At 40.8% G+C, this 122,047-nt stretch overlaps 3 protein-coding genes and 1 long non-coding RNA gene across 5 annotated transcripts; 2 read left to right on the forward strand and 2 right to left on the reverse strand.

Moving 5' to 3' along the window:
- Positions 1-598: 598 nt before the first annotated feature.
- Positions 599-78,238, forward strand: clybl (citrate lyase beta like). 2 transcript variants are annotated; one of them, XM_037789627.1, is made up of 9 exons: positions 599-738; positions 45,409-45,622; positions 60,288-60,476; positions 66,358-66,459; positions 69,173-69,266; positions 70,105-70,272; positions 74,681-74,805; positions 76,268-76,387; positions 77,562-78,238. In XM_037789627.1, the coding sequence occupies exons 1-8, from the start codon at positions 695-697 to the stop codon at positions 76,361-76,363; spliced, it is 1,032 nt and encodes a 343-aa protein (XP_037645555.1). In that variant the 5' UTR covers positions 599-694; the 3' UTR covers positions 76,364-76,387; positions 77,562-78,238. The 2 variants fall into 2 exon arrangements, with proteins under 2 accessions (XP_037645555.1, XP_037645554.1); XM_037789626.1 differs by having other exon boundaries at positions 76,268-78,238.
- Positions 78,239-78,497: 259 nt separating this feature from the next.
- LOC119500128 lies at positions 78,498-82,113 on the reverse strand. The gene is made up of 4 exons (XR_005209554.1): positions 81,956-82,113; positions 81,106-81,184; positions 80,614-80,700; positions 78,498-78,597 (listed from the first exon to the last, which is right to left on the reverse strand). It is a non-coding gene; the product is annotated as an uncharacterized LOC119500128 (long non-coding RNA).
- Positions 82,114-92,133: 10,020 nt separating this feature from the next.
- Positions 92,134-97,371, reverse strand: zic5 (zic family member 5 (odd-paired homolog, Drosophila)). The gene is made up of 2 exons (XM_037789624.1): positions 95,904-97,371; positions 92,134-94,483 (listed from the first exon to the last, which is right to left on the reverse strand). Exons 1-2 carry the CDS (start codon positions 97,000-97,002, stop codon positions 94,020-94,022), a joined length of 1,563 nt encoding a protein of 520 aa, XP_037645552.1. The 5' UTR covers positions 97,003-97,371; the 3' UTR covers positions 92,134-94,019.
- Positions 97,372-101,868: 4,497 nt separating this feature from the next.
- zic2a (zic family member 2 (odd-paired homolog, Drosophila), a) lies at positions 101,869-106,011 on the forward strand. The gene is made up of 3 exons (XM_037789625.1): positions 101,869-103,338; positions 104,661-104,824; positions 104,989-106,011. The coding sequence occupies exons 1-3, from the start codon at positions 102,360-102,362 to the stop codon at positions 105,187-105,189; spliced, it is 1,344 nt and encodes a 447-aa protein (XP_037645553.1). The 5' UTR covers positions 101,869-102,359; the 3' UTR covers positions 105,190-106,011.
- The last annotated feature ends 16,036 nt before the right edge of the window (positions 106,012-122,047 follow it).

Consider the following 122,047-nt stretch of genomic DNA (forward strand, 5'->3'; position numbering starts at 1 on the left):
CTACCACTGAACACATTTGGCTCTACACAACCTTCATGGAATAAAGTAAGTTCAGCAGCACGTTCACATTTGAATACACCCACGGCCCAATGGCTGTCGTCTGAATGCTGACATTTGGAGCAAATCCCCTGCTGACTTAATCATGGCAAATATTGCGTGTCATTTGTGCACCACACTTGGACCTGGCTGATGTTAGTGGTAGTAATTCACCACTGCTGTGAGAGAGAACTCCTGGGGTGACTTGCCTTGTGCTCAAATTTCTCTTCCCCCTTTTATTCCTCCCCTGTTTCTCTCTGTTACAAGCTTCAGCCTGTCTCTGTCCCTTCTGTCTCATAGAGCAGAAGGGACACCAGAGTTATTGTAGACAGAGACCATCTGTGAGGCAGAGAATCCTAAAATGTCCCTTTTTTACCCCACTTTTCATTTTAAGTCATACTTATTTTGAATTATCCTGCAAAATAAATCACATTTTATCATAAATGTTTGGGTAATTCCCCTCTCCAAATACACCCCCCCCTCCCCATAACAGCACCATCCCACCTCTTGTTCTGCTGTTTACCTTCCCATGTGCGAGTAGTCCTCCAGAGCCCGCCCCTCTCCGTGCTGTGGCCAATCACAGAGCTCGGTTTGTACGAGGGAAGTACCTCTGCAGCCAATTGCTGCTTCTCTCTGTTAACACGTCACCGAAGGAAACATGGCTGCGCACATTACCAGAGCTGTGAAGCGACTTGTCCCTCAGTAAGTCACTTTATGTTTCTTTATATCTCTCTTTCTCCTCAATGTGCTGTGTCTCTTGCAGAGAAACTCAACCCGGCGAAATGCAACCGTGCTAATTGTTCAGCTGTTGGTCAAAATGTCACTTCATTTGTTGGCTGTGCAGAAGAAGTACAAGCAGTATGCAGCAGTGTTTCCAACATTATAATCGTTTGCAAGCGCCTTTATGTGAGCTAACATGACCAAGTTTTGACTTGACTTGTTTGCTATGAGCTTAGAAAAGCTGGAAATGTGCACAGAGCATGTATTCACAACCTCAGCTGCAGAGGATAAACACTGCTGTGTCCTGCCTGTGCTCCACTGGGCTGCAGTGGCTCTGAATGAGGAGTTATTGATACCAAAAAGGTTAAGTTAAGATAAGATAAGATATGTCTTTATTAGTCCCGCAGTGGGGAAATGTGCAGTGAACAGCAGCAAAGGGGATAGTGCAGAAAACAAGATGCATCAGCTAACACAGTAAAAAAGAGCTAAACAAAGTGTAACAAAATATGAACCATTTAAATAGAAGTGAGTATAAAAATAGGAGCAGTATATACAGTATTGATAATAAACAGACTATTAAGACTCTAGTAAAATACACAATACTGTACATTATAACAAATCATTTCTATCTGTGGCTCATGGATGATAGATTAAGTGATTAAGAGATCTATGTTGTCTTGCTCAATCTTAAAAAACAATATAAATGATATAACTACATGCAAGATGCTATTTCGTCTTACCAGATTGTGGCCAATGCGGGCAAATATAAAGTATGTTTTATGAGATAATATATTCCTTTATTAGTGCTGCAGTGGGGAAATGTGCAGTGTACAGCAGCAAAGGGGATAGTGCAGAAAACAAGATGCATCAGCTAACACAGTAAAAAAAGAGCTAAACAAAGTGTAACAAAATATGAACCATTTAAATAGAAGGAAGTATAAACATAGGAGCAGTATATACAGTATTGACAATAAAAAGACTATTAACAAAATTGCACAAGTGGAAAATGATATTGCACAGTGAGAATGAAATGAAATTCCACCTGAAAATATTGCACAGTATGAATTACAACCTGAGTAGTAATAACACTGACGGAAGTACAAAGTGCCAGTGTAAGAGTTTGACAGTACAATGGTTAATTGTTAATTTTTAATTCTGGGGATGTCACCTTGTAGGTTGCAGATTTGATGGTGTTTACCTACTACTGTGTTGCTGTTGCACTGCTCTGATGTTTTGGGTAGTTGTAATTGTTTGTTCTGTTTTGTTTCCATCTTGCTTTCAGCTTTTTTTTATCATCAAGGGCCATGATGGAAAACGTTTCTTTTAACTCTGTCATGTTCATGTGTCAAATATTACTAACTAATCTTGTAGTGTCAATCTAAGGCAGCCTGTTGTAAATGGTAAATGGACTTGCATTTATATAGCGCTTTTCTAGTCTTCTGACCACTCAAAGCACTTTACACTACATGTCAGCATTCACCCATTCACACACACATATTCATACACTGATGGCAGAGGCTGCCATGCAAGGTCCCAACTTTGCACATCAGGATCTAATCTAAATACTCATTCACACACCTTCGGGAGCAATTTGGGGTTAAGTGTCTTGCTCAAGGACACATCGACATGTGACCGTAGCAGCCGGGGATCGAACCGACCTTCAGATTGGTGGACGACCTGCTCTACCCTCTGAGCCACAGCCACCCTTTGTACTGTACTAAACAGGCCAACTATGGCCAAGAGAGGTCAACGCACCTCAACTTTAAAGGAAGAGTCACTGTGCGTTCTAATACCTATACTACCAAACTAGTATGCCAGAAATGATTTAGTATGTCCCAATACATAATATGTCAAATGCAATATGCCAAAAATACCTGGATGTCCTACTACATCCAGTCGCAAATTGCAGTATGCAGGCCAGCATGCTTTTCTGGCTATTCTGACCCACAATCCTCTGTGCAGCAGATATAGAGTGCTCTAGGGATGACGTATTTTTGTAGGCCAACCAAGCAGCTAGAGTCACCTTGGTTCCCTCGACAAAAAGCCAACAGGATTTTTCCTTTGGGTTTTGGATTATTGCAAAAAATAAGCTCTGTGGCAAACAAATATTTACGATACTTACACGTTTTGTTCAGCAAGATACTCTCCACAACTGAACACCGCTTCTATGATTTATGAAGTGTGAATGCAATCGCCAGAAGTAAAAAGCTAGGCGTTAGGCTATAAACTAATCACACCACGGTCGCATCAGTGTGAGTATACACAACGAGGCTGTAAAGGCGCACGAGTCGGTGTGGTGACGTTTAGTAGTCTCATTTAGCCACACGTTAGCAACCGCCTTTTTTAAGGCACATAAAAGCTTCAAAATTCACGAGGGGGGAATGTATTGATTTATTTTATATTGTAGAACAAAACATTAAAATAGTTATAGTTAATAGTTGTAGTTCTGGGTGCTGTTGAGTTGTATTGCTTTTTATTAATGTAAGTGGTGTTTCTGATATATAATCTCTACCCTCACTGATATGGACAAAATATTAGATGCACCTTTGCAGGAACACATATTACCTAACAATCCAAAGTGCTTATTCTGAAGAATTGTCCTTTTTCAAAGTAGTATATTACAAAAATGATATTGACAGGATCCTCAGATTAACATATACTTTACAGATGAATATAAAGTGTTTTTTTTGCTTGTCTTTCATGGCAGTGATTTGCTCGAGCTGGTCGAGCAATCATTGTTGTTCCACTGGTCCCGTCCCATTCAGTCTGCACACCCACAAATTTCCAGCCATCTAAACTGGAAACATTGTGGTTGTGGGTACAATCTTTCCTATCAACAGTATCTAATGTTTATGTAACTGCAGCCCCCAAGTGAATGTTTTTGTTTAATAATTGATTTGACAGCCCCTAATGTAGTTAAGATAATGAAGGTTACTGGTATCGCTTACATGCGTGACTTTGCACCAAAGCCAAGATTACACCAATTCAACAATCAAGCCAAACATAAGCCAATTACATGGGTTAAATCTGTAACTTGAAGCAAAGGTCAGTCCTTAAAGCGTAGGCAGTAGATCTGTCATGTGGTTCCACGTTATAAATAATGCAATCTGCATGTTTATATTAATAACTATTTTGATAATCAGTTTTGTTTAAATCATCTTTCTTGATGCAAAAATCATAAAACAAAACTGCACGCTAAGCACTGTAAGGCAAGTACTGAGCCACAGCAGTGCTTTGAGTCAAAAGCCAACTTTAGCATGCTAATATGCTCACAGTGACAATGCTAACATGCTGATGTTAAGCAGGTATAAGAGTGTTCACCATCTTAGTTTAATATATTAGCATGCCAACAAGCACTAAACACAAAGTACAGCTTGGGCTTAGGGGAACGTAATTTGGTCATAAACCAAAGTATTGGAAACATTTTGACCTTGGTGCTACTCAATATCTCCAACAGTCACCGCAATTTACACTCCAACAAATTCATTAGTATGGTCATTCCTAAAGTCCGCACCTTGTTTTGCCATCATTCATTCCAGTTTGCCGGCCCTAGTGACTGGAACGAGTTGTAAAAGATGCTAAAACGGCACATTCTCAATCTATTACCCTTCTTTAATAACTCCTTACAAGCCATAGTTTCTGACCACTGCACCTGCTTTTGAATTTGCTTCTCTGGAACACAATACATCGATCTCTGTTATCGTATATACTGTATATATTGTGATGTTTTAATTTTGTCTAATTTTGTTTTATTGCACTAGTATATCTATTTCTCATGTAAAATGTTTTCAGAAACATCTTGTAGTGTACTGTTTAGCTGTAAAATGAGAATGTTTTCTCCGGCTGATGGGCGGTGCTTGGTATTTCCTCAACTGATTTCAAAATATGACCCACTAAATCACTAAATAGGTTTCTGAAAACATTTGAGGCGAGTAATAGGCATTACAGTAACAGAATATTAATTCATATTTGATCAGCGCTGCCTAGTTTGACATTTTGATTGGAGTTTGCGAGTGATTGACAGCTGCTCAGAGACGGCAGGCTCCAGCTTGGCTCTGATTGGTTGGTTTACTCCGGTCTGTGAAATCTTGCAGATGACATTAGGAACATTGGAGGACACAGAGGCACATGATTTTTTCAGATTACCTGTCTCATGCACTACTGTCATGATATAGTGACCGTTTAATACAAATAATAATCATATTTGCTCAAACCTGCCTATTCTAGCTTTAAGGGATAATTACTATACATGGCATTTCAAACTCTCTTGGTAGACAAGTTCATATTGTCTCAGAGTAATAAAATCATCAAATGTTGTGCTTTTGGAGCTTGACTCTTAGCCTCTTTGACTTTCACCATTCTTTTTAAAATCTTGCAAGTCCCCCCAACTTTATGGAAGTGCTAAACTGAATCGCTGGACTATACTCCTTTTAAGAATACAAGCTCTCACATGCATATTAGTCTTGTGAATTTCTGCAAGGTTACATCATGAGATTCAGTGACAGATGGTTAGCAGTCAAAGTTGCCCGGTGCTTTTCTACCTTTCTGTAAATTGTCACGCAAGTCTCACAGGAGGTATAATGAGAAACTTCCGACAGTTTGAATGCTAGTTGGTTACAAAGACCTTAAGTGAGTTTAATATTCTAGTAATGTGTCGGTACTGGTCAACTGCATTGTGACATGTGGCTCTAATTCAAGGCGCATGAATTTCCAGAGGCACAAAGCTGATGATCCTGCCAAATTAGAGTGTGAAGTGATTGTCACGCCAGTCTGTTGTTCTTGTGTGTGTGTGTGTGTGTGTGTGTGTGTGTGTGTGTGTCTTTGTCTGTTTGTGCTTGTGGTGATAGCTTGAACATATTAGAAATAATATTTGTTCACATTCTCCCTCTTTTAACTTTGCTTTTCACATTTTTCTTGTAGTATTTTAAGTCGTTTTATTAAGTATCTTTATGAATATTTTTATGATGACTTGCGTACAGCCTATTAAGCATATAAAAAGTCTACCTTGCTAATGGGATTCATGTTGAATTTTGGCTGGCGTTTCTCGGAAGCAGCACCCACATGGTTAAATGCAGCCCTCTCAGATGGCTGGGACTAGGAGAGGAATGTGTGTGCTTGTTTTATGGACAGCCTAGAGCCCTCGCCCTGGCATTGGCGGCAGACTGCTCTTTGTCACAAACACCCTCGTGTCAAAGATGCAACAGCATCCTGGAGGAAGCATTGACTGCCGCTATGAAGTCGACAAGTGATGAAAGTAGCCTAGAGGTTGTCAATTAAGAGAGCCAAGGCCTGGACCTTATAAGTTAATGGGCAGTTTCCCCTCTCAGGGCCTGCTAGGGCTTTATAGCACAGCTTATAAAAACCCCAAGTGTAATGCACCCCTATAACGTTTTCAATTAAGAGAAAAGGGCATAAAGCAGCGCAGACACTTGGCAGTCATGCTAGAATGTTTATAAAGTGGCATTTGGCATAAATTGGGAGGGGAATTTTCAATTGCCCCAGTTGTTTTAAAGCAGCAGCTACTGTGCAGAATTTTATTTTGATGGCACTTCATGCTGACTGGAAGCATTACAGACTTCCTGGTGTCTTCCCATTACCAGTTCCTTCAGCTTGGTCATATGGACGCACAGCCTGAAGTTTAAAAGTGATGTCTTCTCAGTTGTAAAAGAGATTAGAAACAAGACAGAAATTTGATATATACTTGTTATTTTAGCACAAAGTGTCATTATAAATACCAATGTTATTTCACAGTAAATTGGCAAATTTCCATATAAACTGTCCTATAATACTAGAGGAATTTACATGCATTGCAATTAAAGAAAATGAGATGAAACAGAGCAAATTTGTTAACATAATTGGCACTTGTACACCACAAACCCCTTGTTTGTAATGCTAATGGAAATAAGCAATAATTTTAAATGCTCTGAGAAAATCCCCTCAATCATCTGGTGTCTTTTAGCCTCTGCTTCCGGTAGATAAATAAATGAGTGCTGAATAAACACTAGTGTGTTGACACCTCATTTCCTCATTGATTGGTGGTGGAGGCCGAGTTTGAGGTGTGTGGCCATAATCCAATCAAGCAGGAAAACAACCATGGGGACTGTGTAACCAAATACTTCAGCTGGGGAGGGCGAGCAGGTTGGTCAAGTAACCCCAAACCTTATGCTCTATGCCTTTTTTTAAAACTATTTAATGGCTTATCTGATCTTTTAACTAGACACATTCTTGGCCATTGCCTCACGGTTCCAAAGTTTAGTTTCAACATTTTTATTGATGCGTGTATAATGTAAAAAAGGACACCACAATCAATATTGAAAAAAAGGTATACAACACCAAGGGAATTTAAGGATGACAAAGAAGGGAACCCCCCCCCCAAAAAAAACCCCCACAATGAACCTATAAAGCAACCTCCCACCCGAGCCTACCACCCTAACAATAACAATGAGAGGCGGTGATTTAAAAATAAATAAATAGGTAAATAAATAAATACAATTATTTATATATAATATAAATACAATTATTTATATATAATATAAATACAATTATTTATTTATTAATTTATATATATGTGTGTATGTAAATAACAAATAATTTAAAATATAAAAATAAATTTGATTAAATATTACTACTACTACTAAGTTATCTTTTTTTTAATAAATAAAATAGATGAATAAATAAACCTAAGTGACCGTAAGGACTTTGTAAGATCCCCAAACTTTACATACTTTTATGACAGATTCCCAAAGTTATATGCCATATGTTCATAACCGATATTAAAAAAATTGTGGTCCTAATCTGGTGGTTTGTCAAGCTGAATTAAACAACGCTAGCAAAATACATGATGGGGTTCAAGTAAACAAAATCTACACAACGACATCACTGCCTGTGGATGTATTCACCAGTGTCTACAGAGGCATTTTTTGTAACACTTTGCCTTTTTTGAGCCAGTGAATCAATAAATCGCTCTATTACCTGTTGTTGACCCAGCAAGCCTCGCCTTTGAAATTTGTTACAGAGCATTAAGTTAACACATGTTGCTGTGTGAAAACAAAGCTCTGGCGACTGGCGTGGCAGCCAGCTGAGTAAACGTGGTTGAGGGGAGCGGTGTGGGATGGCAGAGAAGAGAGGCCTACACTTGTCCCAGCGCTGACCAAGGTGGATCCATGCGGCCAACAGATGGATATGTTACCCTGTATCCCCATAGAGGGAAAAAAACCCAACCAAAACAAGTGTCTCTGCTCGAGCACTGAAGCCTTTGATCAACAGCACATCTTTGGCTTCAGAGCAGGACTTTCTTCGGACCCCAGAGCGCACATGGAATCGCATCTGTATAAACACGGCCGGGGAGGAATGTGTGAACAATGCAACAAAAGAATTTTGTTCTAGAAACGCGGGGTGTACTTGGCTAACGAGTGGTTTATGTGGTTTAGAGTTTTGAATGAGAAGCTGGGGAAATATTCTCTGTTTTTAATGATAACACGGAGTGGGAAACTTGTGTTTTTGCTTTTTACAGATGTGAGCCAATACAAGTGCTGTGATGAAATGATCCCTTTTAAGACTAGTGTGTGGTGTCAAAGATTTTGACACAGGAATGTAGGTATTTTTTGTTATAATCTTTGATGAAATTGCATTTTAATCAAATGCCTATATGCTGTATTTTTTACACAAACTGCTACAACATTCCTTCTTATTGTGGTCATAGGTGTCTTTGTACAGTGTAGTTGTCCATGCTACTTATTAGGGCTGTCCTCGACCAAAGAAATTCTTAGTCGACTAATCGATTAGTTGATTTAATCAACAGATCTGTAAAACTGAGTTTCTCCACAATAATCATACAAAAGCAACACTTTGAAATATAAGTGTTTACCAAAGATGTGCTCATAAGTTTCTTGGAAATAAGTAATTTAGCATGAAAAAATGACTAATCGACTAAAGAAATCTTAGTCGACTAAGACCAGTCTTTTTAAATGGCTGGTGGTTCCACGAAGAACCATCACCTACTAAAAAACCTTTTTATGTTTTTTATGTATGAAGTTCTTTAGATAACCTTTTTTTTCTCTTTAGGTTCTTCAAAGAACCAGGAATGGTGCCTCAAATAACTGTTTAAGGAAATGGTTCTTTAAAGAACCTTGGTCTGAAAGGTTCTTTGTAGAACCAGAAATGGTTCTCTATGGCATCACTCTGAAGAACCATTTTCGGTTCCAGTTAGCACCTTTATTTTTTTCTAATCGACTAAGGGAAGGCAGCCCTTCTTATCCTTGATCTATTTACATGTCATGATCAGAATCTATGTGCTCAACCATCAAATGATTTTCTATATTACAAACAGACCTCCTTAGAGGGACCACCCAATTTCCTCGTGATTGTCATGACAAGTAGTAGCCTGTGTTGATCTATTTATTGAACTATATATTAAAGCATTTACTGTAGGCATGACTAACAATTTCTAATAAAGAGTTGGAGTGTTTGGGGGCTGGTACAGTTTAGCCCATGTAGCATTAATTGGGTAGCCGTCAGAGTTGTGTGTGTGGGCAGGATATTGCTTCCAGATTCGGAGTCAGCGTCACTGTCAAAAGGCCAAAGGGGTTCTTTTGGCTATTAAATAGATACAGATTTAGGTTCAATTTACACCTCAGAAACCTGTAGGAGCACATTTGCATCACCGACATTAGATCATTGTTAGCGGTTATCGAGCAAAACCGTGTCTTGTCCTTTCCACTTTTCCTCTGCCACGATGGTGTTGTGGTCTTCTCACGGCACTGAGGTTGGCCCATTGCCATGGTGATGGTCGGCTAGTTCCAGGGCGATGAGGTGTAATTTACCCAGCATTTCCTGTCTGATACACAGCACTCTAATGAGTAAGAGGCCTGCTTTTATAGCAGAGTGTTTGTTAACCAGGCACAGCAGGGTGTGTGTGTGTGTGTGTGTGAGAGAGAGAGATAGAGTGTGTGTGTGGTTCTCTGTGCCATTCTGCCTTGTTTGTTTAAGCATATATCTACACCTATAGGTGGGACTATCTGTAGTAGTACATGAGTGCATGCTGTGTCCACATTTGCTGCAGTTCTCGGTCCAACCCCTCGGTGTCAGTGTTGACAGCGCGCTTTGTGATGAGGACTTGGAGAGCAGCTTGTGTGATGTTTGTTCTAGTACCAAGTGAAGTTTCATCTCATGAATTTCCCTCATTAAATAGTCTCACACTGTCGCTGAGTGACTGTCCAGGAAACTTAATTTGGAATATCAACAACTGTGGCTGCATAATAAAGTTGTGCTGCCCTTTTTTTCCTCTGAGAGACATTGTGACACCAGTAAAAAAGCACTATCGGTACATGTGCCTTTTAGTATTAGTGAAACAAAATGCAAGTGTGCAAAATGTAATAGTGTTGTCACAGTAAACTAAAATCAACCTAACATAAACAAGCTAAAAGTGAGCTAAAAAGGCTAAAAACACTGCTTTAATTTAATTTAGGGCTGTCAATCCAGTAAAATATTTAATCGCATCATTGCCCATAGTTAATCACGATTAATTGCAAATTAGTCGCACATTTTTTATCCTTTCAAAATATATCTTAAAGGGAGATTTGTCAAGTATTTAATACTTTTATCAACATGGGAGTGAGCAAATATGCTTGCTTTATGCAAATGTATGTATATATTTATTATTGGAAATCAGTTAACACAAAACAATGACAGATATTGTCCAGAAACCCTCACAGGTACTGCATTTAGCATAAAACAATATGCTCAAATCATGACATGCAAACTCAAGCTCAAAAGGCAACAACAGTTGTCAGTGTGTCAGTGTGCTGACTTGACTATGACTTGCCCCAATATGCATGTGATTATCATAAAGTGGGCATGTCTGTAAAGGGGGGACTCGTGGGTACCCATAGAACCCATTTTCATTCACATATCTTGAGGTCAGAAGTTAAGGGACCCCTTTGAAATGGCCATGCCAGTTTTTCCTCGCCAAAATTTAGCGTTATTTAACCTCCTTAGCGAAAGGCTAGTATGACATGGTTGGTACCAATGATGCCATTATCTTCACTCTAGCTTTAAGGCGTTATTACCGCGTTAACGTTGACAGCCCTACTTTAATTACATTGAATGCTTAAAGATTAGTCAAATAATTAGTCGTTTGACAGGAAATCAATGAGTGACAATTTTGATAACCATTTAATAGTTTAGGTCTTTTAGGTAACAGGCACAGCTGCTCAGATGTAGTTTTCTCCACTCCACAAGCAATTGTAAGACAGTTGTGATGGGCATACATCAAAATTGATGTTGTGTTATTTATGTATTTATTTGTCACATTTTGTTTTACAAAGTTAGGAAAGCGATGTTTAAGTCAAGCCTGATGTTGCCTTACACGTAAAAGAATGATCCCAGTCACTTCCACACAGTGAGGCATACAGCTTATTAATTAAACACTGGTGTCAGATCGGTACTCGGTATCGGCCAATACCCAAAGCCCAGGTATCGCTATTGAGACTGAAAAATTTGGATTTGTGCATCCCTAGATTATAGGCTATGTACTACAACGTGCATTGTGTTTTATGTCATTTGGTCCATCAGCCCTAAAGAGAAATCACTATAAGACTCCTATAGTTTTATAGTGTAATTGATCTTCCTGCCATTCAGTGAGAAAACTTCTCTCATTGATCAGTCCGTATTGAACAGCAATGATCATTAACACATAAAACCCTTCACTGAAAACAGGACAACTGTGATGTGACAGTCTCTCTGAATTCATGAAAAAAAACAAGAAAAATCCTATTTCTGATTTATCTGGGCACGCAGAGAAGAGTTGGCTGGATTCTTTGTGGTATTTTGCCGTATTTGGAACTGGCTTATAACTTCTCATCACATCAACTGGCACAAGTTGCAGACAGGCAGCCTCCTGTTAGCACTACACTTCATTAGAACCAGGTTTCAGTGGTACCACACACATTCAAGCAGCGGGGCCATCTCCCCGGCATCAAAGGAGATTTTATACAAAGGGTTGTCTCTGTGTCTGTCTCCCCATCAGTGTCTGCTAATGATGCATGCCGCACACGTTTTTAACATTGACACCCTCCTCTCCCTATCACTCATTCACACACTCCATCTCTGCTTCCATTTCTCCCTCTCTCTCTTTCCCTCTCTCTCTCCCTCTGCCATTCGTGGTGTTTGTTTGGCTGCTGGGTTTTGTTTGTTTATTGTTTCCAGATGGCAGACGCAGACTTCATTTGTGTGGCTTTCAAGTTTCCAGAGAGCTTTTTACTGCCTTGGCTCAAGCGCTTATCCTGTTTCCTCTAGCCGGGCTTTATGATGGGCCCTTTTATACGTAGCAACTGGAAACAACTGTCACTACCAGTCTGCGTCGGGGAGAGAGCAGCAGAGAAAAGTGTCTCTTTTTCTGTGCGCTCTCCATCTGAACATCTTCATTAGTGACAGAGCAGATGAGGACGATATTTCTTTTTTCCGCCCCCGAGGGTGAACTTTACTGGCTTCATAGAATACGAGAGAATTCCCTCGGCTGTGTTCACTACTCCGACTGCATCATCGGCGGTTCCACGGAGAAATAGGATGTGTAAAACAAATTCTTTGTTGACATGACGGTTAGGCAGCATGCTCACAGTAGTGATGGTGGTGTAGTTTTTTTTTTTCAGGACTTTGCTGAGTCTAGTCTGGGCATCATTAAGCGCTGTGACATCACTTATTTACAGGAACACAGGAGGTCGACTTGCCCAGTAAATGTGGGGGAGGACCAGTGCATGTCTTTACTCATCGGATGCGGTTTTTAAGACGAAGCAGTAATCAAAGCTCTCGGCTATATAAAACCCGCCCCTTCTCCTTAAGGAGGCCTTTTCTCCTGGCTGCTGCTGAATGAGTGATTACCCTGGCATTCCGACCTGCCTAATCCCATTTCGAGCAGTGATTTAACACAGAGTAGCAGTGGCCAAGGCACTGCATTCATTGACCTACCCCCCCAAAAAAGCTAGACACTGGAAGGAAACGTCAACCTGTTTGGTTTAATTTCTGTTACAAATAAGTTGGCGTAGCAGGCACATTTTTCTCATGCAAAAAGCGGAGGATTCCAGGAAGCAGTAAAGTCATACAGTAGCACGTGTCGTAGATGACGTCAGCTCTAATCACTATGTCATTATGTGCTTGTTTTGGATCTAATCAGGGCCCGTGGTGTTTGAGCTAGTAGTGTCGTATATGTCGGGAATGGCGGCACACCGTCCTCATACTAACCCGCTCGTGACCCTGCACAAGGGGATCCGAGCTGAAGTGTGAGGGGATCCGACTTTAATGTTCACGTAATCAGTGGTGTTTGTGTTTTACCACCACTGAGCGCCTGGCTGGCCGGCTAATCTCATCAGAGTTTGGGCTCTGGTGCTGGGGTGAGGGAGAGGACAGCCTAGCATGACCCATATCTCCGTGCCAGGACGGCTACAACACTGCGGCTCTACTGTGCAGCTCCATCCGAGTTTACTATGAGGCCCTTTGCCAGGGTGCTTACTACTGAACTGTCTGGCACAACAAGATAATGCCTGCGCTAATGCCCTCTAAGGACACAGCCACTCTCACTAAGGAGGGACCGCTCTTTTTTGTCGTCACGCCAGTCTGTTTGCAACTTCATAATAACATCGTGGACCATTAATGGGGAGTATAGGCTGGGTTTACATTGTTTACAACAGTTTTAAAGTGGAAATGAAATGTTCAACCAAGTTAAGCTGGTTTACTAAATGGATTTTCACTCTAATTAACAATTATATAACGAACATTACAAATGTAAGCATTAGTCATGTTTCTAGCTTCTGCTGACTAGCTAGCTACCGGCTCAACATTAGCATACCAAAACTACCGTCACAAAGTAAAACTTATCACCAAAGCAAACACTAGAGACATTATTGGCCTAATGTTACCTATGTTCTCAACTAACTAACTAACTAACTAACTAACTAACTAACTAACTAACTAACTAACTAACTAACTAACTAACTAACTAACTATGTTACTACCAAGCCAAGGCGCACATGGACTCACTCGGTGGGTTGCCGTCAGCAGCAGCTTCGAGCGGTGTGGACGGGGGTGCCCCAGACTTCGCACCGTGGTGTCCATCGGCTTCGGAGTAACCGAGTTAGTTTATTGGTTAGTTCGTTAGTTAAAGGAGAACACAACTACCATTAGGCAGACAATATCTGTAGTGTTTGCTTTGGAGATAACATTTTACTTTGTGACGGTAGTTTTGGTAATGTTGAGACGCTAAGCTCCCGGCATGTTATGTACACAACAAACGCTATAACGTTTAACCGTTTCAGAATAAAGTATTGCTTTCAGCGTTTATTTTCTTAGCGACCCTGTCTTTGAACGCTCTGAATGAGACAGCAGAGGAAGAGAGACAGGTGATCAGAGAATGGAGAGGACGGGATCAGCTGGACTCATGCAGTGACTGTCGGAGGACTCTTTCAGTGCCACTAGCCAGCGCTGCAGTACTGTTCTCGGTTTCAGCGGCAGTTTATGAAATGGACTGTTTTGTCCTTGGTTTTAACATTGTAAAACTCATCTTTACATCCAGAAGCAATACAATAGTGTCCCCTCTATTGTTTTCTTCTGTCCCATGTCTCCTCAGTCTCCGTCTTTCACGGTCTCTACCGTTGTATCTGTGTAACTCAGCCGAGCCAACCAACCTCGTGACGTCACAGGCTAGAGTACTGTAACATGGCGGCCATGAAAGATGAAACAATGCTTCTTTTTTCTTTTTAATGCTGACATTTGTCATGTTTGTTATATAATTGTTCATTAGAGTGGAAATCCATTTAGTAAACCAGCTTAACTTGGTTGAATGTTTCATTTCCATTTTATTGTCATAATATTCTGTCTGTATGTAAGAGTGGACACAATAAATACTGTCAGAAGAAAATGGAAAGGGTTTAGATAGAAGCAAGAGAAGGATTTCTGTTTGCTTATGTACTAACTAGATAAAATATTTAGATTTTCTTATGTTTCATTCATAAAAAGTGTGCTTGGTTACTTAACACAGCCTCTTGGCAAGGCTTTCTTCATTTGTCTCTTCTCTTTGGCCTTCTATAAACACTTCTCCCTGAGTTCTTTCAGCTTTTTAACATTTTACTTGTGTTTAACTGCTTTTCTTCCATGTGAATGCACAACAGCATATGCTGATTAATGACTGTTGAAAAAAATGTGTGACTATGACATAATTTGTACGCCCTATATATAATCCAGTCCAGTGCAACAATGACAACAAATATAGAGTTGGATCAGCATATGACTGTTTGAACCGAACCTGAAGCTTCTCAAAGACGAGATTTATTGCAGGGAATTTGGTTTCATTAGATTGTACAAGTGTACAACTCGGTGTATAATAGTGTATCCTCTACTCTGAAAGTTGGTGAGTGGTCGCACAGTAATCTCAAGTAATGCTTGAAATAAGTTTTTCTGCTGTTTACTTTGCAATCTTTGCAACGAAAGATAAAATAGTTGTTGCCATGATAGCTTTCAAGAGTTGTAAAACCCTGTCTCTGAATATTATTAAAGGGAAACTTTGCCAATATCCAACCAGATATAATAATACATTGATAATGTAAAGCACATACAAACTCAAATTTCTCAGAAAATCTGAGTTGATAAGAATTCTCCATATGGGAATACCCCAGTGTAGTTAAATCAAACTATTGTCTTAATCTGATTACTTAGTATTTGTGTGCATGCATGCATGCTTATGTTTTATGTTTATGTATTTATGTTAATTTTGCATCAAAGTTCTTCAGAAAATGAGAAAATTCTCAGTTCTTTTCATTTGTCAAGTATTTAAATCACTACAGGAGTTTAAAAAAATAGACTTTACAGTGTGATTATTTCACATGAACTATTTATTTATTGAATTACCAGAAAGAATGCTATATCGTGATATTTATAATTATCGAGATATGAAATTACCATTACCAAAAGTCCACCGAATATGCGTTTCTAGGGCTGGTGTTCAAACTACAGATAGTACTTCCACATTTTTTTTGCACGGAGAGAGGGACATAGTGTAATACAGGAAATGGACATTCAAATACAAAAATTAATATTCAATTGTGAAAAAAAATCAGCTGTGCGCTCAAGATCAGACTGGAGACCTAACCAACTTAGTGAGTAGTTGCTATCTTACAACGGTATTTAATGGAAATGACTTACAATTTAGCCAACAGTAAATAGGAAACTTTCAGGTGTTCTCCCTCCAGTCAGTTGTCACCTTATTTAGGTTTTTGTAGTGAAATGAGGAGGCATTATATATAGATAACTCCTCATTTCAACTTCATGAATCAGCTGTTCCTCATCTATTGCGGCGCTTTCAAAGCGAGCTACAGGAATGCATAAAAACGGGGTGTCCCACAAAAGTTCAGCTCAAAGTGCTGCACCGCTCACAGTCAGCTAGGACACATGTCATGGACATAATGTGCAATAATAGATATTCCAATAGTTCGAATTTTTAGAATGAATATTCAAGCATCATATTTGTTCAATATTGACATAATAACCCTAATGGAGGAGGGAGAGGTTGCCACAGCCGAGAGTCAAGCGCCGCCAGCTGGGTGAGGATAGCGTTGCAACAAGCCCAGGGCATTCTGGTCATTGGTTTTCTACCTGTTTGAAAAAAAGGGAATACCACAGCCCCTTTTCTCTGGTCATAGAGCACCAATTTCAAATATATTCACACCTTTCTACTGCATAGACAGCCCAGTGTTATGAAAAGACCATCTTTTCCAGTGGTGAAATACTTCTTTAACCTATATGCAAACAGTCTCACGGCAGTTCGTGAAATAGTCACTGAATTTAATCTATTTGATTCGTGTACATAGACAAAAATTTCCCTTTTCCTTTTGATGCTCAGTGCGACTTTCAACAATGTATTTTTTGTGCGTTTTCCTACGAATATCCAGCAACACGTGACGCATGTGCCAATTTCCGCTCCAGTCTTTTCAAAATAAAACTACTTAGTTAGGTTTAGGAAAAGATTGACTTGGTTAGGCTTAGGCAACAAACTACTTAGTTAGCTTTTGGAAAAGATCACGGTTTTGGTTTAAATAACACTGGAAGTGACAAAACTTAAGCATGGAAGTTAAATGACAAAAACTAGGCTACTTCGTTAGCTTTAGGAAAAGATCGGGTTAAATTACTCCAGAAATGCTGTAGTACGGAAGTTACGTGACAAATAAATCAACTTTGACTTGTGGTTTCACATGGGACACGAATACCAGTCTCCTTGGCGAAAGTCCTGTGTTTTTTGACACACCCATCCATCCTGGAATTCGCTACTCTTTAAACTTCCCGGTTCACAATTACGTGGATTACATAGGATTTGATTTGGTGCTGACCATCACAAAAAAATTTGAACTTTGTGTCTATGTACATGAACCAATACATTCAATTTTGTGACTATTTCACAAACTACTGTGTGACTGGGCGGCATATGCAGTGGTTTGGCATCTGATAAGATTTCAAACTCATGGATCTGTTGCTCAAACTGGACTTGTTTTATGTTTCATAGGTACCTGCACCATACTGAGAAGTAATGGAGCCTGTTTGGTTTTACACCATTTGTGTGAAAAAAAACAATAAATGTCAATAAAGTTGAGGCTGTTTGCTGCTGACTTTGTAAAATGTAATTGCTTTATTGTAACCTTACTATGACAGCAAAACTGAGAAGTCACCTGTTACCTTGTGACGATAGTGAGGCAACAGAGGCACCACGAATTATATCTATTTGATTGACTTGATTTTTTTTTAATGACATCTTTTTTTTTTCTATAGAAAAAATATTGAAATTAAAATTTTTAACCCAAATTATTAATAGTGTTACACAAGTGTATGTTGATTTACTGTTAGCAGGTCGTATAAAAGGCTTGTTTGTGGTTCTTCATCGTGAAATACCCTGTTACACACATTGTTGTTTTTGTGAACTGACACCATTGCACTCACTCTGCTGCGCCCATGGGAGGTCAGAAACCTGCTCAGTCCAGTCCCTCAACTCTCACACTCACACACACACACACACACACACACACACACACACACAGGAAGCAAATCAGCAGCTGGCTGTTTGATGGTCTAATTTAAACCAGTGGATATTTTTGAGCCGTTTCAATCCCCTGACGTGTGTGTGTGTGTGTGTGTGTGTGTGTGTGTGTGTGTGTGTGTGTGTGTGTGTGTGTGTGTGTGTGTGTGTGTGTGTGTGTGTGTGTGTGTGTGTGTGTGTGTGTGTGTGTGTGTGTGTGTGTGTGTGTGTGTGTGTGGACAGGGGGGCATAATAAAGGAAGTTCCTGTATGCGAGGGATGGATAGTTTTCCTATTTTGCCGTTAAGATGTATTCTAAATATTTAGTTTTCCATTTTATAACAGGGCTAGTCATTGATATGGATGCCAGGAATGGCTGCACCACCCTTTTGTGAGTACCTCTTGATCCGTAGTTCACATTTACTGACGTTTCATCTGCCTCGCTGGGCTCCAAGAAAAGCACACAGTCAGTATCTATTCACACCAAAAAAAACTAATCCACCACAGTCATGAAAACATAAAAGAAATTTTGACCTCCAGTCTATTCTCTTATTGTAAGACGTGCAAGCGAGTGCCATTTGTGTTCAGTCTGCGGTGAGGAGAGCTGCTTATTAAAGCATCTGATCCAGTTTTGCACAGGCTTGATTGGCCTTTTAATTTGCAATAATAATTAATTCAGGATACTCCGACATCCATCTGGGAACACGCGTTCAGATCAAACGAACCATTTAAAAGAGTTAAAATTCTCTGTCGAGGCCTAATTATCACCAATAGCGGATGTGGCAACAAACAAGTAATTATTATCTCTTTTGCTTCTATTAGCCCAACCAATGAATGGAGACACCTCTGGGTATGGTGATAAAAGGGTTAGTGTTTATGAAAATTGACCCTGGGTGCTAAACGCTTGTAGATTTTAATTTGGAATTTAACTCGATCCTCCAACTTCAGAATTTTGGTCTAGCATTTGTTGTTGCTATACTCTATCTCCTAGCGGTGTAAGAAAATATCGAGTATCGCGATATTATGTTTTGTGGGATTTTTAATTAACAGTATACATGCAAAGATTAACTTAGTCGATACTTTATTTCGTTTGCAAATAGATGCGCCCTCTCAGTGTATGTGCCCTCTCAAAGTAGTGCTATGAGCTTGGATGTTACAGGGACTGTGATAAATGCAAATGCAGATCCCACTGTTATGATTGCATGAAAAAAGTCCACTTTTTTACTCAGATTTTATGCATATGGTGTGTTCTTTATACATCAGTTTTCCTAAAATTATATTTAAAAATTCCAATATATCATTTAGCTCACAGTATCGGAATATATCGCGATATATTGAATCGTAACTCCTGAATCATGATATGTATCGTTATTGCCAGATTCTTGCCAATTCACAGCCCTCCTATCTTCCATATTCACCGTGTGTGTGTGTACATTTTTTACTTTATGAGAAATAATTAGACTTATGTTTATGAAGATACATTCATTGTTTTTCACAAAGGTATACCTACTGTAAATTCCATTAGCTATTCATCAAACATAGGCTTTTAGACTGAATATTTGTCACCTCACGGCTGGTTCATTTGTTTAGCCAACAGCGTGCTACCTAAGCTTATTAAATCAATAGATTAAAAATATGCCTCGCTGTGATGTTAAAGACTGAAACACAGACATGCACACATAGGCACACAAACACAAGCAGCATGGTTAGTTGGCTTATCTTTGATGTATCCCGATTGACAAAGAGACTCCCTCCTGTCAAAGGTTTACAAATAAACTCCAATGAAAAGACTGATGCACAAAAGGTGGCCTATGTTCTTTCTGTTTGAAATAAAGTCTGTTATGAATTAGTTTCTGCTTTTGATCTATAATGTACCACATTATGACTAGTCTTTTTCATAGTAGAATATGTGTAAGCCTGCATAAGTGTAGTGTTTGCTATTGGGCCGTATTCACCGTGAAAAGTGGACTGAATCAGACAGCAGCGCATAGACCAGACCACAAGCAAATTGCCGTGCCTTTTTAGTCCCATCTTCGATGATGCGGTACTTCCTCAGGCTTTTGTCTCCAGTTTGGGGCGCAGCTGTCAGGCTAGGTGCTATCCACGCTCCCCTCCCAAAAAACCTCAGGCCACGCGCCGCTGCACCCCAAACACTAAATAGGAGCATTAGACACACCGTGTTAAGGGCTGCTGGTGTTTGAGCTGTGGCTGTGGGTGCGTGTCTTGTCCAATGGCCAGAGACATTATCACCAACACACACTCACAGCTGCACACCACACTGCAAAAGTTATCCTCCGCTCCATACCCTTCTATAAGACAATGGATTTATTCTTTTGTGTCAAATGTCCCCATTGTCCCATCGCTGACTTCTGTTTTTGTCTGTTGCCCGTTGACCCCTGTCTCTCTCTCTGCTTTTAGTTTCCCCCCGCCCAGCTACAGATCTGCACTGTGAAAATACCCACAAGGCCTATCTACCCATATGTAGTGTTGCAGACTTTGATTATGCGCCACCGGCATCACACCTCAGCAGGGTATATCCAAACATGAAAATTAATTCACAGCTAAATGCTGCTATATGCAGTCCGAGAGGGAGAGGGAGAGGAGAAATCAAACACAGGTTTACAGCATTAAGAAAGAGAGCCTAAAGGCAGGCAGAGGAGGCAGTGTTCATTAATGTGCAAAGCAAATGGAACAGTTACTTCCCCCCCTGCCCCTCCAAACACGCACACATACACACGTACACACACACACACACACACACTCACGCACACACACATATGCAATGGTCATTTCAATAGAGGGAAGAGCCCTTTGATTGCAAGGAATTTCAATGACCTAAATAAAATAGATGGAAAATATTCCTGGAGCTGCTTAAAAATCAAGTTATTGAAAAAGAGAGAATAAAATCAGCATAATGAGGCGTAATTGTAAACAGAGCCCAACACTCGCAGGAGAGCCACATTGATCAGTCTGAAATGAGAAAGTTGTGTTTATTAAGCAAACTTGTTACCTTAAAGCTTGGGGGTGTTGTTCACCAACTTACCTCAACACTCTCAGATTCTCAAGTATTTAAAATTTTGAGATTCATAAAATTTAAAGTTTGATATGTTTTATCTGGCTGAAGGTATTGGGGACTTTTTTTTTAGCTACAGCTATAGCGTCCTTTTAGTCTGTTATGAACTTTAGCATGAAAGTACTTGGGCATGACTTTGTCTCAGAGCAATGCAAATGGAATTGCCCCCCGATGGTTTGGAATGCACCCAGCTGGCCTTTAAAAGGTGATAATTGGAAAATACAGGATGAAGCCACAGTCAAAGTGGGGACCTTGTGTTAGACTGAGTTAGCCATTGCAAGGATTGAGGAGAGATGTAGGAAGAAAACATGGAGAAGAAGAAACTAATTTGAATGCATTTCATGCATTTTATTTAATGTGTTTTGATTTCATTGTGTGCAAAATGCAAACCGAATCCAACTCCCATTTGGAGTTTCTGACAAATTCCAGATACCATTTTTTTGCCGGGTAATGATATAACGCACTTTTCTTAGGAAGGAATTGTTAAATACTTAAGAAATAAATGCAGAGCGGGTGGTCAATATAGTGTAACTGGTGTTTAATTTATTCATTTGTCATTTAGTGATCGAAAAACAGGATTAAATTACAGTATGGTTGTCTGTGCATGGACACCGAGGAAGTTTCCAGTTAATAGCGTTTAGATGTACAAGTGTGGTGTGGAAATATTTCAAACAAATTGATGAAAACGATGGATGCAAACTGTGTCCTTTTGATATTTGTCTACAAATGAGGTGCAATAAGAACTGAATATGAACAAAGTCAATTGCAAATTGACATAGACCACCTCCTGCTTCACTTTGCCTTATTCCAAGTTAATTTCAGGTTTATTCACAGGATGCTTTTAAGTGGGAGGAGGTAGTATATTTTTGGCATCATTGGGAAAAAATTCCCAATAGACTTCTGCACCTCCTCATAGCTCTGTTTTCAGGCTTTAAAAAATCTAGCCTGTGATGGGAGACTTTGACCAATCAAGTAATTTCATTGAGCGAGCGTTCCTATAGGCTGTGCTCCGGTCCGGCGAGAAATAGGCATTAACGTAGCATAGTATTGATTCATATTTGATCAACGCTGCCTAGTTTGACCGTTTGGTCGGAGTTCGCGAGTGATTGACAGCCGGCTTTCATAGACAGCAGATGATCAGCTGTAACTGCTTGTTTTCCTACTGACTACTGTCACGATATAGCAACCGTTTTATAAAAACAACTTTTTTAAAATCATATTTGCTCCAATCTCGCCTACATTAGCTTTAAAGACAAAACACGTCTTAGATTATTATAGTATCCTTGCTGTGTACTGACTTTGGCAAATGCTAGCAGCACCATTTAAAAAAAAAAAAAAAAAAAAAAAATGTGTATTTACACGGCTTAGGGCGCTTTCACAAGCCAACATTTAGTCTGTTTTAATCAAACTCTGGTGTGGTTTAAGCCCTGGTGCGGTTCGTTTGGGCGGTTGTGAACACAGTAGTAGCTCTATGGTGCAGATCAAAACAACTGGTCCGAGACCGCTTGCGTGAGGTTGGTGGTCTTGTACCGTTTCAAAGCGAACCAAAACGTAGGCGGCCTGTGCAGGCATTTGTTGAGTTGGACGCAGGTAAACAACAGGTTAACATGAGTGGGAGCCGACCGACCTGGACTTCTGCAGAAATCAAATGCTTGACATCTGGGCCTAAGAGAACATACAGAATATGCTAAATAAAGTCTTCAAAAATAGTGACGTTTAAAAAGTCATTGGAGATAAACTGGAGGAGGATACCAGTATCGGAAATGCGTCCAATACTGCCCAAAATTCGGTATCGGCGAGTACGCCAGTCTATGCACCAATCCGATACCATCATTTATTAACCCAGAAATGCAGCAAAGAAGAACTGACTGCGGGTAGTTTGTCACGTGACGATAGCAAAAAAACAACAGTGTGGTGCTTGTGGAGAGTGTAATTGTAACTGGCCCGTGTTGTCAATACAAGAGCTACTGTAGCTCAAATTGCTGAAAAGGTTAATGCTGGTTCCGATAGAAAAGTGTCAGAACACACAGTGCATCACAGTACGTGCGTATGGGGCTGCATAGCCGCAGACCGGTCAGGGTGCCCGTGCTGTCCTAATGTTGTGGCTGAACGGTGTATATTTTTTATTACGCTGGTATCGGCTGATACCGCAAATTCAGGGATTAGAATCGGAATCGGGGAGGAAAAAATGGTATCGCATATCTCTAATCACACGGTTTTATTCTATCAAAGTTATAATCCTTAGGATTTCAGTTCTGTTTGAATTGGTGACTCTTTTTTTTTTTAAATAATACAGGTCTCAGAGTTCCCATGAATTGCCTGTTTGCTGCCCCCATGGATTTAACACTGGGGCAGCAAACAGGCAATTACAGAGCTTAAAAACATTGAATTGTTATTGCTGTGAAAAAATAATGCTTTGATCGGAAAATTCTCTTTATAATTTACTGAGGAAGCCACTGAGGGAAAGCTAAAATGCACGTCCCTACTAATTTCTAAAACCTGACACAGCATTCCTTTTACTTCTCCGGGAAGGAAGTGTAGTTAGAAGGTCAGGAGGCCTATACAGGAGCTCTTCCTTTTACAAGGCAACATTCAAAGCATTTCTTCACTCCTCTCCTTGTGTTAGCCTAACCTAGTGTAAGCCTGCGCATCCGGTCTCCATTACTGTGATCTCTTCTGAGAGAATGTGACAGCGATAAGGCTCTTTTGAAGTCCAGCTTTACTACAGGACCTCAAGAGAGGGACAAAGCCAGCTGCTGAACTGGAGAGAAAACTCAGCCAGCTATCTTTTACTTTACTGAGCTCCAAGTTTGAGATTGAATCCACAATTCTAGTCAAAGATTTTTAGACATTTAGCCATTTCTCCCTCTGTTCACATTTGGATAAGAAGCATTCTTATTTATGAAGTAATTATGTACGCACTGAAAAAGAAATGTCCATATTCAAAAACATTGGTCATTAGGCTATACTCCAGTCAAAACAGTCTGCACGTCAACCGTCATGCCCTGTGTCAATCAGCAGACATTTCCAGCAACAATACGCCAACGCCCATTCTGAACTCTGGTCAGGAAACCAAATGGAATTTTCTTAATGACTTCCCGTACCTGATACCTATACTACTGCTATCTGAATTCCAACAACGGACCACATTGACTGACCTTGACATCGCATTTCTGTTGTGTCCAGGAATCACCATTGAGGATAATGTCAGTCAACTCGGTTCCCTATGTATAGTATGGGAGACCCACATTTGATTCTTTATACATACACACACATAAGTAATAACTCACCGTTCACACAAGCATTGGGACCTCAGCTGTACTTCTATTTCTGTAAGACCTACAGTATCACTGTTAGTACAGAATTACACAAGATTTTGTGCTTTTTATGTATTTTGGCACATTAAAGGAAAATTTAAAAAATGGCTAGCTTAGTTAACCGGCTGTTAGCCCCACATTCCTTTGCAGCTCACTACAATAGCTTATCTAGGGAGCTAATTAGGGGTGGGAATCACCAGAGGCCCCACGATACGATATTATCACAATACTTAAGTCGATACAATCTTATTGTGATTTTAAACATTTTGCGATATGCTGAGTAAGATATATTGCAATTTATTACCTTTTATCAACTGCAAATTATTTGTCAACACCTGTTTTTATCTAATAAGATACAGTTTTCACTCTGTTCATCTCAGACTTTTGATTTACATATCTTGAGGTGAGAGGTCAAGAGACCCCTTTTCCTCGCCAAAATGTAGCTAACTTCGGAGCGTTATTCCGTTCTTTCCGACAAGCTAACATGACTAAATACCACTGGATTCCTTAGGTTTTCTAGTTTCATATAATACCAGTATCTTCAGACTGAGCCCATTACAGCATGTCTTAAAGACAGTAATGTTGGTCGGCATCGTGGTTCTCAGAGGGTTTTAAAACCATAATTACCAATTCGCCAAAAATTTTGCGTAACTTTGGAGCGTTATTTAGCATTCTTCCCCACAAGCTAACATGACATGGTAGGAACCAGTCGATTTCTTAGGTTTTCTAGTTTCACAGGGCATGACGATTGACATCATATACCAGCAAGGTAACTGGTATCATAGGTATCACACTGTTAATGATGTGATGGATGATCTGGTGCAACTTTATAGACCTTTTTTTTTTCTCAGACACCATATGAAGCATCCTTTAGCTCAAGATTTACAATCAATTTCATGTTTTTTTTGTTTTGATAGAGAAGAGCAGCATTTATGGCTGAGGGGGATGGGAGTTGCTTTAATAACATGTACATAATAATTTATGGTAATTTTAGATTTATTGTTGTAATTCCAGTGTAGCCCAATAATCACATAATCATGTCTTTTGCAACACCACATTCAGGTTTTCCCAAACCTCTGCACAAGCATGGATAAAGTAAGTGATCTTTTCAAATACAAATAGCCTATGTTCTACTGGCAACAAGATAAACAAACATTTATGTACCTTTTACCCTCTTCACACTTGCAGCTTGGGAAAAATCTGTGTTTTGCAAGGTGAAAGGTTTTTGCAATGGTTTATATGCAAGGGTCCGATTCAGTGCTTGCATAGTTACTATAACAACCCTATGGGAGGCAGTAGCGGTCAGTTCTAGCTCTTTTAGCCATAAGTTACTCTCAATCATAAATATATATCATTATTATGAAGTGGAAGTTGTTGCTCTGACCTAAAAATAATTAAATCCCCCCAAAATTAACTTTTTTTTATGCACCTTCTGTCCCATTTTGTGGAAAAGTAACATTGCAGCATTTTTAATGACATCCCCTTCATCACAACATATTATGTGCTTTTAATACATGATTTCAGTCTGGTCCGGGATTGTGTTGGTGCCAAATACGTTGAAAATATGAGTTTCCATGATCCTCCCAGTAAGGGAAGGAAGGGGCACTGGTTATTGACCGGTTGCCCACCACCACCCACACCACACCCTTAATGGAGAAATAGGCCAAGGTAGGGTCCTGCTCTTTCCTTGTCACTTTCCACATTGGGGTTGGGTCTGTGTTTATGTTTCATCAACTAAGGCATCATCATTAGATTTGCTACATCAGCTGTTACAGGAAGTATGACACCCTCAGTTCATCAGACCAACATTAGGCAACCTTTGTCACTTTCTAGAACCATCAGGCATAGACTGGACTCTCATTGTCCGTAGTGTGGAAAACAAAGGTGTTGTGTAACTGTATACTAAAAGCTCTAATACTGGTTCACATCAAAATTGCAGGAAAATAGCACAACACATGCCAGTTGGCATATCCGGAAATTGCTCAGTAATAAGTCCTGTTCTTTCTGAACATAATTTGCTTGCCTATAAATAAGCTGTTGATGAAACACTGGATGTGAGTCAGTTTGTATAAAAACAGGAACACCTGTGCAATATTTCTAATACAATGTAATAGCACTGGATTAAATACTACCCTTTTTAAGCTAATAATAACACATTTTGACAATAATTTGTTAGGGAATAGTTGATTGAAATTAAAGGTCATTTTGTTGATGTAATTTATGGTATTGTTGTACTGAATTACATTATATTTTGTGGACAAAATAACAGGATTCTTCAATGAGAAGTTAATATACTGGCCTAGAGGACACCGCAAATACCTAGCATTGTGTTATTACATTCATTCTATGGTTGGTATCGACTAAAGTTACCCAGTCCTTTTAATGAGGCTCAGGTTGGGAGAAAGGTCAGGGATCCACCATTCACATTACTGGCAAACAGTTTTTTAAAATTTTGAATGGGTCAGCACACCTTATCTGACCCAGGTCTGTACCATAGACTAGACTATATATAGATGGACGACGCGTCTCCACTTCCTCTCACTGCACAAAAGAGAAGCCAAAATATCCCAGATAAGGGAGCTGCCATTTAGATTTTGACAACATTTGGAGCCTGAATCTGCGCAGTAGTGATCACGGGCTGGAGCTGAGGTATCAACGCCCTGCCCACACCCTCGCCCGAGCCAATCACGAGCCATGCATGGCCGCAGCTTGCTAGCGAGAGTCATCTATAGCTGCTGCATCAGCACCACAGTTGCTGTTTGGCTAGAAAGACACAACAACAAACCATAATAACTCTATAACTACATTTATGATCAAATTGCCACATGTCCTATTACACAGACTTGTGACATTATGGAAAGTTAAAGTTACATCTCCTCTCCCGTACAATTCCCGAGCCTCCGGCTGCGTGACTACTTAACTCAGAGCAGCTGTCAATCACAGCTGTCAATCATGACGTCTCACCTCCTTTTTATGGCATCAGATTACTAATTAAAACCAAACTTCACTTCACCAAAATGAACACCTGAACATACATCAGCATGATAAGAAAAGCATGACAACCTAAAATGACAGAAACCATCTTTGTGAAAAAATTATTTGAAGTGTACTTTGACTTTTTAGTTTGGGTCTTGTCCCTGCCACTAACATGGCTTGAAAAACATCTTCAAAATTAACAGGAATTACAATTAAGGTGCAAAACTTTCTAATGCAGCAACAAATTGGTCAAAACTTAAACAGGAATTAAAATTCCAGTATGTAATGTATGTATTATATAAACATAGAATTGAATTTAATAGATTGGCGCCATTGTCACCGAGATCCGATACAGCTATTTGAGTCAGTGTCGGCCCGATATCCAATCTGGTATCGGTGCATCCCTAATTTACTGAATGTCTGCTTAATTGCATTACATTGTGCAAGTGTTGCCCTTGTTTTGTCCACCCCTGGAGGCAACAGCTTGGCTGGTTGGTTGGATTTCCCCTGTAGCAGATCCGTCTAAACTCCTCTCACCTTGCTCCAAGTCCCTTCAGGTGGAAGCTCCGTCACACTGCGAAAACTCGGGGCGGTTGATTTCAAATTTGCATTGACTTGGCATTTTGGCAATTTCCTAAAAATCTGACACAAAGAGGCAGGTGCCAAAGGTCAGTGTCATGCAGATTGCATGTAATCTACTGTATTTGCAGCATACGTTAACATTATCAAACAACTCTGGCCCTGTGGAATACTGGAACGCCATAAAACGGAAGGCAGTGTTTGTGGAGGCTCTCACACTTTCATGGGGCTCACTGACTCATCGGTGGCTGTGTTGCGGTGAAAGCCGGTACAAGAATTCTCTCCATGTGGTGCACAACACCCGCAGCACACAGAGCTTTGACAATCTGACGATCCCAGCTTCCTATTTGCATCACAGCTTTTGCTACAGGAAATGTGTTGTTGATTTAATGATTTGGCGGTGTGTGCAGGCCTGTAGTGGAGACGTTTTGCTGGATTTTTTTTTCCAACGTGTTTGACGTATAGAGCCATAACAAAGTTAGATGTGAGGATTAAACCTGGATACAACCAACTTTACATTAGTTAATTTAATTACTGTTGTCAAGCCATTTTGTGGTAAAGACCAAGTGCAAACAGACCGTACAAACATTGTATATGTGTGTGTAAAAGACACATAAGAAGGGGATAAGAAGCTCATTTCTTATAATGTTTATAATTGCAAAAAAAAAAACATGTACATAAGAGACAAGCCTGATGTAGTAGCTAAGGGTTAATGCAGAATGAGTAGGCATACCTCAATCATGTAAGGTCTCATGGACAGACTAAGGGCTTTCAGCTTACAATCCTTTTTTTTATGTGGGGTGTGGGGAGGGGCTCTGTGGGCTGCTATGGGGGGTTGTGGCCTATATAATACTTCCATGGTTTTGGCAGTCCGATTTTCAAGAAACTTCCTGGTGTGTCAGGATCAATCGGGCCTAAGCCAGTCTTAATTAAAGGCTTGGGGCTGGGCAGAAGTCGAGGGCAAAAGGCATCCCTGTTGGTTGAAAGAATGAAGCGTCTGTCATTACAACACTATAGGGAGCATCAGCTTTATTACTTAAAATTCCTCTTTCAAAAAGTCTTACCGTTCAATGACGACAAATGATGGTTTGACTTAATCTTTGTTTTGCCCCATAGAAATTAAGGGGGAAAAGCAGCGGCACCACGGTAGCAATTTTAAAAAGTCGGCATATTTATTTATTGTTTTGTGGTCGTTTTATTAACACCAAGGAAGTGGCAAAACAGACCTGTAAAGGCAAGAAAAGTGATGGATTCAAGATCAACAAATTGGTCAGCAGTTTGTTGTTACATTATTAGCCCACTTGGATCATTCTGCCATCTTGTATCTCACAAAATTGACAGTTTAGAGCAGGTTTTTATGCCTTCAGGAGGAGCACTTCCATTCATAAACACATTGTGAAGAGGCTGAGGTGATCCCAAGCATGAAAGCATGAAAGAAGAGTAATGCTCCTTCCTTTTGTGAGAAGTATTCATGCAGCTCTACTCCCATTATTTTTTAAAGTGTACTTGAGTTGAGTTACAAAAAGAAGGATTTGTTGTACACCATCTTGAAGGCATTTCTTATTTATAGTCCCTTCCTCTCAGTGCTTGTTAAAATGTAAAAACGCTACAAGAGTGTTAAAAACTTAAGCTTAAAAGCAAATTTAACGCTAAATGAGCAGGTTTTGAGTGGTCTTGGATACCAAAGCAGTTGTGTCACAGGTTTCAAAACAGATGCAGTTGTAAAACAGATGCAGTTGTAAAACAGATGCAGTTATCATTTTCAACCACTTGGGGGCACAGGCAACTTACAGGGAAGAGATGAGGAGCTATGAGCTGGAGTGTCAATGTTGTGTGTGCATGTGTGTGTGTCTGTGGGAGTGTGTGTGTGTGTGTGGGGGGGGGGGTTCATTAATTAAATGGAATATGATCCAAAAGACTGCGCTCACTCATGACACATCATGTACCACAAGAGAGGAAATAAGACAAATGCCACAGATGTCCCCTTTTTCTCTGTCCTGTTTTTCTCTGGTTTGCTTCCCTCCAAATCCAAACGTCAGACAGACAGCGCCTTAGTATGTTTTGGTCTCCTGAGTGGATCTTTCCAGTACACCCATCTGTCAGACTTTTTTTTTTTTTTCTGAGGTCCGAGGAGGGATACGGGCGGGGGCGTGTTTGTGTCTGGGCCCGGGTGGGTGGATGGGTGGGGGCAAGAGATCAGACGTAGTACATATCACATCGCAGGCCAAATATCCTAATAGTCTGATGTACCATCTGATCTACTGTCCCAGTCATATCCATATCCAGGGCTCATCCAGGCACGCCCCGTCCCAGATTGTAGTGTGAGTTAAAAGACCGTTTTTTAAAAGCTTGCCCATGCAACCATGCTTGCCCATTTCTCTCTTGCTACTTCAGACTTAATGAATGCATCTGCTTTGACCTTTATCTACCCCCCTTCATTCTCATCCACCTTCTCTTCCCAAATGTTTGTCTTCCCCACCAGAGGACCCTTGACACCTGTAGAGTCAACCAGGCATCATCTCTCATGCCTCAACTCTAAATCCTAGTTGAGTTGATTTATATGGCGAAAGTAGGGCTGTGTATTGGTAAGAATCTGTCGATACGATACATATCATGATACGGGGGTTACGATTTAATATATTGCAAGATATTGTGATACTGTAAGCAAGGCGATATATTGCGTTTTTTTAAATTTTTAAATTTTTTTTATCTAATTTTAGGAAAACTGTCATAGTATGAAGAACGCATTACATGCATAAAATCTGAGTAAAAAGTTTACTTTACGTCATAGCACTACTTTGAGAGGGCACACACACACTGAGAGGGCGCATTTCCTTGCAAATGACATAAAACATTGATTGAGTTAATCTTTAATATCACAATATTCTATTATTTTCGACATTTTCTTACACCCCTTTAGCTGAAAGCGTCCTCAAAATGGGCGTATACTTTTTATTACCTCCTGTTTCGATGCTCTATAGCTTTGAGGGTGTATCAGCAGTTGTTATACGTTTTTTGATAATTAGCCTAATGGAAGTTGCTTTGACATCCAGCAGCAACATCATCTATTATGTAAATGTGAGGTGGTACCATGTGTGAGCAGCGAGAAGAAAGTGTTCTCACCTGCAGAACTAATACTGTTAATGCATTCATATCATGGAGGGTTATGTAACCGTGCTTCGCTGAGATGGAAAGTGCAGCCACCTTGCCAGTCTTAATGCATTCAGGCTCCACAGTGTCAGATGGCCCCGGTGATCCAGGAGGCTCAAGATGGCAATGCTGTTTTTACAGTCCGGATGTGTGTGTGTGCAGGCCAGGAATATGTGTGAGTGTGTGCGCGCTGCAGTGTTTGTTAGATTAGGCACCAATGTGTGTATCCATATGGTTCGGCGGCGACACATTTGAGTCATTCTGGCCTTAGGCCAAATGAATGTAATAGACATAGTTGTGTGTGTGTGAACCCTTCCCAACCTTGTGTTATTTTTGAAGTGGAGTTCATATTCATGTAGGCCCATTTAGGTCACGTGACTATATGATCAAGCAGCCGTTATAGGTGGGAGGGGTGGATTATTTAGCCATTGGTCGAGAGGCTGCTTAAAAGTAAACACCAATCAATCCTCCCTGTCTCTCTCCCTCTCTTTCTCCCTCTGCTGCCACTATACAGACAGACTCAGTGACATGAGTTGTGGAGAAAGCTCCCCACCTCTCCTCCGCCTCTTTTTCTCCCGTGCACTGTAATCCTGACACCGAAAACCGCCCCTCAGAGAACAAGTGTCAGCCTCAGAATAGAGCGCGCGTGAATAGTGCGTCGGCTCCCCCCTTTTTCGCCCCCTCTGGTTAGTATGTTAGACAGTGCTAATGTTGATGGAGGTGACAATTAACTATACAATGATCACAGTACCGCCGCCTCACAGCCTCGCTAAAGAGATAAGTGACTGATCTGAACTCAGCCGGGACTGGGCAGATGACAGATAAGCACATAAAGGGACAGTTACTTTTCGGTGAACACGGTGTAAGCTTGCCTACCAGATGTTCTGCGAGCTTTATGCTCCATATTTGACTTGCTAATATCAGCAGCCTATTTATAGTTCCTATTGAAGCTAATAGAGGCCTCATCATTGTGTATTTAAGCTGATGACTGCACATCATATATGTGCATAGGATGTTAAATGTTCCTCTTTGGTAACAAGATTTAACCCAAGACGGGACTGAATTTCCATTTGAAGCAAGTCAGTGGGGAAATACCACGAGTTGTGTTGAGAGTAGGGACTCGTCACCGGTAAGCACACAAGCACACACATTCACCGCTGCTGCTCCTGCTGCCAGCTTCTTTGCCAGGCACCCGTGGCTGACTCTGAAAAACAGGGGAAATGTTTTGGAGAGACACAACCTGAGATATTGACCACCTCTCAGCCCCCACTGTCAGGTTGTGAAACGGCCCAAAGATTATTTGCATGAAATAAATGAGAATCTCTCTCACGTCCAGCCCTGCCACGGCCAAAGGTTTACTGTCGCAGATGCATGCTCCATCTGGCCCTGCTCTCCTTGTCTCCACTCTTTTAACTGTTCAGATGCACCATCATGCTTTTGTGCTTGGTTATGGATGATTTTTTGTTAGAGGGCTCAAATTATAATCTTTTAACTTTAGCAACTTGTGTTAAAGCTTCAGTAGGCAGAATGTTTTTGGCATCATTGGGCAAAAATTCCATAATAACCTTTCAGCATATTGTAATTCAAGTGTTCTGAGAGATAACTAGACTCCTGCACCTCCTCATGGCTCTGTTTTCAGGCTTTAAAAAATCTAGCCCGCGACAGGAGACTTTGGCCAATCACAGGTCATTTCAGAGAGAGAGAGAGCGTTCCTATTGGCTGTTCATTTAATGGAGGCAGCTGTCAATCACTCGCGAACTCTGATCAAAAGGTCAAACTAGGCAGCGCTGATCAAATATGAATCAGTATTCTGTTACTGTAATGCCTATTTCTTGCGTAAAATGTTGTTAGAAACATCTTGTAGTGTACTGTTTAGCTGTAAAATGAGAAAATTTGCTCTGGCTGGTGGGCGGTGCTTGGTATTTTCTCAACTGATCTCAAGATGGCGGCAAACTTTCTAACTCTATAGCTAAACAGTACACTACAAGATGTTTCTGAAAACATTTTATGCAAGAAATCGCCATTACAGTAACAGAATACTGATTAATATTTGATCAGCGCTGCATAGTTTGACCGTTGATTGGAGTTTGTGAGTGATTGACAGCTGCTCAGAGACGGCAAGGCTCCAGCTCAGCTCTGATTGGTTGTTTTCCTCCGGTCTGTGAAATCTTGCAGATGCCGTTAGGAGCACTGGAGACACAGAGGCACATGATTTTTTCTTTTTTTTTTAGAATACATGTCTCAAGCACTACTGTCAGAATATAGTGACCGTTTAATAAAAATAACTTTTTTTAATCCAATTTGCTCCAATTCTACCCACTGCAGCTTTAAGCGTAACATAGATTCAAAGTCATTATGAAGTATGTAGCAGGAGGATACCAAAGTCGAGCTGTCATAGCGTCCCCAAAGTGAGTCATACCTCTTTGTTTGTCCTGCTTTGGATTTCGGGGAACTACAGGGTTGAAGGGGGTCAAGTGGTCCTCTATCCTGAGCAAACATGGACACGGTGACAGCCGTTGGGACAACAAACCGCCACGAGAACCAGGCCGTGCTGCCAACATTCTCCCCGCCTCTCCGCTACCAGCACAACACCCCTACCCCCACCACCCCCCCCCCCACCACCCCCTCACCCCCACCCCTCAGCCCAGGACTGTGATCCTGCATAGCCAGCATAATGAAGCCATATAAGCCTGTTATTTGCCGCTTTACGGCTTGTTTTATGAAGGTGAGCTGACAAGCAGCTCCCAGAATGGTTCCTGTCACTTTAACAGACAGCATTACCAAGAGAAAAGGAGCGTTGGGGAGGGAGGGCAGGGCAGGCTGGAGAATGGGCCGGGGCCTTTATATGTTAGCCCTGCCAGGGCTTTGATGGGTAGAGGTCTGGCTGCAGGCTATCACTGCTACATTTTACGTCTTCCACCTTTTGTCGTGGGGACATTATTGACGTTTGACCTATGTTCTTGTTCCCACCTCCTCTTCACTAATCAATTACCACATCGATCCATTAATCAGACAGGGTGATGGCCAGTGAAAGGGCCCGTGGGTATGTGTGAAGAATCGCGGGATAGGCCTCAGGCTATCGTGGAGGAGGGCCTTCACCTGTGGAGTGCACTGCTCAGCATTTGGCTTACAACAAAACAGCCCTAGCTGTTACTTTAGAGGCATCTGTAGGTCCTTTTATTCATACGTAATGCATGAAATCCATATATGTATTTGTGTGAAAACTGATTTTATCAATGTAAGCAGAATGAAGCTGATTTCTTAAATTGCCATCTTTTCACACAAATTCCTCTCCTGGGTGCACGGAACGTCATGGATGGATTTTAAATTAAGCCTAGCCATCCATTTAAGGTATCACACACACACACAAACACACGCATAGCTGTGTGTGCTTTCTTCGTGTTGAAAAATATATTCATTTCCGAGAATGGGAAATAAATAAATAAGGCACCACAGTGGTTCCCAGCCTAGAAGCCAACAGGGTGAAAATCGGCAGGAAGTGTTCTTATTAACGGAGTTTTATTTGGTATGACTTTGGCACAAATATCAGCAGCCATTACACTGTGTCACTAAAAAACGGGGATGCTTTTTGAATGAGAGCAAACATGTTTTTGTCCGTCTGACTGTTTCCATGGAGGTTAGGCAGTAGCATAATTGTGTTTAGAGCACAAACAGAAACAGATCAGACAGCCAACAGATCAAAACGGAAGCTGTGGGAGCGGAACCCACCACGCTTTGATTAGTTTGGTTTCGGTTTGGTGTGCGCAGACTAAAGCCGTCACCCCAGTCCGTCTCTGCCCTTGCCAAGTTGCTTGCCAAAACAGGGAAAGATTTGGGAAAGAAAGTAAGAGAGAGAAAAGCTGTGGGCTGTTACAGTCCGCCCCCCTCGGACTGACCAGGGTCCAGCCGACAGTCACCCAGCTCTTGTGGGTTTAGTGAATTGAGAAGACACTTCTTGTGTGGATTTTTCAATTCTTCAACATGTCATTTGGCCGGGGAGTGCTATTGTCCCCTGCCCCTTTTCTCCCTGCTCCTTCTGCCGAGACGAGTCGTGTCATCCCCTCGTGATCAGCACTTTTGTTGCCTTTGTTTTTGGCCCTACCTCAGAAGTCCATCTTGTCTTTTATGTCCCTGCCTTTCATGCATAAGGGAACAGTTGTGGCCTGTTGTGGGGCTGTTCCACTGCATTTCCACCAGTGGGGTTTCCTTTCATTCTCTTCAAAGTACTACAATGGGGCTCTGAAGGCCTGAATGGCCAATGCAGAGTGCACAATCCTACAGAGCCCGCTCATTTTGTTTTGCCAGAGTCAATAAAAATGCTAAGTTAAGAGCTAACCCCCTTATGCCCTCCTCGAATGGAGCGACTTGTTTGACCTCCCCTCTCAATTAACTTTTAATGATAAATTCATTGATTTTTCTTTTTTCACTTTTTCATCTAAAGTATATTATTATGCATGTATTTAGTTATTCATTTGTTTATTTCACATTAATTCATTCCATACTGCATGAGCTAATCAATGCTGACTTGAATGGATTTATCGAGTTGTCTATGACACACAGACAAGTTAAGAGAGAGGACAGCTGGACAGGAAACTACCATCAAAACTATCACCAAAACCAGCTTGTATTTTTTGCAAATTATAGCTCTTTGACATTCTGACTTTTCCCTGTCCTGAGACCTAGATAAAGACATCTCCGTTCTTCTGTAGGAGCGGGATTTAACTAGTTTTATGTTGAGGGATGAGAAAAGAAAAGAAAAAAGTCTGCAGTCGTCTCCGGGCATTACGGCAGAGGCCTTGCATAAAAGCATTGTGTGCCGATTTGTGAGCTGGGAGAAAGCCGGGGACTTTGGGAAGGATTACAGGTAGGCAGACATTGGCTGCCGAAGATAACCGCCATGACTTCATCCTCATTGTGTAGATTAAGGCATAAAACCCAAACTAATGAGACCGGAAAGGGGGGAGAAGACATGGATGGGAGGAGGAGTAAGGGGTATTGTTGATGGTGGTGAGGGACGTCATTGTCACTGGAATTAGCTTTTTAAAGCGAGAAGAGCAAGATGTCGGGTTCAGAGGTGATATAATCTGAGGAAGTGAGGTTAAAAAGAATGGATGCTACAACCTCCAATCGCCAAATGGAAATGCTAAATTTAGTTAAATAAATGAAGACTTGGGGTAGTGTCATAGACACAGTTTGAACTTTAAGGTTGGGAGTTCACAAAAAAAAAATCTAGAGGGAATATAATGTGTAGCCTACAACAGAGGCTTTGTTTACACACAAAATAATAATCGGGCACCACCTGGTGCAATTTTATATCCCAACTAATATACCCAATGAAACCAAATTCACACAAACCGCAAAACCTGACAGTCAACCAGAGATGAGCTTGTTGATAGACAGCAGGCTATCCTATGATATCTAATAGTATGTTAACTGAATGTGGCGCAAGCGTCAGCAACAAAATCAGTTTGATCGCATTGTTTTCTGATGCAATGTCCTAACTGGCCAACACAGCACGACATTTGGAACTGAACTTTTGTCGGACACCCTCTTTATTCCTGTCGCTCGCGTTGAAAGTGCCGCAATAGACGAGGAATGGCTGATTTGTGAAGTTGAAATAAGGAGTTATCTACACGATACCTCCTCATTTCACTACAAAAACCTAAATAAGGTGGCAGCTGGCTGGAGGGAGATCGCCAGGAGATCGCCTGAAAGTTTCCTACTTGCTGTTGGCTATATTGTATGTCATTTATAGTAAATATCACAATATAAAACGTGTGTTTTCTGTTTAAAAAGTGGGCTTTAAATGTAGAAAGATAGCAAGTATCACCTATGTTTTAAAGGGTCACGTCTCCAGCTCCATGCAGTCTGATCTGATGTTGGTTTACGTGGTTTGTTTACATAACGTAACGGAAAGTGCAAATTTAACGGATTCATTGTGGACAGAGAGCGTATTATAAGTAAATAAAAAGATCACAATAAGTTATATTGTTAGTTTCTTCTGTCAATAAGAAAACACATTAAGGTAGATACTATTCATAAAGATAATATTCAAATCCCTTCATGCATTTTTAGGTACGGCCACTAGGGGGTTCAGTGAGCCCCTTGAAACAACGCAAACTGCGCCTGTGCTTACAGTGGGTAAATTCTGCATGTAGGAGCATGGTATTGAATTTTTATGATGGCAGTACTATGTGTCGCTACTGAGGGTAACGAGGTGTCGCTCTCTTAACTGCTCCGAGCAAATTGAATTTCTGGTGTTTGGTTCTTTTAAATCAGTTGTTCGTTTGGTAGCACAAAACTCCCGTACAGTCAATTCCGTAATAATGTTAGCAGGTCCAGTTTGCTTGAGAGACCAGCTCCCCTGTAAACTCTGCAGCCCCCATCTGATCTAATCTGGGGACGGATTGCTCATCCTCAGCTCCAATTTGCTGGAGGGCAAGCAAAGAAAGCAGGGGGCAGAGAAGAGAAAAAGTATAAGAAAAGTGTTTGATTCTTTCCTTTCCCTGTCTTGGGTGTCTCTGGTTAATTTTTCAGCATTTCTCTGCCATCCAATTGTGTCCTCAGACCTGAGGCAGTGTGAAAAAAAAACACAGCATCATGCTGAGAGGAGGGCTGTATTTGGGGAATGTTTCAGCTCTCTTTTTTTCATTCTGAAAAACAACAAAAAGTGTCAGACAGGCAGGTGGGCACGAAAGCTAGGTAAATATTGATGACTTTTTGACCATTTTATTTCCCACCCGCAGACAGCTTTCTGCAGACGGGAGAGCCTGTTTATGCTCCAGCAACATCGATTTCCTCCCTACTCTTTATTCATCTTCATTTTCACCAAATTTAATCTGGAATCTTAAGCACCACATACCTCAAAATGTAGTTTGCATATTATTAAGAAGGAGCTGATTATTGTGGGGGTAGAAACACAGATCTTTAATTTTGTGCATTTTAGACACAGCTTCTGCCCGCACCGCCATGCTGGAGATAATTGTGGAAATCTACATATTGAGAGGGAGACTGTCGTCAGGGTCTGTTCTGGAGTGGGCCTCTTGTTATCTGCTATAATTCATGTGGTAGGATGAATATTACCACCTGAATTAGGCTATTATGCTGCCAGGTGGAGGCCAGTCGAGTTACAGGAAATGGTGATCATCATGTCATGACAATGAAGCAATTACTACAGGCTATTCATAATACAATATTGACCGCCAGACCGCAATCAGCACTGGCTAGATATGATGACATAGATCTTATGTGAAGTTGAATATTTATTAACATCTAATATACTTTTTCTTCCTGTTTATATTGGACAGACTGTGGTACGCTGCAGCTGAAGAGGCCTGGCATTTAGTTAGTTATGTTATTTATTGTCACACTCATACAAGTGTCCAACCCACGTGGGCTTACTGCATTAAACACCAAATATATCCCAGCAATATTAAAATATTTGTCATGCAAGAACATTACTTCTTGTATATGACATTAGCTGGCAAACAAAAACTTTGTCAACATCCATCACAAAAAAAGGCTTTTTACTCTCTGGCCCTTAAATCATCTTATATGAAATAAAACATGAAATGGACATCTTCAATCTCACCTAAATTATATAACAAACAAAGCCTTTCCTCAGTTAGATCAAACTTGCTTTTTTCTCTTACTTTATAGTGATGCACCTTAAAGGACCGGTCCATCTGCATTCTTTTCTGGGGTTTTTTTTCAAATGGAAACGAAACGCAAAAAACAGAAAGGTAGGTTACCAAAGTAAGCTCATCAATAAGGTTATTAATAATGTGAACGCTAGCACCAGCTGAGTCAAAGATGGCTGTGTTAAGTTTGGAAATAACTGAAAGGGTTGTTTCGTATTTTTTGTATTCTGTGAGGTACAATTACTGTTTTTGTGAATGTAGTTTTGTGACTTTGATGAGAGTAATATGACGGCTTCAGTTCCCCGTCGGAAAGGGCTGTCTGATGTTAAAATGTTAAAAGGCTCACCTAAAAAATATCAATATCAGTTTTAAGTGTACGCTATATTTAGAATATTTTTTTACCGCTTTACCTTGCCATCAGACAGTCCTTTCCGATGGGAAACTGAAGCCGTTATACGCTGTCTTCAAAGCAACCACACTACATTCACAAAAACCTAAAAACCTAAAACCTGCCCTTTTAATTTACATATCTTTTTAATTTTGGTTCAATTCTGATTCAGACAAGGCTCTATACTGTACTTGTTGCAGATGGAACAATTTGCGTTACTAACGTCAGCTGACTTCATCACGTGAACATGAAGAAATGTTGTGCTTGGGTGTCTGCTGACATGACTGATACAGTTTTTTTTTTTTTCTTGGGAGGACAGTCTTAAAATGTCTCAGGAATAGTAAAGTGTCAGCTGTTCAGGTACAAGTTTTTTTTTTCAAAATCTGGATCGTCTCACTTGCATGTTTAATGTTAGGACATTCCCATCCCATATCGCCACCGATAGCCAAAATTAGTGCAAACTCTTTGATGATCTCTGTTACATTTGACATGTTCAGGGAACCCCCAAATGCCAGAAGCATGTGCATATAAGTGTGAAATCCCAATCCTTAAATAGTTCGCCATTTCTCAGTGACATGCCCTGTTACCTTGAGAAATATTGGCGCACCTGTCTGGATTACATGACAGGAGGATTTCAGAGATAAGGAGATGAAACTTGGGGAAGACAGGAGCTGAATAAGTGTACATCAGTGACATAGTTGTGTGAGAGCGATGAAGATAAGATGTGTAGTTCAAGGATATGTGGTTCAAGGTGGATTTATTGTAGTTAGACACTACAGAGAACCGTACAGTGAGTGTCAGATCTTCAGAGGCTATTCTGTCGGATTGAAGATCAGTTGATAGTTCCATACCAGTGAACTGCTTTGTTCAAGAAGGTGTTGGAGCAAAACAGACACAAATCTGCATGTAAAATGCTGCTTAGCCAGCATGAAGGAGTGCCATGTACTGGAGAGAAAAATAAGGGAAAGTTTATAAGAATAATGTTTTTTTTGGGATGTTGATGATAATAACTTGTTAGACAACAGGTCCAAATATGACATACTCTAATTTTGGGTATATAGGGCTGGGTAATAAATCAATATTATATTGAATTTGTGATATGAGACTTGATATCGTTTTAGATTTTGGATATCGTAATATGGCATAAGTGTTGTCTTTTCCTGGTTTTAAAGGCTGCATTACAGCAAAGTGATGTAATTGTCTGAACTTGACTGTTCTAGCTGTTCTATTATTTGTCTTTACCCACTTGGTCATGATATCCACATTACTGATGGTTATTTATCAAAAATCAAATTTTTTAAATAGTTTTTGAAAGCACCAATAGTCAACCCTACAATATTGTCTCAATATTGATATTGAGGTATTTGGTCAAAAATATTGTGATATTAGTTATGGCTGTCAAAGTTAACATGATAATAATGCATTAACTGAAATTTGTTTTAATGCCACTAATTTCTTTAACGCATTAATGCAACTTGTGATTTTTATGTTGTAGCAGGCTCAGTTTTAATGCTAGAGTAAAGATACTGGCATCATGTGAAACCAGAAAACCTAAGGAATCCATTGGTACCAATCATGACACAAGATATGTGAATGACAATGGGTTCTATGGGTACCCACGAGTCTCCCCTTTACAGACATATCCACTTTATGATAATCACATGCAGTTTGGGGCAAGTAATAGTCAGGTCAGCACACTGACACACTTACAGCTGTTGTTGTCTGTTGGGTTTGAGTTTGCCTTGTTACGATTTTATTATTTTTATTATTTTTTTTTATGCTAAATGCAGTACCTGTGAGGGTTTCTGGACAATATTTGTCATTGTTTTGTGTTGTTAATTGATTTCCAAAAATAAATATATACATACATTTGCATAAAGCAAGCATATTTGCCCACTCCCATGTTGATAAGAGTATTAAATACTTCACAAATCTCCCATTAAGGTACATTTTTAATATAAAATGTGTGATTAATTTGCGATTAACTATGGACAATCAAGAAATTAATCACGATTTTAATCGATTGACAGCCCTAATATTAGATTTTCTCCATATTGCCCAGCCCTACTGTTGGGTCTGCAAAACTAATGTACGTGAAGGTCAGGAAGGCCCATGTCTAGTCTAACACAAGCTCACCAACCTCTTACCACATTCCACGCTCCTATCCCCCCCCTCATCCTCTCCCTTTAATGCCATTGGGCTTGGGTCTACTGCTGCCTCTCTGCTAATGAGAACCAGTCCCATCCAGCACCATATAAACCCACTAACACACACTTACCTCTGATCTCAGACCAGTAAACGTAGTCACTGTGGCCAGGTTCCACCACTTTACAGCTGCTAATTTAGCCGCACAGCCCCGTGTTATCATAACCTTTCATGTACAAAAAAAAGAAAGGAAAAGAGGGGAGAGGAAAAGAAATCGGTAACGTAGGTGATGTCACTTTGGGGACTGTTAAATATACAGAACACAAGTATATAGTGATTTAATAATGGGGAATTTGTCCACCAGATGTGGGATGGTGTAAATAAAAATATCCAGATTGTGTTTAGTATATGAAAGTGTTGTGTGTATTTGATGACTGTGCCTAGATCCCCACTGGTTACAGCTCTGCTCCAATCTATATATCTGTGATGTTTATCACTGCCAGGCGTTGCAAACAGCTCCTTTGGGTTTTTATGGGAAAATTGAAATGTTTTAATATCAGCCACCACTTAAGTTAAAAGTAAACAATTAAATTAACAGAAGCAAAGGAACTGCTCATAGATGTGGTCGTATTTGTGTTGTATTGACCAGACATACAGTATACACCACTTCAAGGTTTTTTTTAAGCTTGACAAATTTATTTGGTCAAGGACAGTCCTACCTTTGTTTCTGGAAAATGACACCGCACATTTTTCACAATTTTCTGGCATGATAGTTGCAGCCCTACTGTAATGTACGGGACACAATAGTTTTAGGGGTGTAAGAAAATATAGACATTTTTGAGTATCGCGATATTATGTTTTGTGATATTGCATCGATTCTCAAAAAACACTATTGATTTTTAATTAATAGTTTACATGCAAAAATGAACTAAGCCAATACTTTATCTCATTTGTAGAAATATGCACCCTCTCAAAGTAGGGCTATGACACTGGATGATACAGGGACTAATGCAAATGCAGATCCCACTGTTCTGATTGTATAAAAAAGTAAACTTGTTTTACTTAGATTTTATGCATATTGTGGTGTGTTCTTTATACTTTGACAGTTTTCCTAAAATTAGATTTAAAAAATTTAAATATATCGCCTTGCTTACAGTATCGCGATACGTATCGTATTACTAAATTTTTGCCAATACACAGCTCTAAGCAGTATGCCTCTATGCCTACACATCATCTTTTCAGATATTTTTTTTTTTTTTTTTAAAGGAGAACAGAATAAAGTTTTGTTCTCCTTGCCAGGATGGAAAAATAAATTACCTACTTTATTTCTTCTCTACCCCTTAATTACCCGTTTTTCTGTAAAATAAGACCTCCTGAGAGCTATAGAAAAGCAGAAAGAGGTTGCACACTGAAATTAAGGGAACAAAAATGCTTATTTTGGTCTCTTGTTATTGACCTCTGCTTCTAGTGCCTTGTCTCTATATAGCTAACATCAAGGCACCTCCACTCCCTTTCCCCGTTATCCGTTTTCTTCCTTCATAATGAAACCTATTCTTAATTTACACCCACCATCTTTTTGTACTTCACTTATATTATAATATGTTTGCCATTTTAAGTGGGCACTTAGCACGGCTTTTTAACATTTCCCCCCCGAGCGGTATGCACAGAATAGACTGATTTCATTTAGGTCTCAACAGCCCCCTCTTGCCCCCTACCACTCAGCACTCCCACATCCGTCCTCCTACCCACTATTTTCCTTTCTAATTTTTGCTGTTTGCTTTTTTTCCTCTCTTCCCTATCAATTTGGGCCCTGTAGCTTTTTGTCCCTGAAACAACTGTGAGCTCTACCTTTTTTTCACTGGTCTACAATTTTCCTGGTGGTGTGCCATAGTCTTCCCCCTCAACCTTTCTCCCTAAGCCTTTTGTGAGTAATGTTCCCAGTCTAAATAGCCTCTATGTATACCTGGAAGCACTAAAATGCTGTAAGCAACCTGAATTGGTTGTAACTGCCTGCTACAACCGCAACATCTCCGTGCAGATTAGGCCTGACTGAGACTGGAGGGCATGTGGAAGCGTAGTTGACAGGATTAAGTGGCTATTGAAGCGACTTTTGCTCCTTTTTTAGAGAGCACAAGACAAGAAAAGAGAATCATTCAGCCCCTCTTTTCAACAAAAGGAATACCCCCCTCTTCCTCTCTTTCTCCCGTCTTCCTCATAGGCAAAGGAGGACACTAATTACAAATATGATCCCTCGAAGGGCTCCTGATACCCAGCGAGAGTTAGTGGTGGGAGACGCAGTTTCTCGCTGTAATTAGATATATCTGATCCCAAACATTTAGCTATTCATTAGGGCCAGTTGTTTCAGAGGCCAGATTGACGGAACAAATAATTAAGACGTGTGTACAATGATTGTGATTATTGGTGTGCACCGTGGTGTGGGTGTGTGTGGATGATGGGAGGGGGGGAGACACAAGCCAGAGTCACTGCATGTGTTTGGGACTTTATGTGTGTGAACCCTTGACACATTGAGTGTGCGTGTAGAGGTGGAAGATGTGATGATGAGCATGTCAACAACTGATCAACCTGGTGTTTAATTGTGTGGCAAATCCAAGTAAATATGTTTTATTTTGATTTCTGTCGGGATGGAAAACATGAATAACTTGAAGCTCGTTTTCGCCCAAAACTGTTTGTTGCATGTTTTTCTAAACTTGTAAGAAGCATCATCTGAAGAGCTAACACTGCAGTATATATGAGCAAAGCACCCAAAATGAAAAAAAGTAATGTACTTGCAATCAAGAGGTAACTGATATGGTGAGGCTTTACTCAGAGAGGGGTTGTTTTGAACACACTTTAATAAAACAATAAAGGTTTTCGTACATTGTCGTTATTAGTTGACTAATCAAATACCCTGGAAAAGACGGTGCCTTCACGACATCATTCACCACGCTGTACTGTAACTTTATTTATTTTATGTGACTTAAATTCAGTAAAACAGTTCTGAAGGCAATGTTCAATAATTGAACTCATATTCAATACATTTTGCAATGCAAAACTTTAACTTAACTTTGTGAATGAAATTCCAAATTTGTAATTATTTTAATTATGTTTATCTATTTCGTCATCGTGTGACTAAAGCCCATTTCCCTCTGGAAAAACACCCACTAACATTTGTTCTTCTTTTCAACTTTTGCCTTCATTTAGAAAGGTTACAATCGGCATTAATTCCTGTGACAAATAACTCCGCAGTAGTCGCGGGTATTTATCGGCTCCAGCTCAGTTATGCAGTCATGAAAATATGACACCCGTGTGGACACGCTAATTTTCGCCCCTTTTCCGGTGCGATGCTATGTGACACGCGTTGAAGTGAACATATAATAAATAAAATCAACAAGGATTTGGACAATTATTATAATTTATAAATGTATAAAACATACAATTAGTGTGCTCTCCTCAAAGCCACCAGGCTCCATTGACAGAAACAGTAATTTTACCTCGCTCGTAAAACCGGTTCATTCAATCTCGACAGAAACAAAATAAAACTCATCAAAACTGCCATTTTTAGTCTTTCCACTGTTCAAACAATCACCAACTTTGGTGAGAGTTTGAAAGAGAGACTGAATAAGTAACATACAGATAACAGTGCAACGGCACGGCATACTCGCAATGGGAAAGGAGTCTATCGCAATTTTTTAGCGAGTTTTTGTGTTTAAAAAACCTGCATACTCTAATTTTGGTGAGAAATGGTATAACAGAGCAGAATCCTCTATAGGTTTTACACCTATGTAGTGATGAAGGTACAGAATTCGGCCTTTTTAAAACTACACCTACTCTGTGTTTCCCAAACTTCAATGTTTCGATGACTCAGCTCGAACTGCTGCTGCTGACACCCCTACTCATTCACTTCCTGCCCTGCCTAGATATTCAGCAGTGTGGCAACATTAGCATATGAGTGGCTCAGTGTTTGGGTGAGTTTGTTCTCAACAAAGGGTCCCAAAGCACAGGTCAACGTCTCTCATCCACTTCAATGGACAGCTGAAGGGCAAACAGAACTCCCAAAATGAAACGTTTCCAGACTTTCTCTCTAGTCTGGAGGAACTCCTTCTGGATCCTCACGTATATAATATATAAAACACTGTAGATATTATGAAGATGAATGCAGCAACAACCTTTAAATATTCATTGCCCTTCGCCCCTGTATGTGTTCTCATGAGTAATGTATGCACCAAATACATGCATTTGCGCATACTGTCTGGAGTGTTGTGTATATTCATGAAATGTACACAAACTCATGTGTGGCCACCGTGTGCTTATGTATGTTTGTATTTGTGTTGACAGGGAGAGCGGTCAGCTCCTGCCCGCAGCCTGGCAGTTGTATCCCGAAGCACGGCGTTATCACCATCACTCGGCAGGCCCCTCGCTGCGCTACATACCCCGCAGGGCGGTTCTCTACTGCCCCGGCAATGATGAGCGAAAATTGAGGAAACTGGCCTCGCTGGAAGTCGACTGTGCCGTCTTGGACTGCGAGGATGGTGTAGCCCTCAGCAAAAAGGTACATAAACACACAGATAATAAGTATAAATGAAATGCAGCTTCGTATGAACAGGTCAGCGAGCAAACGTACATGCATACAGCTGCGTGATCCTGGCTAAAGGAGCTGGGGGGATTGGAATTAAAATCAGACAGGTGCTCGGTCTTAATCACTGAAAGGAAAACTACCTAAGTGAGATGTTTAAAACAAGCACATTTCACCCTATTATGATGGTATAAAGGCAGCGGCGGCCCCCTATCAGAGTCCTTTAAAACAAGGTGACCACGTCCCACTGGGCGAGCAGCGGGAAAGCACCAGATGCAGCAGGTTAAAAGCATTCTCCCCCCACCCATGTGACCTCCCCATTGGCCCTGCTGAACTGCCCATGAAATTGTGATTGGAGAGTAGGATAAAGAAGGGGCCCGGGTAAAAAGTTAACCAACAAAGGTTTTTAAGTCATGATAATAAAGATGATTGATATGGCTCGAGGCTGTTCCTGTAGCAGACAAAGACAATAAGACGATGGCCTGTGTGACTGACAGGCTAAAACTGTGACCCCTTGCGACGGAGTTGGCGGATGTCAGAGCTCCTGTCTTTATTATGTGTTAAATGTGGAGAGGAATGCAGCACCATTCAGGCTTGAGGAGAATTCAGACGGTGGATGTCAGCCTGTCAGCATGTGACAGGTCCATGTCTCTATCTTATATCCTGCCTCCAACCCACTCATTTTCTTTCAACAACCCACTCATTTTACATAAAACACAAGACTTTATTTACATCTTTTAAAGTTTGCAGGAAACTATTTTTGAATATGATGTGATTCATTTTTTTTCTCTCCTTTTCAAAGGCCTTTTCTCTGTTAGCATGTAGCTGGTGGGGTGTACCTGTCGAGGATGGCATTTAGGCTTTGGTATAAGCTGTTAAAAATAAAGAGGAAAATGACATTAGCTACAGGGCATTTCCATTCCCTTAAAAATGTCCCTCAGCAGGCTTACCTCTCCATCTTCCACTAGTAGCACTCCAACAATACCAACAATAAATTCTGCCAAATAGTATTGTACCTCAATAGTTCCCTACCTTATAATCCCATTACTTTCTCCTGCTCTGATCTGGCTACATCAGCTCTACACGGTACAAAGCATGGCAGCCATATTTTTGACACCATAGGTCCATGTTATCTTTAAAAGCGTTTGACACTGTGTGCACAAAAAAAATCCTGTAACCTATTATGTGTTTGCTAGGTCATACTGTGTAATATAAAAATTAGTTATTTACTCAATAACATAATGCACCTTTCCTACTGGCACCCTTTCTTCACCTCCCACACTCTCAGCTTCTTTCTCCACTGTGGCAATTGGAAATCCATGGGGGTTGTTGTGTAGTTATACCTTCCCTTAAGATGATATTTTTTTTCTGTTGGATGAAAAGTGCTTCTAGTATGTGTGTGTGTGTGTGTGTGTGTGTGTGTGTGTGTGTGTGTAGGCTGGCAGGAATACCGCCAAGACATTTGTTTTGGATATCAATTTCCATGTTTTGAAATCCATTTGGCATAATAGTTTTTTCACTTTTTCGCAAAAATTCCATTTTCCAAAAACTCTTGTCTTTATTTGTCTTCTTTATTCCATATGCAGGGGGGTATTTAGTAAGGCTTTTCAGCCCCTCTTGAGGCACTTAACAGTCAAATTGCATTTGTCCATATTTACTAAATGGTGCCACTGAGGAAATATTATGTCTTTGGAGTCATGCAATATAAATTTGATTGTGTTCCTGTTAAGAGATGCAAAATATGGAGTGAGCGAGTGAATTTAACATCTGAGTAAAAGACGGGGGGTGTTTCAGCCACGATTGTAAGTCGTCCTTCTCACGTGAGGTTGACAGAACAGATGCGCTCCTATTTTATGTTTCACATTTTAACCTAACCTCGACCCAAAGCATATTTTTATACGTTAAGTTTATTTTCTTGAAGGACCAGTGTGTAACAATTAGTGGGATCTATTGGCAGAAATGGAATATAATATTAATAACTATGTTTTCTTTAGTGTATAATGACCTGAGACTAAGAATCATTGTATTTTTGTTACCTTAGAGTGAGCTGTTTATATCTATAGGGAGTGGGTCCTCACTTCACGGAGTCCGCCATGTTGCACCGTCATGTTTCTACAGTAGCTGAGAACGGCTGGGACCGGAGTCGATAATGTTACTCGCTCCCTTCGCCGCCGCTCTCTCTCTCTCTCTCTCTCTCTCTCTCTCTCTCTCTCTCTCTCTCTCTCTCTCTCTCTCTCTCTCTCTCTTGCTTCACCACTCACTTTCCTCGTACACATTCACACACAGACTCTAGACACTGGCTCTGCTCCAAATGGCCTACGCTACTTTTACAAGAACTGGCCATATGCGTTTTCACCACCGTAACAGTCCTACACGCTTGGCACACAGAAGAAGTTTCAGTTGGTTACACTCAACCTCACCGCTAGATACTGCCAGATCCTACACCCTGTTCCTTTTTTGGCTCATGTTACTTTTTTGTTAGTTTCGTTTGATGCACTTATTGTAAGTCACTTTGGACTAAAGCATCTGCCGAATAAATTGAATGTAAAAGATCTTACATGGATGCCCTTCATGCAAACCAGATGCACTTTTTGCTGGACACTTTTACATCTGCTTGTGTCAGTAAATACCCGGCTGAATTGAAAAATTGCACAAAATTTAGAGCCAGTAATTGGTGGTAGACTTTCTAAACATCCTCCGTAATGTCTTGTCAAAAAATATTAAACCCGTATTCCGCCCTCCTAGTATGTCAGATTAAGATCTGTTCACATAAAAATGTGAATAAATGAGAGATTTAGCTTTTACATTGTGAGCGTGTTTGCACTGATAATTTCTACAGCATATACAATAGCTGAGATTATATTCCCCATGACAACCTCACAGAGTTTGCCAAGAGATGCCAGGCCTCAACAATGGTCTCATAATACATGTGTTTATTTTTTTATTCAAAGAGAATAGGAGCAAAGCAGAGACTGGGCTTGATATAAATACCACCCTGAACCACTGTTTTGGTAAAGGCAACAATGGGTTAGGTGAAATGTGAGGTTAGTTACCGGGCTGTGCCTGGATAGGCCTTAAATGGGGGCTACTGCCCACAACCACCCTCCTATTATGTGTTCATTAATGTATTCTTTTCATTATCTGTCACCTTCACCTTAAAACAGGGAAGGATATTCATGACAAAAAGGTACGCCATGAAGGTCAGTCCACCCCCCTCCCCTTGGAAATTGAAATCCGGCAGTGCCCGCTTTAATTGCCTTGCCGCTTTGACTCCAAAAAAATGTCTGCGCTCCGTCTTGGCAGTAATGCTGGCTGCTTACGAGACAGGGAGATGAGATAAAGGAGTAAAGGGTAGGAGCCACCCAGAGCTTGCTAACTGTCACCACAGACCCAGAGGGGAGAGAAGGAGGAGGAGAGAGGGGAGGGAAGACAAGGCTGACTGCTCTAACACTCTTACACATATCATCATATCTGTATGATCAGTGGGGTGGAGGAAGAGGGAGGGCAGGTTGAAACCCCGGAGCGGAACTGACGGCTACACCTGTCCTCTCTCCTCCTCTCTCCCTCGCTGTCTTGTTCTTTTCATTGTCCCTCTCTCTCTCGCTCATCTCCCCTCGCCAGGGTCCTCAGGGTTAAGATTGTTTAGCTCTCTCTCTCATGTTCTCTCTCCGTCTCCTTAGTGCCCTATGGTCCAGTATTCCTCCTGGTGTTTCTCTCCCTCTCTCCCTCTCTTTTCCCCACATGGGTCCCTCCATCCTCCCCGACTCCCCCCTGCCTCCCTGCCGTAGAGATTCTCTCCTAATCCCTGGAAGTTTGGAACTAATGAACTAACTGCTGAGCCGCTGCCACGGAGCTTGGTCCCAAACTATACTGTACTTCACACTCGATTTCCTCTCCAGATGGCATGGTGGCGCGGCCGACACGACGGGGAGCACCTCTAGCACACCAGCACGCGCCTGCAAAAACGCACACGAGCACACAAGACATGCAGAACGCAGACGTGCACACACAGGCAAGCGTGCACATGTAGACACATACACACACAAATACACGTGCACGCAAGCTTATGCGCATATTGTTACAGTCTGCAGCTCACTGTGCATCAGTCAAGTATGACAGAGGAGCAGTGTCCTGCATTCACCATCAGTACATTAAAGAAGCAGTACCACTTGTTAATAGTGCTTAAAATGAGTTAATTCCCTTTTTGTTCACTGGAAGGTGTATAAACCATTTAAAGTAATAACTGATACTGATCAACCCCCTCAGTAGCTTTTATTGGGCCCATGTGGAAGCCAGAAACCCGTCAGCCCTGGGTTTTACAGTTTTATGAGTACATGGATGTGATTACAACCACCAGACAGACATGATTCGCCGTGTTTAATTAATGCAATTTGTGGTAAGTTACTACTTTGATGTTACCTTGCACGGCAGCTGGATTCTCACGATATCACGAGAGCAGGCGGCAACCTCCGGTTCTGAAAAGTGAAGCCAGTGCGGAAGTGCCTTGAACTTGCATTATTTCCAATGTCCAGCAGGGGGCGACTCCTCTGGTTGCAAAAAAGAAGTCTGATTGTATAGAAGTCTATGAAAAATTTAGCCAATACTTCTCACTTGATTTATTACATCAGTAAACATTGTAAACATGAGTTTAGGGTCTTAATCGCTAGTTTTACGTTTTCTAAATACAGCATGATGTTCATTTAGTAAATTATGGTCCCATTTAGAGTCAAATAGACCATAAAGCAGGGTATGCTCTAGGGCGTGGCTACCTTGTGATTGACAGGTCGCTACCACGGTGTTGTCCTATCTGGGAGTTGTCTGTGCTTTCGTCTTACGACTTTATCCCTTTCACAGTATGTTTTCAGTTCATGAAGGTTAATTGTAACATTTGGTCGCCTAAAAAATTTCTTATTTAGTGTTCGGTTATGTCTTAGCTCCACCCTCCACCAAGATGGCGCCAGCCAAAATGCCCAACTCGAGGCTTCAAAACTATAGTCCCCAAACCAATGGGTGCCGTCACATTGACTACATCCACTTCTTGTATACAGTCCATGTCTTCAAGTAATTTGTTTGTGTCCGAACCACAGTGGCTCGGACCAATCAGCGTGCTGTGAGGAGCTACTGGTAGCTACTAGTTGTCATGGAATTTTTGCCCGATGATGCCAAAAACATTCTACCTACTGCAGGTTTAAAGGGAGATTTGTCAAGTATTTAATACTCTTGTCAACATGGGAGTGGGCAAATATGTTTGCTTTATGCAAATGTATGTATATATTTATTAATTGGAATCAATTAACAACACAGAACAATGACAAATATTGTCCAGAAACCCTCACAGGTACTGCATTTAGCATAAAAAATATGCTCAAATCATAAAATGGCAAACTGCAGCCCAACAGGCAGCAACAGCTGTTGGTGTGTCAATGTGCTGACTTGACTATGACTTGCCCAAACTGCATGTGATTATCATAAAGTGGGCATGTCTGTAAAGGGGAGACTCGTGGGTACCCATAGAACCCATTTTCATTCACATATCTTGAGATAAGAGGTCAAGGGACGTTTGAAAATGGCCATGACAGTTTTTCCTTGCCAATATTTAGTGCAAGTTTGGAGCGTTATTAAGCTTTCTTCGCGACAAGCTAGTATGACATGGTTGGTACCAATGGATTCCTTATGTTTTGTAGTTTCATATGATACCAGTTTACCTTTAAAAAAAAAAATGCCAAGTTGCCTTAATCCGTTAAAGAAATTAGTGACGTTAAAAGGAATTTGCGTTAATGTATTATTGTCGCGTTAACTTTGACAGCCCTAGTTTTTGTCATTGTGTCATTTGTCAATTTCTTCACGTTTTCCTTCCTGCACTTTGGTCAACCGCGGGTGACTGAGAAACTGATTTGGTTACTTGTGTACGCAGTGGATACTGTAATTCATAAAGTTGTTAACCCTGACTATTTTTCCCCTGGTAACACTTCCAGCCACTGGTCCGGAGACGGACCTTTTGTAGCTGCATTGAGTGCAGCTGAGGGAAGAATAGATGGCACATTGTAAAGTGGATGACATTATTACGGTCTATTAACTTTTTCTGCTTGTAGCACAGTCAATATATGAGCTATGGTCTATGCATGAACTGTGTCTGACACCAGAGATTTTCAACTTAACATAAATTATGCAGCCAACTGTCAACTGATACATGACCTCAGTTCAATGCTCACTGTGTTATTCCAGAGGACACTGAAAGATCTGCTCTCCATTTAAGTGGATTCAAATGACTAAACTCTTGACGGAAAGAGCTCCTGGGAAATAATGTTAGCCGCTTGAATTATGAATACTGAACATTTGTATTTAGTGTGCGTGTGTGCGTGTATTTACATCCGTGTATATACATGTTCTTGTGTGTGTGTGTTTGTATACGTGTGCGCTCAACACCTCCGAGGACCCAGGAGACTCGAGAGAAACTCCCAGTCAGGCTGCCAAGACTCACAAACGGGATGTGAGCCGCTCAGCCAGAAAATAGACCCTGTCGCAGCCAGATCAGAAAGACCTTCACATCCAAACCTTACTGTCTGTCACAGTGTATGTGTTAAGCATCATGTGTCGGGTATCGATTGGAGTCCTTCGGGAGGGTATGATAGGCGAACGAGAGGTCAGGGTGCATAGGAGAGTGATGACAGCGCTGTGATTAGCATTCGTTGCTCAGGAGCGGACAGGGCTTGTCCGTTGTTGGAGCACAGAGAAAGTGGATGGATTTAAAGGAGTAAAAGTTTTGAACATTTAACCTCGCGTGTATTTTAGATATCAATAAAATCCCTAAATTACATTTGAGCTTTCTCAAGTATCTTCTGAAAGACACACTCATATGCGGCTGATCCAGATACCGCGGGTTAAGGGCGAGGGTTGAGGCCGAGCGAGGGATCGGAAAATGCTGAGACATAGAGAACAGAGAGGCCCTCTCTCCTTCTCTCATTATCCTGTTACACTCTTGTGTTTTCACTGGCAGAGCCGCGGCCCGCACCACTCGGTGCTACGTGGGCCGCGCAACGCAACACTTGGAGAGTAACCCCCAGTAGGAGGAGTGATGATGGAGAAGGCGACGAGGAGAGGAAAACATGAAAAGAATGGGAGGAGGAGGAGGAGAGGAATAGAGCAGATGTTGGCGCATGATGGGGAAAAAAATAAGCAATGCTATGCTGCTCTTATTTTGCAAGAACTTTACTTGAATTGGCCGTCTTAATGGCAGGGCACGATAAAGTAATCGGATGCCAGCTAGATATTTGAAACCATTTTTAAATTATTTTCTACTAGCCTACTGCTACAAGAAATAAAATCTATATAGATGAAAGAGAAGAAGGAAAATATATAAAATCAGTTTAATTTGCAAATTATATGAAGTAAGATACACTCAAGGTTAATGCAGTAATCTAAGTAAGAAACGGAAATATAAAAACTGTAAAAATGGGAATAAATCAAGTTTAATAAGCCTTTTTACCAAAAAGAAGCACCACGTTTAGCATTGATCAGAGGGGGTGTGTGCAGGCCTCCAGTCAAAGCTTTGCACAGTCTGATTCTCCATCGCTCCAACATGCTGTCATTGTCCATTTGTTGTCTTCATGCAATTACAGTGGTAGCACTTTTCACATGTGGCCTCAAGACACGTTTTCAGTTTACTTGTTGTGTTTTCACACCTTCTTCACCTTATTAGCACTTTGGTCACATAAACTGATTATGACACCAAGTTGAGAAGAAATCTATCCTTACAAGGATCTGCCACACCTTCTTTTTCCATACATTAGTAGCTTCAGTTTTGCACTCAATAACATTATAGCAGATTCCTAACAGATCTTTTTGAACAGATCTTGAGGTCATGAAAACAGCATTGCATATTCTAAAGGTTTTTTGTGCTTCATTAACATTTTTTCCACATTTTAATTGACAAATTTTTGCATTTTTATAAAATACTCTCCTTTTCTGAATTTACTCTACTTTAAAGCTGGGGTTGGTAGCGTTCTTCAAAAACATTTTTTGTTATATTAGTTGAAATTCTCATTACATCCCGACAGCAGTTAATAAATCAAATGACAGGCATATTTAAATTTACACAGAAACATTAACATTAAGGGTTTAAGATGGTACATAAAAAACACTTATACAAGTATTAGACTATATTACACACCTGGTTTATTCATCAACCACTTCTTTTAATTTTGCTTAATGAAGTTTGACAAAAACAAGTAAATAGATTTTTTGTCAGTTACCTTTTTTCTTGAAAGGCAAGAGCCTGGAAGACGTTCAAATAGGCAGTAAGAAAAATAAAATAAAAACGTTAACGTGATACTTCGCCGCAGAGTGCTGTCCCATTCGTATTTCTACCATTTTAGCCCTTGCAGCCTCTCACACTCAACTAGGTGACGTCAGTCAAGTCCCTGAGGGTTCACTTAAAGCCTTAGGGGGGACATTGGGCCTTAGTGTCTCTGACTTGGCGACTTTCTCGCTAGATTTAGGGACTTTTGGAGCTTGTGCTGCCAGCTACTTTCATTTGAAAAGAGTTTGCAACAATGGGCTGGGTTTTTCGGTTGACTAATTGTTTTTAAATCTAGTGTACTCTTGCTAGTTTCTCAGCATTACGGACCCTAGCTTTTAACATGGTTTTGTCATATGGTAGGGCTGGGCAATATTCTGTCTGTGTAATCATATTGCTCTAATGTTGTTGTCCAGATATTTGATATGTAATTAGCTGTATTTAAAAGTAAAAAAAAAAAAAAAATAATGCTTTTTTTTTGGTTTTGCTAATGAAACACATCAAGTGAAACACATCGAGTGAAACACCGATATTCTTTGTTCCTTAGTTATTTTTGACCTTGTGGATTATTTACTTCACTCCAGCCATAGGTCGTGCTCTATTTTTATTTATTTATTGCTTGGTATATATTTCCCAGTCCATCATTTACTTCGCCCAGTGCCTCATCAGACATCAGCATGTCAAACTTTATATTGTTTGGAGTACACTGGATATTGTTTGTTATTAAAGTCACTTAGATACCTTTTAATGGTGCTAAATTCGAAATTCAGAGCATTAATGTAGCAGCAAACAACTATTTGCAATGCTGTGTGCTTTGTTTATGTAGCCGGTCTGGCTGCACGTGCATGCTAGTGCATGTGAGTCCCAGTGAGCATATGCCACTGGCTAGTTAATCGCCGCCGCTCTGCACTACACTCACACAGCGGTTACCACCGATAACGCCGTCACAACCCTCCGGTTCCCCCCCAAGGTTAACATTGTTAGCTCCGTCAACACTGTTGCTATTGTTTGCACGGTCAGCGCTGTTAGCACCATTAGCTTTTATCACCGTCAGCTGTTAGCACCATCAGCTGCTAGCTGCCAGCTCAGCCATCGCCATGTTGAGAGCCGTGTTGAGGCAATCCCTCATCTTAGATATGCTCTGAATTTGGAATTTAGCTCCTTTTAATAATAATCTTAATATCTTAAAATCAATCATTGATTTAGAAGAAAGCTAATATAGAGACATCGAGTTAAGCATGATTATTCCTGTGTTAGTTCTCTGGGCAAACAGTCCTATGTTGGTTCATTTGAGACAGCTGTACTGGGAGTTGCAAATGAGACATGAATCACTAGGAAGCAAACGGATGCATAATCACTAATGAACAAAACTCTAAACAATTTTAATTATGCAGAGAATATACTAAAGATACTGAACAATGAGCCTTACCTTAGCCTTGGGAATTAATTTCCCCAAAAAAAACATTGCAATACAGCTTGTAATGAACTGTAACCAAAGAGCCGTAATGAGCTCTTTTCATGGCTAATTAAAGTGAATAAATAGTGTGTAATAACTAGCTGTTCTTCCACCTCAGGCTGTCAGTTTTGACCCACAATGACAAGCAAGTTTGGTGATTTACAAATCCCTCCTTCTCTCTCCTGCTAGTTATGTCTTGTTGTCTGTCCTGACAGGATAACGGATAACACGGTGTGCCTCCAACTGACAGGAGTGAAGGCCCGAATCTCCTTCTGCTACGTCTCAGTTATCAATGTAGCCTGAATTAGTCAGTCATCTCACTCCAGCTTTCTGGAGTGCAGCGTGCCACTTGTCAAAACCCATCCGCGATGACTTGAAGCCTGCTAACACACACACACACACGCCGACACACACATACTGACAAAGACAGAGGAAACAAATGTGTACACAGTCACACTTCAGGCAGACAGCCTTCACCTGCGGTAGTTTACAGCTCATTTTAAATGGCATCGCGAGTTGCACAGCAGGATGCAAAACGCCAGCTCTCAAAAGGTAAAAAAAAAAAATGGAAAAACAAGTACGCTCATTGTGACTCATGGGTTCCCACTCTTTTCACACAAAACCATATATATATACACTTCCAGAATAAAAGACACAGCACTCACACACACAGAGGCACTATTTCAGTGATAATGTTAATGACTTTTTTATGTTGTAAATGATCCTGATTTATACCATTATTATCTTTTATGTATTTTGCTTTTTCTCAGGCTATTGATACCCACAATTCTTATTTTCTTGAGCAGGGGTTCAACCCCTTCATAATCACCGATTTAAGCTACTACCATTGTACTCTTAGATGCAGCTGGAACTATTCGTATTCTAAAAGTGTTAAACCTAAATACTTCAAACCTGTTTGATAGTGAAAAACCAAAACACAGTTCAATTTGAATCATGTTTACACCACTTTGTTTTGCCCTGATATTCCGGGTGCTTTTGTCATCAGATGTCGCTTTAGCTTGGCCGGCTTGGACGCATTTTGGTCTCCTGTCACTGTCGCCCGATATAACTGTCTTCATATTTTCTTAATTTAGCTAGTTTGGGCTTAGCGTCACTTAACTATATATACTGAAATATTTCTCTATGCTCACCAGCTAGTTAGCTGGCTAATAAGCTAAGCCAAGCAGCAGCAGCAGGAACAGTTCATTGCTCCCTGAGTGAAGTGACTGATTCATGACAGATTGACAATGTGACAAGAGTTTCTATTGGCCCAAAGCTAACGTGCGTGGAGTAATGGACACAATATGTTTGTTTTTTTGGTGCATGGTTTATAGCAAATTATTTCGTGGACCCCCTGACAGAGTGCCACGGACCCCACTTTGAGAATCATTGTAGAAACATAGATTCCACCCCTTCTTATGCCTTCTTATTCTCTAATACACATTTCATGTCATGCAGACCTTTTTTATTTTTCCTCATTTGTTATCCAGTATGTACAGTAACAACCAATGCCCCGAGATCTAATTCAAATTGAATGAAGGGACTGAGAGAGTGTGAGTCTACACCCAGAGGCGATGTTTGACGTTGCTTGTTTCAAGCCGCATGACGGCGGGGCTGGACATCCATGATCTGATGCTGGAGAGGAAGGCCGTCCCGCTGTGGACTGTACACACATCGGTTTGGACGCTCCAGTCTGATGTGGTGTCTACAAGGCAACAGCCATGCTGCGTCACGTATGCACAGCACTCTGTAGGATCCTGGGCGTCGAGGCTCAGGCTGTGTGTTAAGGAGCTGACCTCGCTCTCTGGAAGGTCAGCCTCTCTGCACTTGAAAAGCCTCTCGCGCGCATCTACGCGTTCGACGGCCCTGCCCGCCTGGCCGACCGCTCGCCCGCCTGCCTGCCGGTGTGTCAGCCTCTAATGATGAGGATGATGGAGGGAATCAAAGAGGAGATGGAGCTGACGTCGGGGCAAGCGCTCCATGGGACACCAGGTGATTGGGGAGGGAGCTTTGAAGCAACTTGTTGGATGGCTGTCCATTAATGTAAAATATCTCCTTTTTCAAAGGGCTTTATTCAAGCTCGGAGTAGCGGAGCCCATAGGGGTCAAGGTGTCTGGCGGAATAATATCTCACTTTACAGAGAGAGGGAGATAAAAGAAAGGATAGTGCACAGTGACCTGGCCTTCTCCTTAGCCATTCCCGGTGTCATGGTTTCAGCGTCGCAAAAAGGGAGAAAAGTGCAGGAGACAATCCTTGCAATGAGCGCTCTCTGGTTACATTAAAAGAATTTTATACATGCAGGCTGCTAGTATGAGGCTGAGGTTGGAGCAGGAGACGCGGCCCTCTCCAGTCTATTTGATCTGTGAATGTTATAAACCATGCTTTTTGATCATTTCTGGCTATTTATTTAGTTTGGTCAGGGATCAATGGTGACTCCTCTTGGCATTACGAGGCAGCCAGCGGTTCTCACAGATCAATTTTCTCCAGTCACCGTGAACCGGGGAGGGACAGACAGAATTTAATCCACCAAGTAGCAGGTTTATGAAGAGTGAATTATGGCTGCGTAAATCGCCCCGTCCGTTTTAAGTTACCGCGGTACAGTTATGGGGCTTCCATCTTGGCTTATGAGAGAGGTTACAGCAGAACGCAGTCAGAGATCACAGCGCTCTCATCGTATGGTGTGACGATCTCTCTTGTCTCATTCAATGAGGCGACAGGCAGACATAGATGACACGCAGCAGTCCGGCCCGTTCGTGACCCCTATTAAATCCGAGCAAATCTTTGATATGTACTTTGATACCATATTTTATTGATACAGGAGGGGTGTTGGTAATATCAAGTACAGTTCTGCATTCCAGGAGATCAGAGCGAGAGCTGTTTTGTCTCAGAGGCTGTCCCGTGACCTTTGAGGGGTCCCCGTAAGCTCACATACAACTGAACCTTTAGTTTTTACAAGAGATTGTGATGTATGGGCTCTCCATGTTATATCTGTCCACGGTTTCTCTTTCATGCACACATGACTTCAGTGATCGGCCTGCCAACGATCTGCTTGTTTAGATATTCCACTCAGATGTTTTTGTGCAGTAAATCCAAAGCATTTGCATCACATGGCATGAGGCCACATTTGCCACCATCAATCGGTGCCATATTTTAATTACCCACATTTCATTTCATGAATAAGCTTCTCCAAAATCTTTCTCATCCAGTAATTAGGGATGCACTGATCCAACTTATTCAGTCCCGATACCGATAGCGATACCTTGGCATTGGGTATTGGCCGATACCGAGTACCGATCCGATACCAGTGTTTAATTAATAAGTAATATGCCTCACTGTGTGGAAGTGCCTGGGATCATTCTTTTATGTGTAAGGCAACAACAGGCTTGACTAAATATAAATAAACCCCCGACAGAGCAATCGCATCACCCTGACGGTGTTTATTTCGCAACAATCACCCGCTAGCTGTACATTATCCTGCTTATTACACGGCTACTTTCTTAAGAAATCAATTATTTGGCCCAAAAATGGTCTGCCAGAGTCCAACATCAGAACTGAGCCCATAGTAACGGACTGTAGAATGCTGATTGACCAATCAGAATCGAGTATTCAACAAAGCCGTGTAATAATTATTATTAAAATAATAAAAAAATCATACACCAGAAACTTGGTAAACAAAATCTTCAAAATGAATGGGAATTATTTACATTAATTACAATTCAGGTGTAAACCTTTTTAATGCAGCAACAAATTGGTCAAAACTTAAGCAGGAATTCCAGTATATGATGTATATAGTATATAAACATAGAATTTAATTGAATAGATTGCATTGTCACCGATACCCGATCCAGCTATTTAAGTCAGTATCGGCCCGATATCCGATCCAGTATCGGTATCAGTGCATCCCTACCAGCAATCGGTGTCAGTTTTAGATTATTTATTTGTTTTTTGAGAGAAATTTTTAGTAATATAAATGAAAACCGAGGAAGGGGAAATATCCCAATCTGAGCATCTCCACAACACACGCACACACACACACACACACACACACACACACACACAAGCACTCAAAGGCTCCAGCCTCTGATCTGACCTGACAACTCCTAAGCTACCGTTTCCTCATGCTGCTTAACTCGGACCACATTTCTCCCAGAGAGCCTTCTCTCCTCTCACTAGCCGGACTCTCTCTCCCCACTCCGTCCCTCTCTCTCTCCGTTCCTGTAGCCCGGCATCTGGTTTGAATATAGCGGCGTGTGCTACTGTGTTACTGATAGAAGTTGGGACTGTGCATAGGCTTCTCTTTGATTTCTCCATCCTCCTCAACTCTCTTCCTGCTCGACACACACAATGCCTGCATTGAGAGAGTGTGCAGCGTGCGTTTTGTTGATTTGTGGCGTACTGTATGTAGATAACTGCTGTCGAGGCAGAGTGCAGGTGTGCTGTGTTATTTTGTTCTTTTAATATGTTAAAGTTTCATCTTTATTATTTATTCCTAAATTGATGTTTCAATTACCTAGTATGATGACACATTATTTGTGTCTGCAATGTGTTGTTTATTTTTATGATCATGCTTAATAGTCAATTTAATTCATGTAGCAACATTTCCTTGGAGGAAATTGGACTTTTATTGCATTCTTCAACAATTTATCCTGTACTGTTTTTGCTGCTTCGCATTCATGCATATTTTTGTAAATGTTGAATGGAGTTAGAACAAATCACCAGTTTTCAACCTTTCCTTTTTCGCTCTGTTTAGCATTTTTCACGGTAACTATGCTAGCTTTTAAAATGTTGCATTTTGATATCTTAAAACTCATTTATTAGTGATTCAAAAGTGCAGTCTAAACATGAAATAATAAGGATTTCTGTCTGTGTTTTATGTTCCCGTGGTGCAGACAGAGGCCAGAGAGACTATTCCCAGGATGTTGGCAGAGCTGGACCTGGGCCGGACGGAGAAGTGTGTGAGGGTGAACTCGGTGTCCAGTGGCTTAGCTGAGGCTGACCTGCAGGTCATCCTGCAGGCTGCGGTTCTCCCTCCTGCCATCATGTTGCCCAAAGTGGAGGACACGCAGGAGGTGCAGTGGGTAAGTTCCAAATATTAGCCCACCTTATAAATCTTGCTGAAGCTTTCCAAAAGCGATATAAGGCTGAATGGAGTAATCTGAAAGAGACTTTTTCAGAACAAAAAAAACAAAACAAAAAGTTGCAATACATGCAAAAACTAAAAAGACTAAAAAATACCCATGACTCTTCTCTCTTTCACCTCTGGGTGTCTTTTAAAAAAAAAACACAGTGGTGCTCTTACACAAACTCATGAAGTAAGAGGAAACCACGGGAATCTTCAAAGCAATCATAACAAACTTTTCCATTTCCCAGTAAAAAGTGGGAATCGATCCCTGTGGCAGGACTCGGGGACAGACGGGGTGTTTTTCTTGGCCGCTGCTCAAGAAACGGATGACATTTCTTCGGATTAGCTTCAGAAGCCCGATAGCTTTCTGTAACAACACAAACGGTGCCTTCTGCCACTGCTGAACTTACTGCAAACCGCCGGGAACAGTGTCATGTTGTGGCTAAGAATTGATTTAATCAAACTTAAAGCACTCAGCCAGACAGGTATAATGAATAAAAAAAACATGCCGTTATTCATGCACACCCTTTGAATATTCTTGAATATTAAGACGAAAGGCTATCGTGGGTATCTTGAAGATCACAAACTGAAGGTGTAGAAGTACAAAATCAAAAGCTGGAGATGCCTTTGACTTGGTACTTAAAGATCTCTCCTCTTGTATCACAACAAGATTTGGCTGATTTGCACTCTTAAAATGGTTATTGGTAATGCACACATAAAATAACTGTTAAACAAATACGAATTGATTGGCTACTTTCCAGTGTTTTGAAGTGGGATTGTATGAGTCAGTGTATTTCCTACAGTAGATGACAGTCGGTAGCACGCCCCCTGTTTGGAGAAGCAGACAGGAGTACCAACACAGGAGCAAAGCAATGTACTGTTGTGGACGGGGCCGGCAGCAAAACGTATTTTAGCCACCTAAAAGAAAGGCTCACCCAAAAACATCGATATCCGTTTAAGTGTACGCTATATTTAGACTAATTTCACTGCTTTATCTTGCCGTCACACAGCCCTCTCCGACGGGGAACTGAACTGAAAGTGAAACTTATCTGTGCTCTCTTCAAAGTCAGCAGACTCCATTGACAAAAACAGTATAGATAAGTTTCACTTTCAGTTCAGTTCGCAGTCTGAAAATATTCCAAATACAGTGTACACTTAAAGGGATATGATTTTTATTTTTGGTTTGCTAAAATACATTTTCCTGCCCATCCACAGCAGTACATTGTTTTGCTCCTGTGTCGGTACTCCCGTCTGCTTCTCCAAACTGACGGTGTGCTGACCGTCATCTACTGTAGGTAATACACTGACTACGGATAAGTACCTCATACAACCCCACTTCAAAACACCCAAACTATCCCTTTAAGAGGTGTTTGTCTGGGCTTGGTCATCCCTCTGGCTTTCTATAAAGTGGCGCTGTACGGATGTCAGGTCCCGAAAGGTCAGGAGACAGTGACATCATTAATGCGGGCCTTTCTGATCAGCTCCATATGGTTCACTCGCCGGGAGCCACCAGGTTACTGTCTCTGCCTTCTGCACTGTTTGTGTCTGAATACAGTTCAAAGGTTCTATATTGAAGTTGCTAAATAAGTTTGTTTTTCTTTTAAATCTCTCTTTGCACACACTTTAATACGGGCCAAGCTAAGCATTTTTTTAAGTGGCTGCTTTGCTTTTTTAAAATAAAGCTTTTAGTATCGTGTCAAACACTCAGAAGTGATTACACAAGAGGAGAAATTTAGATTTGTTTAGAAGAAAGGTGAAAGGAGGGTGTCTTGTCTGGCTTTTCCCTAAGTGTTACTACGCCTGCCCGCACACACACGCATATACACACACTCATACATGGTCTTGGGGCAGGAGCAGGAAGTTTTTAACTAGTGGTTTTAATTAGAACACGTCTATTTCCTGCTGCCCTTTCTTTCTTCCAAGTATAATTGCTGACAGGTGTTCACTAATTCTTTCCCTTAGCTCAGCCGTTTCTCCCTCCGCTACTTTTCTTCACTTAAGTCAATTTTATTCTGCATTAATTTCCTTTTAAAAAGAAAAAAAAACCCACTGTTATTATTATTATTATTATTATTATAATGCTGAAAATCGCAGTCAGCCCGTTGAGAGCTATAAAATAATTGCCTGCTTATGTATTTTTTTTTTTCTTTTCACACTAAAGCTTTGCTGCGAAAAACACTCCGAGTGCTCACTGTAAATCTGTTTGCACATCGGATTTACAGTGTGTTTGTCGGGGTGTTTCTGCATCAGCAGGTGCGTGTGTGTGTGTGTGTGCTCCCGAAACGGTCGAGCCAAGTCTGCAGCTCTGGATGGGACCTTCATTCATTCGTGTGTGCTCATCTAATCCCATCTTTGTCCCTCAAACTTTCTCCGTGTCTTCTTTACACATGCTTTTCTCTGTGTCTGTGTTGTAAGCATGTGTCTGATTTTCCCCACTCTTGTAAGGCGGCGCAGTAAATCCCTCACTTGTTTATTTTTCTCCCCTTTTTTTATTGATATTAGCACAGGAACCTCCAGACTGATTTGTCGCTAAAAGATGGACTTGCTTGTTTCCCTTTGTGTGGAAACCTTTAGCTCTGCCTTTCTCCTCTCCCCCCGGCCCTTGTGTGACTGACAGGCCTTATTGGGCTATAACAGGCGTAACTCCCTCCTTTTGTCCGAGGACAATTCTCACACAGATTCGGAGCCGTGCGCATTCTTTGCCCACCGCACTATTTGGTGTGCACTGGGACCGAAAGAATCGCGCCCTGTCCCGCTCCTCCTCCTCCTACTCCTCCTCCCGTCCCCTCCCCTCATCCCCTTTCTCCGCTTCCCCTCTGTGAAATGAACACTTCAGCAGGCCGGAAACATTTAATCTGGCCCCCTTTTGAAGAAAATTAATTGAAACTTGTCCCACTATAGCCTCCTTTCTCTAGCACCATCTCGCCCTCCTTCTCTTTTCAAGATTGGGTGGCGAAATTGTCAGAGGGGCTTGTTTGTAGCGTGGCTTTGAATGGCAAGAAGAGGTGTTATTTCTTCTTTTTTTCCCCTTTTCCTTTACTGTTTTTTTTTCCAATTCGGTAGTGAATAACATCTTAAAGGGTGCTATAGTTTTGAGAGCCATTGGCGGCTAATGGTTGCTGTATGCGCCAGAGGGACAATGCACAAGCACTATGGTAGCTCTTATGCAGTGCAAATCAGGCCCTCAAAGTGTATAATAGCTGAAGAGGAGAATACAGCAGAAGGACAGAAACATGTAATCAGAGAGGCTCTTCTAGCCAGTGGTGGCGCATTGAGCTGTCATTTGTTTTCCTTCAGCACAATCCAAACAGCCCGCTCGGATCGCCGCGGCCTAGTTGTAGGGTTTGCGTGGCGGTGGTAATCTCTGTGTGTAATATCAGCTAGGTCTCCCCCCACAACGAGCCATATCTACCTAGTTTCCTCTGTCCCAGAAATAGGTTTATCTATACCCTCTTTTCACACTCCCTCTCTCGGACCCCCTTCCACCCCTTCCTGTGTTTGCGAAGGAGGGGGGGATATTATGCTAAGCCCCCAGCGTTAGTTTTTATGTTGCCATAGCAGCCTTGCTCCCACAGGGTTGTGACCTCAGATGATTACAGTACAAAGCCTATTGGGTCTTGAAAACCTCTTTGAAGATGAAAAGTCTTTGATGGTTTGTATTTATGCAAATCTCTCAGATATGATTTATCCAACTGAGATTGAATGGAGAGATGATTAAAATTGCCCCTATTTTTTTTTTTTTTTTGAAATCCTTCAATGGAGGGCCCACTCTTTCAGTTTTTTGAGAACAAGAGTGGTGAGTGCGAGCGAGACACGGGGTTGTTTCGCTCTTCATTTAGGAAAATAGCAGTGCTATACCTGAGGTTATTTATATCTGTCTTTTTTTTCCCGGTGTGTCAAAGAGGGAGCGAGGAAAAGGAGAGGAAGGAGGGGGACATGGAGTTAGACATTTCTACTCTGAGCTTTTGCGCCCTCTCCTCTCCTTTTCTTTTTTTTTTTTTTTTTGACTGGCTTTGAAAGGAAATATCTGACGGAGGGGGCTTTTGTGTGTTTCCAGATGATAGATTTTGGAATTTGGGGGCTACCCCACTGGCAGTCCAGGGCTAGCTGTGAACTGGTCTGTTGGAAAAAATTGAAATGCTTTGGTCTTCAAAGAATTAAACTTGGTTTTAAAGCCCTACTTAGGTGAGCTCGCATATTAGCAGGAGTCGTGCAGAATAAAGGCCTCAGCAAAGTGTCACATCACACTGGTGATTGTTGCTCCAGTCTCCCTATTCCCTGCCATGGAGGGGGGGACGCAAAACAGAATAATGTAGGAGTAAAACACACTCAAAGACATCCCAAATCTTGTTTCTTCTCCCCTTTTTCGGTATTTTGTTTCTTCTTTGGTTTGCCGTGTGTGTGTGTGCGTGTGCACGTGCACATTTACATGTGTGCACACTCTCTCGGGGGAGACGCATGCTGTAGTTGCGCGGAGCCTGTGAAAGAAGGTAGAGCGGAAGACTTCAGACGAAGGGGGGGAACCCTGGTGATAATGTAAAATATTTCATTTCACTTTGCTTTTGTTGCCGCTCTCCTGTGCTCGCTCTCTGCGCTATTTGAACCCTCATGGATGTGTTTCTCAGTAAGGACTGAAATGGGAACAGTGCACGTAATAAAGGTGTCAAGATTCATATCAAAAGTGAGTTTTTTGCATGTTAAGATTTTCTCCCCCCCCACCCTCCACCCTCTCTCTGTCTCTTACCCCACAGTGGATTTTTGAAAGATGTGTCATATTTCTTACTGCTGAACATTTTCTTCTCCCAGTTTTAAATTCATCCTGACTCAATAGCTCAGTGTCTCAGTAGGAGTTTCCTGTTTTTTTTTCTCATTCATATAACTAATAATGCATTGATAAGTAGTCCATCGAGGGTGGCAGCTGCACTTTACCAAACAGTGGAGCAGGAACTTGTGATGAATACAGTCCACCAGAACATAATTTGTTTCTTGAAGATCTGTGCATGTTATACACAATATCACAAATGGATTTAAGCTTTTATAAGTCTGAAAAGTATTTTTTTAGGGCTGTCAATCGATTAAAATATTTAATCGCACATTTTTATCTGTTCAAAATGTACCTTAAAGGGCGATTTGTCAAGTTTTTAATACTCTTATCAACATGAGAGTGGGCAAATACGCTTTCTTTATGCAAATGTATGTATACATTTATTTTTGGAAATCAATTACCAACACAAAACAATGACAAATATTGTCTAGAAACCCTCAGAAGAACTACATTTCGCATAAAAAATATGCTCTAATCATTAATCAACATGGCAAACTCAAGCCCAACAGGCAACAACAGCTGTCAATGTGCTGACTTGACTATGATTTGCCCCAAACTGCATGTGATTATCATAAAGTGGGCATGTCTGTAAAGGGGAGACTCGTGGGTACCCATAGAACCCATTTTCATTCACATATCTTGAGGTCAGAGGTCAAGGGGACCCTTTGAAAATGGCCATGCCAGTTTTTCCTTGCCAAAATTTAGCTCAAGTTTGGAGCGTTATTTAACCTCCTTCACAACAAGCTAGTATGACATGGTTGGTGCCAGTGTATTCCTCAGGTTTTCTAGTTTAATATGATACCAGTACTGTGTTAACTTTGACAGCCCTAATTGTTTTTTATAACAAATGCTGTAGAGGATATATGTGCTCCAACAAAGCACAAACATCTAATGAATATGACTGCACAATGTAGTGAGAACAAATGGCTTTAGGAGGTTTTTTGTTCTCTATTTACAGAACCAGAGGGTGTTGTTAATGAGTCGTGCCTGACGTTGTCCCCGTGTGCTTCAGTTTGTTGACAGGTTTCAGCACAACTTGAAAGGACGGGCACTGACAGAACCCATTCGCCTGGTCACCTTTGTGGAAACCGCTGTGGGCCTGCTCAATTTTAAGGTAAATTACAAACAAAACCCCCACAAAAGTGCCTGCGTAAGACATTTTTGCTGTTTGTCCATTGTTCACTTTAGATTAAAGACTGCGTCAGCGAGCGGGGCGCTCCACGTGTCCAAAATGAAAGGGATTCAAAGCTTTCGGACAGTCTCTCAAAATGAGCCTTTTTCTCTCTCTGTCTGTATGTGTGCGTCGCTCTCTCTATCGCTCTCCAGACATTTTTTAATTAGAACTGTTTTATTATAATCATAGTGGAAAAAGTTCTTAATGATATTTTGGCAAGCATCAAAGCGGTTCCTGTTATAGTGCGGCACGACCTTCAGCTACACGGGGAAAAGGGCACGGTTTTGGGCATTTGGGGAGAAACAAGCTGTCCTTTCCTTCTTTTGATTTGTCTTTTTAGTTCTCCGCTCTAATTCTGTGTTTGTTTGGTTGTCAGTGTGTATTTGTGTGTGTGTGTTTTGTGATGGCAGGGGGTGCCTCTGTGTGCTTTCTTGAGAACACCCTGTATCTTTGCCCAGACACTGAACCCCAGGTTACAAGCAGGGAGAAAAAAATGACTGTGGCACAGCTAGTGGTGAAATTAATTTGGAGGCCAACAAAAGCCAGGAGACACATTCTTATTGTTCCACGCTCTTCACCGCAGACAATCACATTCCAGATCTTTTTGTTTTTTTCTCAGTCGATAATAATTGTGGCCAATAGTCTTGTCTTAGCCATGGGGCTTGTTATTGTTAGACATCTTTCAGTACAGGTACAAATATGATATCTGACTTATATTTCAATGCCATCTTAAAAAATGCAAAATTTACTGCAAAATATATATTTTTTTCTCATTTAATAAAATAAATAACTTGTCCATGCATCACTGATTAATGAGGTCTTAATACAAAGTAACCGTATTAGAACTTTATGACAGAGAATATATGGTTGTAGAATAAGTAAACAAAGCTAAACATGACAAAGCAGTCAATGCCAGCTTTCATTACTTGACGGTACTTAAGAAAAACTTAGCTGCTTCCGCCCTGACTCCTACAGAAACCTTTAGAATGGCACCCAAAAAGCATTGACGTTTGATATCCACCACTACTTAGCAGGGATAGGGGAAAAAAATTGATACAGCATAGTATTGCGATATTTTGCGTGGCAATATTGTATCCATACATAGACGTCATGCATCAATGTTGTAGCAGGCTCAGTCTTAAAGCTTAAAGTGATGATACTGGCATCATGTGAAACTAAAAAACCTAAAGAGTCCATTGGTACCAACCATGTCATGATAGTTTGTCAGGAAGAATGCTAAATACCGCTCCAAATTTAGGCTAAATTTTGGCAAGGAAAAACTGGCATGGTCATTTTCAAAAGGGTCCTTTGACCTCTTACCTCAAGATATGTGAATAAAAACTCTGAGATGAACACAATGAAAACTGTATCTTATTAGAGAAAACAGATGTTGGCAAACTGCATCATTTGCAGTTGAAAAATGGTCATTAATCGCAATATATTGCAGTTAGGGCTGTCAATCGATTAAAATATTTAATCACAATTAATCACATGATTGTCCACAGTTAATTTTATCTGTTCAAAGGGTGTCTTAAAGGGAGATTTGTCAAGTATTTAATACTCATCAACATGGGAGTGGACAAATGTGCTTGCTTTATGCAAATGTATGGATATATTTATTATTGGAAATCAATTACCAACACAAAACAATGACAAATAGTGTCCAGAAACCCTCACAGGTACTGCATTTAGCATAACAAATATGCTCAAATCATAACATGGCAAACTGCAGCCCAACAGGCAACAACAGCCGTCAGTGTGCTGACTTGACTATGACTTGCCCCAAACTGCATGGGATTATCATAAAGTGGGCTTGTCTGTAAAGAGGAGACTCGTGGGTACCCATAGAACCCATTTTCATTCACATATCTTGAGGTCAGAGGTCAAGGGACCCCTTTGAAAATGGCCATGCCAGTTTTCCTCTTCAAAATTTAGCGTAAGTTTGGAGCATTATTTAGCCTCGGTGCGACAAGCTAGTATGACAACGTTGGTACCCAATGGATTCCTTAGGTTTTTTAGTTTCATATGATGCCGGTATATTCCCTCTAGCTTTAAAATTGAGACTGCTACAACCTAAAAATGGCAAGCTGTGTTAAAGAAATTAGTGGCGTTAAAACAAACGTTAACTTTGACAGACCTACTTGCAATATATCTCATTATATCTTATCATAATACTCAGCATATCACAAGATGTTTAAGATTGCAATAAGGTCATATTGTGAATTAAGTATCATGATAATATTTTAACGTGAGGCCTTTGGTGATTCCCACCCCTACTACTTAGCTAAGTGACTGGTCAAGAGTGAAGAGACATCATTTGTACTCCTGGCTGTGTTACTTTACAGTATGTGTGTCTGCAGGTGGCACATTTAGTGGGCTAGTACATTAATATCTGTCTTTGTAGAAAGGAAGCTGGAATAAAAGTTTTGACAGATATGTGTTTATTAGAATATTTGTTAGAGAATTAAGTGTGATCATGGCTTTTTTTTGCCTGTTGAGGAATCTCAGAAATCCAGATTATTTGAACTACTGTTGGACATATTGGCACAAATGCTGCTGAGTATGCTGAAAATATGTCCAACATCTCTCTCCCTCTTTACACCTGTGTCACTTTCGTCAGCCTGTATTATACTAATATGTATATTCTCTCCAGGCGGTGTGTGAGGAAATCCGTCGACTTGCTCCCAAGGCCGGTCTCCACCATGACGGCGTGGTCTTTGGCTCCGATGACTTCTGTGCCAGCATAGGTAGCTATTAAACCTTACTACACCTACACCTGCTTAACTTCCTCACTCTTTTTTAAGCCACACATATGCTATTCTCTTTTTTTTCTGGATTTGTGGCAGAGAGAGAGGTTGTATTGCTTTATAAAAATGTGCCTGTCTGTAAAAGCACGTCTCACAGCAGGTCAATCCCCCTTTTACCCGTTTTGAATGATTACAGTACTGCAGGAAAAGTGGTTATAAATACAGCATTTTTTTTGATGGGATGTGTGAGTGGTATACAAAAAAATGAATGTGATGTAGTTTAAGACGCATTTCCTCTACCAAGTGCTTTATTTTCTATAGCAGGACACCTCGTGTATGACTACATCTCACCACGAGTAAAAAGGGAGGCTGTGTTTAAATCACAATGTATTTTTTAAAGTTTGTTTGTACTCAGTTTAACCCATGGTTGGGTCTGTTTTAATGGAGAGACTTCACAGGTATGATACGCAAAGAACAGTGGTTGAACTGCTGATCCATGTCCTTTTTTATATATCCTGACATATGAATTTGATGGACACTTGGAAACAAGTATTTCATCTTAATTATCACATATAGTAACCTGGATTTATAGACAGAATCTATAGATTTTAAGTGATGGCCAAATCCTCCCCAAACTAAAAAAGAGAAATATATTGACATACTGTCAGTGTAACTGCAGTCTTGGTTTCTCTCTCTCTGACTCTTCCGTTCACCTGTTTATCTCCCTCACCCCATCTCCCCTGCACCTCTTATTTCCTAGCTTATGCCTCTTCCTCTGAGATCTTAACTGGTATGTGACCTATATGATGTCGACGTACCCCCATATTTTGTTCTCCAGGTGCGACGCGAACTAAAGATGCCAGGGAGCTCCTCTACGCGAGGCAGAAGGTGGTGGTGACCACCAAAGCGTTTGGGCTGCAGGCTATCGACCTGGTCTACATTGACTACAAAGATGTGGAGGGGCTGAGGCTGCAGGCCAGAGAGGGCGCTCTCATGGGCTTTACAGGTAAAGTTCTCAAATCTGCCCCTGTTTCATTAACTAAGGTCACTACAAGTCCTCGACAAGTCTGTCCACCCTGGATACCTCTGGTTTCTGCAGTTGCTTCACATCGTTCTCAGTGGTTGCTCTTTATTTGTATCCCTGTGGATACAATAACGGACTTCCCTCAACTTCCTGTTGCAAGCTGCATTCAGGCAATCCAACATTTCAGTTTTCACTCCTCCTTCCCTCTGTTACTCTGTCTTGCTCTTCCTGCGTTCCAAGTGAGAAATAGGATGTATAAAAAAAAAAAAAACACACAACGGAAGGATGCAGAACATCTGGCTTTTCATTTATCATCAATATAATTGTATTTATTGTAATGGAGGTCTGGCCTCAAAGAGACCAATGTGTCTGTGATTTTAGACCTGGCTGCTTGTCTTTGTTGTTTGCATCTCAGGTGCTGCTGAAGTGAATTGTGAACAACGCCGCTGTCTTTAAATGCTGTTCTGACATTTCTGTGGTGCCCACCATGAATGTTTTTGTGCCTGTGTGTATGTGTGTGTATGTGTATGTGTATGTGTCTGTGTGTGTGTGTGAGAGAGAGCATACCTGCTCGCGTGCAAATGTGCATGTGTGTGCAAGAAGTATGATTAAAGGGAGTTAAAGTAGTGGTAGCGTCTACTTTAACGGCGCTCTGTGTGTCTCTGTAGCCAGGCAACGCTTTCAGAATGTGTGTGTGCGTATGTGTGTGTGAGTGTGTGTGTGTGTGTGTGCCCCGCAGACTGCATGTATCAGACCACAGAAGGCAGGACAGCCTGTTCCAAAGTGGATATTCCAGTCATTCTTCCTCCGCTGCAGCAAATATATATTTATGCTGGAATTTTCATCCTTTTTAAGGTTTTATTTTAAAACCTGACATATTTCACACAGTGGCCTAGGGGAAATATGTTTTATTTACCATGTGGTAATGCTTAGATTGTCTTTCTTCAAAATGAGTGAATGAAACAGAACAACGTCAGCAATTAGCCAGCTTACACGCTGGAAAGAAATGGAGAAAAAAAAGCGTACTTGACACTTTCTTTTTTGGGGCTCTGCAAATATTGTGAATCCCTGCTCTCCATGTTGCACTGGCCCAGATGCACGTTACCTGCACTTCACATCATCAAATCATGTTGTAGGAGAGCTTCTTACTGTCTCATACGGCAACTTATTTTCCTGATGACCTCATTTGCCACCTCTATTCTCTGGTGCTGCGGGTTTGCGTGCGTACGTGCATTTCTCTGTGTGTATATCGGAATTATACAGCTATAGTATTGTGTAAAATGTCGTTTTGTTTTCGATGACTTGCGCCTTTTTCCTGTTTGCATTTGTCTTAATCAGAATGACATATCCTTTTTTTAGCAAACAGTAATTCATAAAAGCAAGCTGGAGGTGGTGTTTGTATGAGGTAAAAGATATAAAAGTGGAAGCAGCCGGTTGATGAAATAAATGGTCAGATTTGATATGGAACAGAGCGCTGGATTAGTGGCTTACAAGCCATGGGCACTCTGTATAATCTTAGTTAGTAGCTATTACTGGCCCGAGTGTGCTTAAGCAATAATACGGAGCAGCCAAAAGCCTCTACCTGTGCAGTAATTGACCTTGGCACTACCTAAGCTGCATACAGCACCCATTAGCACAAAACACACTGGTGAAACACACAAACACCCGGTGCTTAAATTCTGCAAAACCTTGACAAGTATCAAATCTGTTAGGGAGGAAGGTCGTTAATTTTGGGGGATTTAATTGTGTCTTGACTTTAAAAGCACCTTGTTTTTATGTGCTTGTACTGTTGCTGCCAAGACTCAATGATCCTTCTAAAAGTGTTTTTGCCTCCCCAGAAATAGAAATCGGTTCCACAAAATACCCTGCTTTCAGGGACCGCATTTCACTTCCATCCCGGGGACCCTGCCCATCATTCGCCTGAGAGCACTTTGCTAAATAGCAATCCTCCAATGAGGTGCCAGCACCACATGGCAGGCCGGGATTGGCTGGAGGGCCCGAATGATGCATTTTAGGAGGAACCAATGGGTTGTAACTGAGGGCACCTGAGTCACCCTGTCTGTTTCTTCGCTCCGTCATTGCTCCTGTTGTCCTACACACACACACACGCACACACACACACACATAGAGTCACCCTCTTTGAGTATATTTACTGCCAATTTCAGTGTGGAAACATGCTCCTGCCTTCAGCCCAGAAGTAAAACAGGTGGCAGAGGAGGGAACACAGACTCCTCTTGCCTCAATCCTTGTAGAATGCAACATACATGCACATAACACACATACACACACATACAGGTTGTTGCATTGAAACCGATTCACAATATTGGTATGAGATTGTTATTTGAGTACTACAGACAAGATGATGTACAGATAAACATACACAAGATTAGTCGCATACACACTCATACACATCTCCAGCGTAGCTCTGGGGAGTCCTCGGGCTGTTAGTCCAACAGAAAATGTGCAGTTACAGTCTCTGCTTCACAATGACACACTAACAAGTGCCAAATGTCACATTTTGTAGCATGCACATTTCCCTCAAAGGTATCTATGAATCATTAGTTGCAAGTCAATGAATATATGCTCTCTCATTGGTACTTGTTCAAGCTTTTTAACTACAATGTGTTGATTGTGTGTGTCTTTCTGAGGTTAACTGGGGTGAGCGGAGCTGGATGAAGGGAGTGGGTTCTCTCCTCCCCTTTCCGCTCCTCTCTTCCTCTCCTCTCCTGGGCAAAATTTTTTCGCCCGTGCAGCCCGCCCGCTCGGCCACCTTGAAGGATTTGTTGTCGGCGACGGAGCTAAGCCCTAAAGTGTCGAGTTCCTGCTGGCTGCCGCTGAGCCGTCGTTCCCACCAGACGTTTCATAACCTTAACTTATCACTACAAGTTAGATCTGCAAATGTACATGGGATTATGTCTGTGGCGTTAGCCCACATTTAACTGGGAGGGAGTGGGAGCGAGAGGGCGGGGGGATCGTGTCAGACAGAGCTTTAACTCCATGTTAGGCTTGTTTTTCGGTCGGATGTAAGATTTCTGGAAGGTATGCAACCACTGACAATGGACATTTATAGAGACTGTACAGAGGCAATAGAAAATGTATTCATAGATTCCCTTCATATTTACTACTTCAATAACAGAATATTTTTAGTAGGAATGCATGAAAACATTTCTTTATATTAGGGCTGTCAACCGATTACAATATTTAATCGCGATTAATCGCATGATTGTCCGTAGCTGATCAAATAAATCTCACATTTTTTTATCTGTTCAATATGCACCTTAAAGCAAGATTTGTGAAGTATTTAATACTCTTATCAACATGGGAGTGGGAAAATATACTTTCCTTATGCAAATGTATGTATATACATATTACTGGAAATCAATTAACACAAAACAATGACAAATATTGTCTAGAAAACCCTCACTGGTACTGCATCTAGCATAAAAAAAATGCTCAAATCAAAATATGGCAAACTGCAGCCCAACAGGCAACAACAGCTGTCAGTGTGTGAGTGTGCTGACTTGACTATGACTTGCCCCAAACTGCATGTGATTATCATAAAGTGGGCATGTCTATAAAGGGGAGACTCGTGGGTACCCATAGAAGCCATTTTCATCCACATATCTTGAGGTCAAAGGTCAAGGAAACACTTTGAAAATAGCCATGCCAGTTTTTCCTTGCCAAAATTAAGTGCAAGTTTGGAGCGTTATTAAGCCTCCTTCACGACAAGCTAGTATGACATGTTGGTACCAATGGATTCCTTACGTACGCAAGTTTTGTCAATGCGTTAAAAAAATGAGTGGCGTTAAAACGAATTTTCATTTATATCTGTTTGAACATGGTTATAAATATAGTTGGTATACAGGTATCCATATACAGTAGGCAACTTATGTTACATAATGAAGTTTCTGTTTGACAGAATGGCTGCAAGCAGAAGGGAGACACATGATGTCCTTCATGATGCACAGCATCCTCTGACTCACCTCAGTGCCATAGGACATACTGACACATAAACACACAGTCTTGTGTATTTCCTGTTTCTCCTCTGTCGTTGCCTCTCTGTGTCGTGGTTCCTCTCTCTCTCTCTCGCAGGAACAGTGCCAGCTGCAATCCCTCCCAATTCTCAGACTTCTTATTTTTCTTCCCCATCCACGCAGCTGTTTGCTCAACAGTTTTCATAAAAATATTTGTTTTGTTGTTTTTATCAGGGAGGGTAATTGGCACAAACGGTGTTATTGATAGCTCTGTGCCAACAAGTAAAAACATTTTGTATTATTTTTTTTTAGAACAAATGGCTCTTGTATTTAATTTTATCTGAAACCACAGCTAGCCCGCTGTTATCATTAGCATATTTCACTTTCTTTCTTTCTGTGTGTGTGTTTCTGTGCAGGTAAGCAGGTTATCCACCCAGGGCAGATCCAGGCTGTGCAGGAAGAGTTCTCCCCGAGTCAAGAGAGGGTCCAGTGGGCCAAAGAGCTCATCGCTGCTTTTGACCAACACCAAAAGGAGGGCAAGGTAACGTTAACATCTTCTGCCAAATAAAATAAAATCGTATTATTTTACAGTAGAAAAAAAAAAATCTCTTTTGTGTTAGTGTTTTGGTGTAAAATTGGTAACCATAAATGCTCATTGCTGAGACAATTCAGGAATGTAGCCAAATAAGTAGTTATATATCAATATTGACAGATGGTTGCAAATGCAAAATGAATAGATAACTCAGAAAAGACATGCAGCCCGTTGCTCTTATGATTTAGTTTGTTAGCATTTTTCCTGATTTTTCACTAATTATTTAATTGAACTCTGAGGCTACAAGCTCATTAAAATGTCTCTTAAGTTCTTAAACAGAACATTTTCCTAAATTCAGGTAAAAAACTGACTTCACAAAACAATAAATATATTTTTATAAATCCTTTCACAAATTACGAGGAGGGAAGAGACCTTGGATAATTTGTACACAAAACTTTCTGAAATGCACATCTCCAGCATGACGTCGTATCTGTGACTGTGTTGAGCCTCTCTCTGCTCTGAGACTCGGACTGATCCTTTGTGTACCCTCTCACACACCTCTGTAGTTCCAGAGAATACATACTGTACACCCCTGGGTGACTCTCAGAGACAACATAGGGGACGAGGGGGTGGGTGGGTTGGGTGGGGGGACTGGGCCAATTAAGTGTACAATATTATTGTTCCTAATTTAGTGCATGGTTGGATCCTGTGTGTTGAGCTCTGTGGGCTATCTGCTGAGGTAATACACAATCTGCCCACACCTCTCTCCCTGCCAGGGCTGCTCCTACTAAGCATCGCCCGAGGGATTCATATCCTACCCATCCCTCTGCCGCGCTCTGTGTGTGTGTGTTTCTGTCTCTCTGTGTGTGTGTGTTTCTGTCTCTCTGTGTGTGTGTGTTTCTGTCTCTCTGTGTGTGTGTGTGTGTGTGTGTGTGTGTGTGAGGGTTTGAACAGCGAGCAGGGTCAGTCCCTTTGTCTCGCAACACGACAGGTGCTTGTTTTTCATAATTCTCACCTCCAGCTATTGACTGCTTTTTTTCCTGACTTGAGGTTTCTCTGAGATCTTTTTTAAAGTAGTATATTATACCAGAAAATCTATAATTAGCTAATTTTCATAAATGTTTTTCTTATTCTACATGTTTTTCCTGGCAATTTTTAATGCTTCACTTGATTTGTTCTTACTTGGTTCATTTTCTTCTGCAACTTCCTGTTTGCTATAATTATTGACTCTGTTTAGTACGAATTACTACAGATTAAAAAGTATATTTATCTATGCTACATCCCCATACACACAAAAAAACACATATTATGATGGCTCTCATAAAGTGGCATGTTACAGTATGTTTTTATCATGCAGTAATCTACTTCCTGCATGTGTAAACCCCCATCCTTCATCTTGAGAGAGTGCATTTTACTGCTGGTCTAATGTTTCTCTTTCTGCTCTCTCCTCCTCTGTTGCAAACCTGTTCAGGGTGCGTTCACCTTCCGCGGCAGCATGATTGACATGCCCTCGGTGAAGCAGGCGCAGAACATCGTAACGCTCTCCGTCGTGGTGCCAGGGATATAACGCCACTGGTTGGGGAAGAAAAATGGGAGGAACTGCACGAGTAAAGGTTAAAGGACACCGGGACTGTTGCAGGTTTTCTTGACAACAAAAGCACCTCAAAAGCTTATGAACTATGTTGCCTGGCATAAGTGGACGCTGGGAATTGTGGTTTTAATTTATGTTTTTAATAACTGTTGACATGTTTTGGTTGCTATGGCAGTTGAAGTTTCACTTTTGCTGCTGTTTAAAATATACCTTTCAACAATATAAAATGTGCACATAGCGAGTCGCAGCAGCAGATATCTGCCTCTTGAAACCCGAGTGTCGCCGATTACTGCCCCGTGTGGGGCACTTTCTTGGCACGCTCTGCGGTGTGTGTGCGCCACCATGTCATTCTTCTGTGTGTGTGTTTGTGCCCACGCCTCCCATCTCTCTCCTAGGTCATGATGAATGCTCTCCCATCTCCACGGTCCAGGCAGCTGGGCGAAAGGGTAAACAAACACAACAAGCCACTGTTGTGGATCCATTCATTGGGCCCCAGTCCTCTAGTCAGGCCTCAGCTCCCTGCCCACGACCCGACTCGCACACATCAAAGTCAGATGGAAGTGCATAAACTCACGATTTAGCTTTTTTTGTGTCAGTCTCCTTAGTAGAGACATGCAGCTCGCCCTATGGCAGCTGTGAGCCCGTGGTCTTGATGGAGAAGGCGTGTGGCGTCAGACACGCCATGACCCCGTACGGAAAAATAAACACTGCGTACATGCACATGCTGCGGCGGTATTCTTTTTACCTGATCTTTCATTTAACACAGTTAAACTTGGATGTTCATTTTCCAGATAAGGTTCAAACCTTATCAGCATCCCTCCTCTTATCCAGTTTTTAAATGGTCACTTTTCAACAAAAAAAAAAAATGAACTCCCAAACAAGTTCAGTAAAGTAATTTGTTGTGCTGTCACAAATAAAAGTACAATGGATCTCTGTGCACGTCTGACTTCCAGAGACAGTGAAGTGGGTGTGATGTTGGAGTGAGACAGATTAGTGGCCATGTTGCTCCAGCAGACCAGGGCCGAGGCTTTGTCTCTCTGACTGCGGATGGGAGGATAATTGGGGGGGTGTTGAATGGTTAATAGTGCCATTGGTGACCATGGTAATGAAAGGCACCATACCTCCCCTACCCCACCTCATCCACTCATCTCTCTCTCCCTCTCTCTCTCCCTAGTACTGTATGATCTATTGTGTCTGGGGCAGGACTGTGGTCTGTGCCAGGCCAGGCCAGACAAAAAGATCGAAACCACTCCTGCGCCCCGCCAAAGACCCGAACAGTAAGCTGTCTCTTTGGCATTTGGCCACATATTTCCCTCACCCCTGGCTCACTTTTTTTTCGAAATCCACATTCAAGCTTGTTTGTTTGTTTTTCCACCCAATCTACCATTATACCCCGAGGTTGGTGGACAAAACTGCCATTATGTTTGACTTTCATTAAATAAAGCCGCACACATTATTTCGGGGTAGAGCCTTTTTTGTGAGGCTCTTGCAGATCTGTTGAAATACATGTTGGACAAACCGGATCTGGAATTCGGTCGACCTTAATATGTTTCTTCCACTTGTCAATTACATCATTTGTAGATTGTGAGCACTGATTGCTTTAACATGTCTTGTTTTTTTTGACTGTCATTAAAACGGGTTACTCAGATTTTGATCGAACTTTGAAACACTTAACTGTGACATTTCATTAATGTATCATTTCTTGCAGCTAAGTCTCGTTGCAGTCTGAAATGAATGCAGAAAAATGAAAATCAACTATGATTCTTGTGTGACTAATAATAATAATATAATAAAGTGCAGTCAAAATTGTGCAAACAATTCAATACAAATAAAGAGCTGTTTGGCATCTCATGTTTGACACTATTATCTCCATCAATATATGTTCAAATGACAGAAAGCTGTCAAGTGCATGAACTGGTGTTTTCTCCTCAGATTGCTGAATTTGAACTTTTTAAATCAAATTTTTTGAAAGTTTTGTACTCAAATGTTGAATAAAAACTACTTTGACCGAGTCAGAGTATACAGTATGGAGCTGCATACTATAGGGAGCAGAGAGTCATCCTTAGACACATGTGTTCAGAGTTGAAAAGAGGCTCACCAGGTGTCTTTAGTGGTGAAGGAGGCCAGTCAGATGGGACAAACTTGGGCTTTTTTTTTTTTCTCCGAGCTGCTCTGCACCAACAGGTGTCCCCACAGACAGGAAGGCAGCTCTGTATAAAGCAGAGGAAGCATCATGCAGGGACAAAACAACTCTTCTGAGGATGATCAGGAAAGAATTTGGCCAGTTTATATTCTAGCAAAACACAACATCCCCCCTGAGTTTGACACATATATTCTTTTTTTTGCTCCATCCATTCAGCCTGCTCTTATTATGTGATATTTCTACACTTTTTTTTTTTTTTTAAAGGTAAAACAAACATCCTTTTGGTGTTTTTATAGAGCTGGTTTTTGCTCAGACTTTGCAACTCAATAACATTTGGGGAATGAAAAAAAAAAAAAAAAAATCCCAAAGATTTCAGTGACATCTCTGTAGATTAGAGGAATGCATCCCTGTCTGCTTCCGCTGTGTAATTCTACATGACATTTCTATTATGCGTGGAACTGATATAATCTGCTCAGTCCGCTCGGCGGTTTTATTTAAATACATCTCTCTGCTGCTCCCCGAGAGAGTAAATTACAATTAACACGATTATAACCTCACCAAATTGTGACGGGAATCAATTAGGCTGCGAGCAGTATTTCATAGCCCGGTAATGTGCTGGTCGAGATTGCTTTCATAAATTATGAGGGACAGCGCAGGCGGAGAAAATGCATGTATGCAAAACACCGTCAGAGGAAAATTAAAACGAAATGTTTTACATATTTTTCCATTAATCTAAATGGGACCCGTGTGGCAAAGATGGTTTTATTCTAATTCCCCCGCCCGGGGATGCCCAAATAATGACTTGATGTTTTAATAGACTTCTAATGACAATATATGACAAAGTAATTGCAGCAAAAAAAGATTATTCTAAAGCAATAAAACGCCTCGTTATTGGAGCTGCAGCACAGTTTGAGAAGTGCAAACCTATTAGCAACAAAAAAAAAGAGGCTTGAAATATATATATATAACGTGTGCAGAGCTGATCAACATAAAACATTTAGTTGAAGCTAATTAACTCTGTTTCAATATTTAGCCATTGTTTAAATGGATTAGAACATTTTCAGTAAGGGGCTCCAATATAGGCCATCTTGTGAGTTCTTCATTTTCAGGATATCCCAGTGCCTGAGGCACACAACATGTTACTTTTAATTATCAATTATTGCTTCCAAAAAATAATAATAAAAAATGCTTTAAATTAAGAAAATAAATGTTGCCTTCTTTTTTTAGATTTGAAAATACATGAAATAATGCAGCTGCAAAGAAATGTTTTTTTTTTATGTCATTTAAGAATAAATTAATATAAAAATAAAAGGCGGATTCATTCAAAAGCATGGTCTGTTAATAAAATCTTTTACTTTAATTTATCTTGTTTGGGTCATTTTCTATTCTATCCTGCAATAACAAGGCGAGCCTTCCTATACCTCCACACTTTATTAATTCAGTATTTATTCTGAATATAAAAACGCATGTTAGAGGAATATTTTGTTTGCTCAGAAACCACCAAAAGCATTTTCTTTTTTCTTTTTACGCACAGCCTTTTATTTCCCCTCTAATGACAGACGCATGTCCAGCCTCCTTTTCTTTTTTCTTCCCCAGTGTGTTTGCATGATATGAAATTCACCTCGGCCTGTCTGTCTGCCTGTATGTCTGTCTGTGTGTCTGTGTGTGCTGCCTGAGTGATCTGGCACATGTGGACCATTACTAACTTCATTTGAGGAGACCTTTTGTGTGAGTCAGCGAGGCAGTCCGAGGGGACGGAATCAGGATCAGAGATGTTAAATCCAAACTTTTTTCTTTTTTTTCATACACCTTCATATTGTGACATAAATCATTTCTGATGGAACTATAACACCCCAATAAGCCTCATGTAAAGCTAAATAATATTTCTAAACAAAATACAATTTTTGTTCATATAATATGAGTTGATTATTTATTTTTTTGCCACTGCTGGTTAAATTTAGTCAATAATTCATCCCCAACACCAGATAGGTATATAAATATTATAGTGCTTCCCACCTGCAATATGTCTATCATAAAGGTGATGGTGTGGGAGGAGGTGTCTATCTCTGTTTAATTTACCCACCAAACTTGTCCAGGCCTCTATATTTGAAGGCCCTTCACGCTTCTTGCAGAGTTCTTGGACCTCCTTTTCTCTCTTAGGTGTGTTTACCTGTCGGATTAATATCATAAATTAAAAAATGACAGAAATTAAACAGACTGGCAACATCTTACCCTCAGAGGTCTCCTATATGCAAATGATGTTGTCCCATAAAAAAAAGTAGTCAGATGATTTTTTTAAATGTAGGTAGAAATATATTTTGAGGTGACTTTACCTTCCTCCTCCTCCTCCTCGGCCCTCCTCCTGGCCCGACTCCCCCCAGACTCCCTTCTCCTTAACGGGCTCAGATCAAAGGCTGACCAGGCCCCGGCGGAGACCACTAAAACCCGCCCGCTTTGTCTGCTGTTGCCAGGAGTGAGGAAGGGTGTCGAGGAGGAGGAGGAGGAGGAGGAGGAGGAGGGGTGGCATGGTAATGAGACTCGTTACAAAAAGTCTCTGCAACTTTTTCTTTTTTACCTCCAAAGTGTCCATCTGTCTTCATATCTCCCAAAGTTGTCTGACTTCAACTTTATTCATTTTTTATTTCTAGTATTTCCTGTGGATGACAACAACAGCATCACATTTACATGTTATAGGACAAACAAACAATAACCTGTAATGTATAAGGTGAATTAGTCGGATGTGAGACATTTTTTTTGCATTTCATATTTCTGGAATATATTATGATATGAAGCCATTACATTAAATATAAACCCAGTACCACTCCGAAATACCCCCCTATAAGCAAACCAAAAAAAAAAAAAATGCAGATATCACACACATAAGAAATGGTAGCACTCTAATGCCAAGTTTTCTCTGACAAATTAGATTTTCTAATGTGGGACAGTCATTAAATGTGGGACACTGAAAAGTCTAAAAAGGCCTACAAAATTACCATAATTAATATAGGAAACGTGCAATCCCATGTTCAGAAATGTTATCACTTATAATGTTATTGCTGTTACAAAACCTATAGGCATAGGTGTGGATGTTGCATGGAGAATCCAGCAATATCAAACAAACAATAAGACTATAAATAATAATAAATAAATAATAATGAATAAATAGATTTGAAGCATTTAGGCATATTAGAAAGACATTAAATATCAATAGTTTTATTGACTTTTATTTGTTTGAAGAAGACCCACTGGAGCTTAGGTGTCCCACATTAGGCTGTGTCCCACTCACCCTATATGTCAGAATGCATATTTTTACTGATTCACATCTTATGGATGTATATGTCTAAAATGCAGATTTTTTTAATATAAACGCGCACATTTCTGTCCCAATTAACGCCCTTTTAATTAAATGATGGAACCGCACCTACCTAGGCTTGTTGTCTTGTTTGTTTGTTTGTTTGTTCTTTGTTGTTCCCTGAACGCACCAGACAAAAGCAGACCAATAGAAAGTTTTACGCGACCGACACAGACAGTTTAAGGGAGAGAGAGAGAGAGAGAAAGAGAAAAAAGTACCAGCACCTCATAAAATGTCTGCGGAGGTCTGTCTGTGGCCATGTAGACACACACACACACACACACACATGAGCGGAGATCAACTCTCACACCTGCCTCTTAGCAGCTAATGAGGCAGGAACATGTTAAAGCCAAATGAATGCTTCCATATTATTTTTTTCTCTCTCTTATATTGAAACAAAAGTCTCATAATGGCAGAAATATTCGACTGGGGGGGGGGGGTAACTTTTCAGATCTTCCTAGAATAGAATAGACTTTATTGTCATTGTCATTGAAAACAAAGAAAAACAGTTTAGCAGCTCTTGGCAGTAAAAGCAAACATAAAAAACATTCAAATCAAAATCTAGAAAAATAAATGGATCATAAAGTGCAGGTGCCATGATTAGGGTTCAGCAGCTTCCTCTGCTCTGCTCTCTTTGTTCAATATCTGAGGACGTGCCATAAACGCTTCCACTATTCATTTTGAACCTCACATTTTCGATTCACAGATTTGGGAGCAAAGTGTTGCAGGTGACTTTTTTTGGGGACATTCACAACTTTTCACGCAGCTGCTTTAATAACAGTGTGTGTCAACTCCAGCCTGCAGAGTTTACAGTTTATAACCAAATATTAAACACAGTGCTGTTCTCCTCTTTTTCACCTTAGAAATGGTGCCAAAAATGTCTTTTTGCGCATTTAAAGCTCCATATTTTCCTTTTCTCTGCACAATCGGAAAAACCAAGCTTTCTGATCTGCTACCTCCTCCCTCTCTCTCTTTTCTTTCTCTTCCTCTCTCTCTGTCTCTCTCTCTCTCTCTCTCTCTGTGTCTCTGTGCCGTTGAGCAGGTGGAGGCCTGCGCACCTGCACGCACAGCTGCGCGCACCTTGTTATTGCTGCCGCTGCTTGACGCACAGATGAGCGCAGCACACAGCCAACAACACAATCCCGACAATATAAACCTCTCCAGTGCCACAACCCTCCGCCTCAGCGTGCTCCACTTCTTTTTATGGAGACATGCACTATTTATCAGTAATTTAAAAATAAAATAGCAAACAAAAATATTTGTTTTTATTAAATATTTTCCAAGTGAGTCAGGATGCAGCCTATATATACATATATCTATATGTATATATATCCCAGTCGTCTCGCCGTCTATCTCTTGTTTGTCATGCTCGGGACTTCAACATGACACCATCTAATCCAATTAAACACGATAACCCTGGACTCACGTATTATTCTCTTCCTTTTTTCCCCTTCAAGTTGCTGACAAGCACTCTTGGTTTTGTGTGAAAAGAGAGAGTCAAGAGCCCTCTCTTAATCCCGGTGCACGACTAGGAGTGATTGAAAAGTGAAAGAAAGCCCTCATTGGTCCTCGAGCTGGATGGTGTTTTCTTTGTCCAGTACTCTGGCTTTTTTGTTTAGTGCGGTCATCACGCGCAGCGCTCCATTCTCTTTAAGGCCTTTAAAGGGGGAAATCACGTCCACTGGGCTGCTGACAGTTATTAGTTTGTTATATATCAGCAGAGAAGAATATTGAAAGACATAAGAAATAATCAGCCTGTATTCATTATCTTGTTAAATAGTTCAAACTTTGTTGTAATCCAAACAGCCTGCTAATTGGGATTTAGGGAAACAATCATTTTTAAAGTGTGCCTAATTAGTCGTTTGTTTAAATGGTTTAAGCAGATTATAGGCCTGTAATAAAAAAAAAAAATGACAGATAACATTCAATCCTCAGTTTTTAATCACATACAAAAACCGTGCAACTTATTCTGGGATAAATAGTTGTACAAAATTTCAGCTCCCACCAGAATAATCAAAAAAAACCCTTGAAATATAAGAAATTAAAAATTACATCTGGCATGTTCAAAGTTTTTTATTCTGATCTTGTTTAAATTGTTGCAAATTTGAAAGAGGGGAGAAAAAGGCGACACGTTTTTCCCATAAAGCCGACATAACATATTGTAGGTGTAGCAAAATGACAGGTAATTGACATTAATCCGCTCTCTCTGAGACTCAGGGGGGATCTAAAGTAAATGGGGATACGGTTAATGAAGCACCACTTGCCCTTTGAATCTCGGTCACAGTGTGCAGCGCCGGGGAAGTTTGGGAGAAAAACTTCAACTCGTTTAACATTATACTTCCCTCATGCATCATGCATCATAAATAAAATATGATGAGGACATCTACAGCAAAGATTGCGCTCCAAATATTTCAATGAGGTCCAAATTGTTGGATCGGATATACTGTCAGAATTAAAAAAAAAAAAAAAAAAAAAAAAGCTCCGAGGAGGATTAAAGCACATGAACTTTTTTTTTAAGTGATGACTCAGTTTATTGCTCTATGACATCTCTTGTGGAAATTGACGCGTCTCTAATAATGCGCCATTACCAAATACCCCTTTTCAGTTTTCCCCCGCAACCACAAGGTTGTTATTATGCTTATTATAATTCATATTGGGAGTTCTTCCCTATAGGGGCTGTGACAGACAGACAGAGGCCAGGTGTGGAGAGGTACACTTGGAGCGCGCCTCTCCTCGCCTCTCCATGCAGCACGCCGCTCTGGTGCTACAGGGGCCCTGCGTAATGAGGGCACCTATGGGGGCCCTCCTGGATGGAGAGGTGTCCTAACCCAGGTCAGAATTTGAAGCACCGACACCTGCGCGTCACCTCCTCCTCCTCCTCCTCCTCCTGGCTCCCCATCACCCAGAGTTCATACTCTGCGCACAACTTTTGACAACGATAATGATGCGCATGGTGATGCTGAAAATCTAAGGAGGGGCTGTGTAGTAGTAGGGAAATAAGGACTCTCCGTGTTTGAGCAAGGGGAGGGGCCCACGTTGCATTTTTTCTCCTCAGGACCAATTCACTTCTTCTGCATCCTCCCACTGAACTGATGAATATATCATCTGCTGGCCTTCACAATCCACAAAACAGTCAAATATCTGTTCTAAAATGTTAAAATAGGCAAACAAAATCAGAAACTAGAGGCAAATTAGCTCAATACTGGATAATGATGTGATAAATACAGCCCTCTTGTTAGATTTTGGGGCGAACTATCAGTCATGTTAATAAAATATCACCATCTCTAAAGGTTTATTGTCACTAAGATGGATAAGCTTTAGTAGTAGGGAAATAAGGACTCTCGGTGTCTGAGCATGGGAGGGGCCACGTTGCATTTTCTCCTCAGGACCAATTCACTTCTTCTGCAGCCTCCCACTGAACTGATGAATACATCATCTGCTGGCCTTCACAATCCAAAAAATAGTCAAATATCTGTTCTAAAATGTTAAAATAGGCAAACAAAATTAGGCAGATTAGCTCATGTGAACACTGGATAATGATGTGATAAGTTTCAAGTTTCAAGTTTATTTGTCATATGCATTTCAAAGTACAGTGTACAGTGAAATGCAATGAAATGCATTTTACCCTGGCTCTCTCTCAGCCCTTAACATCTATAACACTAGATAAATACTACAATAAATAAGACAATACCTGAGAATAAAATTATAAAACAACCTAAAAACATCCATAAAACAATCCACAGCTCTGCATTCATTAAGTGCTACTGTTCAGTAGTCTGGCCGCCTGCCTGAGGGTAAAAACTGTCTCTGAGGCGAGAGGTCCGAGCTCCAATGCTCTGTAGGCGCTTCCCTGAAGGGAGATAAGAGAAAAGACTATATGTGCTGGATGACTTGTGTCCTGCATGATACAAAGTGCTTTTCCAATAATTTTAGATGCTGTTTTCACTGTCCTCATCAGGAGTTTGTGGTCATATGATGTAATGTTGCCAAACCATACCAGTATGCATCCAGTTAAGATGCTTTCTGTTGTGGACCGGTAGAAGTTGATGAGGGTTTTTGTGGATATACCATGTTTCTTTAAACACCTCAAAAAATAAGGTCTCTGTTGTGCTCTAAATACAGCCCTCTTGTAGATTTCGGGCCGAACTATCAGTCATGTTAATAAAATATCGCCATCTCTCAAGGTTTAGTGTCACTAAGATGGATAAGCTTTGATAGTTTGTGAGATATACTGTCATTTACCATGGCAAGTGTCTAGGAAAGGGCCAAAAGGTGGCCATCCCCAACGGAGCTGGCCTAATTATACAATTAGTCTTGTGATTGGGACCGTCCAGAGCTAAGTGTCCTGTGGGACAACCAGACACATTATGGCTGTCATCAGTATATCTTCACAGCAAGTAAAAGAGCTCGGCCTAATAAGTGTTATGTCCTTTAGATGAGGTGTGATCGCTTTGATTCAACATGTTTCTGAAAACAGAATTTCTTGAAACATCTTTTTCTGCAGACACAAAGCAAAAGCGACTAATGGCAAAGTGGATGGAGAGCTTGTTTCCTGGACACCATTAATACCATAGGTCATCTTGGTATTCAATCATTTATGCCTTAAGCCTCATCTGGGGCCTCAGCGGACCAACGCCACATCTCTTTTTGAAGCCGTCGGTCAGATGGAGACCCCCATATCTCAATCTCATTGCCTATCCAGCCATATATCCTTTCTGGCTTATCCCTGGTCAGTTGGAAAACATCAAGACGCCACATTTTCCTTCTGCCCATCCAGAGCCATATCTGTCGTTTCCAAAACCCAAGTGCTGTTAAAGAGAATGAGGCTTGTGATGTTTGGCATCCATGCAGGCACCTCCACGAAGTCAGAGGGAGGTCTTGGCTCCGCATGGTCGAGGAGGCAGTGGTGCCTCCACACTGGATACTTTACTGCTTGTGCACTGGCTTATCACATTGGATTAGAGCTCCTACAGTGAGACTGGAAGCTGAGGATGATTGGTAACCAACTTCACCATGTTGGCCCATGATGAACACAAAAACGTGAAGACAGTCAGATGTTTGTAGAGTCAAACCCTTATCTGTTGTTGGAACAGATGACCAGTTTGTCTTTTTTTTTTATTACCAAGACTGCTCATGTTCCCTCTCTACTTCCACTCTCTTCCCTTTCCTCCTCTCTTCTTTCCAAGGATGCCCTCCTTCTCCCCAGCTGTGATTCCCCCCACTCTAAATGCTGACCTTTTCTGCAGTAAAACCAGATGCATTCAAGGCCCCGCCATCTGATGTTGCAGGCGTGATAGTTCTGCACAAATCTGGCACCGATAGCAATCTTCGCCCACAATGGAGAAAGCGATGGTGAGAAAGAAGAAGCAAAGGAATGGGGGTGGATTAAAATAGTGGACTGGCACTATGCTTTTGAAATCATTTTTGATCAATCATAGATAGGTTTTTCAGATATGTTATAGGGTTGGAATTGAAAGGGGAGATACATGGATTTGAATTTGATTACTAGGGGGCCGTGGTTGGCGAAAGTAATCCTTTCACCAGAGGCCTCAATCTGGTATTTTGACCCCCAGGTCAGTTTATAAGTGTCAGCATGTCTTCAATAACAACGAAAGTAGACTATATTATGGAGTGCAAAGCAGGTGCGTCACATCATATTGATTTACATTTGTCTTTATACTTAAAAAAAAAAGCCCGTAACAATACAAATTATTCAAAAATAAGTAAAACATGATGTTCTTCATGTGCCAGAGGTGAAGCTGTTTCTTTTAGTTCAGTGTAAGCTATCATCCCTGGGCACAAATCAAAATATCCTACACTGAAAAAGTCCATCTGCTTCTGTTTTTGATAGAGTATATAGTTCCCCATTTTCCCTCCACCCTGTCAGCCCTAGTTTCCAAGTACGCTGAAGCCTACATCCTGCATTTAGAGGCTTTTAGGAAAGCCCTGTCATTCAATGAGAGACTACTGGGGCAGCATGCTCGCGCTTATCTGCACTTTAGTTTCTATTTTCTGGCTGGTGGGCTATATGAGGGCCAGGTAGCAGGGCCTGGCTCATGCGGTTGTCCGTGGACGACCTTGCTCTCCTCACCTACTGCCTTGGAGTGGCTCCCAGTCCTGGGATGGGGCTTTGGACCGGAACCAAGTCTCTACCCCCACAGATGTTACTGAGCCACCAGATATTATGTCAGTTTCTGAGTGATGTATCATGCTCCTCTGAATAACAGTGCACGACTTTATACACGTGACAACCGAGGAAAATCAGTAAAGTGACCCCATCACTAAAAGATTCTGTTATAATTATGGCTCTATACTGATCTGTCATGTCAGAGAAGGAAATGCTTTAAATATTACAATTAAATCATTATTTGAATGTCAGAGATATACTTTAAAAAATTCAATATGGAACATGAAATATACATTTTTTTCACACTAAAAATATCTGTTTTTAAAATATATTTTTTTTGTGTTATATTGCAACATATTTAGATGTCTAGAGGCCAGCCTTGTGGCACCTGTTACTGCAATTTTCTAACTGATTTGTCTTTACTTTCTTTAACATTTGCTTTTCATCCTTTTTTGTCTTTTTTTTTAAACATTTAAAAGGCAAATTAATTCAAGCATGAGTGCCCATCTTTGAAGATATTTTGGAGAAACATATTCCAGGTGCTTTAAAAACTCATATGAAACATTCAATTTGTATTTATTTATTTTAATTAAACGTTATAAAAATAAATTAAAAGACAAAACTATTTGAAATGAGGTCTCACAAACAGAGGGACAATGATAAAGCTGACTATTTTATGCCACTTATAGCTTGAGATGGAAGATGAGAAACGACACTGTCTAAATGTCAAGAGCAAGAATAAACCAATTTCCCTCACAACACACAGTGTTCTGTGCAGCTTATGATTATATTTAATTGTAGAAGGCATCTCAGGTTTCTCTGTATATACATATGGAGGGGAGAAAAAAAACATATTTTTGTCTTTAAAAATACACAAAAAAAAAAAAATCATGATGTGCTCACTGAGTAATTGATTTAATGAAGTTCCTATGAAACTAAAAACCAAGTACAGGTCAGTGGAGTAACCCCCCCGCGCGCCCACTGTCAGATGTTTAACTCCCGCGCTCCTTTGGGAGACACACCGGGGCTAATAGGTGAAACCACAGCTGCTGGATGAAGTTTGGCCGGAGAGGAGCGACATGTTCCCGCTGCAGACGTCCGACAGTCCGAGAGGAAAACCGGACAAAGAGTTGAGAGTTTCCCCCTGTTTCCCATGCGCAATCCGTGAATCAGAGTAGAAAGAGTCCTTCCTCACAAATAATAATAAAAAAAGTTGTGCTCCTTTAAGTTGCTGCCGAGTTGTCCCCTATACAGGCTGGAGTTACTGTAAAAAAAAACTCTAGAATAAAAGCTGAGTCTGTGTGCGAGCTGGAAGAAAAAAAAAAATCGAAATCACCTCCTTCTTGGAGTTGAGAGTTAACCGGCTTGGAGAAAGGTGCACCAGCAACTACTGGTCTGCGTTGTTCTCTGACTTACTTGATCATGAAACTTAAGACAGTAGCCAGGTAGGGAGCTCTGAAAAAGCCTGGCAAGATGCCCGGATAGCAAATAATGTGGCCGTTAAATGTGAGTTTGTATAAGAAAGAAAAGAACAACGGAGAGTTCACACTGGTGTGAAAGTTTTGGCACAGACAAACAGACAGGTGTGTAGCCTATATTCTTCAGTGGCACATGTTAATGTAAGTGATTGGACCTTAAATGTATTTGTAGTTTATGATTTTGCATATCAGTTGTGATCAGTGAACAGTGCACAGGTATTTGTGCCACTAAATGAATCCTTTCTTTTGGGATTTACAGTGCATTTAGAGGGAGAGGTGGAAAACAGCAATACAAATCTTAATTATCCACATTATTAGGCAACATAAAAATGAAGGGAACTGTTTTTTTCCTCTGTGCAACATAGCTTATATTTGGGTTTTAACTTATTTTACTAAATGGGTATAAATATGCCAAATACAGTCTACTCTACAATCTCTATCTCTTATTTCCAGGGGTGTGTGTTTATTTCTGTTTAATCACCCACATTTTATTATTCACTTGTCATATTTAGGAAGTGTGATTTTAATTTAGTAACTGAGCGAAAAGCAGCCAAAGCTGTCACAAGGTGCTGCTGTTCTGCTATATTTGATTTCTGGGTGTGGAGGTGGGGTGGTGTTGGAGTTGGAGTGGAGGAGGGCTGCTGCTGCTTGCTTCTTCTTCACACCTGCTTTCCTCTTCACAAAAAAAAAAAGAGTTAAATAATAATAAAAAAATAAATAAAATGTTCTCCTCTGAAAAACTGAATATTTTTCCGTCACCATCAAAGGTGAGGCCAAACAAGCACACTGCCATCTCAAAGCGCAGGTGCTCGGATCAAATGACCTGTGTTTTTTTTTTTTCTTTACCAGTGCCCTCTTAACTTTTGTGACCTAAATGATCACTTCACAAGCCATTTTGCGCATTGTGCCAACAGCATTCAGGAGGATGGATAATGCTTGTAAAGTCTGACAAGACGCCGTTTGTTTTGGTCCTACGCTCGTCTGAGAAATTATCATTCAACCTCTTTAAAAAAAAAAAAAAAAAAGGGCGCAATTGAGAAAAAGCTGCGGCGTTTTCACTGCGACTTCTTGCGCTTTTGTCCTCATCCGAAAAGTGGCGTCTGCATGTCTGACTCTGCCGGTTACTGATTTGCAAGGCAGTATGTTAAGGTGGCCCATGTAAGTGATTTCCACGGGCATCCCACTAAAGGAGAACAAATCGCTGACAAAGGAGCGCCTTTCCCATTCAGCGGCGTCGTTAGGACAACCCAAAAGTATTTCTCAGATAATAAGTTCTACTTCAAAGCGTTTTCTCGCTGAAGGGTGACCGCTTCACTCCTTTTTTTATTAAGTCTCCCTCTCCTTTTAATGCCCAAGGAACTGTCTCTGGTTATTTTTCACCCCGTGTTTATTTTGTAACATTCATGGAGCTCTTGTTTCCAAACAGGACCTTAACAAGAGCAGGCGACTCTTTTGGGGCCCTGAGCTCCATAAAAGTCGAGAGGAGGCCCACGAGTGCTTATCCATTGAATGAAGCAGCAGATAAAGTGTTGTTTTTTTTTTTAGAAATGCTGAAGGCTATAAAATTGATAAAGCCCCATTAATTCAACTAAACAAACCTGCAGTTGTTGCATTTAAAACAAAGTGTATAAGTGTTTTTAATTTTCTTGTAAAAATGTGCGTAATATTTGACATTGTTTGCACTCCATAGATTTTGCATTTTATGGCCACACAGTCCCAACATCCTCCAGGTTGACCTGAGTCAAGTGTCTTAATTGGTGCACCTCAGAATATGTGTATGACTGTGTGTTTTTACACATTTTTCTTTTTGATTTGTCAAATTCTTAGCTTGCAAAAAGTGTCTGCAAGCTTGTGTGTCATCTACCTGGTGCATTTGCGCATTTTCTCGAAAGAGAGGTTGGTGCATCCCAGAGCTTTGATTCTAGTTCATTTAGTGGCAGTTAGTGTTTTTCCAAGCAGACACATTGAAAATGTGAGCGTCTCACTACCCAACTGCCATAGAAATCCTAACGCACCATGAAGACTGTCAAAGCATGGCCAGCCTTCCTCTCAGAAGCTCCGCAGCCTTTGAAGTGGCGCAGAGACTCGCGTTGGTCAATTTTAATTCTATAGGCCGGACAGGCAACTCTTTGAAAGTGAGATTGTGCGTTTTAATGGAGGAAATAAGAGGGGGAACTTGTTTTATACACTCCTATACAAGGCCTTGCTTATTGTCAGATATCTTTTTATCTTTTATTTTTCCCCATGAATGATTCATGCCTCGGCTTGCTTTTGTTGCTGTCGCGCCTTTCAGAGGTAGCGCCATCAGGGGGCTATAAGTTTTCCCATTAGCTCAGTGATTAGTTTATACCAGCCTCCTTGGCCCGTTATAGGCCTTTTTTTCCTGAGATAACAGTGAATATTTTATAGAAATGTCTCCATAGGAAGTGAACACTTCTACTTTTTTTTCATTTCAGGTGAGAATGCCATTAAGAGTTGTTGATTCTTATTTACATTTCACATTTAAAAAAGGTAATTATTTGACAATTAACGTTTCCAAAAATACATTTGATAAGCTGAATTTCTGTATTTCTCCATTTACGCACTCTGATTTTCCAATTCACTCATTAATCATAATAATTTGACACTTTTTAATAATTTACTGTATATGACCTGTTTTTTTTATTATTATTTTTTTAGCATGAAATTTATTTTGTAAATTTAATTTTGAACATCAAGGCTCTGCAACAATCATAGCTGATTCATCTCTTTTTTTTTTTCTTCTTTTATCCATCATGTCCAACGGCACCATGCACCTCAAAGAGAAAGACAGATCACTACAAAAAGGCATGCGAGAAAGGGACTTTTCACATTACACAGCCTATTCAAGTAAATGTTTCTTCTTTTACAGAACACAATTTAAAAAAATAAAAAAAGTGAACAGAAAATTAACATGAAATTGAAAAAAAAAGAAAAACATCAGCAGGGTACTATGCATCACCAAAACTGATATTATTATTCTTTGGTGTTCCTGTAGTTCCAGTACAACATTGATACCAGCAAATAAATTACAATGTACAAAACAACATTTTTTTTCTTCTTGTAATTAAAACTACACAACATTCACAAGCATCAGTACAATTACATATATACAAATCCTACAGGGCCAAAGCCTGTCAGTGTAGACATTTAGGGTCTCAAGGGACTTACTCTTTAACGAGCATAACACTTGTGTATTTTGCATAAAATATAGTCTTAAATAGTTCTTAAATATTACAAAAATTCCATCCAAACACATGTATTGTATAAATCTGAAAAGGTAAAATGAGAACCCTTAAGACACTCAGATGTTTGCCTCCTCTCTTTTTTTTCTTCTTTTTTTTTCCTTATTGGTTTATCAAAGTTTTTACCACATCTTACAGAAATCACATGAAATAAAAAAAACTTCTAGATTTTTGTCCGTCAGCATTTGTTGCTACAAGCGGTACCATTTGTTTTCCTTAAATGTCTGGAATATGACAGTGATTGATAGCAGGCGAGTTATTAAACTGCAAGGGGGGTGATGGGAGGTCACAGGAAACATGTCATTTCAGCACACCAGTTGAGTCTTAAGCCATGCAGTTAATTAAACCCTGCATATTGCTCTTGTAAATAACAATAATAATAATAATAATAATAATAATTGTTGAAAAGTTCTATTCAGAAATTGGCTCATTTTAAAATGTTTGGTCCTTTTTAAAATAATAATGTCTGTCAAATGTTTTTATTTTGACAGTTTTGATCTACATTTTTAAGAAAGGTCAAGGGTCACCTCAGAGAAATTCCTCCTTGTGTATAGGCCTGCATTGCATCTGCAATAATAGTGAATGATCTGCGTTTAACACAGTTGTTTTAATACCACAATTACAGTGGAAATATAAAAAATAATAATAATAATAATTGTTGAAAAGTTCTATTCAGGAATTGGCTCGTTTTAAAATGTTTGGTCCTTCTTTAAAAATAATAATTGCTAATGTCTGTCAAATGTTTTATTTTGACAATTTTTGATCTACATTTGAAGAAAGTTCAGGGGTCACCTCAGAGAAATTCTTCCTTGGGTAGGGCCTGCATTGCATCCGCAATAATAGCCATACAGTTAATTAAACCCTGCATATTGCTCTTGTAAAATAATAATAATAATAATAATAATAATAATAATTATTGAAAAGTTCTATTCAGGAATTTGCTCATTTTAAAATGTTAGGTCCTTTTTAAAAAATAATAATTGCTAATGTCTGTCAAATGTTTTATTTTGGACAGTTTTGATCTACATTTGAGGAAAGGTCAGGGGTCACCTCAGAGAGAAATCCTTCCTTGTGTATAGGCCTGCATTGCATCCGCAATAATACTGAATTACCTGCGTTAGAGCACAGTCGTTTATTAATACCACAACTACAGTGGAAATAACAGATCAATATCCTTAGGGGCCAGCATGGCACTTCTTTCACTTTCACGGCTCAACTGGATGACAAAGTGTGACAGTCACGTGGTTTGTATTGTAAACATGGAGAGCATCAGAGCATTGTCCTCGGGTCTGAGTTTCTGAAAGAGTCCTCGTCCGAGTCTGACGTGGGCAGGTCGCTGGAGGGGGTGTGGAGGTGGTTTGGCCCACCACTCCCCTGGCACACGTACCACTCGTTGAGGTTGGTGACCTGAGGGGAGAGGTTGGAGGAGCGGTTCCTGATGTGCGTCTCGGAGGAGTTTGGAGAGAGAGGGTCTCCGAGTGGGTTCGTGGAGGAAATGTACGGGACGTTGTTGTTGTTGTTGTTGGTGGAGGAGGAAGGAGGCGGAGGAGACTTGCAGTGCACCTTCATGTGCTTCCGCAGAGAGCTCGGGTGCGTGTAGGACTTGTCGCAGCCGCGCACCTTGCAGTAGTAAGGCTTGTCGCTGGTGTGGACGTGGGAGTGCTTCTTCCGGTCGCTGCTGTTGGCGAATTTTCGGTCGCAGCCTTCGAACTCGCACTTGAAAGGTTTCTCTCCTGATGGAAAGAAAACGAGAAACAGATGCAGTGTCAGTGTCAAGAATGTCAGGGTGGGACAAAAGTCTCCAAGAGAGATGTGTTTACATTTTTACGCACACCACAAGATTATTTTTACGCACACACCACAAGATCAGAGCTGGAGAATTCATTTGTCCATATTCTCAGCATAAATAAATACAACATAAGGGACATTTGCTAATCCTGTACTTCTGATTCACTAAACATCCACTATACCCCACACACCTACTTGTCCAAAGCATTTTCCAGTGTGAACACGTGTAACATGCCTTTAGGCCTTATGGTTACATGTATGTGTGTGTGTGTGTGTGTGTGTATGTGATGGAAGGAGAAGGAGGGGTGGTGGGAGGGGGGCGCTCAGGAGACCACCAGGAGCCGTTTATGTACCGAGGTGGACTCTGGTTATAACTCGTCACACACACACACACACCTACACACACACACACACACACACTGAAACATGCATTTTTTAATTTACAGCATGCATAATATGTCAAATTGTGGATTGCAGGACATTGTTTTCAAAAATTGATAAGCAATAAGAAGGTTGCATTCTGATGACTTATATTTTTATGGTAGATGACTCATTTATTTCCCAGGGGATTTTGCACCATTCAGTATTAAGGTGTATAGAGAGAGGCCTGTCGATGCTGGTGGCAGCAGACCAAAATTAAGCTCTCTCTCTCTCTCTCTCTTAGCCAAAACACGACCCTCAATCTGTGCGTAATGTCAACAACAACAAAAACAACAACAACAACAACAACAGCTCTCAAAAAAGGCACTCATGAGGATTTTAACCTCGTGGAAAGTTAGCCTGCTTTTAGAGTCACTACATGTGTTTCACAACTCTGAGCAACATTTCACCACGATGCATGGTGTTGTTTTGGTTTGGACAGTGTATCCGGATAGATTTAGTTAGTTTCCCTACAGACAGACAGGTCGTATAGCCTAAATAGCTCAAACTCATATGATGGAACAGTAATACATCTTGCACACTGTTTAGATATCCCATACACATACACATGCACTCGTCGATATAAACTAAGCTTCTGCGTAAACGTCCTGCGCCTGCGGATAATTACATTTACGCGTGTTGTAGCGCTGTCCGTACGTAAGCACGTTTTTACAAATCATATGCCCTTAATCCTCTCACGCCTACTGCATGCATGCAGGCGTCTCGGCGAGTAGAAAAAGTTTATATTTAAAGAAAGGAAATGAAACACGAAACTGTGCCATCGCGTCACTGAATACAACTTTTGTGCGCAATTACGCACGGTCGCACTATCTATCCATTTATTTATAACAACACAAGGTCTCTTCGGATCGGATACATTCGAACGCTCTTCGATTATGAGTGATATTTTTTTTCAGATTACACAATTTAGAAAAAGTGACTGACCTGTGTGCGTCCTCTTGTGAATCTTTAAATTCTCCGATCTGGCAAACACTTTCCCACAGCCCGGGAAAGGACACGGGAAGGGCTTTTCTCCCGTGTGAACTCGGATGTGATTGATCAGTTTGTACTTCGCTTTGAACGCCTTTCCTTCGCGCGGACATTCCTCCCAAAAACAGACGTGCGAGCTCTGCTCCGGTCCTCCAACGTGCTCCACCGTGACGTGGTTCACCAACTCGTGCATGGTGCTGTAAGTCTTGGAGCAGGGCTTCTTTTGACTCAGCTCCTGGTCGATCCACTTGCAGATCAGCTCTTGCTTTATGGGCTGCCGCATGTATCTCAAAAACGCCCCCGCCGCTCCGTGAGGAGCAGAAGCGATGTTCACATTGAGGTTCATGGAGTTGTAGCTGTGGAGAGAAGAGGCTCCATAGTGCTCCGGCCTGTGCCCGAAGTGCTCCGGCCTGCCGTAGATGTCCCCCGGTATACCCAGGCGCATCTGCCCGTTGAGGGCATGATGATGGTGGTGGTGGTGATGGGCACCACCACCTGGGGACACCTGCTCGTGGAGTCCAGTAAAAAGTGAATGGGCCCCTGCACTTTCCGCGTGGCCATAAGCACCTGTTGGGGAGATGAACATGCCATGGTGATGAGGGGAGGAGGCGGAACTATGCTGGTCGCCAAGTGCATGCATAGCAGAGGCTGAGAGCTCTCTCCTGAGGATGAAGTCCCTGCTGCTCGAGGAGTAGCCTGAGTGGGGGTGGAAACCAACTGTGGTCTGAGCAGCAGCAGCAGCGGCAGCGGCAGCAGAAGAAGTGAAAGGTGCCGCGGTCTGGGTGGCTTCGTGGTGGCTCTGAATGTGCTGAGATGATGGGCTAAGTTTGAGAGCATTTGTCTGTGCCATGTGCTCGGGTCCAAATGGAGTGAGTGCCACTCCGGGGTCGTTGCCCAGCTCCCCAGGGTGGAGGTGGTGGTGGGCATGGTGGGAGAGAGGGTGATGCCCCCCTAGCCCCGGGAAGCCTGTCATATTCTGATGAGGAAGGGGTTGAGTCGCTGCCAAATCCGCTAATCTTATCGCCGGATTCCTCTTGTTTAAAGGGGGTTCCATGATAACTACACTGACAAGTCCATGCGCACTCTGCTCAATTGTTTTTTCACCACCCTTCTCTAAAACATTAGGAAAAAATATGTATATATAAAGGGTGTATATATATAAAGTTCTTTTTGTCCGGCTTCTAACTCTGCTTGCTCCCCCTTCCCAACCACTCTGTCCTCAAGCGATTGGCAGAACATACAACAGTTGGAGGACACAGTGGGGAATACAGTTTAGAAATGGCACTGCGGGTATTGGACGGATTTCGGTGACTGGCAGTTAGGAGAACGAAGCGATTGGCTGTCGTTCAGCGCAGCAGCTCAGCAGGGATCCGCCTCCTCACTCTCTTTAGCGCTGTTGACTCCAAAAAGTTGTACTCACACAAAGTTACCAGCAGATCTGTTTTTTACGCGCGGCTTTTTCTGTTTACTGGATGACCGACATGTCAGTTTTATGTGACAAACGCAGCCTAGTTTATCTCTTCTGGTAAAGTGTCCTTACTATTGATTTGATGTCGACATTGAAAAAGATAGAGAGAGAGAGAGCGAGAGAGAGAGAGAGGGGAGGGAAAAGAAGCCCGCTGCTGGTGGGTAGATGTATGTGTGACCAGTGTATAGATGTCTACAGAGGACACAACAGTCATGGCGTAAAGTTTATTTATTTGGCGTTTTGTTTTTTTTAGTTATCAAGAAGGATTTCTAAAACATGCAGCTCCTACTATTTAACTTTATTTGTCAGGAAAATATCAAATTAAAAAAGTGCAGACATTGCTTAATTATACAAACTATTTTACTGTAAAATATAATATCGTAAAATTATGATTAGATAGAGAAAATAACATAAAAACATCAGAAAATATATTTCAGTCTGGTTTTGCTTTTTTTTTAGGTGTTGCTCATTTTAACCCTATTCTCCCTCTCGCAATTATTAGTATATGAATATAGTTATTTTCTCCTTCTTATGTTCATAGAATAAATAATAGTACTATACTACACTTAAATTTTAGATAAGCTTTAAATTGAATTGTGGGTAGTGTAGGCTGTCATAACCAATCATACTATAATGCTGAAGTTAGGAAAACCAATAACAAATCTTGTTTATTCAGACATTTTTTCATAACGCCTCAATAAAAAAATCCCATTAAATTAATTTATCTTGGCTTAAATATATTAAAAGTAACGGTCGACCTTAGCGTGAGATATAAACATCCAACAGCAAACTAAGAAAGCGTAACCTACAATTTCATTTTAGTGAATATCTTGGCAGCACCTGTAAAAAAGTGTCGTGTACTTTTATTATCAGCACGTAATAAGCTTTAGCCATTATTTACCAACTTTTTGTAATCTTGGTTTATAATTAAAGTTGCCAGACATTATCTTAAACTGTATTTGACGCGCCATTGGAATAGTCAGCAGGACGTGTATCTGTCATTGATATATGTCTTAATTCAGACACCTTTCCAATCGATTTGTGATAACTGGGCTTAAAACTACAAAATCATCACATCATCAAAGTTGATGCAACTTGAACAGGAGCTCGCCCTTAAAAATGTTCAAGTAGAATAATGAACAGCACATTTCCCCTCTCAGGACCATGTTCTATAATTGATTTCCACCGTGTTAGAGAGAGGAAGGCTTTACATGTTATGGGCCTGTTGCACGTGCATGAAACTGATTTATGAACTTGATAATCAGCAACTGGAACAGAGGCTTTAAATAATCACAACTCCTACAATTGATATATAACGTGTTGTATAGTCTTGCAAAAATAATAATAATAATAATATAAATTTACAGCTGCTCATTTTTTTTATTTTATTTGCACACTTTGTCTCATATCTGTATTTTTTTTTTTTTTATTAAAAAAATCATAATTTAAAAGTCAGTCAAAAATGTGCATGTGCCACGTGTGTATCATTGTCTCGGGGATTTAGTTAAATAAATTAAATACGCCCAGCTCCTTCTGGAAACCCATAAAACCCAGAAGAGCAGTGGGTGCACTGTTTATGATTTGTTTAAAGGGCCCCCCATTTCATACACATTAAATTAAACAGCACATTAAATGGGACAAAATTAACAACAAGAATTATAAATTTTGCTGAGAACGCGTAGAAACAAAGGTTTACCATCCCTGGTAGCTTTAACCGTGACAGTTTGCGAATATAATGGACATGCATTTTTTTTTTTTTTGGAAAAACACACTTCGTGGTCACAGTGTCGCACAGTGTTTCCACATGTATCATATTCTGCCATGTCAAATGAATAGAGATTGATCTATATAACACATCTTTTTTTATTATGTAAATTAATAGAGAGAAAAGTTGAGTTTCTTGAAGGAATGGGTTAATTTTTATTGACTTATAGCTTCCAAATTACCCAAAGCTGTCGATTCCTCAGACACAAGAGAGGGGGGCCTCTCTCTCTCTCTCTCTCTCTCTCTCTCTCTCTCTCTCTCTCTCTCTCTCTCTCTCTCTCTGTGTCTCTCACCCCTTTAAAACAAAGACGCTTTTGTCATAAACAGGGTTATTTTACCAAAAGGAGTCAAGAGGGCAACATATGTGGTCTTAAAGGGTCAGAGGTCAAACATCCATGAAACACAAGGTCACAGGAGCCACACAAGTAACCTTCCAGTGTGTCAACATATTGATATTGTCAGATAACAAGAGAAGAGAAATGTGCCTTTGGCCCCCTCCATTATTACGCACAGGCAGAGCGCCTTCATGTGATCAACACTTACTGACTTTATTGATTAGCTTTGCGTCACACTTACAGTAACTTCAGATTCATTTCATGTCATTTATATTTTAAAATCTCTGGGTGTCTCAGTGTGTGTTGCTGATCCCAGAACCTGTTGAAATACTGGTCTTTGGGGGATTTTCAATAGACCTAGTCCTCCTTTTCTTCTCCAAGCAGAAGGGAAAACCTCTCTATACCCGATAGATTTTTTTTTCTTTCTCCTTTTTAATTTTCTCTCGCTTTTCTCCCTATCTGGAGAAAGGTTTTGTGGTTTTTCCAGAGAAATAAAGAACTTCTTATAGGGGTCGGCAGACGTGACTTTGAACTTGGATCAGCTCCTGTGTTTCCTGTGGTGCGAGTTGAAATAGACTTGGAAGAATGGCACACACAACGCTCAGCCTGTCCCACTCCTACTCCCAGCTAAGAGACACACAATTTACCCAAAAAAAAAAAAAGTTTTTAAACCTTTCACTTCGCCTTCAACCATTATGTTGCAGCACCGGAGAGCCGAGGCAGACACAGAAAATGTGTTGTGTAATATGGAAGGGAACCGCACAACTTGTGGGATTTTTGGTGAAAATGTAAGTAAACTTCCTTTGACTTTGAATGAGCAGCTGTTGTGGCACATGGCCTGTATATAGGATATCCCAATTTGAACGCAGATTCAGTGCATGCTTGTGGAAAGTTGCCAGTAAATTTGCAAATTTTTCTTTTCAAAAAATGACTTCCCTCAGTCAGTTATACGTGTTTGTACCATGGGAACCAAAAAGGAAATCACATTAAGAAAAAAAACACATGCGTAAAAACAGTGGCTGCTGCCTATTGTTTTCTTGTGGGCATCGTTTGTGTCACACAGAGACATGCTCTCAAAAAAAACAAAAAAACACCATAACATCTTATTCAATAATCCTAAAACTAATTATGGTGAGTTCGACCTCACAGGTCACTAATGGTTAACTGGGATCTAAGCGCAGTTCACCACCATAACATGTCACTTTAATTGCTGTGGTGAATGTGAGAACCACCGAGGAACCAGAACCAGCAACATATGGAACCATTAAAAAAAAAAAACACGAACCACCAACAACAAGCACTGGCGGTTGCCACCATCAGTGTGAGCACTGGAGCACCGCTAAAAGGCCCAGTTGTGGTTCTATAACACCAGTGAAAAAAACCCACTGGACTCCATATGGAGCCACACATGCTTTTTCAGCTGTGAGGAATTATACAAGTGGCGAGAGATTCATCACATTTGAATGAATCTATAAACTGTGTATTGATCATTACGATGTATCAGCATTTAACATGCATATGTGGTATGTTTAAATAGAGCAATTCATTATCATTTTTTTTTTTTTTTTTAAAGGGGGGAGGGTGTTACAGCAGTATATTCAGTTCAATTAAACAAAAAAGTTCTGCATTATTATTATATATTTTTGTGTCAAAGAGACTTAATGTAACCTCGGTATTTTAAGCAGACTTTGGATGTCAATAAAATTATTTAATATTCAAAAACAATATTTGATGATTTACATGCGTAAAGAAGCCTGGAAATCAGTTTACACCACCCCCCCACCTCCACACCCTCCTTCTGCAGTCATACTGGCATGCGTAAAGCTACTGAACGTTTGTGCGCAATTAGTGCAATTTTTAGATATCATGGCGGTTAATTGATAGCCATATATTTAATAGCACATGCATGATAGAGGAGCGCGAGCGTTTGTTTTCCAATTGAGAAATGTGAAAATACAGTGAGCTGTTGCATTAGATTCAGATTTAGTAAATAACCCACCACTAAAAAGATTAATTCTCTAATCTCCAATCTTTCTTATTTCTCATCAAATGCTGCATATTTTTTTTAATATTTTATTCCTACTACAACTTGGCACCAACGCAATATAAACAACAAAAACATGTTCTCTCCTCTCCTCTTGTCGTGATCCTCTCTCTCTTGTATATACCCTCCCTCCCCAAATCTTCCCCTAAAAGTAGGCGGTAATTATTAGTGGAAAATGGCGTTGCGCTATTAAGTCTCCGCAGCGCTACCTGCTATTGGAGCAGCACCTGGGATTGATGAGGCGCAGTGGCCAATGAGGCTGCGAGGAATGAATGAACGGGCTCCAGTTAAAGGGGGCGGAAGAAGAGGTAGAGCCAGTCCACGGAGAGAAACAGGGACCCTCCGCGAGAAACACAAGGCGAGAGCCAGAGAAATAAATACATACCCAATCGGAACGGCGATTTGTGTTGCGATGCTCCAGCTTACTACTCGCTCTGTGCGCGCAAGAGGACACCCAGTAAGATAATTATTTAATTCTTCCAGTGCATTCTTTTTTTTTTGTTTTTAAAAAAACGCCGCAGTGGAGAGAAGAGGACACACTTCTTCACTTCGTTGGATTTTTTTTTAACTTAAACTAGAAGTAGATCCAGTGTTTCGATGCGCCTTCGAGCTGATTCTTTATTTTTTTTATCCTCATGAGCGGAGCTGAATGGCAGCCTTGATGATATGGTGTTTCTAAGGTTTGGAAGTTATATTGCCAGCATTTGATTCTGTTTCTTTTTTTTTTAACTTATTATTCTCTGCGACTGATTTATAAAACGAAAAAAAAAATTGTCATTTACTGAAAAAAAAAAGAAATCATGTTACTGGATGCTGGTCACCAGTTCCCCGGACTGGGAGTGGGGTCATTCGCCAGGCATCACTCAGCAGCCACCGAGATGCAGGAGAGAGACTTGAGTTTGGCACAAAATAGCTTTGTAGACTCCGCACACATGGGTGCGTTCAAGCTGAACCATGATCTCTCCCCGGGACAGAGCTCAGCCTTCTCCAGCCAGGCGCCCGGTTACCCCGCTGCGGCTCTGGGAGCGCACGCCGCCGCCCATGTCACGTCGTACGCGAGCTCTCCTTTCAACTCCACCAGGGACTTTCTCTTTCGCAGTCGTGGCTTCGGAGAATCCTCTCCGGCGAGCAGCCAACACGCTATTTTTGGCCCCACTGCGGGATCCCTCCATCACTCCCACACAGACACTCAAGGCCACATCTTGTTCCCGGGGATCCACGACCAGTCCCACGGCTCTCCGAACGTCCTGAACGGCCAAATGAGGCTCGGACTACCGGGGGAAGTTTTCGGACGCTCCGACCAGTACCACCAGGTTTCCTCGCCGAGGACCGACCCGTACTCGGCCGCGCAGCTCCACAACCAGTACGGCTCCATGAATATGAACATGGGGATGAACATGGCAGCCCATCACCATCACCACCCCGGTGCCTTTTTCCGCTACATGAGGCAGCAGTGCATCAAGCAGGAGCTCATCTGCAAGTGGATCGACCCGGAGCAGCTGAGCAACCCGAAGAAGTGTTGTAACAAAACTTTTAGCACCATGCACGAGTTGGTGACGCACGTCTCCGTGGAGCACGTCGGCGGTCCGGAGCAGACCAACCACATCTGCTTCTGGGAGGACTGCGCCCGGGAGAGCAAACCGTTCAAGGCGAAATACAAACTGGTGAACCACATCAGGGTGCACACCGGAGAGAAACCGTTTCCGTGCCCGTTCCCAGGCTGCGGGAAGGTGTTCGCACGGTCGGAAAACTTGAAGATCCACAAGAGAACACATACAGGTAAATTATCACAACAAACACTAGTTGGAAGGATTTTTTTTTTTCTGTTCATTGATTTTTGTTTGAGTCAAGTCAAATGTATTTCTGTAGCACATTTAAAACAACATGAGTGCTTTACAGACATAGTGCAGAATAAAAACAGGTAAACAGAGCAGACAACAACATTTCACACATCCACTAGACAGAGACCAAGATAAAGGTTAAGTAATAAGATTGGTGTCTATTGCTGTAACTATAAGCAGGCATGTGCATTCATTTCTCTTCTCTTGTAAACAAGTGTGCCTTGCCAAGCGCAAAATGAAGATCTAATTATCAGGCAGCTATTTTAGGCTGCTAAAGTAGATAGTATTCGTAGAAACAGACAAAGTAGATTTAGGATCACATCCAGGAGAGAGAGAGAGAGCAAATTAGTTTATTATAGCGTGCGTAATTTAACATTTATTCTGGTGTAAAACATTTCACATAGAAAACACATGCTGAGTGGATGTTTTCACTGTTTGGGGGTAAACTTTAAAAAAAAAAAAAAAAAATATGGGTCAAAGGGGACAGTGCGTTTCGTGCTTCGTAGAGCAGCCAGACTGGTGTAGTAAATCATATCAATTTGAATGTGTTCCACGCTTTTATAGCTCACATTTCATATTTGGCCACACAGGGGAAATTATTTCCACTAAATATTCCTAATCGATTTGTTTTGTTTGGTAGTTGTGGTGTATAGGTTTAGCCGAGGACAGCACCAGTCAGTCAGTCAGTAGTAGTAGTAGTAATGTTTATACGCGTGAGGAATGCCTTTTGTTTGCGTCCCCCTTTTGATACGAGCTATATAATAAAGGTGCTAGACGGGGCCATTACCATGCCTTTCACATTTGGACTTACTTTCTTGTGGGGAAATACATTATGGTGTCGTGCCATGAAATTGGTCAGGTGCTAATTAGATTTTTATTGTCTCGCAAGCAAATGGTTCAACCTTCTGTATCCATGGGCCTGCTGAGGACGGCCTTATTTATCCCCCCTCTCCCTCTCTCTCTCTCCCTCTCTCTCTATCTGTCCCACCCCCCCTCCAAATCACTATGTATGCGCATTATTTATTAACTCCCCCATCTCGTTTTAAAAAAAAAAAAGAAGCTCTAAACTTTGAATATCACAATAGAGATCATGTTTTAAATTGTTATTGATTGCTGTGTTTTTTTTTTTAGTTCAAGCTGTAAACCCCAACTTTGGGATTTTACGCATGCAATGAGCTGCACAGCATTTATCTGTAATAATAATAATAATAACAATAATACAAATATCTGACTATATTTCTTTTTTTTTTCCCCTTACAGGAGAGAAGCCGTTCCAGTGTGAGTTTGAGGGCTGCGACAGAAGGTTTGCAAACAGCAGCGACCGAAAGAAACACATGCACGTCCACACGTCGGACAAGCCTTATCTCTGCAAAATGTGCGACAAGTCCTACACACATCCCAGCTCTCTACGGAAACACATGAAGGTAAATACGTGTGTGTGTGTGTGTGTGTGTGTCAGGCCTCTATAATGTTTATTATTATTAAAACACACTGATTCTGTATTGTGCATAATTCATTCTCATCTAAATTCAATGTTTTTTTTTGTTGTTCTTATTGTGAATACTCATTTGTCTTATTTTCCTTTCAGGTCCATGAAGCGTCCCCACCACCACCACCATCAGACTCCTCACCAGCAGCCAGCTCTGGCTATGAATCCTCCACACCTCCAGGCCTGGTGTCTCCCACCACCGAGACCCATAGCAACACCACCCTGTCCCCAGCCTCAGCTGTGCACAACACCACCAACCACAGTGGCCTATCCTCCAATTTCAGTGAATGGTATGTTTAGGACTTGAAATGAAGCAAAACACACACTCATTTCACAGCACTGGGACCATTCAGCAGGAGATGGGGACAAAGTGCACTGCAGGAGAGGCACACAAACATTTGTTTATTTTATTATTTTTTGATTCTGCCAGGGAAGATGACAACAGAGGAAAAATATGTACAATAGTCGAGGTGTATTTCATATTGTAAATACTTACTAAAAGCCCACTTTCCCATTGGTTGTGCTAGTTTGTCAGTCTTTGGTGTATAGATGTTCCTTCAATGGTAGCTATTTCTCTAACTGGACTTTTAGTGCACATATTACGATAAAAAATTGTACTATAATGTTGAATATTGTGATCCTAAGGCAAATTGATTGTACTATACTAAACATCTATAAACTGGAAAGAGTGCCAAAGTTAACATTTAACTCAAAAACAGACCACAATATTATGCTTGTGAATGTATATTTTTTAGTTTACTGGGCTTAACTTGTGATGTTTTTGTGCTTTGCAAGTTTGAATTGTGAAATACTATCTGGAAGATTGTGGAGGAAAATAAACGTTGTGCCGTTCCATTTTCTGTAACTACGCCCTTCCTTTTTTGTAAATATCGACTGCCATATTTATCCATTTGTAATTAAATTATGGTATTTACTTGCTACAGATGAAACAGTATTTATAAAGAATGTTTCTTTACTATAAATATGTACAATTTACGAGCTAAACATGGGCAGTTGTTTCGTTATGTGCTTTTGTTCAAAGTTTTAAGAGGTGTTTTCTTCCTTATTGTGATAAGAATTTTACTGCATACAAATATAATAAAAGGTGTTGCAAGTGCTAAATATTTTCTTTTTTTGCTTTTTCATGCTTGTCTGTTTTGTTGGCTGCTGGTGCAGATTAGTGGAGTTATTGTTTGGGGAGGCGTTTAGTGTGTTTTGGAATTATTCAGGCACTTTATTACGTCTCAGACTCATCTCTCAATTATTGTCCTTCTGGGCTAAACGACAATATGGTGTTTTATCTCAAGCTTTGCAAAGCATTCTTATAGGCCCTAAACAATGTGGCTGTTGTGGTGCAAAAATAAACAGGAGATTTTGGCATTTAAGTAAAACTATGTACACAGAAACCATACATTTAACAAGGAAGACAATTCAAACTAGTGAAATAATTTGTAGCAGAGTTTTAACTAGTTTAATTTAAGCAAAGAAACCCGTGCAAACTAAGCATTTTCATCCTGCACACTTATGTTTCTCTGTTCATTTAGAAAAAAAACAGCAAAGCTTTGTCTTCCGTACATCATATCTTGTCACTTTATATTTTCCCAGCTCAGTTACTGAGTTTACTTGAAAACACAGCCTTTAAATGTGACCTCCATCCACCCCACCCTGGACACTTCACTGCACAGTGAACTTGAACTTGACTCGGCTTATAGTCCTCTAGTCTCTGAGAGCTTCTCCGTGCTCTGGCTGGAACCTGTTCTGGGATCTGGCCATATGTCTCTGTGGTTCTGTTATTAATTCAGATGGTTTTTAAGAACGCTTCAGGGCGTGTTTGTTTGAATCTGACGCATTGTAGGCTGTGAGTACACAGCTGATGGGCATGGATTGCTTGTGTTGCTCATACAGATCTGAGGGCTCTTTGAAGAATACATATTACAATCTGAGGCCTATACATTAAGGCTATTATGTGAATTAAATGGGCTAAAGAAAAATAACAATGTTTGTCAGGTGGTTGTTGGTAGTTTTGATTAAGTTGTTGTCATATGAGTCGTGCTTCATAGACATAGAAAACACATGGTGGGACCTGCTAGTGATGGTGGAAATCCGCTGCAGGCCGACTCTTGCAGCAAGTGGCACTCTTTTCTGTCTTATGGAGCTGCTTTGGCTGCTGTTGTCTCCTACTATTATACAGGCTCACATTGCTTTGGCTCACAGAATGATGCAGTAAATTAAAAGGTTGGTAGGATCTCCATGAAGGGAAGTGATGCTGATTACAACCAGGCAATGATATCAACTAAAATCAATTAGAACCTACTAAAAACAATGCTTTCACCCTTGTTAAAAAATCTTTTCAGATTGTTCATGGCTCACATATTTACAATCGGAGAGCTTTTTTTGGGCAAAAGTGTGTAAACTGAGATGGTTAATCTCCAACTATTGTTTTATATTCATCTTATTTAGCAGCTGAAATCACCTCCTAATGTGGCCCTTCAGTGGCTGACCTGGTGACCTCTCCTACGGAGGAAGGTATATGACCTGTGTGGAGTGGGAAAGGTCAGCTCCTCCACAAGGTGCGTCGATGCTGGTTCCTGTTCGGCTCCAGCTGAGCTGATATTGATCCGCAGAGAAGGAAGCACTTTTTTCTCTCCCCTTCTCACAGCTCCTTGTGCATTGTTGCCTGTAGGCTACTGTAAGGATACTATACTATCAGTGCACACATGCACCCAGCCGGCCTCACTTGGGCTTGCACGGAGCTTGTGTGTGTTTTTCAGCAGTCACACTTGGACTCAGGCCAAAGTTCAGGAGGAAACCTTTTGAGGTCATGTGATAAGTTCACTGAGCAATTTGAAGCGTTCTGCATGAGTGTAGTTTGAAGTGTGCGTTATTGCGCGCAGGCTGCGGTGCAGCGGAGGTATCGGAGAGGACGTGGAACTTGCTTATCCATATTTTTATTTGCGAAAAAAAGTAATTGTGCGCCCATTTGAGAGTTTTATTTATGACACAATTATAGACTGTTGAACATCATAGTTAAAGCTTATTGTTTTGCACAATGCACATCTGAATAGCTAGATATCTATGTCTATTTTTTTTTTTATCTAACATCACATCCCTTATTCAATAAGAGAGAATGGCATTTTTTTTAATTATTATTTAATTCTTTTTTTTTTTTTTTGGTTTTTACCCTGCATGAATTCATGACGTAGACTACTTCAAGAAAACAATTCATTAGCAGTTTATAGCAGGACACAGTGTGTATTCGTTGCATTGCAGCATGAGCAAATTATTTGAAATTGACACATATTTTTATTTATTTGTTATTCCACACAACTTTTACATCAGTGAAGATGAGTGTTGCGCCCCCGCTGGTGTGTGTATGTGTGCGGGTCTGTGCGTGTGTGTGTGTGTGTGAGAGAGTGTGTGTGTGTGAGAGAGAGAGAGAGAGAGAGAGAGACTTATAGGCCGTGAGAGGGGACACATTTTCACACATTTTCAACACCAGTTGACAGGTAAACCAGTATGAGGATATGTTGGACAACATAGTTTAAATGAAGCTTCACTGTAGTTACTAGTTCACTATATAAAAAAAAAGTGTTTGTGTGTGTGTGTTGGGAGGAGGTTGAAGTTTGAAGCAGAGAGCGCGTGTGATTGTAGGCCTCCAGGGAATGAAATCAAATCAGCGCGCTCAAGGGATGCAGCGCGCGCGTGTGCTTGCGTGTCCCGGGCTGTACTTGTTGGTCTGCAACCAACAGCAACACATCACACCTGTCAATCAGTACAGGTGAACAGTATTGGCTCAATGTTATTAGCATCAGTGATCGGCGTGTTTGTGGATGTGTTTTGATAATAATAATCTCTCTCTCTCTCTCTATCTCTCTCTCTCTCTCTCTCTCTCTCTCTCTCTCTCACGCACACACACTAATTGTGCACGGTTAACTTGTTTTTCCTTGCAACGTCAGATAAATCCATATTGATGTATTAATATAATGTAATACATGGTGTGTTTTTGCATACATATTCCTCATTTCAACGTTTAATGGTTGAATAGATGACACTATATACCTCCATCAGGGATTATTATTGCTCTAAGTCATTCATAATTCATCTTCTTATATGGCAGCATAATTCTGTGTTTATTAAAGGCAAACATTTTGTTTGCCTTTAATTTTTCTTTTCTTTTAGTGACAGAGCCTGGTGACATAAATTTGACCTCTTCCTGACAGCCACGACCAACTTTAAGCTTTAAGATATGGAACCATAATAACGCACGTGATGAAGGTGATGCGCAGCATTTAATAAGGACTAAATAGGTGACTTATTTACTGCAGCTTTTAAATGACCGACTGCTTTATTAATTAAAAGAGTGTTGTAAAATAATAAAAAAAATTATGTGTAGGTATAATTACACAATCGATTGTTACAATGCAAATAAACAAATAAATAAATAGATAAACGGCTTATAGTGTATCAAAACAACAACGAACTGATATTATTACTATAATCAGAACGTCCTTTTTTTATTATAAGCAAACGCACACGTTTGTGTATAGGCCAAAATACATTCTTTGCAAGTCAACAGCAAATTAACCTAAAAAAATCATATGGAATAAATTATAAAATAAATATTGCACATCTTCTGATGACGCGCTTTGTTCTCATTTAAATGGATTCAATTACACGTGAAGTATGCATGTTTTAGGATGAGGCCTTTCTATTTGCATCGTTATCAAATCCGTCAACACCTTTACCTTTAAATTAAAGAGTTTAAAAAAAATATCCGCCTTGTTTGCACACTTTCAATTCGTCTCTTTTAAACCAAATTCGTTCCTCAGTGTGATCCTTCCCAAACGGGCCTCCTCAGTAGAAATAACACAGTGAGGAGTTTTGTCGGCAGCCATGTTTTGAGAGAAAACTTTTAAAACAAACGCCATATCCTCTAATTGAATTGGAACTGCTCTAATGAAATGAATGTGTCCGTTCGCCGGCCTTTGTTATTTATAGTCACACCAGTATCACCCCATACCAAGGGCCTGCTTGCCCTACGAATGTTTTTTGATATGGTTAATAGATTTTACAAAATATTTCATAAAACTATGTAACAATACATTAAATTAAAAAAATAATAATAAAATGTTATAGGCATAATGCAGCTTATTTTTTTTCCTGTAGTATCTACACATACCTAAAAGAAAATGTTTATGGCTTAATATGAATTAAAGTGGATTACAGAAAATGTGCTTATTTTGATGTGCATGCATGTATTAAAGGAGGCAGTCTGTGACAGGGCCTTCATGATAATCTCTCTCTCTCTCTAGGTCAGCAGTTAATACAGAGGTCAGCTCAGTATGCAGAATATTATAGCTTATTACTAAGTGGAATAGATACATAATAAATATATCAACATATTAACTTTAATGCAGTGTAATAATTACAGTCTTGTCTTTCTTATGGTCATTGTTTGTTTCTGTTTCTTGAGGAAAGTGATATTTCTTTCTTCCTTTCTTTCTCTCTTTCTTTCTTTCTTTCTTTCTTTCTTTCTTTCTTTCTTTCTTTCATCTCATATCTGTCTGTCTGTCTGTCTGTCTGTCTGTCTGTCTGTCTGTCTGTCGTTTCTGTCTGTCTGTGACATGGCTTGTGTTGTGTTTGTACTGAAGTCCATGTACAGTCTGCCTTCCTGTGCAACGCAGCCCCCGTTGGCCTTTCATCTGAGTTCAGCGGCCGCCTTTCTCACACAGATGAATGTGTTTCTGTGAAAAGAGCCGGAATGGCTGTCACTTCTCCTGGCACGGCGGAGAAACAAACAAAACCCCCTACTCCTTTAAGGAAGCTGGCGCAGGCGCCTCCCATCGGACACAAACACTACAGAGTCAGAAGCACAAATAGCCTCAAAAGCTTAACACTCTCCCTTTCATGCAGAAAAAGCTTGGCATGACTGGCCCTACTCATGCACACAGAGAAACACAAAGTGGAGAGGTGCAGAGTAAATGACATACTCGAGCTCGACTGAGGTGTGCTCATTGTTGTGGTCTCTCCCCCCAAAAAAAGTGTTAGAATTCAACTAATCCCTCACAAACTCAGCATCCTCCCCTGCTGTTGCTTTTGCAGTGAGGTTCTCAATATGGCTCCTACACAACACCTTGCCAATTCTCTGTATTCGCCACAATGGGTAATGTGCCTGTTAATATGAGACGTTTTTCAGGTAACTCTTTTCTGCTGCAGCCAAGGCTCTTCCAAGACAGGAGCAGGTGTACCATCAAAGAGCAATTATCTGCCAGCAGAACACAGAACCTAGCAGGCACACAGTGGCGAATATCATCAGCTTTGCTTTAATGCATTCACAGTTTATGCACACCTTTTACTCCATGCATGGGACGTGTGATGTGTGTGTGAGTGCAGATGCTGAAATATAAGAAAACAAACTTGTCATGACGTCCCCCACGCAGACGTATGAGCGTAGACTTCCTCTTCCATTCCAAAACCACACTCAGCCGAGGAAATTTTCAATTTCCTCACACCTGTAAACATGCTGTTTTACCTCGGCTCCTTTGATCTTCAAACAGGCCAGAGCTGTGCCCCGGGGGGACGCAGTGTAGAAAGGGTGACTGGGTGGTGTGTGTTTTTATGTTTTATAGGGACGCTGGCAAGTAATGGAACATACCTCTTGGCCATTTTTTTTGCATTTTCATATTTTAAGCTCACGCTGGAAAAAGTCTGCCACACGTTCCTCCTCATTAAAGGTGCCATATCGTGGAAAACACACTTTTTCAGTGCTTGTGCACATATATTTGGGTATCTGGAGTGCCTACCAACCCACAAACTGTAAAACAAGACAACCCAGACAGTTTTTTTTGGCTCCCCTTCCTATGTCACATGCAGGCTCATTAGAATAGCTTTAGAACTGCCTTTGTGTTCCAATACTACCATACTATTTCTGCAGTATGCCAAAAATACCAGGATGTCATACTACATCTATTCTGACCCACAATCCTCTGGGCAGCGGATATATGAGCAAGAGGGTCAAGGTTCAAGACTAGGGCTGTCAAACGCTTAAAATATTTAATTACGGTTAATTGCATGATTGGTCATGATTATTTGCGATTAATCGCAAATTTTTGTATCTGTTCAAAATGCAACTTAGAGGGAGTATTTAATACTCTTATCAACATGGGAGTGGATAATTTGCTTGCTTTATGCAAATGTATGTATATATTTATTATTGGAAATCGATTAACAACACAAAACAATGACAAATATTGTCCAGAAACCCTCACAGGTACTGCATTTAGCATAAAAAATATGGTTAAATCATACCATGGCAAACTCAAGCCCAACAGGCAACAACAGCTGTCAGTGTGCTGACTTGACTATGACTTGCCCAAAACTGCATGTGATTATCATAAAGATAAGATAAGATAAGATAAGATAAGATAAGATAAGATAAGATATTCCTTTATTAGTCCCGCAGTGGGTATGTCTGTAAAGGGGATACTCGTGGGTACCCATAGAACCCATTTTCATTCACATATCTTGAGGTCAGAGGTCAAGGGACCCCTTTGAAAATGGCAATGACAGTTTTTCCTCGCCAAAATTTAGCACAAGTTTGGAGCATTATTTAATCTCAAAGATAGTAAGAAATGGTTATTACCAATGGATTTCTTAGGTTTTATAGTTTCATATGATGTTTAGCTTTAAAACTGAGTCTGCTACAACCTCCAAAAGACCGATTGCCTTAATGCGTTAAAGAAATTAGTGGTGTTAGAATGAATTTGCATTAACGTGTTATCGCATTAACTTTGACAGCCCTATTCAAGACACAATGTATGCGTACTGCACGCAACAGTATACGTACTTTGGGAGGGCAGCTGCAGTTTGTATTAAAAGTAAAACGAAAAAGTATGCGATTTGGTACGTAACCTACCTTTGCAAAGGTACACCATATTTTTCTCACAAGCAAATCAGAGCAGACTGCGCTTTTTCTGGAGGGGTCTTAAAGAGACAGGCACTAAAACGGAGCGTTTCAGAAAGAGGGTGAATACAGGTATATTCAGACTGTATGAGAAAAGTAATGTGTTTTTTAAACATTAAAGCATGTAAACATGTTCTAGTAGAAACCCAAAATACAAATATGAACCTGAAAATAAGCATGATATGTCCCCTTTAAGAAACCACCTCAGATGAAGCTGATGCGAGACCAATGTCAGACCTAGCTCAGAGTCGAGTTCAAGAGGCCAGATCAGGACCAAACTAGGGACCATGATCTTCACTGAAAACTGAATTACAAAGTGCTGCTTTAGCTCCATTTAAATCCATTATTTCAGCTTTGCAGGAAAACTAAAAATACAGCTAAAAGACTAACACGGTCAGGAAAAATATATTTGGCACTTTTGATCATAGTGCTTACTTGTTTTAAGTTGGAAAAAAAAATAAGACAAAAAACAAATGAAGTGTGAGACAGAGTGTGAGTACCAGTGCTTTGTTTTGACACATTATTGGCTCAATCGGTCCTGTGTGAAAATGTGATCATGGTGAACAGCCCGGCTTTTGTCGTCTGCAAGATGTTAGTCAATATCGTTATTTAAAAAGACAGCATTGATAAGCCATTAAAGGAAGCACATTTGTGATTTTTCATCATCTTCAATAGTGAACGGCATTTGATTTGTTTTCTCTGACGGCGACAACAAAACGCTCATAAAGACGTGGAATCTGCGAACCAGCTCTCCTGGTTGATCTTTCCTGTCTGAACATTCATTGTGACACATTAGAAAAAGTTTCAGAAGGGCTGTTTTTGTTTATGCCAGTGAACCTGGGTGTGAGCACGCCTCCCCCCTCTGCTGTCACTCACATTCAATCCGAGAAGTGATCAGAAAACAAGAGTCAGCGCTCATATTCAAATAGATTTATATGACATGACACAGGAATGAGTTGAATATGCCCCCTACTACTCCCCCTACACACACACTAGCCTCACAGCCATCTGTCACCTGCTCCGCTTTCTCTTCTTTTCACAAACTGTTTATTGATTTCTCTCTAAAATCTTACAAGACAACCCCTTGACACAAGCTTAATCTAAAGGAAAAACAGCAACGTGAGTTCTCAGCGAACCCTCCCTTCACTTTGAGATGATTTAATTTGTGATGTGTTGTGACACGACTGTGTTGAATGTTTAATGTCTTAAAACACATCGGTGGCAAAAGGCTGTCTGACTTTTTCCACAGGTTTATCTAATGAGACAGAAATGAAAGAGGACAGGGATCAAACCAGTTGCAGTCCCCCATGATACAGACTCTTATTCAGTAAGTCATTATCACTCTGATCTTAACAGCGTTTCCACTGTCTGCTTCTCTCCAGAGGGTTCCATTCACCGGGGGAGAGAGACAAACAAATAGCACACTGGTGTAGGCTTTGTCACATGCAAATCAGCACTGCTCAACTTTTTTTCTTTTTTTTTTGCATTTCCTTAAAAAACAGCATTTGGTCACTAGATTGATACAGGCTGTTGATTGTATTTCTTCCTGAATGTTATATTTGATTGTAAATCCGAAGAGGTCCGGCACTTTTTTTCCGGCTTCAACAGTGCTAGCCTTTCTCCGCAGGGTGCCGCTCAGATTGCACCCCATAGACATCGTCAGTTCTCTCAGAAGAGGCTATGGTTTCTAGCCTCTAGTTCTCGAGTTTAGTGGGCTGGAAGGAGCTAATTTGATTGACTTTCACCTCCATTTTTTTCGCTCTCTCTCTCTCTCCCTTATTCCTCGCAGTCCCCTGACAGTGAGAGACCTTTCTGGTCAGTGAGTGTATTGACTGGCAGTCAGCTGGCACTTGACATGTCAATGCCCAGTCCAGTCCAGTCCTGTTAGAGTCCGGGTGTTTTTGTGTATTTCTCATTGACGGGATTGATTTTTTTGCCAGCAATCCAACAGGTTACAGCAGTGTTATCTATTGTGTAAGGCTCCTCAAGATAGTACCCCAGTAAGACTATAACATTGGATAAATTAACAGTTTATAATTTTGTTTTGTTAATTTCCTTTCATTTAGCAGGCATTTATTTATAGGCATAACAGAATAAAGTGCCACAGGTTAATGCGCATTTTGTTTGAACTTCTCAACCCGGATTGCCTGTTGTTATGCAAAGATGTTACTTTTCCTACATCAAGCTCTGATTTAATCTCAGCCATTTGGCCCCTGAAATGTAAATCCAAACAAAAGCAACTGAAGCCACGCAAACATTTGCTGTTCAGGCAAGAAAACCACTTAGTTACTTAGTTACTCTGGCTCAAATAATTACGGGTGGCCATCGAATTCTAATTTTAAGCGTCTTTGAGTCCTTGAAAAGCGCTATCTAAGTTGAATTTATTATTATTAATAAGACCTCAACCACATTGTCGAAATCATCAAAATAATCAGCCACGACATTACAATTTTTTTAGATAACACTAAGCTACTCTTTCTATACTCCAACACAACAAACTCTGCCCGGCTGGCACACCATGGATGTATTCCACTATTCCACCGTTTTGTTCTGACAACATGTCAAATCCCCAGATTTCAGAACGAGACTTCTCCTTGAGCAAAACTCTTTCTATAATGTCAGACACTTCTAATAAAAATCAGAGCCTGTCACGGTAAAAACAAGCACTTTTATTGGACGTAAATGACGGCGCCAGCTTGCCCCAATAAGATTACATGGTGGCCATATGAGCAGCTGCTGTCTACAGCGCTCTCCTTCAATTCTGGACCAATTTCAGAAATGGTTGTCCCTATTAGTCAGTTAGACACAAAAACATGGGAAAAAAGGGTCTAGATTGAAAAATACCTATGTTACCCTTTATGTGCTCTTTAAGCAGACAATCAAAATTGTATTTGTAAATGCTCCTGTTACTTTGCTTGTGAGGTATTAAGTGTAAACATGCACCTTCAGTAGTAAAATAAGTTGCAATGCATTTTGTGAAAGTTTTAAGACCATATTTTGTTACACAGAGAAAGGCCAGTGACAAGGCCAAAAATTGAGTGGCATCATACTGATGGATAGTAGCGTGCTATGTCTGCCTACATGTGTGATAAAAAGTGTCAAGGTACCACACATTCGTCAGTGTGCTTTTGCTCTTCTCGATGTCAGGTTTATGCATATCTTTTTTTGAAGGATCCATATTTGTCTTGCGGAACATGAATATAAACATGACTCCAAAAAAAACGCCTCACGCGTGGCTCTTTTCAGTGCTCCGCTGCAGACTGACATCCCCTCCTGTCTCCTGTTTTTCTCCGCTCACCTGCAAAGGAGGCGTTGATGGGTGCGCGATGCCCTGCTTCAGGAGTGTTGGCTAAGTTTACTTCCCACCTAGAGTCTCCTGAGTCGGGGGAACTGAGGCTTGCCCCTCTGGAACGTCCCCCCCCCTCCTGGTCCAGGAGAGCCATGCGGGAGCCCCTGTCCCACCAACACTTGAGAAATAAATCAGACACACTGTTGACAGCCACTTACAGTGAAGCAGGAGGATAGGGAATTACATGAAAAGAGCGGTATTCATGACAGATATTTTCACGGCTGGTGGAAATAAATAAGATTTGGAGGAGGGGCTTTTTTTTTTTATTTGAAGGGAAAACAGTTTAAACACACTCAGATTGAATGAGAAATTCCCCCATGTGTTAAATATTTGGAAAGTGTCATTGCTGGCTGTTGATAAAAGACAATCCTGTGCTGCATCGGGGAACAATGTAGATGACACATTGAGAAGCATCCTTGTTTTTTGTCAGATGCACAGAGAGTTTCGCCGAGAATAACAGCCCCTCTCCCCTCCCTGTGTGCTTTAACACTACACGTGCACAACCTCTCTCGCTGCCTTAGATATGCCGTATTTAATGGAGAGGCTATAGACGGGGTGGTGTGAAGCTAAGGGTGGAATTACTAAAGCTTTAAAACTGATACCTTTGGGACTTAGGCCCTAATCAGGTGGCTGAGGTGACAGAGCCATGGGCAAGAGTAGAATTATGACGATTATGCGTGTTAGCACATGTCTGAGGGTGGAGTGGACAGACAGACAGATGAGTTCATCAGTGGCAGGGGTAGGTAGCTCCCATGCTGATCAGTAACTACCACACTATGTCCTCATGGCCTCTCATTAAAAGTGAAGGGAGAGTAATGGCCTATGTACACACAGGTTGTCTTGCAGAATGATTTTAAAGGGAGTTCTCCATGATCAACTTATCTTCATACAACGGTTCATATGATTAATATGAAACGTATTCCTAATTTTTTGTGCATTTTCCTACGAATATCCAGCAACGTGTCAATTTCCGCCCATTACATATATACTGTCTTTTCAAAATAAACTTCCGTCTTCACAGGAAACAACTTTGTTAGGTTTAGGCAACATAACTACTTAGTTAGGTTTAAGAAAAGATTGTGATTTGGGTTAAAATAACTCTGAAAGTGGCGTAACAGAAGTACGGAAGTTACGTGACGGCAAGGAAAAGATTGACTAGGTTAGGATTAGTCAACAAAACTACATAGTTAGGTTTAGGAAAAGATCGACTTGGTTTAGTTTAGGCAAAAAAACTACTTAGGTTTAGAAAAAGATCGACTAGGTTTGGTTTAGGCAACAAAACTACTTAGTTAGGTTTAGGATAAGATCAACTTGGTTTGGTTTAGGCAAAAAAACTACTTAGGTTTAGGAAAAGATCGACTTGGTTTGGTTTAGGCAAAAAAACTTCTTAGTTAGGTTTAGGAAAAGATCGATTTGGTTTGGTTTAGGCAACAAAACTACTTAGTTAGGTTTCGGAAAAGATCAACTTGGTTAGGTTTAGGCAACAAAACTACTTAGTTAAGTTTAGGAAAATATCGTGGCTATGATTAGAATAACTCCAGAAGTGGTGTAACTTAAGTGCGGAAGTTACGTGATGGCAAGGAAAAGATCGACTTGGGTTAAGTTTAGGCAACAATGCTACTTAGTTAGGTTTAGGAAAAGATTGTGGTTTGAGTTAAAATAACTCCAGAAGTGGCGTTACTTAAGTACGGAAGTTACGTGACAAATAAATCAACGTTGACTTTTGGTTTCACACGGGATACGGACAACGGCCTCCTCCCTACTTGGCGTTTGGCACACTTTATACTTCCTGGTTCACCATTACGTGGATTACATACGAATCGATTTCGTAGGGTATATACGAATTACAGTGCATTCCTTTTCATAGGTATAGCTACGAACGATGTATGAGAACAGCCTGCCATGATTGATATTTGTCTTTGTATATTATTGGACTTTTTGACGTTTTCAATGTTTTTTCTTAATGCATTCAAAAAACACTGAACTATAAACCTTCCGGCGTGTTATACTGTCCGTTAAGGTCACACATCACAAGCATGCGCTAAATAAAAAACCCTCTTTTCAACAAATTTGATTTTGACTTTGTAACATGACTTTGTTATTAAAAAAAGCATAATGCTAGCAGATAACCTCTGGGAAGGAGGCTCGTCAACATTGAGCTTGTCTTTCAACATGTGTGTGAAAACATTTCATGCTTTCTGACCGTGTGTGACCCTGCATTGTCAGAGGAAAATGCACTGTAAGCTGGTCGGCATGTCAAGCCACAGTATGGGGTCCTTACTTGTGCTATAATCCCAGCCATGGCCTTTTAACCCTCTACGGCTCGCCATCTTCTCCACTGCTCTCCCCTCTCTCCGCACCTGACAGTGGAACACGGAAAAACAAATGGAGACCTTGAAAACCATAAGGCACTCCTTGTTTGCCCTCTAAGTTGTGCTTTTTTTTCACAGCCTGTGTTTGTTTGTAGATTTACTTGTGTTTTGTTTATAAATGTAATATCTTTGGCTCAGTTGGCCCTTCCAAATTCACATGCAGCCTGGGGATGGTATTGATTTGCTGTTTGCAGAGTCTGTCTCATCTCTGATACAAGGGCTGCAGTTTATATGCAGGTGAATGTTTTCCCACCTGTCAGAAAGTCAACTCAAGATGAGATCCTGCTTGACATTAAAGTGAGTCTTTAGATGCAGACTTGTCTTTTACAGTCTTATGTGACTACTTTGAAAGATATACCCCAGAGCTTATTTTGCAAGATTTCTCCAAAATGAAGTTGTATAAGCTTTGGAATGGATTTCTTATTGTCAGTCACAAGATCGTATGATTTAAATCTTGTTCTGATATTATTTAACCACTTATTCATTGTTTTACATTAGACACTGATAATTAATTTTAGGATTAAGATCTGCCATCACACTTTATTGCTCTCCTACATCACAAGTACAGCTACTCCGTGAACTTGATTTCACTTTTCTCCCTTACCTCCCACCATCCCCCCTACTTTTACTAATAAAGCCATGTTCCCTGCTGATGGAAAATTGTCAGTTTACCTCGAGCTGCAGGGGGCCTGGCAATCAGCCCTTAGAAAAGCAGTGCCAGGTTAACCTGCTGTGATAGTGGACTCTAGGGACAGTGCCCCACCTCTGCCTGACATGCAGGGGCTCCGCTCACCAATAAGAGGCATGCCTAACGCACAATAGAGTTGTTACCAGCCTCTTCAGTTTAACGTTATAAACAACAACCTTCTGGTCAGACCCGTGCATGCTCAAAATTGTTTCATTATTTTCCATATACCGTCTGATTGAAATTTTGATTGTGACGAGGATTGTGCACAGTGTTTTGCTTCTTTTATCGAAGCGTTTTTTCTTCTACTTTCTAATTTCATGTGAATGCGTGATTGTTTTGATTGCCTTGCTCAGTCTTGTAGAACCTTCTAGGTATAAGCCAACAAAAGCGCCATGCATTAGAAACACAAAGGGAAGCTTTTGAGAGTCAATCTCGCCAATCTCCTAGAGGAACTGTTAATGGGACACTGGCAAGTATGGGGGGCTGAGAAGTCTAGGATGGAGATGCATTTCTACACCTCTCCGCTGAACTACAGGGCCAGGCTGAATATAGGGAATCACACGGCTTGAACAATACACGGTGCTTCTTAACCTGAGCACTCCAAAGCATTCCTAATGCAGATGCTCTCTGAATCACTAGCGATGCAGAATTGTAAGAGCAATGGAATTAGACAATTTGCCCGTCGTTGGATTTACATGCATGTCTATGCACTAGAGTATTTACATCACAATACACAGCCACCAATGGGCCCACAATGCAAATTTGTTTTCATGTAGAGCATGGAGATGGGGGGCGGGGGAGGGGGGAGTGTTGAATTGCTCTGCTATTTTTCTTCCAGCTACAGATGGAGCACCGGTTTACCCTCACAGAAGGGGTCATTATCAATCAGACCCCGGAACATACTGCAGTGTTTGGTCAGTTTATGTAGCTACAGCTATACTGCAAGCTTGAAGTGTGTAGCTGGCCTGGTGTCAAGATGCGAGGTGTCATCTGCAAGCTAATCACATTTTTCATGCAAACCCCTTCGTATTGACCACATTTGGTTTAATGAAGTGAATTAATTAGACTGAACTGAATTTGGGAACTCAAGCAACCAGGTTGCGATGTGCCACATTCTGCTTGGCTTCTTGTTTCTGTCTTCGTCTCATGCAACTACTTTTTGACGCTCAATTAATTAATAGCCATTGGACGGCATTTTAATACAGTTCAATGTGGAGTTGATTTCACATGATGTGCTCATTATGTTTATGCTTGCAAGATGTTTCCGTATAGTTTTATTTAAAATATAATATGAAATGTCTAATTTGTATCCATGCTACAATGCGGCAATGGCTCTAGGAATGGCAATGTAAGACAGTTGGTAGGTCCACCACTTTAGTCCAGACTGAAATATCTTAACAATTACAGAATGAAATATAGATTGCCATAAAATTTGGTATAGATATCCCTGGTTCCCAGAGGATGAAGGTTAATGACCTTGGTAGCGCCACTAGCGGGTCAAAGTCTTCACTCATTCTGTGAAATATCTCAACATCTACTAGATGGATTGGCACATTTTGCAGAGAAATTCGTAGCTCCCAGGGATTGACTGCTAATGACTTTGGTGATCCGCTGCCTTTTCGTCTAGCGCCACCATGAGTGGTAAATACTTTGGTTTGGGATAAAATTCCTGCAAAGGTAATGAGATTCAGACACAGCTACATTTTGCTGCGTATTCTTCTTTCATAATGCTTCCTGTTCCATATCTACAAGGATGACTCCACGTCCTTCTCCGGAGTAAATATAGATTTAAAGAGGAGGCATTTTTTAATATTTTAGCACTCAGCGAAAACTTGTCGACAACAAGTGTCTCATAAAGCTTCCATACTATCATGCTGCTGCCGTTTTGATGGAGTGGGTGATCGGATTCCCAGAATATGCCTCCCCCGCGTGCTGTTGTCTGCCACTTAATTAGCCTCCAGTTTTAGCACCACATGCTTCTCAGGTACATTTGTTTGTGTTTGTGTGCGTATGCAGCTGAGAAAGCGAAAGCAGGTGTCGTTTGTTTTGTAAATTGTAATTGTTGTGTTTATGTTTGTTTATGTGCAGATATATACCCATGTGTGCGAAAAGGAGGTGAGACTACAGCGTGTTGCTTACATGTGTCTTCCCATTTAACCATAAATTAACTCGTGTAAATCACTCTGAAAATGATACTTTCTGTCAAAAAACAAATTGTGAAACATAACAGATGCAGATTTTGAGCTTAAATTGGAACGTAGACACAGGAGGCATGTTGTTTTTATGATGGAAAAGTTATTCCACGAGAACAAATATCATGGAAGCAGAAAATGAAACGTAGCCTGAATGCATTCTTTGGCTTTCTCACTTCAGATAAATTAATGTTTACCCTCTTTGGCCCCTGGCTTTAATTTGTGAGCGAGGCTGACCTGACACTGTGTTGGGATATTCATTGCATCCCTTTTAGTCAATTCATTTAATTATGCCATTCTGCCCAGGGTGCCAGCAACAGAGCAGCATCTGAATGTTGCTTCTTCAATCTGCATGTATAAACAATGTCAGCAGCCAGGAGGAGCTTAGATGACCAATAGATTGGTTCATGCATTACTTGCATGTGTGTTTGCGTGATCACCATGTGCGTGGAGCGGCAGCTGAGTTTCACGGAGAACCAAGTTGATCTGCGTGTGGAGTAAATGGCAAGAGGCCTCCTCTGTGCCACACAAACTCTGTTAATTGGGAGGAAACAGCAGTTGGGATTAGTGTGGAGAGGAGATGAGTGTGTAACC

Source organism: Sebastes umbrosus, chromosome 13, assembly GCF_015220745.1.
Source record: "Sebastes umbrosus isolate fSebUmb1 chromosome 13, fSebUmb1.pri, whole genome shotgun sequence".
In the NCBI taxonomy this organism is placed as follows: Eukaryota; Metazoa; Chordata; class Actinopteri; order Perciformes; family Sebastidae; genus Sebastes; species Sebastes umbrosus.

Excerpts from the sequence above, each read along its gene's own strand:
- clybl (XM_037789626.1), top strand. The coding sequence starts at position 695 with ATGGCTGCGCACATTACCAGAGCTGTGAAGCGACTTGTCCCTCA. Across the intron at positions 739-45,408 it reads GTGAAGCGACTTGTCCCTCA|GGAGAGCGGTCAGCTCCTGC; the intron begins GTAAGTCACTTT and ends TTGTGTTGACAG. Across the intron at positions 74,806-76,267 it reads AACACCAAAAGGAGGGCAAG|GGTGCGTTCACCTTCCGCGG; the intron begins GTAACGTTAACA and ends AAACCTGTTCAG.
- zic5 (XM_037789624.1), bottom strand. The coding sequence starts at position 97,002 with ATGGAACCCCCTTTAAACAAGAGGAATCCGGCGATAAGATTAGCGGAT. Across the intron at positions 94,484-95,903 it reads TCACAAGAGGACGCACACAG|GAGAGAAACCTTTCAAGTGC; the intron begins GTCAGTCACTTT and ends TCTTTCCATCAG.
- zic2a (XM_037789625.1), top strand. The coding sequence starts at position 102,360 with ATGTTACTGGATGCTGGTCACCAGTTCCCCGGACTGGGAGTGGGGTCA. Across the intron at positions 103,339-104,660 it reads CCACAAGAGAACACATACAG|GAGAGAAGCCGTTCCAGTGT; the intron begins GTAAATTATCAC and ends TTCCCCTTACAG. Across the intron at positions 104,825-104,988 it reads CTCTACGGAAACACATGAAG|GTCCATGAAGCGTCCCCACC; the intron begins GTAAATACGTGT and ends TTTTCCTTTCAG.